The 137,423-nt window shown below is 47.9% G+C and overlaps 9 protein-coding genes and 2 long non-coding RNA genes across 22 annotated transcripts in view; 5 read left to right on the plus strand and 6 right to left on the minus strand.

Moving 5' to 3' along the window:
• Positions 1-13,632: 13,632 nt before the first annotated feature.
• On the plus strand, positions 13,633-16,111 carry HIPK4 (homeodomain interacting protein kinase 4). The gene is made up of 2 exons (XM_059866778.1): positions 13,633-15,081; positions 16,076-16,111. Exons 1-2 carry the CDS (start codon positions 13,633-13,635, stop codon positions 16,109-16,111), a joined length of 1,485 nt encoding a protein of 494 aa, XP_059722761.1.
• A 5,190-nt stretch (positions 16,112-21,301) lies between these two features.
• LOC132337707 (uncharacterized) lies at positions 21,302-24,177 on the minus strand. Of its 2 annotated transcripts, XR_009489239.1 has the most exons (3): positions 24,047-24,177; positions 22,652-23,941; positions 21,302-22,163 (listed from the first exon to the last, which is right to left on the minus strand). It is a non-coding gene; the product is annotated as an uncharacterized LOC132337707 (long non-coding RNA). The 2 variants fall into 2 exon arrangements; XR_009489238.1 differs by having other exon boundaries at positions 21,302-23,941.
• PPIH (peptidylprolyl isomerase H) lies at positions 22,982-32,754 on the plus strand. 3 transcript variants are annotated; one of them, XM_059866500.1, is made up of 10 exons: positions 23,562-23,695; positions 24,066-24,130; positions 24,740-24,763; positions 25,261-25,305; positions 25,713-25,755; positions 27,200-27,292; positions 28,813-28,900; positions 29,754-29,794; positions 30,981-31,069; positions 32,558-32,754. In XM_059866500.1, the coding sequence occupies exons 1-9, from the start codon at positions 23,630-23,632 to the stop codon at positions 31,047-31,049; spliced, it is 534 nt and encodes a 177-aa protein (XP_059722483.1). In that variant the 5' UTR covers positions 23,562-23,629; the 3' UTR covers positions 31,050-31,069; positions 32,558-32,754. The 3 variants fall into 3 exon arrangements, 2 of the variants coding, with proteins under 2 accessions (XP_059722485.1, XP_059722483.1); XR_009489237.1 differs by lacking the exon at positions 29,754-29,794 and having other exon boundaries at positions 22,982-23,695; XM_059866502.1 differs by lacking the exon at positions 24,740-24,763 and having other exon boundaries at positions 22,982-23,695.
• Positions 32,755-36,261: 3,507 nt separating this feature from the next.
• YBX1 (Y-box binding protein 1) lies at positions 36,262-45,665 on the plus strand. 3 transcript variants are annotated; one of them, XM_059866440.1, is made up of 8 exons: positions 36,262-36,536; positions 36,873-36,936; positions 40,351-40,384; positions 42,429-42,518; positions 42,738-43,040; positions 43,394-43,473; positions 43,564-43,841; positions 45,295-45,665. In XM_059866440.1, exons 1-7 carry the CDS (start codon positions 36,380-36,382, stop codon positions 43,808-43,810), a joined length of 975 nt encoding a protein of 324 aa, XP_059722423.1. In that variant the 5' UTR covers positions 36,262-36,379; the 3' UTR covers positions 43,811-43,841; positions 45,295-45,665. The 3 variants fall into 3 exon arrangements, with proteins under 3 accessions (XP_059722423.1, XP_059722422.1, XP_059722424.1); XM_059866439.1 differs by having other exon boundaries at positions 36,265-36,536; positions 45,290-45,665; XM_059866441.1 differs by having other exon boundaries at positions 36,269-36,536; positions 43,576-43,841; positions 45,290-45,665.
• Positions 45,666-47,825: 2,160 nt separating this feature from the next.
• On the minus strand, positions 47,826-50,242 carry LOC132337842 (claudin-16-like). Its single transcript, XM_059866780.1, has 5 exons — positions 50,078-50,242; positions 49,693-49,795; positions 48,842-49,006; positions 48,501-48,692; positions 47,826-47,929 (listed from the first exon to the last, which is right to left on the minus strand). The coding sequence occupies exons 1-5, from the start codon at positions 50,240-50,242 to the stop codon at positions 47,826-47,828; spliced, it is 729 nt and encodes a 242-aa protein (XP_059722763.1).
• Positions 50,243-55,287: 5,045 nt separating this feature from the next.
• CLDN19 (claudin 19) lies at positions 55,288-59,280 on the minus strand. 2 transcript variants are annotated; one of them, XM_059866716.1, is made up of 4 exons: positions 59,049-59,280; positions 57,996-58,139; positions 57,655-57,742; positions 55,288-57,225 (listed from the first exon to the last, which is right to left on the minus strand). In XM_059866716.1, the coding sequence occupies exons 1-4, from the start codon at positions 59,269-59,271 to the stop codon at positions 57,069-57,071; spliced, it is 612 nt and encodes a 203-aa protein (XP_059722699.1). In that variant the 5' UTR covers positions 59,272-59,280; the 3' UTR covers positions 55,288-57,068. The 2 variants fall into 2 exon arrangements, with proteins under 2 accessions (XP_059722699.1, XP_059722698.1); XM_059866715.1 differs by having other exon boundaries at positions 57,975-58,139.
• Positions 59,281-60,598: 1,318 nt separating this feature from the next.
• P3H1 (prolyl 3-hydroxylase 1) lies at positions 60,599-68,502 on the minus strand. 2 transcript variants are annotated; one of them, XM_059866390.1, is made up of 15 exons: positions 67,955-68,502; positions 67,426-67,578; positions 67,069-67,258; positions 66,462-66,593; positions 64,503-64,642; positions 63,715-63,804; positions 63,552-63,604; positions 63,067-63,188; positions 62,763-62,890; positions 62,562-62,657; positions 62,297-62,447; positions 61,719-61,899; positions 61,454-61,529; positions 61,148-61,288; positions 60,599-61,070 (listed from the first exon to the last, which is right to left on the minus strand). In XM_059866390.1, the coding sequence occupies exons 1-15, from the start codon at positions 68,447-68,449 to the stop codon at positions 60,951-60,953; spliced, it is 2,268 nt and encodes a 755-aa protein (XP_059722373.1). In that variant the 5' UTR covers positions 68,450-68,502; the 3' UTR covers positions 60,599-60,950. The 2 variants fall into 2 exon arrangements, with proteins under 2 accessions (XP_059722373.1, XP_059722374.1); XM_059866391.1 differs by having other exon boundaries at positions 61,719-61,836; positions 67,955-68,500.
• A 78-nt stretch (positions 68,503-68,580) lies between these two features.
• On the plus strand, positions 68,581-73,844 carry C23H1orf50 (chromosome 23 C1orf50 homolog). Its single transcript, XM_059866392.1, has 4 exons — positions 68,581-68,802; positions 69,677-69,763; positions 72,455-72,586; positions 73,257-73,844. The coding sequence occupies exons 1-4, from the start codon at positions 68,632-68,634 to the stop codon at positions 73,446-73,448; spliced, it is 582 nt and encodes a 193-aa protein (XP_059722375.1). The 5' UTR covers positions 68,581-68,631; the 3' UTR covers positions 73,449-73,844.
• Positions 73,845-75,714: 1,870 nt separating this feature from the next.
• LOC132337643 (uncharacterized) lies at positions 75,715-77,349 on the minus strand. The gene is made up of 2 exons (XR_009489232.1): positions 77,055-77,349; positions 75,715-75,962 (listed from the first exon to the last, which is right to left on the minus strand). It is a non-coding gene; the product is annotated as an uncharacterized LOC132337643 (long non-coding RNA).
• CDC42 (cell division cycle 42) lies at positions 76,770-104,351 on the plus strand. Of its 2 annotated transcripts, none has more exons than XM_059866394.1 (6): positions 76,770-76,920; positions 89,610-89,751; positions 93,996-94,068; positions 96,921-97,030; positions 97,126-97,323; positions 102,949-104,351. In XM_059866394.1, exons 2-6 carry the CDS (start codon positions 89,647-89,649, stop codon positions 103,036-103,038), a joined length of 576 nt encoding a protein of 191 aa, XP_059722377.1. In that variant the 5' UTR covers positions 76,770-76,920; positions 89,610-89,646; the 3' UTR covers positions 103,039-104,351. The 2 variants fall into 2 exon arrangements, with proteins under 2 accessions (XP_059722377.1, XP_059722378.1); XM_059866395.1 differs by lacking the exon at positions 102,949-104,351 and adding an exon at positions 101,479-102,332.
• Positions 104,352-133,178: 28,827 nt separating this feature from the next.
• Positions 133,179-137,423, minus strand: part of WNT4 (Wnt family member 4) — a 15,022-nt gene continuing 10,777 nt past the window's right edge. For all 4 annotated transcript variants that reach the window (XM_059866592.1, XM_059866593.1, XM_059866594.1 and 1 more), the window contains 4 exons: positions 136,748-136,983; positions 134,566-134,697; positions 134,059-134,201; positions 133,179-133,841 (listed from right to left, as the gene is read on the minus strand). In XM_059866592.1, coding sequence (XP_059722575.1) covers positions 133,374-133,841; positions 134,059-134,201; positions 134,566-134,697; positions 136,748-136,983 — 979 coding nt within the window. In that variant the 3' untranslated portion in view covers positions 133,179-133,373. The remainder of the gene's footprint in view (positions 133,842-134,058; positions 134,202-134,565; positions 134,698-136,747; positions 136,984-137,423) is intronic.

Below are 137,423 nucleotides of genomic sequence, written 5' to 3' on the forward strand. Positions count from 1 at the left end.
CTCGGCCAGGCCGACAGTACCGTGCCAAGCTAGAATGTGGCAGCTTTCCTGGATTTCTCTAAACCTAAAGAGACCAGCAAATAGAAGGCAGGTCCTTCTTAGAGCCTCAAAGGCCAGCTTTAATCGGATACCCAGACCCTGGGGAAGTGAGACTTCTTTTTCCCATGGAAAATGGCCTCCGTTTGTGGTTACTCGGGTTGGCTGAGAGTGTGGTGCCAAGCTAGAAACTGGAAAACTTTGCTGGATTTCTACAAAACTAATGCTGCCACCTACTAATACCCTTCAAGTGCTTGGAGCCCCAAAGGCCAGCTGTAATCAGAAACCCAGACCCCGGGGAACTGACCTCTTTTTCATTTTGAAAATGGTCTCCTTTTGAGGCCACTTGCCTTGGCGACCATGCCGTGCCTAGCTAGAAATTGGCAAAATTTGCTGGATACTTCCAAAAAGAAACCTACCAGCAACTGGGACCCAGAAAGTCGGTAGGGCCCCAACACCACCCTGAATCTGATACCCAGACCCTTTGGAAATAACTTCTTTTTCCCATGGAAAATGGCCTCCGTTAGCGGCACTTACCCCGGCCAACTGTGCAGTGCTAAGTTAGAAACTGGCCCACTTTGTTGGATTTCTTGAAATGTAAAGCAGCCAGCAACTAAGACGCGTCAAGTCCTTAGAGCCCCTAAGGCCAGCTTTATTCTGATACCCAGACCCTGTACTTCTTTTGCCCATGAAAAATGGCCTTTGTTTGCGGCTACTGGGCCTGGTCGTCTGTGTGGTGACATGCAAGCAATTAGCAAACTTTGATGGATTTCTCCAAAACTAAAGTGGCAAGGAACGGGGATCATGGAAATCCTTACAACCCCAAACACCACCTTGACTCTCTCTCTTGACCCAGACCTTGGAGAAATAACTTCTTTTCCCTTGGGAAATGGCCTCTGTTTGAGGCCCCTCCGCCGGGCTGACTGTGCGGCGCCTAGCTAGAAATTTGCAAACTTTGCTATATTTCTCAATAACTAAAGCTGTCAGCAACTAGGAGACAGGATGTTCTAAGAGCATCAGAGGACACTTTAATATAATACCTAGAGCATTTGGAAATGACTTCTTTTTCCCATGGAAAATGGCCTCCGTTTGCGGCATCTTACCGGTGCCGACTGTATTGGGCCAAGCTAGAAATTGGCAAACTTTGCTGGATTTCTCTAAAGCGAAAGTTGCCAGGAACTAGGAGACAGGACGTTCTTAGAGCCCCAAAGGCCACCTTGAATCTGATACGCAGACCCTGGGGAAATGACTCTTTTTCCAGATACATAATTGCTTCCATGTGTGGCCACTCAGCCTGACCAACAGTGGTGTGTCAAGCTAGAAATTGGGAAACTTTACTGGATTTCTCCTAAACGAAAGCTACCAGCAACTGGGATGCAGGAAGTCCTTAGGGTCCCAAACACCACCTTGAATCTGATACTCAGACCCTGGAGAAGTGACTTCATTTTCCAATGGAAAATAGCCTCCATTTGAAATAACTTCCCTTGGCGACCGTGCCGTTCCAAGCTAGAAAATATCAAACTTTGCTGGATTTCTCTAAATCTAAAGTTACCATAAATTATGAGACAGGATGTTTTTAGAGCCAAAAAGGCCACCTTGAATCTGATAAGCAGACCCTGGGTGTAGGCGAGACTGGGGTTAGCACGGTCGGGATGGACGGAGACGAGAGATCTCTGAAGCTAGGTCGTGGAACTTGCGGTTTATTGTAAAGGGCATGGGTACAGGGCCCTGCTGGGAGCTGCCAGCTCAGCAGGCCCGAGAGAAGAGAGAGGATGAGAGGGTAATAACGTTAAAAGGCAAGAGCTAAGAGCATAGAAAAGTAAGTAAGAGCAAGAGAGTAAGAGTAAGAGCGCAAGAGTATGAGTAAGAGTAAGAGCGCAAGAGTAAAAGCAAGAGAACAAGAGAGCGAAGTTCTGGTTACAATACGATAAATCATCTTCTGTGTTGAATATTCTGATTCTCACTAACCAATCTAGTACAGCATACAAATCCTATAGCATTTACATACAGCCAATAAGAATCACTACATTACCATATTGTGCTACATTTTAAACCCTAAAAACTACTCTTCAGACCCCTTCTGCCAAGCTGGCAGGGTCTGCTCTGACCCTTGGACCTACCTGCTTGCATAGGGTATTGTTTCATCAAAAGGGGATTACCTTCAGCCGGCCACACCATTGTTTTCCCGTTGTTCAGTAAATAAGGGATGTCAAAGCTTGCTTTCATTTCAATCTCACTTATAGTTTCTATATTCTCAAAATCTTTTGCCAGGCAATCATATTTGTAAGGCTTTCCTGTTTCATCTTCCCCAACACCTGGGGAAATAGCTTCTTTTTCCCCATGGAAAATGGCCTCCGTTAGCGGCCACTCGGCCAGGCCGACTGTGCCGTGCCAAGTTAAAAATTGGCGAACTTTGCTGGATTTCTCCAAATCTAAGGCTGCCAACTACTAAGACCCTTCACATCCATCGAACCACCTTGAATATGATACCCAGACCCTTTGGAAATTACTTTTTTATTCTATGGAAAATGACCTCCGTTTGCCACCACTTCCCTTGGTGATTGTGCTGTGCCAAACTAGAAATTGGAAAACTTTGCTGGATTTCCCTAAAGCTAAAAGATGCCAGGAACTAGGAGACAGGACGTTCTTAGAGCCCCAAAGGCTACCTTGAATCTGATACCCCGGGCCTTTGGCAATGACTTTTTTTTCCAGTGCATAATGGCCTCTGATTGCGGCCACTCAGCCTGCCCGACTGTATTAGCCCAAGCTAGAAATTGGCAAACTTTGCTGGATTTCTCCAAATCTAAAGCTGCCAGCTACTAAGACCCTTCAAGTCCTTAGAGCCCCAAAGGCCAGCTTTAAGCTGATACCCACATCCTTGGGAAGTGAGCTAAGCAGTAGTCATAAGGTTTGTCAGCAGAAAAATGATAGAAGTAGAAAAGTAAAGACAACTAGAACAATGGTCTGTGTATCAAGGCTTGTCTAGAAGAACTCCCTAAACTACAGGAAAGTATATCTAGTCTGGTGTTAGGAAGTTGTAAGCTTAATAATGGAGCTCTGTGCATCGTATCTTAAGGCTTATAAGCAGGTCTTTTATTCAAAATAAGTTTTAACCGAAGGTACGTGTGCTTATAGTGATTGGATAGAACTACTCTCAATATGCTTTTGCTTTGTGTGATTGGTCAAAAAACTTTTCAAGTAAGTGTCAACATTAAGTTATTTGGCTGCTGCTGGGGACATGAGCTACTGGCATCTTCCCATTGTCATAACTATGTCATGAGACTGATGCTGGAAAATACAACAGCTTGAGATGCCTTCCCCAGAAGTCCCATCCCTTTCATGATTTGTGCATAGACTCCCGGCCAGGCATATTTGCCCATCTCTCTTATTTGTCAAGATCTCTCTGCAGGGTCTCTCTGCCCTCAAGGGAGTTAGTTCACAGCTCCTCCCAATTCAGTGTCTTTGCTTAATATTCCTTCAAGTTCCATGTCCAAGTGGTTCAAAAGATGTTGAGGAGAACTGGCCCAAGGATGATACTGTCTTAGCCACTGAAATTAGCGCTTCATACTTCTTCTTGTTCCTTAGTGCAGAAATCACAAAAAAAATCTTCGTTTCTTTGATACCCATGCAGATATCTCTTATGCTCATGCTTTTTATCCCAACAGCAACTGACATGAAATTTACAAACACAGCAACAGCCCACTTTTCCTGCTGTTACTAGACTTAACAATTTTGCAATCTGTCATTCACTGACTGCTGCAACTAAAGTCAGACCTACAGCATTTCTCATAATAAGAGTAGAATGTCCTCAGAAGAAGAGAAAACTTTGCTGCATACTCTGTAAGCCTGCAGAATATATGAGAATGAGTTAGCATCACAATCATTTAAGCACAGACCCTAGTCTTTAGCAGGGAAAAAGTTAAAAGAAGAGCTATTTGATGCAGCAACATGTCTGAGAAATAAAACAACTACCATCTTCCAAACTGGTCCCTGCAGTAGAAATCTACTTGTAAGAATATTAAAAAGATGTGGTTTGGAAAGGCTATATCCTTGCTAAGCAAAATTGCATCTCATCCTGTAGATGAAAGATCAAGGAGCTCAAAGTGGAGCTAGAGAGACACGTCCAGATAATGAGTTACAGCAAAGCATTTTTCAAGATAATTAAGCATTCTGGTGGACTGGGCAGTTAGGCTAAATCTGCCACACCCATTCACTTTTGGGGACTGAATTGTGGAGTGCTAAACCATATCTGCTGCTGTCTAAAGTAAAAGAGATCCATCCAAATTGTATTGTTAGTGTGAACACTCACTCTCTATTGTAAAACACTTCATAAGCTACAAACCAGTCTTAAGAACAAAATGAAATAAAGCCGGTATACCATCTTGGAATGGGAAAATATGTTCAAAATATTTTTTTCCTTACGTTTTCTTCTTTCTTTAGGGTTGTTTTTTTTTTTTTTTAGTCCCACAATATGTGATTTATCATTTCAACCATTCTGGAATGTTTTCAACAGATGAACCCAGCATAGAATTTTTATTACAGGCTCTTACCCCTTACATTCTTCATTACAATTTTGGAATATACTCCACAGTCATTTTATCTCAGTCAGTTTTTTTATCTCTTTTCCCAGAGACAACTTTTAAAGGACTACTTAACCCCGAAAAATCATCATTTCTCTGCTTTCTCAAAGCTATTTGGAAGAGTTGTTTTGTTTTTGTTTTGGGTTGGTTTTTTTATTGCATCATTCCTAATGTCTTCAGACCTACTACAAGTAGAAGTTAAAAATCAATTGTATCTTAAAGAGATTGTGTCATGGTTTGACCCTGGCGCAATGTTGTGCCTCCATGAAAATACTTTCTCCTTGGTGTCTGCAAGTCCTTAAAGCCCCAAAGGCCACATTTGATCTGATACCCAGACCCTGGGGAAGTGACTTCTTTTTCCCATGGAAAATGCTCTCTGATGGCAACCACTAGCCTTGGCAACCATGCTGTGCCAAACTTGAAATTGGCAATCTTGCTGGATTTCTCCAAAGCAAAAGTTGCCAGAAACTAGGAGACAGGATGTTCTTAGAGCCTCAAACAAGACCTTGAATCAGATACCCAGACCCTGGGGAAATTACTTCTTTTTCCCATGGAAAATGGCCTCCGTTTTCAGCCACTCGAACTGTCCAACTATGCGATGACATCCTCAATATTGGAAAACTTTGCTGGATTTCTCCAAAACTAAAGCTGCCAGCAACTAAGACCCTTCAAGTCTATAGAGCCTCAAAGGCCAGCTTTAATCTCATCTCCAGACCTTGGGGAAGTGACTTTTTTTTCCCATGGAAAATGGCCTCCGATAGCAACCACTAGCCTTGGTAACCATGCCGTGCCAAGCTAGAAATTGGCAAACTTGCTGGATTTCTCCAAAGCAAAAGTTGCCAGAAACAAGGAGACAAGACGTTCTTAGAGCCTCAAACAGGACCTTGAATCAGATACCCAGACCCTGGGAAAATGACTTCTTTGTCCCATGAAAAACAGCCTCCATTAGTGGCCACACGGCCTGGCCGAATGTGCTTTGCCAAGATAGAAATTTGCAAACTTCCCTGGATTTCTCTAAATCTAAAGCTTCCAGCAAATAGAAGGAAGGACACTCCTAAAGCCCCAAACAACACCTTTAATCTGATACCCAGACCCTTGGGAAATGGCTTGTTTTTCCCATGGAAAATGGCTTCCGTTAGCGGCTGCTCGGCCAGGCTGACAGTGCATTGCCTAACTAGAAATTTGCAACTTTTGCTGGATTTCTCTAAACCTAAACCTGCCAGCAAACAGAAGGTAGGAAGTTCTTACAGCTTTAACGGGGATCTTGAATCTGATATCAAGACCCTAGGAAAATGATTTCTTTTTCCCATGGAAAATGGTATCGGATAGCAACCTGACCCTGCCATGCCATGCTAGATATTTGCAACCTTTGCTGGATTTCTCTAAACCTAAACCTGCGAGCAAATAGAAGGCAGGATGTTCTTAGAGCCTCAAAGGCGACCTTGAATCTGATACCCAGACCCTGGGAAAATTACTTCTTTTTCCCATGGAAAACGGCCTCTGTTTGTGGCCACTCGGCCTGGCCGACTCTCTGGGGCAAAGCTAGGAATTTACAAACTTGTCTGAATTTCTCCAAAACTGAAGCTGCCAGCAACTAGGAGGCAGGTCGTTCTCAGAGCCCCAAACACCACCTTTGATCAGATAACCAGACCTTGGGGAAATGACTTCTTTTTCCCATGGGAAATTGCCTCCGTTGGCGGCCGTTCAGCCTGGACGACCATGCCCTGCCAAGCTAGAAATTTACAAAATTGCTGGATTTCTCTAAAGCTAAAAGATATCTGCAACTAGGAGGCAAGATGTTCCTAGAGCCATAAAGGTGACCTTGAATCTGATGCCCAGACCCTGGGCAAATGACTTCCTTATCCCATGGTAAATGGCCTCCATTTGCGGCCACACAGCCTGTCCCACCGTGCAGTGCCAAGATAGAAATTGCCAAACTTTGCGGAATTTCTCTAAACCTAAAACTGCCAGCAAATAGAAGACAGGACGTTCTTAGAGCCCCAAACAACACCTTGAATCTGATACCCAGACCCTGGGGAAATGGCTTGTTCTTCCAATGGAAAATGGCCTCCATTAGCGGCTGCTCAGCCAGGCTGACAGTGCATTGCCAAACTGGAAATTTGCAACCTTTGCTGGATTTCTCTAAACCTAAACCAGCCAGCAAATACAACATAGGACGTTCTTACAGCCTTAAAGGGGATCTTGAATCTGATATCCAGACCCTGGGAAAATTACTTCTTTTTCCCATGAAAAATGGTATCGGATAGCAACAGGTCGCCCTGCTGACCCTGCCGTGCCATGCTAGAAATTTACAACCTTTGCTGGATTTCTCTAAACCTAAAGCTGCCAGGAAATAGATGACAGGACATTCTTAGAGCCTCATAGGCAACCTTGAATCTGATGCCCAGACCCTGGGGAAATGGCCTTATTTTCCCATGATAAATGGCCTCTGTTTGCAGCCACTCGACCTGGCCGACTGTGTGGTGCCAAGCTAGAAATTGACAACCTTTGCTGGATTTCTCTAAAATGAAAACTGACGGCAAATAGAAGGCAGGATATTTTTAGAGCCGGAAAGGCGACCTTTAATCTGATGCCCAGGCCCTGGGGAAATGACTTCTTTTTCCCCATGGAAAATGGCCTGCATTAGTGGCTGCTCGGCCTGGCTGACTGTGCGCTGCCAAGCTGGAAATTTGCAAACTTTTCTGGATTTCTCCAAAACTAAAGTTGCAGCAACTAAGACCCTGCAAGTCCTTAAAGCCCCAATGGCCACCTGTGAGCTGATACCCAGACCATGGGGAAATTACTTCTTTTTCCCATGGAAAATGGCCTCCATTGGCAGTCACTTGGCTGTACTGCCCGTGCTATGCCAAGCTAGGAATTTGCAAACTTTGCTGGATTTCTCCAAAACTAAAGCTAACAGCAGCTAGGATGCTGCAAGTCCTTGCAACCCCAACCACCACCTAGAATCTGATATGAAGACCCCGGGGAAATGACTTCTTTTTCCCATGGAAAATGGCCTCCATTTGCGGCCACTCAGCCTTGCCGACTCTCTGGGGCCAAGCTAGAAATTTACACACTTGTCTGAATTTCTCCAAAACTGAAGATGCCGGCAACTAGGAGGCAGGATGTTCTTAGAGCCACAAGTGTGACCTTGAATCTGACACCCAGACCCGAGAAAAATGACTTATTTTTTCCATGGAAAATGGTCTCCGCTAGCGGCCTTTCAGCCTGGACAACTGTGCGGTGTCAAGCTAGAAATTGTGAACCTTTGCTGGATTTCTCTAAACTTAAAGCTGCCAGCAAATGGAAGAAAGGACCTTCTTAGAACCTCAAAAACCACCTTGAATCTCATACCCAGACCCTGGGGAAATGACTTCTTTTTCCCATGGAAAATGGCCTCCGTTTGCAGCCACTCAGCCTTGCCAACTCTCTGGGGCCAAGCTAGAAATTTACAAACTTGTCTGAATTTCTCCAAAACTGAAGATGCCAGCAACTAGGAGGCAGGACATTCTCAGAGCCCCAAACACCACCTTTAATCTCATACCCAGACAGTGGGGAAATGACTTTTTTTTCCCATGGAACATGGCCTCCGTTAGCAGCCATTAGGCCTGTCCAACTGTGTGGTACCAAGGTAGAAATTTGCAAACATGGCTGGATTTCTCCAAAACTAAAGCTGCCAACAAATAGGTGAAAGGACTTTCTTACAGCCCCAAACACCACCTTTAATCTCATACCCAGACCCTGGGGAAATTACTTCTTTTTCCCAAGGAAAATTACCTCCGTTTGCGGCCACTTGAACTGTCCAACTGTGCGGTAACATCCTCAAAATTGGAAAACTTTGCTGGATTTCTCCAAAACAAAAGCTGCCAGCAACTAAGGCCCTTTAAGTCTTTAGAGCCTCAAAGGCCAGCTTTAATCTGATATCCAGACCCTGGGGAAGTGACTTCTTTTTCCCCATGGAAAATTCTCTCAGTTTGATGCCACTCGGCCTGGCCAATTGTGCGGTGCCAAGCTAGAAATTTGCAACCAGTATTGGATTTCTCTAAACCTAAAACTGTCAGCAAATAGTAGACAGGACATTCTTAAAGCCCCAAACACCACCTTGAATCTGATGCCCAGTCCTTAGGGAAATGACTTCTTCTTCCCATGGAAAATGGCCTTCGTTTGCAGCCACTCATCCTGTTCAACTGTGCGTTGCCAAGTTAGGGTACTTGTCCTAATCTCCACGATCTAAATAAATGACCTCTCCTTGAGGCTGATCAAGCCTCTAGGAATGGCAAAACAACAAAAAGTGCTCAGTTTTGTGCCCTTCTGCCATTGTAGGGGTAGAGGCCGGAGGCAAGAATCCAACACAGCTTTTCTTTAACCTTTCCTTTAAAACAACACTGTCTGGTCCCACACCAAAGGTACAGAGGGTGAAATACTGCCTAGAAGTGAAAGGGTGGTAACAAACAGTAGATGTCCTACTACTCTCTTTCCAAAAGAGCTCTGGGGAGTGCTTTACAAGTATGTATCAGTGTATATCTATGTGTACATGTGTACCAAGGTGTGTGAGTCTGCATGTGCAATACCTGCGTGTGCTGGGTGCAGACACACAAGTACCAAGGTGTACACATGATGTGTGAATGATTATATACATAAGTATGACTAAGTTGGTGTACAGCCCTGTGTTTGTGAATCTGCACAAGCTCTACAAATGTGAGCATAGCCCGGTGTAAGATATGTGTGTTGATAACATTACACATATTAGTGTGCACAGATTTATATGCTCATGTTAATATATATAAGTTCTACATATGAGCAAGTCTCATGTTTGTGAGCATCTGTGCATTAGTAGAGAGTGTACATAAATGTCTCTGTGGCACATGTGTGCTGGCATGTGCAAGTAGAGCGTGCACAGTTCTGTGTGTGTGTGCAAGTGTGTGCTGCTGATAGGTACCACTGTACACCAAGGTTCTATACCAGAAAACAAGTGTGTCTACTAGTTCTGCACATACCCCTACGTGCAGACATGGGCTGAGCACACCCATAAACACAGTCTGGATGCACAGCTCTGTGCCTCTGGCTGCTGTCCCACCTGAGAAAACAAACGCGTGTTTGTGTGTGTCTATGTGTATGTATCACTACTGAGCTCTACTGATCACAGTAGCCCCAACTCCCTGTGTACACAATGTTAGAATATGTAGAGTTCAACTTAGATTATGTTCTTACCTCCTGCCTTAATTTTGCTGTAGGCTTGTTAAAACTTATAAATTATTGATTGCACTGTGCTAGAGATGACTGCTGGGGGTACTTCTCCTCAGAGGCACCTTTAGCTCACAGGCAGTTGCAGGCAGGCACTCGGAATAGACCCATACGAAGTAGGAACTCGGTTTACCTCTAGTGAAAAAAGTTCAGGCGATGGTGAAGAGAAAAGGAGCAGGCTCTGCCGGAAGGTTAAATCCAGAGTTTATTCCAAGGTGACACAGTTCTGAATCTCAGTACAGTTCCGACAGACCCCAACCACATGGCCTCAATGCCTTTTAAGCTCACCGGGAGGTGGGAGGGAGAGGATAGGTAAGCCACCAACCAGGTGGGAGGGGGAGGGTCTCAGGGTACAATGACACCTGGACAGGCCAATGACTCCAGGTCTGAAAAGCATCTTTTGAACTTCTACCAATCACACTATGCCCTAGCTGGAATGTGGAACTGGACAGACAGCCATTAGGAAGAGGGCAGGGGGGAAACAAGGAGAAAGCAGAGCTTCACACCACAACAATAAATGAGTAAACTCATTCTTGTATATTGATAGATTAGCATTATTGCCCTGTTGCTATACTTTGTGAAAAACAAGTGAAAGCCTCACAGGACTATTCTACATGCTTTAAATAACTGTTTAAGTAACATTAATTATGGAGAATTTAAATTGTATTAGTCATTAATATAATTGTCCTATGATAAATCACAAGTATCTGTTAAGGGGAGGAACAATGTTAAGTTTTAAAATGATTCACTTAAAACTAAAGTGTGGTGGGAACTGAGAGCAAGACCAGGTTGGCCCCTGTACTCGCCACTGAGAAGATTATAAGCCAGCTGCAGGCAGCAACCCTGTAGGCATGGGAGGTGGGGGTAAAAGCCATACTGGACCTTTGTTCACAAACTCCACCAATCATTTTGCTTTAAACCATTTTCCACTATCCTCACCCATATCAACAGATACTATTATAACTAATCCAGAATCAAACGTGACTTAAGAAAAAAACATGAGTAGTTCATTAAAAAAAAATTAGTTAATTGCTCAATCCAAATAACTTTTAAAAAAGAAAAGGGGGGTTTGTTTATGGATTATCCATTATCTGTGATGGATAATGAGAAGATTGGCTCTCACAATTAAGGGATGAATATTGTGTGAATATTAAGAAAAGCCTTAGTGATGTATAGTTATGTTATTGTAGTTTAAATGTCTTCTGTAGTTTAAAAGTCAGGTTTCCACAGGTCCTCACACCAAAGGGTGAGGGGAAAAAGGCTTTAAGTGTGTGATAGAAATGCCTCTGGTTTGAGGCAGTTATCACCTACCCTCTACTGTGCAGAGGACCCCAAACTGCAGGGGCCTTTCACCCCAGGAAAAGCTTATCCACAGCACAAGGGGTGCCGTGGTCCATCAAAGGCACCCCCAAGGGATCCCCAGACCCCGCACCAGAACACTGCACATGATGCAACAAATTCACAATATTGCAAGGACAGTGACCTCCTGCAAGGGAGGCACATGGGCATTTCCACCTGTCCAAAACATATATTAATGCACCAGATTCCATACTTTACATCGTGGTGCGGCACAGTGCGGCAATGGAGGACACTCACCACCAAGAAGACCAGATGAAGAGGAACAACAAGACATTGTTGGGACCCCTAGAAAGGTGATATGTTTCTACCTGACCCCTGTCACTCTCTCCCTGTCCCCCCAGCCCTCACGCACACTTTTCTTTTTCTTTCTTTTTCTTTCTTTCTTTCTTTCTTTCTTTCTTTCTTTCTTTCTTTCTTTCTTTCTTTCTTTCTTTCTTTCTTTCTTTCTTTCTTTCTTTCTTTCTTTCTTTTTTTCTTTCTTTCTCTCTCTCTCTCTCTCTCTATCCCTCCCTTCCTTCCTTCCTTCCTTCCTTCCTTCCTTCCTTCCTTCCTTCCTTCCTTCCTTCCTTCCTTCCTTCCTTCCCTCCCTCTTCTACTGTTAAATAAAATATATCAATTTTTTGGCACCAACACCTAACCCCATTTGGTTTTAATTACATTTTTTGGGTATATTTTGAACCTTCAAATTCTTTCCATTTTATACACAGAGACTTAGTTTTCTTTGCTCTTCTGGGTTTAAACCGGATCTTAACAGGACCCCAAAATAATGAGACATGGGGAAAAACCTAGATGCTTAATCATTGCCACAGCAGGAAGGAAGAAATCATAGTCTCCTGACACAATCCAGTTTAAACTAAAAACCAGGGGAACAACGGGAGATGAGTCAGTGCAGCCATTGACCCAGTGGTTCACTGTCTCCACTGGTAGGTTGCACTGAGACAGTCAGGCAGAGGATACCAAAACCAGAGGATCCAGTCAGGCAGAGGATACCAAAACCCACCAGCATGCAGGTGTTGAAGCTGCCAGTATTGAATTTGCACCACTGGGGATGGATGGAACAATGAAGGAGACCACTAGGAAGGATACAACTCTGGGATGCTGGTCTAGAATCAAATTGCAAAAATTGGGTATAGTTTTGGTTGGGAGTGGGTTGGAAGGTGAGGGGAGGATGAGGATGGGCAGTGTGAAGACAGCAGCAGTGGTAAAACTGAAGGAAAAGGAGAAACCAAACAGGTGGAGAACTTCCAGCCCCATGTCAACAGGGCTGCAGAGGGCAAAGTCCAGTGTTGGCAGTGGGTGCCCAGCATGGGTTTCTCCTCTAGGGGGTTCCCCACCAGAGCCCCCCATCACCCAGCACAAGGGAAGAAAAGGCTGTTGCCCAATGTTGAGGTCTTCCCCAGGGGCCCCCAATTCAACCAGCAGCCAGTGATGATGAAAGTCACCCCATGTTTCAGTCTGGGGAGACTCAGGGGTGAGGGAACCCTTGAATTTCAGCTGCATAAGCTGGCACAGTTTGGTGAGCAATGAACCGCCCACCAAGCATGGGAATCTTTGGCCATCCCTTAAAATGGTGATGGACTGCATCAAACCGTCTTTAACTCACTCCCCTAAATCCAGCTTTTTTTGTAGTTGTTCAAAGATTTTGTGTATACTTTCAAGCAGGGGAGGTGTTTAATAGCTCCTTGCACTTGGCTTGGCTGAAATAAATGTTAATGGCCAAAAAAGTAATGAGAATGTCTGTGCAGTCTGGGCATGGGGTTGGGGAGCCAGAGACAGGTTTTCTGGGACTGGCAATAAGGGGGGTAGTTAGGCTGTGTTTTAGGGAAACAGAAATGGATTTCAAGGGGCTAGGGCTGGGTTTGGGAGGCCTAGGGCGGGTTATGTTTGGCTGGAGATTTGGGTATTGGGGATGCATCATGGGGTGCTCAGATGGGTTTGAGAGACTAGGGGAGGTTTTGGGGGCCTTGGATGGGTTTCGGGGAATTGGGGATAGATCTTGGGGGGCTTGAATGGGTTTTGGGGAAAAAGGGACTGTGTTTAGAGGACTAGAAATTAGTTTTGGGTGGCTGTGTATGGGTCATGGAGGACTTGGATGGATTTTGGTGGACCAGGGAAAGGGGTTAGGGGGTTGAAAATTAGTTTTCAGGGGGCTGGGATCCATTCTGGGGGGACCTGGAATGTGTTATTGGGTTTGTGGATGAATTTGGGGACAACGGGACTGGATTTGGGGGGGGCAATGTTGGTTTCAGGGGGTTCCTCCACGAGGGTTGCTTCTGTTGTGACATCATGAGTTGTCATGGTGATGTTGGAACCTACAGTGTTGTGAGGCTGGGTTGGGATAGTTAGGTGTCTGCAGTCCCCACTGGATGCTGAGCTGGAGGATCGTGAGCCCCTGGTGAAGAGCCAGCCCACCATGGTGACACTTGTGGTAGGTGCCGAGTGCTATGACATAATGGCCATGCTGGGGAAGGGGACTTTTGGACAGGTGATCCAGGGGCAGTGCAGGAGCACTGGGGAGATGGTGGCCATCAAGATCCTGAAGAACTGTGATCACGATGGCCAAATAGTGAAGAATGAACTGAGGCTGCTGCAGGCTTTGCGGGAGGGGGACACAAAGGACTTTCACATCATCCATTTCCTCGAGTCCTTCAGTGACACGGTCTGGACCTACCTGGTCTTCGAGCTGCTGCAGCAAAACCTCTTTGACTTCCAAAAGCAAAACAACTTCTCACCACTGCCAGTCCGCCACATCCGAACCATCACAGCACAGGTGCTGGTGGCACTGGTCAAGCTGAAGGAGCTCTCCATCATCCATGCTGACCTTAAGCCAGAGAACATCATGCTGGTGGACCATGCACGCTATCCATTCCGCATCAAGCTTGTTGACTTTGGTTCAGCTATCCTCCTCCCTGAGGTCTGCCATGTCCAGGAGCCCTACATCCAAACCCGCTTCTACCGGGCACCAGAGATCTTGTTGGGTTTGCCCTTCTGCGAGAAGGTAGACATCTGGTCTTTGGGCTGTGTGATGGCTGAGCTTCACTTGGGTTGGCCACTCTACCCCGGCAATGACGAATATGACCAGGTATGCTACATCTGCTCCACCTTGGGGCTACCCCGGGGTGAGCTGCTCTGTGCTGCCCAAAAGACACAGTCCTTCTTCCAACGTGTGCCATGTTCCACTGGTACCTGGCAGCTCAAACCACCAGGGAAGGTGATGGCAAAGCCGATGGAGAGGAGGGAGCATATCTTTTCCTCACTGGATCAGTTGGCGGTGGCGAATGTCTGCCCGATGCCTGATCCTGATCAGGAGGAGCTAGCCAAGCACTGTGATCTGTACAGGATGGTGGAGCTGGTCAAGAGGATGCTCACTTGGGACTCGCATGAGCGAATCACACCCAGTGCTGCCCTTCATCATCCCTTCATCTCCATGCAGGAGGTGAAGGCCAGCTTTGAGGCCACCCAGTACTACCAGCTCAGTCAGGAAGACCTGAGGGCATCCTGTAAGGATTCCAGCATAGTCGAGATCTTCCCAGGCACAGAGAAAGGTGCCTTCATCCCTGCCAGCCAGGGAGGCATCCAGAAGACCACTGCCCAGATGGATGGGCTCAGCCTGGCTGAGCCAGCTGGGGACACTGGTGACAAGTGTCAGCAGGACATCTGTCAAGCCCCCAGTCTCATCCACTGTGGAAGCCAGTACTGTCAACATCATTGGTGTCCCGAGATGGAGCCCACCAATGGTCACTTGGCTGTGCCATGGTCTCCCAGCAAAATGAAACAATACAGCCACTGGTATGGCAGCCCAGTCAGCGGCATCATGGAACAGAACCTGCCTGGAAGATGCTACAGCTCATCCTGTGCCAAGGTACAGGGAGGGGCTCCTGGGCATGGGCACTCTGGAACAAAGGGTGCTTGGGGTCCCTTACATACTTGTGTTTCCTGGTGCCACATGTCCCCAGGTGCCTGAGGCTCCCACAAAAAAGGAGGTAATACTCACCCTGTCCCCATGCTTTTCCCCCTGTTCCCCACCACAGAGAGCTCTGGTGATGTGGCGCAACCCCAAGCCTCCAGGGATTTGGAGAATGGGCTCCAGATGCTGGGCTGGGATGCCCCTGCAGTACTCAGCACGCTCCTCCTACCATAGAGCCAGTGGCACTCCCAGCACCACTGAGATCCCACAGCAACCTTTGCATACACTCCAGCAGTCCAGAGCTTGCAAGAGACCTTCTTCTTCCTCACCCTCAAGCATCCCAACCACCAAAACCCAGCGCCTTGCTGGTGGAGACCACAGTCAGGGCTGCAACAGAACATACTGTGCCAGATGCTACCGGCTATGTTTCTCACATTGACTCCCCAATAAATAGTTTTGCCAAAACCTGAGAATTTCCACTGATTATTTGCCAGGGGAGTTTGGTACTGCCAATACTTGAGGGGTGTCCCAGCTTCTTACCCGGGGCTGGCAGAGCACTTGGCAAAGGCCTGTCACTTTTCACCACTGCAGCATGAGGGACCCCCATGCCCAGGCTCAACAACATGAACTTCAGAAAACTTGGGTTTTCTGTTTTTTTCTCCTGCAGCAGGGCATCTCACACCTCACAAAACTTATCTAACTTGTTAACCGGTCAGATAGCTCAAACAGGGCAAGTTGTCTTGTATTAATTATTTTGGTGTCATGGGGTTAACATTACTCTGGTATCTCCCAACTGCCAATAAACACCTTACTGTTGAAGTGAAATTTAGCAAGATAAGCTGGATTTCTGACTGACAGACACCTCACTTCACAAACTATAAAAGCTACTTTCACAAAGCAAAAATCCGCAAATTTTTCGGTAAATGTGTGTAGTTTCTCTCCATAACAGGGATTCCTGCTTTCCAATTACTTCTCTGGAAGCTGAGTAAAAGAACTCTGTGTACATTATCATCATCTCAGTAGTAAATTACATTTGACTCCTAATCAGTACTATTTCTTTTACTAGCTTTAATATAGGTAGCTTGATATTTTGCACTGTTCTATACAATCTACTAGTAGTTCCTTTAATTTTATACTGAGTAGTAAGTAATTCTGATTAAAATCTTTCATGTTATCTCCTTCTGTTTAATAAATAACTCATTTATAAATAGACCTAATGTGCTATCCTTAGGACTAGTTGGCCAGAGTAATTTCTTAAATTTAAACTGGCAAGGCTTGTCTAAAGCTTCTACTCACCCTGTGACATTCCCCAAACTGGAGTGGGAAGCCAGACTCAGCACAGCCAGACCCAGTGGTTCCTCAGTGGTCTATTCCTTGACCTTGAATGGAGCACGCAGACGCTCTCCCAGCACTTGGCATTGCCTGATTACAAACTGCCTGTGTCTGCTCTTGGTTGGTGCTGGTGGCATGGTGTGGCCAGCAACAGCTCCACTCACTCTGAGCTTCACCACCAGAACTGAGCTTGCTGGCTGCACGAAGTCCCAAGACCAGTGGGATATTCCTGCAAGGAGATTTTTGGGGAAGGACAAAACAATCCAAGAACCGCCCCAAAGCCACTCTCAGCAGTGGCTGGTGGTGGCTCACCCAGAAATGCTGACCCCAACCAAAATCCAGAGTGGAGGCAACACAGGCATTCAGGACACCTTCCACCAACATCCCCACACAGCACCCTCAAATGCAGCAAGGGGCAAACTTCCCCCCACCACCCATGGGACCCCTCCACAACACATGAGGCCCCCTAAAAGAGGCCAAGACCCCCAGAAGCCCTCCAACAAGACAGAGACTCCCCCAGCACTCCTGGGATCTCCAAATGGGGTCTGGAACCTTCCCAAGCTGGGTTCTGAGTTCCCATCCACACTTCTATCCCAGCTCCTCAGCTCCCAATCATGCCATTGTACTTGTGCTGGTGGGGGTTAATTTTGGGGGTTCATGTCCCTGCAAACTGCACTATGATGTCACAGATGTAGGGGTTGTCTGCTCCTCAAGAATGGTATCCGTCATGTTCTTCATCCCCATCCTATGCCTGGGGGAGGTGGGGATTCCCACCTGTTCCTCTCTGTTCCCCTGCAAGGTGTCACTTTGCCCTTGGTCTTGCAGCAGGAATAGTAATCGTCCAGCTCTCCCCTTCATGGTCATGGGAGAAATTGGGTGGAGAAGGCTTCTTGAGGGGGTGGGGGCGAGGGATAGATGGATGGACAAACACCTCCCTCTCTCCACTGGGGGGATGGATGGATGGATATGGATGGATGGATGGATGGATGGATGGATGGATGGATGGATGGATGGATGGATGGATGGAGGGGTATACAGACAGCAGGATTGGCCAGCCATAGGCCATATGGACAGACAGACAGCAGAGATGGCCAGGCCAGGGGGAGAGAAGGCTGAGATTGTCTGGACAGATGGACAGCAGGGATAGCCAGGATGAGGGATGGATGCACAGCTGGATGGACTGGCTGGTGTGATGTCATGTCCCGGTCTGCTTGGATGGTTTAGGGGAAGGTTCTTTGAATTACTTTGGGCAGTGTGTGGGAGAAACAACAAAGTACTCAGGAAGCTCAAGAACAAACTTTTTCTTCGCAAACTTTAGAACATTAGGTAGAATAAGGTTTTTAGCAAGTTTTTAAATGTAGCTGTTTCAGTTATTATCTATAGTAATGGGCAGAAAATCACACAATGAAAATCCAGTGTCCATAAAGAAGACAGAGTGGTCCTGCTACTTTACTTGAATAAAGGGAGAGAGTCCATTGGGGCACACACCCGCTGGGTTTTCTCTCTTGAAGTTTTGGAGGGCGCAGCCTCCTTTTATCCTAAACTCCCAGACACATGTTGCCCTCTTCCTTTCGCCATTGGCTGAGGTACTAGGAATGCACAGCCTTCCCGAATCACCTACCACATATTCCCCCCTTTAACACAAAATTTTGGCCCAAGTTCAGAAACTCAGACTTTTGCAGACCTGTTTGCCATTTCAGGAGTCAGTCTGGGTTCTGCAACAAACCTGTGGCTTAAAGTTAGTAGAGACATTAAGATTAATTTCAAAGACATTAATACCCATACCCACACCCATGGAATTGTTTGTAAAGACATTAGCATTCAACTTTCCTTTCAGTAAAATAAAAGCACAAAAATAATATTAAAGAAAATTTATAAGGAAAAAGAAAGAGAAAGAAATTATAAGAACAGAATGGTTATATAGTTATCGCCCACAAGAAAGTCCAGCAACAAAACCTGCTTGTTGAAATTTTTACGTAAGTTGGTCAAAGTGATGTTCACAGTCTTGCTCTATCAGGGGTGGAGGAAGCCTGCAAAATGCAATGATCAATAGGTTAATATACAGCCAGGCTTGGTGGGAACCCCCAGGTACCTCCCTTGGAGCGGAGTTCTATGCTGTATAATGTGACACTTCATATGGGACAAAACTGTTTTCAGTCTTTAACCATAAACATTCCAGGCTCTCACAGGTGGATGGCTGGACAGATGGAAAGAGCAGGGACAGCCAGGTCAAAGGGAAGGATGGCAAGATGGATGGGGATAGGATATATGGGAGAGTGGACAGCTGGTAAGTTGCCTGGATGGATGGATGGATGGATGGATGGATGGATAGATGGATGGATGGATGGATGGATGGATGGATGGATGGATGGATGGATGGATGGATGGATGGATGGACAGAAGGACAGATGAATGGGTAGACAGATGGCTGAGTACTGATGGACATCTGTGACAATGGGTGTCCCTCAGGGGTCTGTACTGGCACCAGTGCTATTCAATATCCCCATCAATGAAACAGACAGTGGGATCAAGTGCACCCTCAGCACATTGGCAGATGACACCAAGCTGAGCAGTGCGGGTGACGCCCAGAGAACAGGGCCACCCAGAGGGACTTGGACAGGCTCAATCAGTGGGCTGATAGGAACTTTATGAGGTTCAACAAGACCAAGTGCAGGTGCTGCACATGGGTCAGGGTAACACCCAGTATCAATACAGGGTGTTATAAAGAGATTGAGAGCAGCCCTGCCAAAAAGGATGTGGGATGCTGGTGAGAGGCTAGACATGAGCTGGCCGCATGCACTGGCAGCCCAGAAACTGTGTCCTGGGCTGATCCCCACAGCATGGGCAGCAGGTGAGAGGGGGTTCTGCCCCTCTTCTTTGCTCAGATAGAACCCCACCTGCAGTGCTGCCTCCAGCTCTGGGTTCTCCAGCACAAGAAGGATCTGGACCTGCTATCCAGAGGCCATGGAACTGCTCTGAGGGCTGAAGCAGCTCTGCTCTGGGGACAGACCAAGAGCCAAGGATGTTCAGCCCAGAGAAGAGAAGGCTCTAGGGAGACCTGAGAGCCCCTTCCAGTCCCTAAAGGGGCTCCATAAGAGCTGGAGAGGGACTTGGGACAAGCTGGTGTGACAGGAAAAGGGAGAATGGCATCTGGCAGGGTTAGATGGGACACTGAGAAGAAATTTTTCCCTGTGAGGTGGTGAAGCACTGACATGGCTGGCCCATAGAAGCTGTGGAGCTGAGAATATGTCACTTATACTCAAGAGCATCCCTGAACCAACCTCGGGACTTGATGCCAGCTTGCCTCACTGGCAGTCTGCAGAGCTGCCTTCCAATCAGCTCTATCAGCAGGATATTGCCAAGGCATTACTGTAAGTTTCCCTCTTCCACACCCAGAGACAAACCTGTACCAGGAGGTGCTGTGATGGTTCCCACCAGCTGTCCAGGTCAGAGAGACACAGGTAAGGCACCATGGAGGAGACATTGACTGTGACTTCTCTTGCAGGAACTGGGTTTAACAGCAGGAGGGAGACAGGGCACTAGAGCTTATAAGATTAAAAAAAAAATGCATCAAACAGCAGCAAGAGAAGAGGAAAATGCGCAGATCACCAAGCTGGGATAGCGCTTTTTAACATCTGCCAGCACAATTACAGTGAAAAGCATTGGGAGGTCAGGGAGTGACTGAGAAGATTGCCCAGCAGAGAGGAGAGCCCAGGGAGACAGGAGAAGACAGGACATGAAAAAGATGGAAAGTGGAAACTGAGGCCACTCATGGTGTGCAGGCCCCAAAGAGAGACACTGTTGGTTGAACAGATGATGGGGAAGAGTAACCTGGCTTGTATTGAAATTTTTACATGATTTGCAAGGGTGTTTTTTGATGTCTTGTGTGCCTGAGAAGGCAAGAGGACAAGGCCCAAAGAACTGGTTTATGCAGATGCAATATATGTAGTTAAATAATAAAATAATTTATCTTGGTAATTCTATAGTAAAGTATTTTTCCCTTTCTCCAAGGCTGCTGAAGAAGTGACTTTTTCACAGGTCACCAGAACATGACTGGTGCCAAGAAAGATCCCTGCACTTGGATGCTCATCTGGACTCTGCTTCTGCTCACATCCCCTACTCCCAAACACCTTTCTCATTGGACTTGGTTGCTAGAGGGCACAGCGGTCACGAGCACTGGCACTGGAGATCAAAGACAATGCTTTCCTCATTTAGGAGTGAGCTTCACAGCAGGCTTGGGAGCTGGTGCTTAATACTTTCTGTGATAGGAAATGCCTAAATGTTTGTCTTGATTTTGCCTCAGAAACTGATTTCTGGCATAGCTGAGAAATAGGACAGAAGGTATATGAACTGCAGCTTGTGTGAGACATTGCAGAATCATCTTCAAGGTGAAGTGTTGTGTTTTTTAATCAAACCCCACTGCCCAAGTCTGCCAGGAAACCAATTTCTTCACCAAAAGAACGAGTAAAAAGAGTGGAAACCCACCTGCTTAACCAAACAGCCCTGTTGATGGGGACTATCAGTGTCCATGCTTGCAGTTGCTTGGTTTCCCTGTCTCTTGCAGAGACATCTCTCCCTGGGCGTTGCATTTGGGAGAACATGAGCCACACACAGGGGAGCTGAGCCTCTGATCCAGGAGCCCTGGAGACACTGTTCCTCAGAATTCTTTTTCCCTGAGATCTCTGCATGCTCTTTCAATATAAGTGTACAAAGCTCCCACCTTTCTGCATCACAGGGGACTGTTCATAAAGGAAGTCTCAAGTTAAACAAATTTTAAAAAACCCTGTTGTTTCTTGCATGGTCAAACTCTATAGAACAATCAGAAGCACCACTTGGGACTGGGTTTGGTTTGATGGTTTTATTGTTTCAATCATAAATGTCAGGTTTAAAAAGGTCAACATTCTTCTGAGATATCTGCAGCCTTTGATGGTCACTGGCAGGTTACGCTGGGAAGCTTGGTGACCAGTACTGAACAGGTCTGTACAGAAGCCACATGCACCTGAAATCATTGGCAAAGAGTGAGGCAAACTGCTGTAATGTTGCAAATGTTGCTACTTTTTAGTCCTCCTCTCTTGAGGATGAATGAAGAAAGTTCCCATGGCCATGTCCCAGCTGGTGGTGAGGGTGCCCTGCACTTCCTGAGACATGGAATGCCTGGCTGGCTTCTATTGAAGTTCTCCCCCTCCTCAGTGTGTGTGGGCTTTCTCCACCTCCTTGATTTCTTGCAGTCTCCTTGCAGCTTCAGGCCTGTCATTTTCTGGCACACCTGACATGCAGAAGACTGAAGCAGCACAAGGCTTTGGAAAATAGATCACTATTTTCCAGTCATGTCTGTCCCTTTCCGGAAGTGACTCATCTTTATGCTCTCAGATGTCCATTTTGCCCCTTTTCATAGATGGCCCGTCTCAGAGAGCACACATCTGGCAATTTACACAAGCCCAGTTTAGTGCCAAACAGCAAGGGAGAAGAAATGGCCTGTCAAACTGCAGGACAAAGAGAACTCACCTGGACAAACAGTCTTCTCTCCTATGACAAAAAGCAAAACCCATCAGAGAAGAACAGCAACAAGATCAGTAACACAAGAGAGAATATATTCTGAACATCCTTTCACACTTGTTCCTACCTGGCATAGAAAAGCAAATATGTATTTTGGCAGAGAGATGTCTTGAGGCATCATTCATCTTGTACCACTGCCCACCCCTGGCCTGCAAAAAAAGGTGTCTTCAGATGAATTACAGGGGTTTTTAAAGCAAAACCACAGCTGGGACACACTGAAGGATTCACCAATGCAAATCACTGAGCAGATTTTCACCCTCAGGAAACAGTAACAGACTCAAAAATTGTCTTTAGAGTTGTTAGGAAATGCCCTGAGAAAACTGTCACCAATCACAGGCTGAAGGTGTAGAAATAGATCACCTTTATTCACCAAAAGCAGGCACTGCTATTTTGGCATTTCAGTGGCAGAAAAGTGCTCTGCGCCAGCCCAGTTCTGTACAAGCCGAGTCAGGGCTGATCTTCACGCTAGAGCCTTCTCTTGCCACAAGGAAAAGGCAAGGCCCAGCTACAGCACTGATTGTACACAGACAGCTGCACTCAGCCATTGAGTGCATACATAACAATTTCCAAATCAGGATTCTCGTCCAGGAAAGGTCTCTTTCCAAGCAGGAAAGTTGTAGTGCACTTGTTTACATACCTTGCTCATCTTCTGCCACAGAAAGCACGACTTCTGCTCAAGCACAGTCAGAACATTGAAGGAGGCCTGTAAACCTCCCAAAGGCAGTGTTCAGCTGATCAAACCTTGTAAACAAGCACAGACCTAACTGTTGCCATCATGGAATTAGTGGAAAAGACTCTGAGGATTGAAACCAATTGCTCACCCATCACTGCCAAGGCCACCACTAAACTGTGCCCCCAGGTGCCACATCTACACGGCTTTTAAACCCTTTCAGGGATGGGAACTCCACCACTACTCTGGACAATCTGTGCCAGGGCTGGATGAGCCTTTCCACAGAGATTCTTACTGATGTCCAACCTCCTGCAAGGACATGAGGCCAGTCCCTCTTGTCCTGTCCTTTGTTCCCTGGGAGCAGAGCCTGACCCTCACATGACTACATCCTCCTACCAGAGGGTTGTGGAAAGCAAGAAAGTCCCCTCGGGCCTCCTTTTCTCCAGGCTGAGTCCTTCCAGTTCCCTCAGCTGTTTCTTGTGCTCCAGACCCTTCCACAGTTCCATTCTCTTTTCTAGACATACTCCTGCCCCACAATGTCTTTTTCGTAGAGAAGCACCAAGAACTGACTCCAGGACTAGAGGTGCCTCACCACAGCTGGGCGGTCACTGCCCTGGTTCCACTGGCCACGCTGTGGCTGGTACAGCTCACGTGCTATTGGCCTCCTTGCCCATCTGGGCACAACTGAGCTCATGTTCAGCCGGCGTGTGCCCGGGGGGGCAGGGAGATGAACGGGCAAGCCTTCCCAGCCGAGCAGCGGTCTACGCTGGGGAGTCCGAGCTGGATGGAACTACGGACGCCACCCGGATACCACAGACACGGTCTGGACGCACCACACATATCCCAGACATCCCGGACAACCTCACCCCCACCTCCCGCCCGTCTCGCCTTTCGTCGGCGTTTCCACTTCCGTCGCCATTTCCGCTTCCTGCAGTGGTAGTCGCAATGTCGGCGCTGGCAGCGAATCCCAACAACCCCGTGGTTTTCTTCGATGTAACCATCGGCGGGCAGGTGGGGGTGCTCCAGGACCGGGAGCGGCGGCGCCCGGGGAGGGATTGCGGGGATATTGCGGATATCAGAGTGTTGTGGGGATGAGAGAGCACGGGCGGTGCAGGGGGTCAACGTGGGACTTTGCGGGGCCGCGACTGGAAGCGCTGGGAGTGGCGGTGCCAGGAGCCGGATGGCGGGCCTCTCGGGTCACTGGGCCAGTCGGGAGGGGCTCGCAGGGCAGAGGAGAAGGACTACGTCAGGAGGGGCCTGGAGGGATGGGGATGAATGGGGGTGAATGAGGTGACCGGATTTGTGGGAGTGCCCGGTGTCGGGCGGCAGGCGTCTGTGTGTGAGGGGACCTGAAAGACTCACCTGGCCCTTGTCTCCTCAGGAGGTCGGTCGCATGAAGATCGAGCTGTTCGCAGATGTTGTACCCAAAACAGCAGAGAACTTCAGGTAACGAGCAGCTATCGTTCCTGCAGCTCAGCCTGGACTGGAACTGCAAAGGCTTTCTGGTCCAAGGATGGCTTTTGGTGGCAAACTGATTAGCTGACACCCAGCCCAAACTGCTTCACCTGCTTTCTGTCCCTCTGTTCTCAAAGATGGTATGTGGCATCCTGGTCTCTCAAGGGACCCTGTTTGGCTGGAAGGGGTCCTTCTCTGCTTCCTCTGTGAAGCCTCCTGATTTGCTCCATGCATTTAGAGCAGGCAGTGCCTTGTGCCATGGTGGAGGTCTCCTGGCCACCCAGTTCTCCTACCATCAACTGAGGGATGCACCATGTGAAATCCCACTTCCATTGGAGGGATGGACATACCCTGGTCTCTGTCAAACACAGTGTCTGCCCCGCATTCACGGTTTCTTACAGCCTTGGTGTTAACTCTCTGACCTCCTCGCTACGAAGAGTACAGAATATGTTTTGAAATGGCAGGGGGAAGGAGTTACCATTTCCTGTTCCTGTTTCTCTGGGAACATCTCTGACACAATAAGGAAAATCCTGTGCATCTGTTGGTGCAGCCCTCAGAGTTCACATGCACCTAACACTCTGCTCTCTTTTTGTTTGCCAGGCAGTTTTGTACAGGTGAATTCAGGTAAGTGGATTATAATGTCCTTTAAGTGTCCCGCTGGAGAAACAGGGCTGGGTGAGGTAGAAAGGGTTTGTCTTGAACTTTTTCACGTTGTACTAGTACAAAATGGAGGGGAAATCTGCTCTGAGGAAATTTTGAGGGGCTTTGAGATTCACAGAGATGGCAGGTTTCTCTTTCTGATATGACTTTTTTTGTGACTAGGTGGCTCTAAAAAAAGCCCTATCTGCAAAGCCCACCTGCTCATGCTGCACATTGCAGTGGGATCCTGTGAAGGTGACGGTGTGGGTGTTGCAGGGAGCAGAGTAATTTCATGTGCAGAGCCCACTTGAGGCTTTTTTTTTTGCCTTCAACAGCAGCAGCCGAGAGGCTGCGGCACTTGGCTATATTTCAAGGCAGCTGCTAATGTATACAGCAACCCTTTGGGCCTCTGAATTGCTGAGATAATTTTGTCTTGGGATATCCAGTAGGTTGCAGTAATTCTCCTTTTCACTTCCCTGCAGGAAAGATGGTGTCCCTATAGGTTATAAAGGAAGCACTTTCCACAGGTAAATTATCTACTGTTGTTTTAACGCTAAATAGCAGCCTGAGCCATATGGGGTTTTGTGACCTGCCTTGAGCTATTAGTGGTGTTGGAGACATTTGCGGATCATGGCTAATGTAATTCTATGGCTTTGGGGGACCTGGGGATGCTGTCCTCCCCACTGGGAGGAATCCCCTGGTTCTGGTGTGCCACGTCAGATACGGCATCTGTGACGTAATCACTATCCCTGTTCAAAAGCCATGAGTCCTAAATGACCTTGTATCAACCATTAATTAATATTTGTTGTAGATTTTAGGCTGCAGCATTCACAGGCTGTTAACTTCTGTTGCAAGGCAGAACCCCTTTTCATCTTACCCTGAGCTTCTTGAGGCTTTTGGCCGCTGAGAACTAAGTGTTGTTTTACTTCTTTAGGGTAATAAAGGATTTCATGATCCAAGGAGGTGACTTCGTAAATGTATGTACTCCTGTACTCTTTTTGTCCTTTTCCTCTATGGTATAACATGCTACTGTTTCCAAGGGTCTGTGCTGATTTGTGGGCTCTCTTTCTGAGGTATCCAGTAGTAACTGGAGGTATCCTCTTAGCATTGCTGCCGTCCTACTGCAACAGACAATAAACCACTTGAAAACAAATCTGGAGCCTTGGGTGAACATGCATTCTTCCCAAAACGTTTTCTCTCTGCAATAACTTGCCAAAACCCTGGAAGCTTTCAAAACTTGAAAAATTTTGTTTGCCCTGTTTTCCTTCCCCTTTCTGTTGCCCTCCTCCAGACAAAAACCTCTGTGAATTTCAATTCACATTGTAGATAGACCATAAGTACAGAACCCAGTGTGTAATGTAAGATGTCATTTAAATCAAAACTAGCCTTTTGTTACTAAATTTTCTCAAAATAGAAAAGTCTTTGTGCCCACAATGGTGGTCATGCTCTGACATGGGGATAAGCAGAACATATGAGTAAGGCTGAAGGGCCACAGGATCTCTTCACTGTTCTAGGATCCAGTAAAATTATTTTATTTTTGGAAGTGTTTCAAAATAGGAGGGAAGCAATAAAGCTTTTTTAATATAAAACTTGGTTGTATGAAGGTCTCTGAGAGAAATGACCACGCAGCAGGCAGTTCAGCAGCACCAGACTCTGTGGTATATGCTAATCATGACACTGCTCAGATGTCCCAGTGCACTGTATTACTTCCACTGCCTCTCAACAAGCTTTACACATTGCTCCAGTATTTGGAATTTATATCTTTATTACAAAGCCACCTGAAGAGCAAGCACAGTCATGCTGACCCCTGAGACAGGGTGCAAGTTTCTTTCTCAGAGCCAAAATTTTAAGTAATCTACAGAGAGCAGGAGGGAAGCAAACAAGGGCTGGGCAAGTAGACCAAAAGGACTTAGTAGAAAGTACAACATAAGCAAAATTTTTATTTTAGAAACTGTCCTTGTAGAACAGAAAGATTGCTTTCCTATTTCTGATAAAGTCACAGAAAATAAGGTGAAATACCTAAAACCACTGTAAGCCAACTTTTGCAATGCAACCACTTCTGCTTTCTTTGTCACACCATCCCATACTTCTGTGTCTCCTCCCTTTTCCCTTCCAAGTCTTGATGGGTCTGTACCAAGCAATCTGTAGCCTCCACTTCACTCTGGGAGGCTTGGACTTAAACTTACCATCTGCATGGGCTTCTGCCAACATATGAATGATGAACAATGAACTGTGTAGTTATAAACTGGTTGCTGTTCTTGTTCAGAAATGAAATACTGAATGTGTTCACTGCTGCTGTATGTAAATGGCAATACAAAGTCCATTTTGCCCTTTCCTCTTGCTTGAAGATTTTAAATTAATTTTTAAATTTAATTGTTCTGTAGCAGTTGCTGTCACTGACTGGGTACCTCTGTCATGCAGGGAGACGGCACTGGTGTAGCCAGTATATATAGAGGTCCTTTTGCAGATGAAAACTTCAAGCTGAAACATTCTGCTCCTGGCCTGCTTTCTATGGTGAGTATAAAATAATGACATTACAGACTAAAAAGCTTTTGGAACTTTCTCTGTGCCCTTTTTTTAAGTGTATATAGTATTTGCTTGGCAGCAGAATCTCTGCCATTGGTACAAGGTCTGCTTTGTAGCTACTAGTCAAGCAGCTACTTTTAGCTTAATATGTTGAGTAACACAATAGACCTGATCTTGCAGCATCCTTTCTTTGCTGCCTGTTGGAGTGCTGGGACAGGCTTACCTTGATTGCTTTCAGAAGAGCCTAATTCTTGCAGTTTTCATGCAGTGGTGAGTTGGTGATGTTTTCTTCTTTCCTGATACTGTTATCAAACACTGACCTTGGCAAGGATGAAAGAGAGATTTGGGAGTTCAAAAGCCACAGCAGTGTTACCATGGTATCTTTTAAAACAGACCTTCCTATTCAACATAGTAAGAGAAACTGCAACCATTGCACATTGTCTGGTGGGAACAATACCCTGACTTTTGGAATAGAAAGCAAATGGAGCCAGTGCTTCAGTGTTCCTATCCACAACTGCTTCTTCCCCAGCTCTTTCAGTTGCTCTGCCCTTGAAACCACTTGCTTAGGACATTTAGTAATATGGGTTAGTTATTCATCCACATTGAAAACATGGCCCAAAAAGATGTCATGGCACAGCTAAGCAGCTAGTGTACTGTGGTGTGAAAGAAGGGATTCACTCCAGTATTGCCAGCTTTGTGTTAAAGTGGTATGGCTCTGAAGTCATTATACTGGGTCAAACCTTGGATCCCAGGCACCATGGATCCCAGCTGGATCCTTTTGAAGCTGGCTAGCATTAATTAGAAAGCCAAAATGACCCTGTCCTTTGCAATCCTGCTGCTGCAAAACTTGACCTATTCACTCATCAGGACAGAAACTTGCTTTAGTAGCTCCTGGTTGTCAATATCGCAAGTGGCATTCAGTGTTGCAAAGATGTTTTCTTAACAGAGTGCAAATGCTCTGGGGTTTTTTACTTAGGTGTAAATAAAATTTCACATCTGCATCCCCTGGTTCCTGTGACTCCTCTGCCAATACAGTTGTTACTTTTCTCGTCATGATCATTGAAAGTTTTTTATTTGTATTCTGAGGAAATCTCCCTAAAGCCAGAAATCAGCTGGGTTTTTTTCTTGCCCTGGTTTCTGGTGTTCAGTTTTCTTCAGGGTAATGCTGCAGCCAATAAATACTTGTCACCAAAACGTTCGGCCTTTTTTCTGGAGTCTGCTCTAAAGCCTGGACTTCGGCACAGTCTTGTATTGAACACGCCTTTGTAGAAGTATAATAAATAGTTGGTGACGTGGCTCTTGCTCATTCTGGTGTGACCAGAGGTGGTGACATACTACATCCCAGCACAGGGTCTCCTGCAGATATGTATTCTGTTTCCTTTCATTTGTCTAGGAATAAGCTAAAAATAATACATACTTAAACAACACCTCTTCTTTATGTGTCTGCCTTCAGTTTTGGTCAGTCTGAAGTAGTATACTTGTTGTATTTTGCTATTCTCAACCCCCAGGCAAACAGTGGTCCGAGTACCAATGGCTGCCAGTTCTTCATCACGTGCTCCAAGTGTGACTGGTTGGATGGGAAACATGTTGTGTTTGGTGAGTACCTGCAGTAAAAGTCCTGGAGTGGCAGCTCACAGACATCCCTGCATGGAAGCTGTTAAAATAAATACTGAGAATCTTCTGAACTGGGAGGAACCCAGAGGGATCATCAAGACGAACTCCTGACCCTGCACAGGTCACCCCAAAAATCCCACTCTGTGCCTAAGAACACTGTCAAAATTCTCCTGGAGCTCTGGCAGCCTTGGGACTGTGATCATTCTCTGGGGTGCCTGTTCGGTGCCCAAGCACCTCTGGATATGGACTGCTCATTCTTCCCTCCTCGCTTGTGCTGTCTGAGCGATCTGTGCAACCTGATACTGTGATGGATCACTGTTGGATCAGTGTTGAAATGAATCATTTTTTCACTGGTTAGCTTTTATCCAGATCCGTGTTCAGTGTACTGTATTTGTACACAAATCCTTGTGCCAGTGCAGAGGGCACAGATGAGTGGAAGGATTCCTTTCTTCTCCACTATCAGAGAGGGCTGAGCTTTCACCAGAGTTTTGGACATTAGTTCTGTGAAACCATATCTGCTAACTTGCATTTACTGCTGGTTGAACTGTAGGAGTTCCAGACCAGTCTTAAGCTGGTGGTCTCAACCCGCAGATTTCTAGACACACTACCCCTGTGATGGGAAGAGGCACTTAATCTGTGCTGAATGTGGAGAATGTTTGAAGAGGGATTGTTTCCTTTATGAGTTTAGAGATCAGTAACAAATCCTGAAGTGCCCAATAGCTGCACACTGCCCAGAGCTTTTCAGGAAGGACAGAAATGTGTTTACCCGTGATGAGTGGAGGGGAACAAAGGTAAAAACCAGCCATATTGAAGTGGATAAATTTTCTCATTCTAGGTAAAATTGTCGATGGGCTGTTGGTCATGAGAAAAATTGAAGTAAGTTTGAATATGGCTACTTCCTTGTGAATGTCTGCATTGGAAAGTTATGTACATGATTAAGTAGAGTTGTCCTCCTGTCTGTTTACAGGATACCATTGAATACCAGTGTTGATAACTGGCATTATTGGTTGTCATCATTATAATGTAGCAGGAAATCTGTTGAAGCACAGGCTGTCATATGAGTTGGCTTTGGAAATGCTAGGATCTTGTGACTGTGATAGTCTTTGAGTGGGGATTGCGCTCTTGGCTTTATTTGCTTTGCATTTGTTCAGAGGCTGAATTAAAAAGTTGTTCCATCAGCAGCTCAGACAAGAGCATAAAGCATCTCACTTCTTTGCCATTGCCTGGAATTATTCAGTGGATGCAAAATCATCAGTTCTGCCGATCTATGATCAGCATGTTTAATAAGAAAAAATTAAGCTAATCTCCTGATAGGCTTCCGGGAGCTGAAGATAAATACAGTCCAGGTGATGATTGCTGCCAACATCAGGCCTGGGTGTCATGGCAGGATAATGAGTAGATTTAACGAATAGCAGCAAGTTCTCTGAGACAGCCAGCATTGACTCCATGATACATGTGGGATAATGTGCATAAGGGTCTCTAATCTGGAAAACGGGGCAAAACACAGAGCTGTTGGGCTTTGAGAAAAAGTTACACGGATTGAGTAGTACTGCATGGTGTAATCTGCTGGAGCATTGTGGTGAGCCTGCTTTGGGTATCGGTACAGTGAGACCAAAGTAAAGAAAATGAGAGATTCAGAGAACATCTGAGTCTAATGCATCAGGAGGTTCAGAATGAGGGTTTCTTTGCCACTGTCTCTTTCCTTTCTGTGTGAGCACAGGTTTGTTTTGCTTGTGGCAGCTGCTTTTAGTATCAAAGCCAGAGCAGCCTCAAGTAACTCCGCGAGGAGCTCTCCAATTTTTACTCTATTCCTTCCCTCCAATTCAAAGGACCAGCTTCTGGTCTGTGTCCCAAACCTCTGCTTACAGAGGGAATTCACCAGCTTATGGTTGGGCCTGTTGCCAAATGTGTAATGGTGCTTTTCTCCTCCTCGGAGCTGTGTCTGTAATTCCCTGTTCCTCATGTTACAGAGATCTCTCTTAGCCATTTTTCCAGTACCTGTCACTGCCTGAGTTTGCTGTGCTTTTATAAGTTTTAATGTTCTGTATTTGTTTGTCCCCAGAACGTGCCTACGGGTCCCAATAACAAACCCAAGTTGCCAGTTGTGATCTCTCAGTGTGGAGAAATGTGAAGCGATGAAAAAGCAGTGTGGTAAGTCTCAATCTTCACAGGCACAATGCCATGAACTCTGGGCTCTGGGCTGCTCTGCTTCTTACTTTTCTCTTGATTTATTTTCACATTTCTTTGAACCTGCAGAGAGCTGTGTCAGCTCATTGAAACACCAGAAAGTGCTTCTCTAACAGCATTTGTTTTTTGTCAGCTAAGTCCCAGAACTGGTTTCCCTCCAGGATGTACAAACACCAGAGGCAGCACAGCAAGGATAGGATTTTGCGGCTGTAGTCGAGGAGAAGATGGGTTTGTTTGAGCTTTTTCTTGGATTGAGTTAGGCTGCCTTGAAGCCTCAATTGTAGAAAGTTGATGAAAGAGAATTACAGCAGTAATCCCTCTGGCATTACCCAGGCAGTCTAGCTGGTGGGAAGCCTCACTTTACCCTGCAGATTGGAGAACTTTCCAACAGCTACAAAAAGCAGACTATCCATGGGTGGGACAAGTCTTACCTTGACTTGAAAAGAGTACCACTGTCTTTATCTGAAGAGAGATGTTTCCACTACTTACTGTTACTCAGGCTTCATTTTGGTTAAACCAATAGTCTCGGGCTAACATACAGTAAGTATTCTGTTTCCATTTGCCTGCTCAATTTACTGTAAAAACTAGAGGTATTTAAACAAATCTGTCTAGATTTCAGTGTGTTGGACTTCAGCTTGTCAAAAATCTGCTGTATTAGCCTTTTGGTTGATGATTTTTTCCACATTTCAGGAGGCAGTTTGGACAAAAGCACATACTCATAATTTTTGACCTTCCATTAAATGATATCCAAAGGCAACTGGAATTGCCCACAATGTTCCTTCTTTTGTAATAAAGTCTTAGAGACCTGCAGCACTTCAAACTCTTGGGAGCTCTTGCTATTTGATGAAGTGACAACAGGGAATGTAATCATTCTTCCATTCCCCTGGTACTTCTGGTGGCATTTACAGGCTTTTGAAAAAAGCCTGCTAGCAAGGCTGTTTCTTTTCTTGCAGAGCTGTGCTGAAGGGTCGGGTCCCCTTTAGGGTTGTACTCAGTCCCAGACTTTCTTATCATTTTGGTTTGGAGTACTGGATCTCTGGCCAATGCCCAGCTTGAGCCTGGAAGCTTTTCATTCATAGGTGCCAGGCTGGTGCCACCTTACTTATTTCCAGCCTTGCTGCACTCTCATGTCTCTCATCTGACTGGAGATGAGAACAGCTTTTGCATTGCTTGATGTTGCACAGCCACATCAGCTACTTGTCAAGATACTTGAGAATCAGCTGGGAGAAACAGGCACTGTTGCTTTTAACTTCAGAAGTAGAAGGGTTGCCTGGCAGGCAGACTCAGGAGGACTCCCGAGTTCTCTAGATGATGAAAGCTGGTGTGTGTAGCAGCTGGCATGGACTTAAAATCACTGTGTGGCCCCCAGTGTCACTGCACAGCTTGGCTGTTGTAGAACTGTTGGGAACAGCTGTCCAGCATTTAGACTTACCTGTCTCTTCTTCCTTTCAGTGTTCCTTTCCTGGTGATTAGACCTGTGCTGGCTCTGTGCAATTCCAATTCCAGCCAGCCCACCTACTGCCCCAGACTTCTCCACAGGTCAGATCCATCCTCTTGAGGTTCTTCTGAAATTATTTAATAATGGGCATCTTTTTTTTTTTTTTTCCCACTTTGAAATGTAAATAAAGAATTTTTTTAAAACGTGTAAACGTGTGCAGTATACATCAATTACCATTAGTGGGAATGGATTCCTCTCTAGGTGAGAAGGGCTGTAACATCTTCAGCAAAATGTATTATCCCTGGCTGGTTCAGTCAGGAACATTTACTGCATGGAATTGAGAGAAAGAAGGGGTGAAAGGAGCTTGGCAGAGCTGTGCTGCACCAGCTCTTTCACTCAGCAGGTAACTACAACTGCCTGGCTGGCAGAAAGGTTCTTGGGAATCTCCAGAACCTTTGTGTGTACAGCCTTTCTGAGGCATGAGGAATTGGTATAGCACAGATTCCATCACTGTGAGTGCTATGCTCTGAGGAGAGTTCTGATGTTAACAGGTGTCTTTCAGCCTTCCCCTAGCACATGGTAGCACCAGGCCATTGAGCTGTTGTGTGCCGCATGTGTTGGAGGAGGGGTTCACCTGGGTACTTACAAGGGTGTTGGTGCAGACTTGTCATATGGGAAAACCAGAATGGTGATGCTATAGGAATGAAATTGGGGCTGCTTGTCCTGTGTATTGAGAGTGCAGCTGAGGCTGCCTTTTTTCTCCCAGAACAGGGCTGAGAGCTCACCCTCCTGGCAGGGGACAAGCCAGCATCCTACAGATGGCTGGGTTCAAGCAGGAGCTTTTCATCCAGCTGTTTAAAGGTAAAGCACCTGATGAAAGTTAGGGCAGAGTCTGTTCTGCCACATGCAGGTGATTCATCCCATGTGGAGAGATCCCATCCGTGCCTGGGCAGCAGGTGTAGGGTGCACCACTGCCTAAGTGTGGCCTTGCTCAGCACTGACATGCTGGAGGAAGCTCCCCCAGGCTTGGCTGTACTCTTTTCTCTCGTGGCTCTTTGAAATCCTGGCAGCAGGCTCTGGCTGTCAGGATTCCTGTGTCCTCATTCCTAGGATTGCACAGTAGCTGAGAACACTCATTCTCTCCAGCCTGAGGCATATCACTTTGTACCTACAGAACATGAGGTGATAAAAGAAGCACGGACACCCCAGTCCTTTCTTCCCCAGTCCCACACATGCTTTGCAGAGGGCTCTCCTGTAAGAGGAGGGCTGAAGATTCTCAACAGGCTGGCTCAGGTGCCTCAGGGAGCTATGCCTGGCAGTGCTGTGCTGAGGTTTGCACTTCTAGCTGCTGGTACCCAAATTCACCATTTTTTCACCAGGGAAACCAGTTTATTTCTGGTTCAGGCTTAGCAGCACTTTTTCAGCCTGATGTATTTATACCATTGCCATCAGCTGGCCTCACTTCCTGCATACAGGGGTCACAGAGCTTCCCAGATTAATTAAGAGTGGCAAATCCATTACTACCTCTTTGTTATTACAATGGCTAATTACATCCCATTATATTTCCCTTCAACATGGAGTGTGCAGGATTCCAGTTTCTGTGCCATGTTCCTTACCTGCTGAAAGTCTTCTCAAAAACCACATTTTTTGTTTGAATTCTCCCATTATGATGTCACCCTTGTGTTGTATGTAGCAAATCCTGGAATGTCCTGTAGAGGAGATGATGGACCTCCTCTCAGCTCCAGCATCTTGCTCCAGCTGTGGATGCTGCAGCTGGAAATGGTGTTTCTGGTGGCCTGTGCATTTCCCTGAGGGTTTGAGTTGCCTCTGGATCCCACAGTGTTACCTCCCAAAGACATTGTTGGGGCCCACAGTTTCGGCTGTAGGTGCATGGCCCTGACACATCCCCACAGATTTCCTCCCTGGAGTTTTCTCCGTCATGGGTCACTCACTGCCTGGTGTATTCCCTAAATCTGATTCTATAGTAAGATTATTTTTCAGGTGATTCACTATAGTGGTTTTGGTTTGTTAATTTAGGATTTCTTTAATGTTGAGATTTTTTTAATTAACATGTTGATGAGTGTGGTGGGTTTTAGTGTTGGCTAATTACTTATTTATTGTTGTGAGATAGGAAGATAGGATTAGGAGAAATGTAAAGTAAGCTTAAAATTTTAAAAGGGTATGAAGAAAATTTTATTAACAGTAGTTAAAAGAAAAAAGTAGTAAGAATTAAAACTCTTAATATTTTTCTTTTATGATTTTTTTACTGATAATGTAAAGAAATAAAATGTAAAATTTTTAGTTAGTTTATTACTTTTAAAATAGGGGGATTTTTTGGGTTTTTTTCCCATACAAAACTATGACAGTCACTAAGCAGCATCCAATTTTGACATCATTCTAGCTTCTTTATCCAGGTCATCATCCTGGTGCAGATCCTTGTGGGATTGTGTTATTGTTTTCAAGCCCTTCCCTTCATTAACTGATTTGAAGATCAGGTGGAAGAGTTCCCAAGAGAGCAGGATGAGACCAGTGTTCCTAATGGGTTGATGTGGTGGGTTGAGCTTGGCCTCATTGGAGTCCCTCACCTGGCCAGGGTGGAATATGGGGAACTGGGATGGCGAACTGGACAGTGATTTGTATGCTGTGCTGAGAGGGCTGATCCCAAGGGGATACATGTTGGTTGCAAAAATGGTGGAGTGGTGGGTCATCTCCCAGAGACCTTCTGGGTGGTTGCTGATGACGTTTCCCTCCTCCCATGTTAGACAAATGACATAGCCAAAGCAGGGCTAGGAATCTGTGGCCACCAACCACATTCTTCAACTGCCTAAGGAAAATTTAATTGTTGGAAAAGGACACGGTTTTCCTCTCGACCTTTCCTCTGGGGAGTCCAGCAAGAGATGTCGGGTGTCTCCAGGCTGCTGTAAGGTGAAGACAAAGGGGGAAGGAGGCAAAGAGGAGCTGAGAGGGGGAGGTTGGACAAAGGGTCCAGCAGGGTAAAGGACCCAGCAGTAATGCTTTCACGACATCCTGGGTGGGTAGAATGGCTCAGGGTGAGGAGCTGCCCCCGCCCCTCCGGGAAGAGAAGGATGGGATGCTTAGGGAAAAGCTGATTCCCCGCGGGTCAGCTCAGTGCTGTAACTGCACGTCCGTACGTGGACTGGGGAGCTCCGACACGGCTCCAAATCCGTCATTTTCCACTGGAATTTAACGCTCCTAGGCCCTTTCTGGCAATCACTAACGGGAGTGGGCGCCCCCGGAGTGCTAGGACCGGAGCCGCCCGCAGGATCGCTCTGCCCTGGGTCTTTACAGCGAACGGAAGCGGGGTCGGGAGCGGCACAGGACAGGAGCCACCGCCACATGGTCGCGCGCACTTCCCCGTTCGTGCCCGTTGAGGGCGGGAGCGGCGGCCGGAACGGCCAATCAGAGGCGGGAGCGGGGACCCGGGGTTGGCCGGTGAGAAAAGCTAGCTTGGCAGCCACAGGCGAAGCAACCAATGGGCGCGCGCTCTTGAGGAAAGGCAGGTGTCGCCGCCAATAGGTTTTCGGCGGGGGGCGGTGGCGGGTTGGGGAAAGGCCAATGGAGTCGCTCTCCGTTTAACGGGCGGGCCGGGTGGCGAATTGCGGCGCGTGCGGGCGGGGCGCGCGGGGTGGCTAGCCGGTGCGCGCCGCCATTGTGGCCAGTTCGATCGGTATCGGGAGCGGAGAGCGGAGCTCAGCGAGCCCGGAGCAGGGAGCAGCCCCCCCCCCCCCCCAACGGCCGGCCTCAGTCACCATCACACCGCGGGAGGCGGCGCAAAGAGCAGTCACCACCACCGTCCGCACCGAACAGCCGCCGCCATGAGCAGCGAGGCCGAGACCCAGCCGCCCGCCGCCCCCGTCCCCGCGGCGGCCCCCGCCGCCACCGCCGACTCCAAGCCAAACGGTGGGACCGGGAACGGGGGCAGCGGCCTGGCCTCGGCGGCGCCTCCCGCTGGCGGGGACAAGAAGGTCATCGGTGAGGGCAGCCTGGGGTCCCGGAATGGGGTGGGAAGCCCCGATCCCCTGCCCCTCCCCCGCCATGGCTGAGGGTGGCGCGCGCTCCCTTCCCCCCCGAGGGGCGGTGCGCGCCCCCTCCCCGCCCCCGGCTCGTGTCCTCGCTCGCGCGCGCTGCGGCCGTTAGTCACCCCCCTCTCCCTCGCCTCCCCGCGCGCCGCCGGCCCCGCGTGCCGCGTGGGGGCGGGGCGGCGCAAGATGTCCGCCACGCGGGGCCTTTGTGCGCGCGCCCCGCCACGTGCCCCTGACGCGCCGCTCCCTCCCCTCTTTCCCCTCTTCACTCTGCCCCTTCCCGCAGCAACGAAGGTTTTGGGAACAGTGAAATGGTTCAACGTGAGGAACGGTTACGGCTTCATCAACAGGTGAGCGCCCAGACGCGCCGGCCTTGTCACGGGGAGCCCCGGGGAGGGGGGCGCGGCGCGGCTCGGCTCGGCGCTTGTGTCGCGCGGGTGACAGGCGGGGCGGGGGCCGGCGGTGCCTTTGCCGCCTCTCGCCCTGCTTGGTAGAAGGAGCTGGTGAGATACGCCCTTTCTCCACCCCGGGGTTTCTGACCCGCACGGGGCTTGCCTGGTTGGCTTTTGAGTCCTTTAACCTAGGCAAGATCTGCGCTCTTGAAGCGAGTCTGTTTCCACGGCGCTGTGTCTTACATTATGGTCCATCCTTTTATGGTGTTTGGGGTTTTTTTTTCCCCTTAAGGATATAAAAGTACACTGGCTGTCAGCACACACAGTATTTGCACAGTATTTGTTTAAACTGCTGCGTGAAGTTCAATCAATGCAAGCAAAAATTGGTTTTAGCACTTGGTAGTTAAAACACGTTCTAATGAGGACACCCTCAACATGTGGGAAAATGAGCAAAAGGAGCACAGTTCGCACAGTCTGCTGCCTCACTCAAGTGTGTGGACTGGTCTCATGAGACAAGTGCCTAGAAGATTCTTTTTATGACAGTAGTTGATGTGAAAGAATAATTTGAGCGTTTTGAGACTTATTTAAGTACCTGAAGTAGGCCTGTCAAGGAGAGGAAGTGCTCTGCAAAAAAGTTTCTTTAAAATGGGCAGTTCTTAGCGCCATTGGTTGAGGGGACCCTCCCCAGAGTGTTGCCAGAGCTTTTTCCCTTAATTCGTGGTACTTAAACTTCCTAGTCTCAGAATGAGGCTGCATACTGGAAAATTCCCCTTTAGGCAAGCAAGTATAGTGTTATTACTGGAACTTTTATTATGTTTGGTTTAAACACTGCCTTTTTGAACTGCCTGTTACTTTATGAACTAGTCTAAATTTTCTGTCAAGCTCCTGAATTGATTTTGTGTCTGCAGCTTTACAAACTTGCCTCCCAGTCTGCCCAGTTTGCATTGTTCATCATGCCATGCATCAGCTCCCAGTGTTGAGGAGTCACCAGTACTGAGAGCTGTCCTGTCTCTGGCTTGGAAACGCCTCCCAAGTCCCAGCCACAAACCCCACCTCGAGGGAAGGCTTTTCCTGTTTCCTCAGCAGTGAAAATGTTCTGTGATGTCAGTCAAGCAAGGAAGCAGCAGCAGCTAGTTGAGATACCCGAGTAGTTTCCCCAGTCATTACTTTGGCAGCTGTTTAATCCCTGAGGTTGCCATTTGTAATGAGAAACCCAGCATGATCTTGTATTATCAAGAGATTAGAGCCTGGTAACTGAAGGGGAGAACATTTCCTCAGCTCTGGAATCTTTGCTTGGCTGCAGGGAAGCTGTGCAGGAGCTCCTGCCCTTGCATGGCTCTGCTTTAGCCAGGTCTAAAATAATTTTCAGATAAAATTAGGCTATACAACTAAAATGAGCTTTAATGTAGGTGCATGATCAGTTCCGGTATTTTCTGTGTGTTCTTAATGTTAAGAGGTGTTATTCTGTTCCAAAATAGGAAGGAGTTTGAATTCTGGGTCTTTGATGGTTGTTTCTTGCGTTTGCCAAAATAACAAGTGGATGTGCAAAAAGCCACTGGCTTGGTCTGTGTCATAACTGGAGCTGCACTGTCTGGCATTGCTATTTGGTGCCCTGCTGGACTTAGCATCTTCTTAATCTGTCTGCTTGTCTGTTTCCCTTTTTCTAATATATTTTAGTGGATAAAAGATGTGAATGGAAGAGTGGCATATTGCAAAGATCAGTTAAATTATTTGTTTGGCCTTCAGAATGGGTGTTTCTCTTGCCCCCTTCCAGATTTTCTTTGAAAAAGTGATGGTCCTGTTGTTCCATCATCCACATGACAGCATGCTTGCTGCTTCCTGATGTCTTTGCTGGAAAACAGCATTGGGAGTGATGTGGCCAGTGGCATGAGGCTGTAAAGATGACCTGGCCTGTTTTTCACTTGATTCAGTGAGATCTGCGTGACCTTGTTAGTTGTCGAGCTAAAATTCTGATGTCCTCTTGAATGGAAACTGCTTTGCAAATGGATTTTAAAAACAAGTATCTGGTCTGGTTGTCAAATTCAACCTGGACAAAAGTACAAGGCATCCCACGTTTGTGGATGAGCACTTCCTACCACTGTTTTTCAGCTGAGGATGAAAGAAGGTGCTTAGCATTTTTACTAGAAGCATGTTACTATTCTCTTGTGAAGGTTTTCAGCATTTTGGACATTATGTTTTGAAGAAGACTCTTTTAGCTTTGCTTTGCAAGGGCTTCTGAGTGCTGCATTCTTGGGGCTTTGGAGATGAGATTAGAATGGCTCTGCTCCACTGCCTTTTGGCTGCCTTTTCCCAGTAACCTTTGAGGTCTGTAGGCATCAATTTCAAGAGGAAACAAGGGGACTTATTTTTACTGGTGAGGTCTGATGGAATAGCTGTAGCTTGGATGGAGTTTCTAGAGGAAGTTTAATTGTCAAATCTCACATTTTAAAGCCAGGGGGAAGGAGCACCTGGCTTTATCTTACTAAAAACCAACCCAAGTATTCTGTTACCACTAGCCATGAGCACTCCAGTTCAGAGCATGTTTTTACACAAGCTTACTTACGTCTTTAACTAGGAAATAAAAGCCACTTTGCTGTTGATTCAGACTGTTCCATGCTGTAATGAAACTTCACACTGTGGTGAGGGTAGGTTGGTGTGGTGTGAGCTGGGATGTCCATGCTTCAGAAGTGGCGGAGGTGGCTTGTGCAGCCCTAATCAGCACAAGGTTGTCTCTGTTGTACCTATTCAGAGCAGAAAAGAAACTTCTTACTGAAGCTGGTACTGAGCTGTGGTTGTTTAGATTCATGGCAGTTGAGAAAGCTCTGCCAGGGTCATGCTGAAGGATGGGTGCTCTTGGGTCCTTAAAGATATAGACCTGAGCTCTTTTCTGTTTATTGAGAGGGGAGACCAAGGCTTGACCAACTGTGCTGCCTTCAGGGCAGCTGATGTTGCTGTTCCTCAGGTAAATGAAACATTGAGGCTGAGGGAATGTAAGTGAGGCTACAGTGGCAAGGGCAGAGCTGCTTCCAAAAGCTGCAGTAGCCAGTCTCCCACAGAGCACTGCTGGGAAGGAGTGAGTGGTCACTGTCAGGTGTTCAAACATCTCTGGTGATGGGATGTGAAGGATGGAAGGGTATGCAGCAGTAAGGAGGAATGTACCTTACTGAATGTTCAGCATTGCGCTTTGCACTTTGTGAAAGCTGATCTCTTTCCTACACAAAGTAAGCTAATAGGTACTAGTTGATAGCAGGTTGAGGACTAATGCTGAAAGCCTGTTACGATAGGTCTGCATTTTGCCTTTGTACCAAACAACTGAATTTTTAATTTACTGTGCATTTTATTAATGAAGTTCAATTTCCTTTTGTCTTGCAGGAATGACACCAAGGAAGATGTGTTTGTCCATCAGGTAAGATTTCCTTGAAACTTAAAAATATTCTCTCTCAGAAACTGCCTGTTCCTGACCCATTTAAGTAGGATTGAAGTTGTGGAAGAGCCTTGCCTTTTCACTGTTACTTGAACACAAACAACTGATTCTTGGTTGCATTGCAAGAAGAGCCTCATTGCACTTTGGGATTTTGCACATCAGCCAAGTAGGCTGATGTTGTACAGTGATGAGAAATGCACTCAATGCTAGTATGGGCTTGGGGATAACTGCTTGGAGTCCAATCACCTTGTGGATTCATACAGTGGTTAAGTAAGCATCTGGAAATAAAGTTAAATGAATAGCTTGCAGCAGGGAAAGAAATTAATTGAACTTAGGGATGAAGTGCCAATGAAACTTTTTTTTCCTAGGCAGAATTACAGATTTTATTGCTCTAGGCTTTCAGTGAAAGTCTACCAACATTTTAGAAAGGGCTTTTTAATTTAACTGATATGTATCCTTAGATATAATGTATAGCAAATAGGTAAGCCTCTAGAAAATAGACCAAGACCGCACACCACACCTGTGTCTTACTTTATGGAGCAGGTTTGCCTTGGTTTAGTTCTTTGTCTAATTGCTGTGATCAGCAATTTGCTTTTTGCTCTTTCTGGCTCAGGATCTCTTTAGTAAGCAGCCCACAAAGAATTCTTAGTGGAATCTGCTCTACTTTGGCATTTAGGAGTCCGTGGGTCATTCTTTTGTCTCAAATTAGGGATATGCTGCTGATGTTAACACCAAGGAAGGGAAAAACAATGCCTGGAAAGTGTTTTGTTTTCATCATCTCTCAGCTTCATGCTTGTTCTTTGTGTGAATTACCAGCTTTTAGAGGCACTGGTTTGTGAGAGGTTATACATACCCTGAGGAGAGGCTTTCAGACGTGATGGGCAAGTAGGGCCACCTGTAAGTGACTTTGACTTACTGGTTGTGTTACAGGAGTTGTCTTGTAGCTGGTATCTGTGTTTCTGAAATAACAGTTTTCTAATGATTTGTTTCTGTGTAATATTTTTACCATAAAACCATTATAGGGCTCTAATCAGAAAGAAATCAGGTTGTTTGAGAAGTCTAGCTGCGTGTGCTTTTCTCCATCCCTGTTATATAGCTCATGTGTCACAAAAAGCTGTTGGACTGGCTGCTTGTTGTAATAAGGCTTTCCTTAAAGCTACTGAGACTTGTGGGCATGTTTTTCCATTGATTTTGTACAATTTAGGCAGAAGAAATCTAATTAAATTGTGTGGCAGGTATTTATATAAAAGTTGTTGCACTTTTATTGCCCTTCAGTTAAAGTGTTTGATAAGCAAGACATGCCTGAGCACGGTGTGTATTGAGTATTAACTGTCATCCAGTACTGCAGAGCACTGAAAACTGAGTCTGTTCTAGTAATGTTTGACAGGTGGCCACTGATACAGAGTATTGTCTGGTGCTGACACCTGAAAAAGACAAAACCTTGTTGTGTAATACACAGCTGGAGTAGATTTAGGATTAATTGGTTAGACCTGTAGTAGAAACTCTGGTGTTGGAAGCCTTGGAGGGAGGAGATCTCTTGATACCTGGCCATTTTTATGTTTACAGAGGATGGAACACAAAAGCTGCTATGTCCTGTGGTGTGTGGGAAATAATGGAGGGCTGGAAATCCAAGAGGGTGATTGGAAAGGCTGTGATATATTGGTGTATAGGCATCAGAGGAATGTCTAACTATCATAGTGATGTTGAATTTTAAACTGATTATAGAAGTGCATTAGCCAGTGTGTGGTGTGAGAGTTTTCCTCTTTGTTTTCAACTGCCTTTTTAGCCAGCAGACAGCATGTTGACAGGTGCTTCCAGTTAATGGTAAAGCTGTTGCACATTTCAGATGCTCCAGAGCATAATACAGGTACATTTTATGACTTCCTGGATTTTCCAGTTATTAACTTGCTTTTTCAGAAGTACAGGTCTTTCTCCTCAGATAAAGAAACTTGAGTATTTAGTAATCTTAAAAAAAAAATGTCTTCCTTTGTATTCTTATGCTGTGCCTGCACTGTTGTGTTGTTAGACTGCCATAAAGAAGAATAACCCCAGGAAGTACCTCCGCAGCGTAGGAGATGGAGAGACCGTGGAGTTTGATGTGGTTGAGGGAGAAAAGGTAAACACATCTCTCGGGTGTCAGAGAGCACATGGAAAACCCAGGTTGCAGGCTTTGGTGTGGTGCCTGTGGTTTGAGTTGATGCCTGATGACATCCAAGTAGGTGAATGGTTTTTCATTTCTTCACAATGTGGATGTAAATCTTTGCTCAGTACTAGACTGTTATGCTGTAGCTGGTGGAATGGTGACTGTTTCCCTAATGCTATTTCCACTCTTTAGGGTGCGGAGGCAGCTAATGTCACAGGACCTGGTGGAGTTCCAGTGCAGGGCAGTAAATATGCAGCAGATCGTAACCATTACAGACGATATCCACGTCGTAGGGGTCCTCCACGCAACTATCAGCAGAACTACCAGAGCAGTGAGAGTGGGGAGAAGAACGAAGGAGGAGAGAACATCCCAGAAGGCCAAGCCCAGCAACGCCGTCCCTATCGCAGGCGGCGGTACCCACCTTACTATATGCGTAGGCCCTACGGGCGTCGTCCACAATACACCAACCCTCCCGTACAGGGAGAGATAGTGGAGGTAACATTTGCCTGACATATGATGCTAAACGGGCTTGGTTGCTTTGGAGCAGGGTGATGGGATGCACCTTTTGACACTTCTTGTAGGTACATGAGATTATTTTGATAAGGTTTGGCAGTAGCGTGAAATGAAGTAGCTGAAGGTCTTCATGTTACAGCTTCTAAAAACCAGAGTGTTCCAGTTTGAATGATTAAGTGGAGGATTCTCCATCATGTGTGCACCTCTTCCCTAGAACTGCTGTCCACCTTGACTGAACTGGCAACCTTCCAGCTCCTTTCTTACAGTGTGACAAGCTGTGGAGTTAGCACATTTCTAGTTGGGGCTGAGGAGGTCTGTGGCCTGATGTCTTGCAGGGTGCTGACAACCAGGGTGCAGGAGACGGCCGACCAGTCAGGCAAAACATGTACCGGGGTTACAGACCAAGATTTCGCAGGTATGCTGCAGATCAGCTGCTGGTTTTAGCCTTGTTCAGCAACAGAGCCGGGACATGGTGATGCTCAGGTGCTGCATAGTTAAAGCCTAGCTTGACTTTCAGGGGTCCTCCTCGTCAAAGACAGCCTAGAGAGGATGGAAATGAAGAAGATAAAGAGAACCAAGGGGATGAAACCCAAAGTCAGCAGCCACCTCAACGTCGGTACCGCCGTAATTTCAACTACCGACGCAGACGCCCAGAGAACCCTAAACCACAAGATGGCAAAGAGACGAAGACAGCCGAACCACCAGCTGAGAACACGTCCGCTCCCGAGGCTGAGCAGGGCGGGGCTGAGTAAATACCGGCTTAACATCTCTACCATCATCCGGGTGGGTGACCAGGGGCCTGGGGATGCTATTTGCTGACTTTTGTTGCTTTTTATTTGTGCCTTACAGTGTTTAGGCTCTTCTTGGTCACATGTGCTGTAACTGATCTGTGAGTGTGTCTGGAGAACTGAATTGTGAGGCTTTGTTGCATCAATGCTGACTAATTGGGAGGACTTAGTTACAAGCTTTAATTGTCATTGATGGAATACTGTTACACTTAAAATCTTGGCTGTGTGCGGTAGTTCAGGTGTACAGCAGTCTCTGCTCACCCAGAAATTCAAGCAGTGCCAATGTAATGACTTGAAAGTAGTCAGGAGAAGGTGGGATTTACATGCTGGGATTTACCTAGCTCCATCAGTGCCTGAGCTGAGTCCCTACCGGGAGGTGGATGGCATTGAGACCTTGGCATCCATTTCTACAAAGGTGATGTGGAATTAGCAGGAGTGTCTCAGGAGCAGCTTTTTATCTAATCAAAGTGCTGGAAAAACTGGTAGAAATGGTGGCTTTGTCAGAGCATGGGGGAGCTGTTGCTGCAATGCTGAGATGTGGACTCAGAAGGGTTGTATGCAGAGCAGGGGCCAGAGGCTGGATTAGTTGCAAGGGAACCTGTTTGTGATTGAGGCTTGTTTGGTGCTGACTCCTGAGAGACAGTTCTGCTAATTTCAGAATATTTTCATTGCCAGGACTTTGTTCTGCATTTCTTGTCACCCATGTGTGTCTCCCGTTTGTTTTGTTCCTTGCTTATTACTTGGAGGGCAGGAAAGTGAAAGAAGCATTTAGGCTGTAGTGGGAGCAGGCTGAGTGGTCACATTGATGGGATGGACAGGAGCTGGAGGAGTTGGGCTGGGAGACAGCTCAATGTTGGCAGCAGCTGCAGCCTCTCCCACCTGGGAGCTTGGGGATGTGATCTGCATGGGTTCTACTTCTTCATGTTCTGCTTGCAGATGAATCATTCACTCACTGTCCAGACTGTGCTGCAGTGATCTCTGTTCACTTTTGGCAAACATTTGTTGTATCCTAGTATTCATCTTAGTGGTCAACACCTCCTGGATGAATTCTTAGAACATAGGCTTCAGAAGAATATGATAATGTCACCTTGGTTGCTCTTGCTGTCTGGTAGCATTGGAGAATATTTGGTTTAGTTTCTGTGCTTTGAGCAGTGGTTGAATGTTGGCAGAACTTGGTGGAAGCAGCCTTCCCCATGACAGGAGGGATCCCTGTGGATTTAAGTTGACTGACTCTTTGGGAGTCTTGGCGTTGTTCCTTTGCAAAGCTGGTTGTGGGGGGTGGGGGGTGGGGCTGACAAGAAGTAGCTGGTGAGGGTTGGGCTGTGGGCTTGTGACTGGTAGCTTAGGGTGAATTTTTGAATTGCAGGTGAGCCTTGGTACACAAAGCACCCCTCTAACCCTTTGACACCTGTCTGATCAGCCTTTTTTTTCCCTCTTTTTCAGTTTAGTCATCAAAGAAAAGACTTCAAGAAATGAAGAAGAAAATGAAATTCCAGCAATAAGAAATGAACAAAAGAATTGGAACTGAAGACCTTAAGTGCTTGCTTTTTGCTGTTGACCAGATTACTAGAACTATCTGCATTATCTATGCAGCATGGGGTTTTTATTATTTTTACCTAAAGAATTCTCTTTTTGGAAATGATAAACGCGTTTTTTAAAAGCCTGGTTTTTCTCAATATACCTTTAAAAGTTTGTAAATTGTTTCATATCTGGTCACGTTGAGATTTTTAAGAACCTCATTTTTAATTTGTATGAAATATACGCCTGATTTTTTCAAGTCAAACTGCAAGCATCTGTTAATAAAGGTCTTAAAGAGTTACTATGTGTGCTTAGGTCTTTTAAAGGTTTTCAGTATTCATAGAAGGTTTGGGGGAAAAATGACTGCTTTACTCTTTAGGTATACAGGCTGGTGGAGTAAAGCAGAGAAGTTTAAGTAAAAAAACCAATGAAGGTGCAATTGAGTCACATTGGAGAATGATGGACAGGCACAGAGGGGTAGGAGTTTCTAGTGCTAGCCCAGTGTGTATCCAGGAGCTGCTTGCTGGTACAGCTTGGCTATGTCCTTGCTGGAATATAGCACATGCAGACCTGACTTGGTGTGATGGTGCTTAAAAAAAAAGGGGGGGAAACCCTTCCCCAAAAATGGTAAAATCACACATTGGTTTGGGTTGGAAGAATGAGGAACCTTAAAGCTCACCTCATCCCATGCCCTGTCAGTGGGGCAGGGACACCTTCTGCTTGCAGACTGGGTTGCTCCAATCCCTGTTCAGGCTGGCCTTGAGCACTTCGAGGGATGGGGCAGCCATGGTTTCTTAGGGCAGCCTGTGCCAGGTTCTAGATACCAAAAAAGTCCCAAACTTGTTATTGGGGCTGTACTATAGCACAATTGCTCCATAAGTGCACTGCAGAGCCAGCTGGGTGCAGAAGTATGGAGATGGAGCTGTGCCTTATGACAAAACTGGCTTAGGCTGCACCCCACTGCCATGGTGAGAACCTGCTGAGTGGGGGCTGCTCCCTCAGCATGGAGCTCACAGTTGTGCCATGGTCTGACAACACGTGTTAGAACCACTGCAGAGCACCTGCAGGAGGGCGTCACTGTCCAATGGCAGCTTTTGGGACCCCTCTGCATACTAGTGAGCTCTGTGCTCTTAATATGTTTCCTGTGGGCTCCAGTGTCCCAATCGTCCCAGGTGTCCCAACAATCCTAGTGCTCTAGGATTTGCTCTCTCCACCTGCTAATGCTCACACGTGCTCATCCCCTGGGTGTGCCATCTGTGAGCATCCTGCCCTCCAGACACTACTGTTTGACAGCACAATCTCATCTCTGCTCCTTCCTGTCACTCAGTGTTTGGATTTTCTCCTTTCTCAGGTCCCTGGGGTCCTAGGAAACAGGGACAGACTTGCCCCGGTCATTCCATCTTGTAGAAGTGTGAGAAGTGGCGCTAAAAAACATCTTTGCTGCCTTTTGACTTCATGTGAGGGGGCAGATGGCTCAAGAAGACCCTTACAGCTCCTCTAGGTTTTGGATGCAGGTGCTTTGCAGCCTGGCTGGGCTGCAGGAGTGGGACTGCGAGTCTTCACACCTGTCTGTTTTGGGGACTGACTGTGCCCCTGCAGCACCATCTGCTTGGGCCTAGAGCTTGACTTTCCTCCTCTCAGGGTGACAGTGCCGAGGAGATTCTGCTTGGTTTCCCTGTGCTGCAATGGTGCCTGTGTGCTTAGCTTCGGGGGAGAAGTAAGGGAATGAGGCCACAACCAGCATTCAGTAATTGAGGGTGGTGGGGATTGAGTTGGTGGTTTCAGGTTCTGGTTTGTTTTCATTATAGTTTACAAATGCTGAAAGATGATAATTCATTCGGAAAACAGAATTCCCATTTTGTGTGAACTTAAGAACCACAATCTGTTGGTAGAGCATCTCCATCAGGCTTCAGACTGACTCACCTCCTTATGTGTATGGCTTCAGTGTTCCTTTATGATCCCCCATGAAAACATGGATAACTAAGTATTCCAGACTCCTGGTTTTACCCAGTTTTTGAGCACAAGCCTCATAGCTCCCTGAGTCCAAGCCCAGGGAAGGTTTCCAGTAGGGCTGGTGTGGGAGGGCTACCAGCCACATGGAGTCAGTGCTGCTCCGTGTGGAAAAGACTTCCCACTGAATTCTCTCAAAGCGTGGGCTGAGCAATGTCAGAGGAGCTACTCTGCCCTCAGTGTCCTGACAGCTTTCCCGGGGAACAGGGGCATTTTTCCTTAAAGCAATACTTTTCTGGAATTTATTTTCATGAAACCTGATTGGAAGTGGGGAAAAAACCTTTCCCTGGCTGACTGCTGCAGTACCTTTGCTTTTAGCAGTCAGCTTGCTGCATCATAGCCTGGAAGCAGCTGCAGAAATGTCTCAGTACAGGTGCTAGTGCTTTAATGGGGTCGGACTGGCAGGGAGAGTGTCCCATATCAGGGCGGGGTGCAGGAGGTGCTGTGGCCATCACACACGGGAATCCATGGCGTACATCTTGCTGGTGGCTGTCCGGATGGCTGTTTGGCCCCGGGGCTGGGGATGCCTCTGGGATTGACAGCGGCTTCTGGGGGCTACCAGAAAAGAGTTGGGGTTGTGTCATGGCTGGCAGTTGCAGGGTGCCATGCATGACTGCCACAGCATGGGGACATGGCAGGAGAAATTAATTTGGGCAGCCAGCAGGGTTAATTTCCACTCTGTTGGACCAGGCATAAAGATTGGAGATGACGTCTGGGGAGGCATCATCTGCCCAATGTCCCTGGTGGGAGGGCTGTATTTCAACCAGCACATCCCTGCAGCCACTGTCTCAGGGTTTGGCTGATGACAGAGATTCAGCTCCAGCACAGCTGCTGCTTAGAGTAAACATCAGCACACCTTCACCAGGACCTGGAGGTTCACAGATGTGCATGGATCCCTGCACCCTCTTCATGCCCCTATAGGGTTTATGGGGCCCCTCACTCAGCCCTGTTCTGCCTTGTGTAGCCTTCCCAGCCAAGGGGCACATGTTGGGCACAGAGGGGTCCCCCTTGGTTAGGCTGGGCCCTGCAAGAAGCCTCTGTGCCCTCTGAGCTGGTCCTTTACCCCTTACACCTGCAGGGCAAAAAGCTACTTGAGACAGGATTGGGTGGAATGAGACAGACTGACCTGTGCAGGCATAGAGGCAGCAGGTCAGCAGGACAGCTGCCACAAAGCAGCCCATGGAGCCGGCCATCCCCAGCCAGCATGACCATCCAAAGTCATAGTGGACTCCCAGGAATATATTGCGTGACACCAGCATGGCCCTCTCCATGTAGACGTCCACTGCATACCACACGGAACCTATGAGACCCAGAATGCCTAGGAGGAATGAGGCTTGTTAAAAAGAACCGTACAACACCCCATGCTCCCCAAGCCCCACTGAGGGGGTGCCACTAGCTCCCAGCATGCTCCCCAGCTCCCGGTGGGACATGAAGTCTGTCTGCTCCAAAGCTCTCCCAGTCACGCACTCCCAGTGCAGAGCATTATTCCAGCTCCATAGCACATCTTCAGTTTGACACACGGATCTTCCTTGAGGAAGGTGATGCAGTCAAGCCCAAGGACCAGTGTAGCCAAAGCCAGGCCAGCCAGGAGATCTGCCGTGATCATCAGGGTCCGTGTCACCACAATCTTCACTGGGCAGGGAAGTTAAAAACAACCAGAAACAGGAATGAGGAATTATCAGAGGAACAGGGGTCTCCACTTCAGATTTCTGCCCATGTCCTTTTTGAGTCACCCAGCTCACCAGTGGCCATCACACTGGAATCCACCAACTCCATCCCTGCCGTGGGCCAAGAGAAGGTACTCAAAAAGTTAATCAGAAACTTAATAAGGACTTAAACCCATGATTAGACCAGCTCAAGAAACCAAACAACTCAAAGTATACCCATTAGCACCTGGTATGTAGTTGCTTGCTCAAGCCATTCTTGAGCAGAAGACACTGCTGCTCACACTGTTTTTTCCTCCAAGTTGTGTAGCAGGTATTTTTAACAGCAAATGTCAATAAACCAGTGAAAAACTAGAACTGGCATGGATCATATCACTAGCTGTGATGGGACTGTGCCCTGCAAAGCTCGCTTCTCCACAGAGCAAGGTGGCAGTCCCCCTTAGTCCACACCGACTACTTTCCTTCTCCACTGCCTGAATCTGTGTTGTTCCATGTCATGACCCAACATAAAGATTATCTCTGCAGGGCTTGGTATGCTGGTGTGGCTGAGTGACAAAGGGCAGCTTGGTGCAATGAAAATCACTTTCCCTCTTGCCTTTCAAGAAGACTCTGAGCTGTGAATTTAATAAATGCCTCCAGGCCAGGTCAGCTCACCTGGGTGGTCAGCCAGAATTGAGTCATATTGGTCGCAGGTCCTGACCCCATCCTGCATGTTGGTGACACACTCCCTCCAAAGGCCCCGGCATTTATGACTTACCTGGAAGGAGGAGAAAGGCACTCATTCAAAAAGCACCAGGGTCTCCCCAGCTTCCCATGGAACTCCCAGCCCAGCAGAGCAGATTTCAGGCTCTCATCACTACACCAGGAGACTCCCTGCCCATACCTGCTCTCTGTTTTCTCCTGCTCCACCTCTATAATAGTCTAATCCTTCAACTTAAATAGCAGTGGCTTTGCCCCACCATGTCCCTTTTCCAAGCCTGTGGAGCCATTGTGCAACCTCATGGATGGCAAGGCACCCACCTTGCTCTCAGCTGCTCACCTTGATGATGATAGTTGCTTTGCTCACCTTAAAGGTGGCTACTCTGCTCACCTCCAAGCTGTCATCGGCATTGACCATCCAGCAGTCCGTGCACGTGGCCAGGAGTAGGAAGAGTGTTGAGAGAAGGGCAAGCCCAAATGCTGTCACCTGCAGGGCTGTACTCATGGGGAGACCTGCAAGAGCACAGAGATGTTCACCAGCTCTGCCCTGGCTACTTCCAGACACCCAGTCTTACAAGGACAAAGTGCTACTGAGGCCAGGCATCCTCTGGATACCTAGGAGTTATCTGGGTCCTGTCTCACAGTGCTCGCTTGCTGTCAAAATGCTCTAATATCCTCAGCCAAGGTTGGGCCACCAGGTTTAATGTAGAGAAAGCTTTTAGACACACAGTAATTTTGTAGTGGATGCATTCCCACATAGGCTCCCTCTCTTCCAAATAGAAGATGCCAACCATCAGTACTTGCCCTTTGGAAATCAAGAGCTGCTGGAAACCACTGTCAAATAACTGCTGCTAGGAAAACCTGTGACCTAAGCATGTCTCCAGAGAACCTCTAGAGATCTCCATCCCTGCCACATGACTTGGTGGGTACATCCTCCACCCTCTCTTGCTTTTGCTTTTCACTCCAAGAAAAGCTATGAAGTGTTGGACGTCCAGGTTGGAGTACAGGCAAGTGTCCCATGGAGGTGTCCTAATCTTAAACACAAGCCCAAAGACATATCTCCCATTCCAAGGGGGACAAAGGCTGCTAGGGCATGATGTGGGTGCCCTGAGGAGCTGCCAAGGCTTTCCACAGAGGAAAAGGGAGGGCACCATTTGTTTTTCATACTGGATGGATGTTTTTCATTCCTAGATGACGGGACTCTGCAGAGAGGGGAGCTGTGCCCAAGGTATGAGCAGGGGACATTGTGTCTGCAAACCCTGTGCAAGAATCCTACTTTGTCATGTTTTGCAACCCAAAAAGCCAAATATTTTACTGCCTGAAGTTGCAACCACTGCAACAACCCTTTGGACAGGGATTCATACAAATGTGTTAATTAGCAACACCAGACAACTTTCTGAGCTACATGAGTTAATTACCATGAAATGATAAATCATCCTCACCAGGTTTAGTACCTCCAGCCAGAGGCTGCCCACCCTGGAATGGCACAGGCTCCCTGTGGGGCAAAGGTGGGAAGGAGGGTTGTCCCCACACCCAATGTGCCCCATCTCCCCCCACATCCCCTCTTAGGATGTCACTGGTAGTAAAGGCATCACTCTCCCATCATCTCTGAGAATTTCCATCAGCTTCACTCCAAGTGGGCAGTCTCTTCGACCCCAATTTACAATGTTTTTTTAATTCCCCAGGCTCCCTTCTGAGCTAATTCCCCAGAGCATTATTTCTTTCTGCTAGAGCCCAGCTGTTTTGGAGCCTTTGAAGAAAATCTGTTCAACCATTTCAGTTATATAATCAAGTAAAAGGAAGAGAAAGAAATTCTTAATGCTGGGGAAAATCAGCTCTAAACCTCAATAATAAAAGGTGTTCATGGAGAGCATTACCTTCACTGCAGGCTCATCCTTGTTGCAGAGGGGTGATGACAGAATCTCTTTGTTGCTGCTGATTTGGGATAAGGTATGTAAGCCTGGAAGGCTTTTAAGCGCTGATGGGATTGGATCCTGACTCATCTAATGGAGTCAGGGATACGCAGCACCAGCTGGAGCTTGTGCTGGGCTATTTAAGGTTTGTCCAAGGTACGTCAGCTGGGTTTTGTGCTCTGAGACATAATGGGCATCCCTGCAGTTAGAGCAGTCATAGGCTGGGAATGGAGCCTCCCCAAATATGTCACATGAGGAAACCAGTGGAAACCTGCTGGGAACTCTCCCCAGGTGGGGGACAAATAATCGGTTTTTTATTAGACCTTTCAATTACTGCCTAAGAATGAGTGGCCTAAGACACTGGAATAGCGTAAGATCCAGGAGAGATACCTGATTTCAGAGGGTTGGAAAGGGGTCAAAGAAAGGAGCTGGAATGCCAGGGTGATAATGAACGTCTTTGAATGGTAATTGAGACCTTTCTTTTTTTCCCATTAAGCAGAAAACAAGTGAAAACTCCTGCAGTGGTGATGGCTCAGGTTCCTGTCTGGTCAGCCCCCAAGGAGGTGCCTCTGAACCTGAGTAGCAGCACCCCAGCTGTCTGGCACTTGGAGCTACCCTAAAAGCTTCAGGTTTGTTTTCTAATCCCCTGCTGTTTGGGCATTACACAACATCTGTGTTACAGCACCCTTTGAGCACCCCTGGGCACAGGAGCTCCTCATGGCTCTGCCACCGCTCACCCTCATTTCTCATTTTCATTCAAGGGTCATAGCTGAGGTGCACTTGGGTTTTTAGGGTGGGTTTGGTTTTTGTTGTATTTGGGTTTTGTTTTTTTTTTTTTTTTTCCTCTAGATAATCCTCTGCAGCATTTTACTGTGGACATTTTGGCAAGACACCAATCTTGGCAAATCCTTCAGCCTTGCAGAGACACCCAGGTGCCTGATGTGTGAGATTCCTGGGGCTTTGAGTTATTCTATTTTACCAGAATTCTGGCACATGTCAAGTCTAATGCTTAGGAATGCAGCAGTGAATTAAGGCCAAAAATGTTCAGAAGGGTTTGGGAACCTTCATTTTCCAACCTTTACAGATCAAGAATTTATGGTTCTTGGACAAGAAATACTGTGTGACCTCAAGTGATACAAAACTGTACCTCCATGGTCTCGGCAACACCTATAAAATAGGTGTATTTATATTTTCTGCTCTGTCTAAACACTCAGTTTATGATATATCAAACTAATCCACCTTGTTAATCCCCAACTGAAACCTTTTTGGGGATGAAAAGAGGCAGGTAGAGGAGCAGAACTAGGAGCAAACTGTCACAGCACAGTTAGTCTGTAGCTGAACAAGGTAAATCTGGCCATAACAAATCAAATTCATCTGACCTGGCTCATTCTAGAAAAGAGGTAACAAAGACCTCAGCCAACTCTGTTCAGGCTTAGATGCAGATACACCACTGGCCAGAGAGCTGGGGGAGAGAGGTCCCATCCAGTCAGCTATCTAAGCTGGGAGATTCAAACGCCCTATAAAAAGGGCAGCCATATTCAGCTCAGTGCTCTTTGCTGGTGACTCTGTGTTGTGTTGGGTGTCTGTCTCCCACCCACGACTTCACATAACAGTGGTCAAATGATTAAGCTTCTTTCCCAGGTTAATGACAGTGAAAATCAGATCTTGGGTTTGTAAAAAATTTTGGTTTGTCAAAACTATGAGGTTTGTCACAACCATGTGTTTAAAAAGTGCTGACAAGACCCAAACCTTGAACTTCAGCAAATATTTTACTAAAAAAACCTGCTGTGGCTGGAAAGGGAAATAAACGAAAGATGTTTTCTGAGATGGGATCATCTCAGAGAACTAGAGAGAACTCAGCAGATGCGGTAGGGGCAGGACAGTGAATAAGAATTTTTAAAATCACCACCAAATTCAAACAGCCATGTCTCAGATGTGTGAGAAAAGCCCTTCTGCATGCCTGTGTGTGGGGGTAATTTTCCCTTTTCCCTCATTTCTGCCTATTAAAAAAATGACTGTTATTTCACAGGAGTTTGGCTGAAAGCAAGAGGTATGAGCCAAAACCTCAATACTGCTCATTAATCTGATGTGTTTGAAAGACAGGTGTCTACCAGGGAAGGCAGGAACCTCCTTTGGAATGGAGAACGTAAACCCCCTCCCACCGGATTATGATAATTTTTAAACCAAGGGGCTCTCGGGCAAAGATATGAGGATAGGAATAACAATTCTTTACTAGTATGTATATCAAGGCAAACAAAACAATAACTATGACATTAACAACAAACAGAATCAGGGACACAGTAAAAGCCTTCTGGGTTGCTGACACTTTCCCCTTTGGTGCAGTTATCTCACAGCTGGCAAAAATGAGCAAAAAAATCCCGGGGTGGTGGACTAGATATATTAGAAGTTCCACAGTGGTAGCTGGAACTCAGGGACGGTTCCGGCCACAGCGTGGAGAAACCCAGAGCCGGATCGAAAAAACAGCGGGGCCGGGGCCGCGGGGACCCGGCTCCGAGCAGGGCAGCGACAAGCGAGGTTCAGGACTCCCAGGGCACACGAGCAGATGGTGATCGGCTGAACCCTGAGGTGGCGGTGAATTCTCCCTTGCAGTCAGCGACAGCCTGGCCGTCCTCCTCCAATGCCAAGGAGCGAGAGCACCCAGCCGCCTCCAACCCCGTCTTTTTTACCTGCCCCCATTATCGCGGAATCTCCGTTCCCCGGAGAGAAACTCCCCGAGGGAAAAAAGGTATAGCCAGATGCTCCATTCCTCTCCCGACTTCAGACACGGTCTTTTGTCTTTCTTAAGTACCCATAAGTATCCATAACTACCAGTAGTTACTTTCCTAGCAATTTATGGGGAAAAAAGAATATCTGTAAGTAAAAGGGAAAAAACCCAACCCCCAACTGGTTTAATGACCAAAAGATGTGCGGGGGGGGGGAAACTGTTTCAGCCTGCCTGTGGTGCTGTGAACAAAGGCAGATCCACCTCTTTGATGTGCTTCAAACCTGAGTGTCCATCCCCAGAGAGCCTTCAGGTGACTATTGGAGATGTCACAGCAGCCACTAGGGACAGCAAATCCCTGGGTTTGAGGTGGGACGGGATGTATTTCTGGACTAGGTGCAGTAGGCAAGACGAGGATGCTAAGACGACACAGCAGCCATGCAAAAACCTGGATGGAAAACACGACCTCTGAAGAAAAACATGCACAGCAGGGGGTCACATCCCTGCATAGTGGAGTAAAAATCAGCTTAAATTAGTAAATACCCAATTAGGCACAAGTCAGAGCTGAATTCATGGGAAATGGGAGAAAACAGGGAGACTTCAGCTATGAGGGTTCATAAGAGGGCCCATAAGTGGAAGATGCTGTTGGCATTTCAGCCTTGGGAAGAGACTTGTGGAGGGGCCAAGCTGGATTCCCAAGGATTTAATCTGAAGTTAAGAAATTTGTAAGACCACATCCCCACCTTTGAGACCAACATGTGGCAAAAGATGCAATATATTTAGCCAGGATGGCAAGAACCGTTGAGGATGGGGGAGAGGCTCCTGCCACACTGCAGAAGTGGCTCTGAACCAGCACTGGACTGGACTGGTCCAGATGGGGAGTGAGGGGAGATCAAAGAGACAGTTCCAGAAAGATGCCCATGATTTAATATATTTTAATACCACCTAGTCACAATTTTAAGTACAAAAAATTCCAAGGCCATGCATCCCAAGGAAAAGTTAATGAAATTTACATTAATAGAATAAAAAACATTCTTTATACTGAAATAAAAAGGCCTTTTTAGTGTGTAGGGGTTTTTTGTGGGTTTTTTTTTTGTTTTGGGGGGGGGTTGTTTTTGTTTGTTTGTTTTAAAGCACAAGGTTCCTTTTCAATCCTTACTGCAGTGGCTTTGGTTGGTGTTTTTCGAACCTCAAAATCTGGGTTCAGCACCTGATGGGTGATGCCAGCCTACAAGCACTGCTCTCCCCTGTGGTGTGCAGCACAGTTTTACAGGGGGACTGCAACTTAAAAGAGATAAAGGCAGTTTATACCAGGGAGAAAGAGAGAAATCATGCCCCACCTCAGGTAAAAAAATAGCATTGTTTCTCCTCCAGCACAGCCATGGACCCAGACCCGGGGATGGGCATAACATCAAATAGAGGGAAAGAAAATAAAACAGAAGGAAATAAAATAAAAATGAGAAAACTAGAGTAAAATAAAATAGAGCAAAATAAAATAAAATAAAGCAAAGTAAAATAGAGCAACCCAAAATTTTAAAAAATCAGCTTTCTCTTCATATTTGGGTTTAAAAATAAAATTTAAAAAATAGATAATGAAGCTGTTTGGATAATTTCCAGTCCTTCCCTGTGCATTGGTTGGCGCAACACCTGCAGCAGGGCTGGAGGGATGGAGTACAGAGTTTAGAGGATTTACAGATGAAATTGGAGCTTTGGCATTTGCAAAGCAATTAGTAGCAGTAGAATAGAGGTACAAAGTGGTGGAGGCAATTAGCAGGTTGTATTTGGAACCTTCACTGTCTGCTCTAGGGGATCTTTGCGGGGGGCAGGGGGGTGATGTCAGAGGGATTTGGACCCAGCAGGGAGGCACCAAAATTCAGGGCTCTGTCCATCTGCTATTCAAAATAGTTGTGGTTGTGTTGGACACCAAAACTAAAACCAAATAATTTATGTTCAGACCCCCTTTTTGCTGCTTTAATTTGCCCAAACCCATTTATTGTTTAACAAGGCATAGCCTGGTCCTGGACAGGAATGAGTTCAAGGCAGGTTTGGGCTGGCAGAGCTCAGCTGGAGCAACTGGCCTCCAGGCAGGAATCAATAATAATTATTAATAATTTTAAAGGGTTGCTTTTCAGTAGCAATGAGGCAGGGTAATGCTGCACCCTAAAAGCATCCCTCTGCCAATGAACGGGGTGTGGGGATGCTTGAACCCCGAGTTGGGCTGGTGCTGTTAGAAGTAAAAACCTCATCCAAGGAAAACCAAACACTGGCTTTCCTCCTAACTTGCTCCTGAAAACGATGTGAGAGAGGGGTGGCCATGGTACAAAGCACTTCTGTGCAGCACACCCCCACGGGATTAGCCATTGGCTCTGTGCCCCTGTGCCACTGGCATCAGCCTCCCTGCATCACCCCCACAGAATCACTGTGACAGACAGACAAACATGGCGTGGCCACAATGTGGGGCTGGGAGTACCACCCTGCTCAGCTGAGGAGAACACAGCAATGATGGATATGAGAGGTGTGACACTTAAAACCTTTACTTTAGAGGCTGGCACTGAAAATGGTGCTGAAACCTGGAAGATAAGAAGGAGAAAGGTCTCACGGGGCATTCAGGGTCCAGGCAGGGTGGGAACACCAGGATCTTGCCTCTTTTTGAGAGAGAAGGGAGGCACTGGGCAGCAGGAGCGCAGGGTTAGGGCTCAGACATACTCCCGGGCTGTGGAGGGCTGTGACTGCTGATGGTACTGCTGTCCTCGGCGCACCTTGGCAGGGCAGGAGCAGCACAGGAGAGACCCCCCCAACATGGAGAGGCTGGCGGCCCCCCAGCCCACGAAGAGAGCAGAGCCGAATTCGTACCTGTGATGAAAGGGGTAAGGGAGCATCAGGGACGGGCAGAGAGGCACAGGTGCAAACTGAGATGGGCAACAGGATGCTTGAAGCCCTGATGAGGTGATCAAGGTGATGACAAGGCAGATTTTAGTTCTTCCCTCTCCATCCTCATCTTTCCTGTTGGCTATATCCAGCTACCACATGTCCCCATCTTTTAATCCTCCCCTGGGCTGAAATTCCACATATGCACCACTACCCAGTCCCAGCTGGTAACAGCTAAAGCTTTAGCATCAGGGACATCTTCTGCAAGGTGGCAGTGAGGGCTGGCAGAGGTCCTACCCGTGGGGCACATTGGCCCACAATGTTGTGCCTCACCAAAACCAGCAAGGAAAGGTCCAATGGGAAGTGCAGGACAAGACAGGATTCAGAAGGGCACCCCCTGAGCCAGGCTCTTACCTAGCGTTGATGGGGATGGTGCTCTCGCTGAAGAACTCATAGGTCACCTGTGTTGCATACAACGACACAGCAGCCAGTGTGCACAGACCTGGGCACAGAATCATGGAATCACAGAATGTTTTGGGATGGAAGGGACCTTTAAAGTTCACCAAGTCCAAAGCCCCTGCACTGAGAGGGCTGCCTAGCTGTTCCACTAGACATCAAACGTTGACTGTCAGTGACATCCATCTCTCACCAAACTGCTCCCCTTCCTCTATCAGTGTTGAAAGGTGTTTGAGGATTCCTGCACCAGTGATGTATTAAGGCTAGAGCTGCCTTACCAGAGAGAACGAAGAGAATACCTCCAGCAACAGCTATGCGGCTTTTGGTGACAGGATCCTCCTCCCCAACTTTGGTGCATTTCATGCCCACCACGCTCACGATGATGCCAAAGAAGCCCAGGAGGAGAGAAATGACCATGAGAGCCCGGCATGTCTGGATGTGAACTGCAAGGGGGGAAGAAAAACTGCTCCCAGCAGGTGCCTTTGACCACAGCCGCACTGGAAGCAAGGTCACTGCGTTCCATGCTGGTGATGGATCTGTCCTTAACCCTGTCCTTGCTGTGTAGCTCCCGTGTAGTATTTTCCCCACTTGGCAGATATGGGGACCTCAGCTCAGCACAGTGCTCCCAATGCTTTCCCTGACCTTACTCCCTATCACCCTCATCCTGGTCATGACTGTGCTGGGCTAGGAAACACCTTGCCAGGAGTGGCACCACAGTCACCAAATGCCAAAAGGGTGATGCACAGTCATGGAGCAGGGGCGGGGGAGTGTTTGATGTCCCCATGGGGCACTGTTGGTATCTAAATGTGATGCCCACATTGGAGCTCAAACATGCTGGGCCTAGGAGCATCCCAGCCACACAAATGGGCTCAAACCCACGGGCCAAGAGAGGCTCAGTCCTGGGATGGGGGCCCAAGATTCCCAGATGGAGAGGGAAGCTTGGACCCACATCAAGGCTCAGCTCAGTGGATGAGTGGACTCAGACCCTTCTGAGAGGGGGTCAGATCTACAATAGGGGTGGGGGCAAGAAGGACTTGGACCTGAAGGTGACTCAGGCTCCAGGAAGAGCCAGGGGAACTCAGATGCATAGGGGAAGGGGGCATCCAGACGTGAAGAGGGTACAAACCTGTTGGGGATGTGTGTTCAAACTCATACAGGTGGGTTCAAACATAGAGAAAGGCTGGGACCCATATGGGGGAGGGTCAAACCCACAGCGGGACTCAGACTTCCAAAGGGCAAGGGCATCTCAGGATCCCAGGGGAGCTCAGACTAAGGCAGAGATAGGGAGGGAGGACTGCATCCAGGAAAGGAAGCGGGGCTCATTCTTTGGGGCCCCGGGCCCCCGTACCCACCTTCGAGGGAGAGCAGCGAGTCGTGCAGGCGGCACTGCTGCTGCCCGGTGCTCTGGGCGGCGCAACTCATCCACAGCCCCTCGTGGAGCCCCACGGCCGTGATGATGGCGTCCCCAGCGTACGAGCTCTGCCGCCACTGCGGCAGCACGGCGGCCGCCAGCCCCGCCACCCAGCCGGCCAGCGCCGCCAGATACCCGGCCAGCTCCCGTGCCCCGCCGCCCATCGCTGCCGCCGCGCCCGGGCCCGCCCCGACGGACGGCGAGCGGCCGTGGGAGGAGGGAAAAGGCCGGAGGGGGGGCTCTGAGGGGGAAGACGGGTGGGGGCGGGGGGAGGAGGGCAATGTCGGGGGAAGATTTAAGGTGAAGGGAGAGACATGGGTCTTGCGCGGGGAGATTTAGGTCCCGGGGGGGATTTTTTGAGTCTCGAGTGGGAGAGCTGGGGCCAAGGGGGTGGGTTACCTGGAGTTTAGGTGGAATTGGGTACCGGGAGGCGGGAATTAGAGGCTTGGAGGGGGGGCACTGGGGCTCAGGGAAGAGCATTAGGTCTGAGGGGGAGAGATTTGAATCTGAGGAGAGTGATTTGGGGTTGGAGGCAAGGGATTTGAATCCTAGATGAAGAATGTGGTCTTAGGGAAAAGATTTGGGGCATGGAGGGTATTTGGGTCCTACAAGAGAGATTTGGGTCTTGAGAGAGATGGAAACCCCTCAATGACAGTGGAGGGATATGTGAAAATGGGGCTCCCCGACAGGAGGAGGGAGGGGATTACTGGGAAGTTACCATCCTTGACCCCCTGCCGTGGGCTGGGAGCCCCCAGAGGTCACTCCAGGAATTCAGCAGGGAGCAGGGAAACGGTTCATTCAGGGAGGGAATTCAGGCACACCATACCACCATGGCAGCAACAAGAGAAGCCATTGTCAGTGGTGTATGCCTGTGGGGGTGTGGGGAACATGTGTCACCACCCTGGTGACACCAAGCCCATTGCAGCCCCAGGACCTGGCAATCGTTAACTGCCATGGCCTCATCAGCAGTCTGCTCACGCGCTCAGGCAGCTGGGGGTGGATGCTGGGATGGTGGGCAGCCTCCACTGGGACTGTATGTTCATCCTGGAGAAAACATCCTCCAGATCCCCTGTTGCCCACCCCAATGCTGAATGGCACTCCAAGTGAAATAGGGGTGCTGGGTGGCTGCACTTGGGCCAGGATTTATTTGCCCGCATTCCTGGGATGGTTACGGTAATGGCCAGACTATCTGCAGAAAAAATCCAATGCCCTGTCCGGGGATGCTAGGGTGCTCAATGTCCTTCTTGTTCAAGGACAGTTCCCTCCTTGCTGGAATGGTGAGTTCCTTCCCACGTTATGGGAGTGGGGTCCAGGGGATGCTCAGCCAGAGATTGCATTGCTGCTACTGCCCCTGGGGCACCTTGTCTCCCATAAACACCTTTGTGAGGCTTACAGGGCTACAATACTCCTGGGTAGATGCTTGCCAGGAGGGAAGGTTGCACCCCAACACTGATGACACCAGCCTTCAGTCCCCACTTGGAAAGTATCAGCTTAGAAAAAAAAATACCTTTATTCACCCATTTTCTGCAGAAGGCACTTAAATAGCTCCAAGTTCAGGAAAGGCACACATCTGCACCCATTGGCACCAGAGCCCCACCCCTAACAGAGCATCCCTCCCTTGTCCCCATGTCACCCACCCCTGAGCCTCTATCACACACCCCAGGTCAGCTCTGCAGGGGGATACTGGATCCTGCAGGGGTAGTACACAGCATTCCCCAAAACCCCATTCCAACTGGATTGGGGGCAGAGGGGATCCCACATGTTACCCTTATGACTATGCAGCCCAAAGCCACAATGCTGACATGACTAGTCCCAGCAGAGATGTCCTGGTCCGTGTAGGATGTCACAGCTCATCCTTCCTGACCACAATGGCAGCTGGTGATTCCTTCTCTGTCTCTGGCTCCAAATCCCCCTCTTCCATACCAAAAAGCATCTTCACTAGGTCATCTGCCTGCACACGCTCCTGTGGGCAGACCCATAGTAGTAAGCATAGCCACCGTCCCAACCAAAACCCCTAGGTGCTGCTGGGAGGGAGCTTACCCGCTCACTGTGCCGAGGGTCCAGGGTGAACCAGAGGGCAATAGCACAGCGCTGACCCTTGGTGACAGCTTTCACCCCATGGGGGTTCTCTGAGCCAGAGGAGAAGCCCACAGCACGGCCACACTGCGGCTGGACTTCTGCCTGTCAAGGGTGGGAGACCAGGAGACCCCAGTCAGGGGTGAGTTGGCTCCCCTCAAACCAAGTTCATCTTTTGCAGTGCCTCAGGGGATGGTCCCAGGGCACAGGGCCAACAAGCAGGAGCTAGATTTGGTGCTGCACATGGATCCTTTGAGCTGAGCTACTCACGGTCTCAGTCTTGGCATCCAGCTCAGTGAAGTAGAAAGCTCCTCCTTCAAAGTCCCCATTGAGGTAGAGGATTGCACTAAAGGGAGCAGGGGACAAGTGGAGGTGATAAGTAACCATCACCAGAGCTCTCCAACATCATGGCAAGAGCCAGAGGCAAGAAAGCCCAGGTATGGTATACCTCCTACCTTGCTCCTCCCAACTCAGGTGCCACCAAATCATGGTAACCTTAGCTGGGGAAGCTGCAGCTCACAGCCACCACCGGTACCTGTAATCCCGGAAAGTGTAGGCTGGGGGTTCCTTCACGCACAACAGTGCTTCTGCATTGAGAATGCAGTTGTCCACATGCACCTCATGGCTGTTGTCACTCCGGCCATCTTGCTTCTCTAGGGTAGAATAGGGCATGTCAGGACCCCTCTGTCCAAGAACAGGGTCCATCCCCAAGTATCCTGTACTTGCAGATGACAAGAAAGTCATGTGTTAGCCTAAAGCACTTCCACTTGCTGGAGTGTGGATTGTGCAAGGCGCTTTGGGTGGCATAAAACACTGTTGACTTGTCCCATGGCATTTCTATGGCCCTCCAGGTACAACCTCTCTCAGCACCCATCCCATCAGTGATGAAATCCTGTATGGAATGAAGCCATCTGCCCGGTTAGAGGCAACCAGCAGAGCTGCTGCTCATCTTCCCAAACTGGGCTTAGGGACAAGCTTCCTACACCCTCCTGGGAAGAGGAGTGGGTTAGGGAGCAGCAAGGAGGTCTCCAAAGAAAGGTTCAAGACAGCACCACTCCAGCTGTTAAAGGATATCCAGACAGGAAAAGACTTGCTCCTCTGGGCCACACTCACCATCAATGGCTGTGCGGCACACTAGGTGGGAGTAGGAGAAGTGGAGTGGGACCTCCAGGCGGAAGTAGGACTCAATCATGTGCCGCACCTTCTCTGTCACGTTGTAGTACAAGTAGGCACTGTGCAGGGGCACCTTCCCCTCCTGCCCCAGCTGTGGAGGACAGACAGGACAGGGACTCAGCGCCAGATGGGCATGGGCAACCATCTCCCCCAGAACTACCCTCCCTTGTCCCCGCAGCCTGTTTCTCCACACAGCCACCCCAACCTTGAGGGCCTTGAGGACAGTCACGCCATAGAAGGTCTCGCTGGGAGTGTGAGGAGAGGTCTTCCCCCGATAGCCATCTCCAGCCGAGGCAGCCGCCTGCAAAACCCGATTTGTGTTACTGGTCTGATGTGTGAGCTGCAGGATGAGACCCCTTGGCATCCTCTATCCATCCCTGCCTGCTCCACCCATCTTTGCACTCACATTAGTGAGCCTCTGCAGTTCTCGGCACTCCTCAGCAGAAAGGACTCCATCCACCACGACACGCTGGGAGCCATTCAGGGCCTTGGAGTTCATGGTGACACTGGCTCCTTCATACACCAAAGGGCCACCTGTGGCACAAATGGGATTGGTGGATGTGGGGAGAGACACCACCAACTCTGGTGTGGCTGGGGGAAGCTATGGTCCCTCCACCTGCTCCTGCTGCCACCCATGTGTAGAGGGACTGTGAACTGGCAGCAGGGGTCACAAAGGTCTCCATCCCACCTCCCCTCTTGGCCTTCTCCACCTTCTCGGATGAACTTGCTCATGTCGGCAGACTCTTTGGCCTTCTCCTCCACCAGTGTCTCAATCTCCTTCATGAGGTTGCCGATTTCCTCAGAGATGCGTGCTGCTGTCTCCCGCTCCACCCTGGGCATGCGGCAGCCATCAGCACCACCACCCCACTGTCCCCACATCAGAAATGAGGGCCACTAAGACAAGGGCAGGACAAGCTGTCTCAGGTGCTGGTAACAAAGCTCACACCTAGACTGGAGAGAGTCACCTCAATGCATCCCTCACTCTGAGGTGTTTGGGGTGACCTACACATGCCCATCATCCCATGGGCTGATGGGAAATAAAGTTCTGCCCTCCAGCAGCCTCTTCCAGTCCCAACATCAAAACATGCCCTGGCAGAAGCTCTATGCCATGTCCTTTGGCCCAAAGCCCACACTGGAAGAAGGGTTTGTCCTGTCAGACCCCCACTGGGTGAGCTTGGCTGGGGACAACACTCACTTCTGTTTCTCTCGCAGTCTTTTTGGTATCACCTCTTCAGGTGTCCATGTGTCCTGCCACCAGAAGAACAACATCAGGAGCTGCACAAAGATCTGACCAGGACACAGACCCCTCATATGCATTCCATCTGGCCACTGCATCACGCTGGTCTCACATCACCCACCGGGTCCACAAAAGGGATGCCAAAGACGTCATAGCTGAAGAAGAGTAGCTCCTTCTCCATCAGGCTCTGCTGGTAATATACCTGGATCTCCTGTGGCAAGGGGCAGAGGGATGGGGTGAGGTACAGCAGGAGGATTCTGAAAAACCCTGAGTGTGGGCAGGAAGATGCAGGTTTACACCATTCCTGTGGTCCTTGCTCCAGAGCTGCAGCCTTGTTTCCTGCTCCATCTGGCAGCTGGGAAGCAAGTGGCATTCTCCATCCTGTCTGAACTTCCCTGTGGACAAGCCCTGGGGGGATGACAGTTGAGCAGAGGCACATGTGTGTCCCTTCTGCAGGAAGTTCTTTAGGAGCAGTTTCCCTTCCCCTACACCAACTGGTGTGGGGCAGAGTCCCATCCATGCCTATCATATCCCAGGCAGGACCTGGCCATCCAGATTTGGCTATTTTGAAGCCAAATCCTCTCCTTTTTAAGCAATTTCACTTCAGCTGTGGAAAAGTGCAACAGAGATGGCCTCAAATCCTACTAAAAAGATTGTCCACCTGCCTCTCTCAGCCCCTTCTATCAAGAAAGGGTCCATGTGTGGCCATCATCCAGCTTCACTTGGCCTAAGACATTTTTCAGTGATGTTTTTCAGCTTTTCATCTACTTTCCAGTTTGTCTGACCTTAAATCCACCCATTCCTGCCCACCTTCGGTAGCTGGCACGGAGGACACCCTACAGCTTTTGCAAAGGTCCCCAGTGAGAAGAGAAGATGTCCCTGTAATCATTCATCCTTCTGGCTGCTCACCTCTCGTGGTTGGATGGGTCTGGCCAGGTTTTCCCCCAGGATGGCGGTGTAATAGGCCAAATTTTGGTTCATCACCTCATCATGTGGGAAGAAGAGCAAATAGGTTTTGGCGCATTCAATAGCTTTTTCATAATTCCCATCTGCAATGAGAAATGGGCTGTTAATGGCATGTCCAAGGACACTGGAGGCAGAACAAAGACAGATATGGAGGAGAGATGAAAGACATAGTCCTTGTGTTCCATACTGTGTCACGAGTAGGGCAGATCCCCTGGGGCAAGGATAACTGTTGCCACAAAGGCAAAATTCAGACTCAGTGGTGCTCTCCTATCTCCAGAAACCATCACAACAGAAACCAGGGGTACTTGTACAGCTTGAGTACTTTTCTCACTTGAAAAACATTACATAGCCTATTTAGAGGTAGCCAGACCCAACATTTACTGGCAAACGTGCAGTTCCCCGCCACTGAAACATCCTACCCCACTTTCATGTGGTATTTCACAGAATCACACAATCACAGAATGAGTCAGATTGGAAGGGACCACAGTGGGTCATCTGGCCCAACCTCTCAGCTCAAGCAGGGTCCTCTGAGAGAATACAACACAGGACTGTGTCCAGATTGCCTGGAATATCCCCAGTGAGAGAGATGTGACACCCTCTCTGGACAACCTCTTCAGTGCTCAGTTGCTGCAAACATCCTCATATCCAGATGAAACTTCCTAGCCATAAGTTTCTGCCTCTTGTCCTATTGCTCAGCATCACAGAGTAGAGCCTGATCACATCCTCCAGCACTACCCTGAAGATACTGACATTGATGAGGTCCCTTCACAGCTGTCTCTTCTTGACGATTTCCATCCTCTTGGACTTTTTTCCCCCTCCTTTTGAAGAAATTCACACAGAAACATTTTATACTTTTCTAAAGAAGTAAATAAAAAATGAAATCAAATCAGGTGTATTTTCCTGGATTGTAACTCTTCTGCAGTGGGAGTGTGCTGCTGTGATTTGAGGCAAGAGGTAGACAGCTGGCAAGCAGGAAAAAAAATGCTTCTCTTGGCTGTTGTTTCACTTGAAAAGTGGAGCTGCCCAGTAATAAAGCAACGTGGACAGTGACTGCAGCCAAGCAGAGAGAGATCTAATCTCCTGGAGAATGTTTCAGGCAGGAGGAACATGCCTGTATGAACCTCATGAACTACAAGGCCTAGTGGAAGGCTCTCCAGCAGTATCAGTGAAGATAGGGGATGGATGGGATTGGAGCACCCAGTGGAGAAGGATATGGAGATAATAGTGGATGAAAAATTGCACAGGACCCATCCATGTGCACTAGCAGCTCAGAAACCCCCCCTCCCCAGGCTGATCCCTGGCAGCATGGGCAACAGGTAAGGGAGGGATTCTGCCCCTCTGCTCCACTCTGGTGACATGCCACTAGCAGTGCTGCGTCCAGCTCTGGGTTCCCCAGCATAAGGATATGGACTCATTAGTGCGGGTCCAGAGGACGCCACAAAAATGGTCAGAGGACTGGAGCCTCCCTGTGAAGAAAGGCAGAGAGAATTTGGCTTGTTGAACCTGGACATGAGAAGGCTCCTGAGAGATCTTGATGGCCTTCCCATACCAAGAGTGGCCACAAGAGAGATGCAGACAACTTCTTGTAGTTTATAAGGTTTATAGTGACTGGACAAGGGGAATTGTCTTAAACTAAAGAAGGGCAGCATTAGGTTGATCATAAGGAAGGAATTTTCTCTGATGAGAGTGGTGAGGCCCTGGCACAGACTGCCCAGAGTGTTAGAGACCAGGTTGGATGGGGCTCTGGGAGATCTGAGTGACCAGTGCTAGATGTCCCTTCATCTTTGGTTATACTGATGAGATTATCTTTGAAGGCCCTTTCCCCACTCAAACCACTCTAAGGATCTATGATTTCAGGCAGAGTGCTGACAACCACAGAGGATGAGGTGAGGAGCTGCTTACTGTTGTAGTAGGCAAACTGCAGATAGTTGAAGTGCGAGGGCAGGAAATCCTCCAGAGGCTTCTCCTGGCCAGGCTGGGAGGCCAGCTCTGTGACGCAGCCCTGCTTGCAGCTTAGCACTTGCATGGAGTGATCTGGCAGAGAAAAACACCATGTCACTGCTCACATTCACCCATGGGCTGATGGGCAGGACCCTGAGGGGTATCCAATCTCCTGCTCATACTGGAGTTGTTGCAAGCTTTTTAGTAGTGGAAAACCCTCGGGGATGGGGGTCGTCCACTTCAGAGTTGACCAGTGTGGGGTTGTGGGGCTCTCTCAGGACAGACTAGCCATCATCAGCCTCCCATCACATCCTGGTGACCCTCTACTGGTCTCTCTTCTGTCCTTCCATGTTCCTTTGGAATTTGGAGAATTCCTGGGCATCAGCCCTGGTGCTAAGTTGCAGGTAAATACCTCCTGCCATTTGTTGGCCACACCTTCCCTAGTGAAAGCTAGGATGGGGTTTCCACTCTTCAGGGACCCCCTACCCCCACCCCAGGTCTTTGTGGACCAACCCCCTGAGAATCATACTCAACTCTTGTGACAGGACACAGAAGGCATGGCTCCCACCTGTAATGGCCTGGAAAAGGTCTGCATTGTACTCAAGGTAGTTGTAGCCCTCGTAGTCATAGGGTCCCTCGCAGAGAGAGCGGCACTCAGTGTCTGCTACAAAATACTCCTTCAGTGCCTTCTCCAGGTGCAGGATGGCAGCAGCTGGCTGCTCCTCTGTGTAAAACCGGATGCCCAGCTGAAATTCACTCTGCGGAAGGATGAGAAACGATGAGGGGATCTCAATGCTTCACTCCCCATGATGGATCACCTCATACCCACCACAATGGCATCTCACGAGCTCTCTGAGCGAGCAGCTGTGGTGTGATTGCCCTGGGTTGCACAGCGGACAGGGACTTTGGGAGGGGAGGTTCTCACCAGGTGGGGTTTGGCCTCCAGGTCAATGAAATCATCCTCGTGGACTCCCACCATCGCCTGGTAGTACTCCAGGTTTTGCCTCATCTCCTGGTGCCCCGGGTTGGCGACGAAGAAAGTGTGAGCAGCCGCTGCCGCCTGCGCTGGCCGGTTCATCTGGGTGGGATGGGGGTAAGACAGATCCCATGCAGAGTGGAGGGGACACCCGTCCCCGGGGCATCCCGGCAGCCGAGGCGGAGGGCGGTAACAGGGGCGGCTCCGGCGAGCTCCGACGTGGCACTGGTGTGGGGGGGCGCGAAGGCGGGGGGGGAAGGCCGAGACTGCCGGCCGGCAACTCCACTCCGCCGGGGCAGACACCGAACCCTCCCGGCGTCCCGGGACTGGGATCGCCACCGGCCGGTTCACCCCGTCCCACCCATCCATCCTCCCGCCTGATTCCGCGATCCTCCGGGCATCCCGTCCGTCCCAAAACCCGTCGTAGCGGGACACCCCTTCCCCCTTTCCCTTTCCTTCCCGGCCGCCGGTGCCGCACCTTGAAATAGGCGACCTGGAGGTAGTTGTAGGGGCTGCGCCGGCTGAACTCCCGGTCCAGCTCCTCGCCCAGGCGGTACCGGGAGGGCGCAGCGGGCCCGCAGCCCCGCAGGCAGGCGGCGCGGCGAAGCAGCGCCCGAAAGAACCACAAGTCTCGGAGCACCGGGTCGGGTTGGGACTCGGTCCCCTCCGCCAGCCCCACTGTGGCGTTGGCGCAGCGCAGGCGGCACCGCATCAGACGAGAGCGCACGGCGGCCCGCGCCCGCAGCGCCCGCTCCATCTGCAGCACTACGGTGGGCCAGTCCCCCCGCGCGTACGCCTCGGCACCGGCGGCGAACAGCGCGTCCGGGGACTGGGGGGGCAACGGCGGGTCGCCCGGTGCTAGGGTCGGGACCGAGACCGGGACCGGTTCCGGTGGCGTGGCCGCCCGCGCCAGCAGCACCATCAGCAACGCCAGCAGCAGCAACAGCAGAAGAAGTGGCGGCGACAGCGCCATGTCCGAACGCCGGCCAAACCGCAGCACCAGCCACCCCGGGCACCAGAGAGATATTAACTCCGCCCCGCCTGCCGACCAATCAGCGACTGCAGAACCCCGCCATGGCCGCACCCCTCACGGTGCGTGCTGACGCCTCAGCGGAAGCCTCTGCACTGGGCGGAAGCGGTGGGTAGTGGCTGTGCATGGCGGAGGGTGGCTCGGAGCCTGGGGATGACGGCCCCGGCCCCGGCCCCGGCCCCGGCCCCGGCCCCGGCCCCGGCCCCGGGCTGGCCCTGGTCGAAGGCAGTACCGGCCGCGCCGGCCGCGTCGGGGACCCCGGTGACCTAGTGGCTCTGGCCCAGAAGGTGCAGCAGGTGAGGGCCGGGTCCTAGCGGCGGGGCTGTGGGGGCATGGCTGGACTCGCTGTCAGCTGTCTCCGGGGCCGTCTCAGTCGGCGGCGGCCTTGGTGCCTCCTAGCACGTCCCGCTGCTCTCCGGTGGCCCCGGCGGCCTCCTGGTGTGTCCTGTGCTGTTTTCTCCAATCTCCCACTGTCCCCTCCCAGTATGTCGCAGTGCCCCGCCAGTATCTTCCCGAGTTCCCACGTTGTTGCTGTCTTCAGAACCTCTCATTGCACTTCAGTGCTTCCCTCTGTGCCTTGCTGCCTCACAGTGACTCTTAGAGCATCCCACTGAAGTCCCATTCCAGTATGCTCTGCTGCCTCCCAGTATGTCCCACTATATATAGTTCACAGCAGCATGTACAGATGCCTCCCATTACCATACTGCCAGTCCATCCTAGCATATGTTAGGATGATATGTTCTATGACTGCTTCAGTGATTCTCAGTCCTCCCCAGTTTTTCCTGATATGTTCTAATGGTCCTCCCAGTGCGCTCTGGTATGTTATACTATTCCCCCAGTGCCTTGTAGTACATCTTACTGATCTCCGGTGATGTCCCCCAGAGCTTCTCAGTTCACCTAAAAGCTCAGTGTATGTCTTGCTGCCTGCTCCCTGTGTAGTCCACTACCTCCCAGTCCAACCCACTGCCTTGCAGTATGTCCTGCTGCTCCCTCTCACTGCCCCTCAGCCTATCTAGACAGCTCCTGGTCCTTGCTCCTGCCTAGGGGTGCCAGGACAGCTCCTGCACCCCCCAACTCTGTGGATGCCTTGAGCTTGACCACAGCTGGCTCAGCACAGTCCAGACGGCTGCAGTTCTTCCTGTTCTGACCAGCCCTGATTTTCTCTCCCAGGCCAATGACTTTGTCCGAGCAAATGCCTGCAGCAAACTGACAGTCATCGCTGAGCAGATCCGGCACCTGCAGGAGCAGGCGCGGAAGGTGAGTCAGGACGGGCAGAAGGCTCATTGCCTTGGGAGATCAGCATCTGTTGCTGCTGCTGGGCATTTGGGGAGGGCTGTGGCCTACATGTGAATTGGGGCCAGGAGCTGAGCAGAGAAGATTTAGTGGAAAAATAAGGAGGTTTATTGTCCAGTGTCAAGGAGGATGGGGGAGGGTTGATTTTTGTGCTTTCCCTGCATCCTCAGCAAACCAGGAAGGACTTTATGAATAAAGTAGGGGAGCAAGGGCGGGTGGTCCAAAACAGCTTGCAGGTATCCAGAAAGAAATGACTCTGGTTTTGGGACAGGTGACTTGTGTGTGCACTGTGCTCTTGGAAGGATCTGATGAAGTGATGATGTGGCCCTAGCTGAATCTGAGGCCCTGGGATAAAGTGGTGCACTTCAATGGATTCCTCTGTGAGCAACTAGCGCTTTCAGGGCCTGGAGCACGCTCACGATGACAGCTGACAGGTCTTTGTTGTCACCGACATGTTTTATGAAAAATCCTTTCCTTAGGATTTTTCCCTCCTGAGAAGCTGAGAGGCCTCAGGAACAAACTGTAAACAATTCTTATCTGCTGCTGTGGAATGCAACAGGGGGAATCTGTGATTGGTCTCATCTGGGTGTTTCCAATTAAAGGCCAATCACAGATCACCTGGGCAGACTGTCTCGGTCAGAGACAAGCCTTTGTTATTCATTCCTTTTCGATTCTTAGCTTAGCCTTCTGATGAAATCCCTTCTTCTATTCTTTTAGTATAGTTTTAATATATTATCACAAAATAATAAACCTAGCTTTCTGATACACGGAGTCAACTTTCTCGTCTCTTCCCTCATCCTGGGACCCTTGTGAACAGTACTACACTTTCTATGGAAATCCAGGGACAAGGACAAACTTGGACTGAGGGCACAGGGTTTTATATGGTGAAAAAAAAAAAAAAAAAGGGATAGCTCTTAGGGTTAAGGTCCAATGGGAACAAGTGAAAATGGTGCAGAGGAGGGGCAGCCAACCAGGGGAACCAATAGGGTAACAAGGGTGGAACACTGCATGAAACTGAGACCAATGGGGATGTGGAGAGGCAAGATCATTCTAGGGAATATACAAATATGGGGAATAGGGGCTGAACTGGGGTGGAGCAACTGTACGAACCAATGGAACTTAAGATATTAACATGTGCCTGCAAAGGCCTGTGGGAGTGAGACACTTCTCACCCTAACCTAAGAGGGGTGTACCTCCTTGCCTGCTTCTGCCTCCCTACAGTTAAAGGGTGGTAGTCCTAGTGGTTGGCTTTCAGGTGTCTGTACTGAGAAAGATGAGTTCTCTGTCCAATGCTAAGTTTGGTGTTATGTTTGTTTGGATGTGTTTGCTGGAGTGGGCAGTCCCAGGAGTATACAACAGGGGTTGGCTGTGTTCATCAATCTGGAGTGGGCAGTCCCAGGAGTATACAACAGGGGTTGGCTGTGTTCATCAATCTAGTTTTCCATTTCTCGGAGTAAAATCAGGAGCCAGAGTGGGGAAGGGTCTGCCCATCATTGCAACTGGCCCACTGCCATTGATGCCATTACATCATGTAATCATTAACTGGTGGAGCTGGAGCAGTCAGGTGGTGGAACTGGGGAGATGAATTCTCCTTTGTTTGCTGCCCCTTCCCTTTCGGGGCACAGTGGGAAGGCCTGTCTTAGGTTGCAAATGCAAGCTGTGGCTGGGGGTGTGTACCATCTGTTAGAGGTGGGGCAGTTATCTTCTGTTAAATGGGCCACCTGTTAAAACCAGGTGGGGCAGTTTTCCTTATCTCTTCCATGACCCTTCCTCTTTCTGGGGAGATATCTTCTGTCAATGCGCCATTGAGTGTCACCGCATGACCAATAAAGTTACATCATCCCACTGGGAGATGCTCTGCCCAGAGGGAGGAGCCAAGCATTCCTACCTGAATATAATCTGAGATTTGGAACACCACAGTCAGCCTTTTCCCACTGGATTCCCGGAGGAGCAGCTTTCTTTTCCACTGGATTCCCAGAGAAATACCAGGCCCGTTTACACCACCCCTGGACCTTCAGAGGAAAACTCCACCCTTCTACAGGATCACTGCTTTAACAGAACCACAGCTGGCACTGCAGGAGGACTGCAGCCATTATTTAATCAGACTACTACCAACAGCCTGACTGACAGGGTGTGAGGTCATATTTCTGACTCTGTCAGTGTTGTTGTGTATTACTGCATTTTTTTTTTTTCCTAATAAAGAACTGTTAATTCTACTCCCGTATCTTTGCCTGAGAGCCCTGTTAATTTCAAAATTATAACAGTTCAGAGGGAGGATGTTTACATTTTCCATTTCAAGAGAGGCTACTGCCTTCCTTAGCAGACACCTGTCTTTTCAAACCAAGACAAGGCCCCAGTCCAGCAGCTGCGTGTGGAGATGAGGAATAAGCCCAGCATGTGGTGGCATCAAGTATAGAGATGAATCTGGGGTGAAATGCAGAGGTATCTCCACCTCTGTGGAGAGGTTCTCTGAAGCGCTTCTGACAGGGAAGAATTGGAAAAAACTTTATCACTTTGGAAAGCATCTCCTTCCTGTGTGACAGGGAGATCAAGCCCTTGTGACCCATAGGTCAAGTGATGTGTCTTGGGCTATAGCTGAGAGGCAATAGCATGTTGTCATTTTATTTCAAGTGTAAAGATGTTTTGTTATTCCAGGTCTTAGATGAAGCTAACAGGGATGCTGACCTGAACCACGTGGCCTGCAACCTTGTGAAGAAGCCAGGAAATGTTTACTACATGTACAGGCGGGAGAGTGGGCAGCGGTATTTCTCCATCCTGTCTCCTCAGGTGGGTGGTTGGTTACAGGCCATGAAGAAGCAGGGATGGGAAAAAAGTAATGTTTCTGGTGCTTGGGAATATAGAGCTCAGGCAAAAGCACCAGCTTGATGGGGCATTTGTTTGTCCCTACTCAGGTTTGGTGTTTGCCCTTGCTCTTGGTTAGTCTGCTGGGGCCAGAGCCATCTTATGGAGTTCTCTGGCTCTCGATGGAGAATGGCAAGAAGCCCTTTGGGGCATGGATCTGAATTTTGTCTTTTGGTACCTGTGGTCCTTTGTCTGGAAGTAAAGAACTGCCAACGTGCCCTGAGCCTTCGTTGGCTGGTGTGGCTGCCTGGCAGGACAGTCTCTTAGGTACTTCAGCCCAGGAACTGAGTTTGCCTGCAGCTGAGGGGATGGTCTTAGAGATCTCCTCCTTCCAGACTACCTATTTTCTTACATGCAGGGTGAAGGCTTCAGGGCAGGTCAGGGAGATCTTGTGTCCACAAGCCTTCCTCTGTCAGCACTTCTGGAGCTGCCCCTGATCTTGGACTTGGGGTAGCTGAGCCTATTTTTAGGTTAGGAAATGGTATGATCATGTAGCTGGGACTGCTACATGGTCAAAGGTAGTTGGGCTTAGAGACAGCACAGCCCAGCTCCAAGGGAAACTGAACGCTGATGGAATCTGTCTTTTCTCCACCAGGAATGGGGTACCACTCCCCATGAATTTCTTGGTGCCTATAAGCTCCAGCATGACATGTCCTGGACTCCGTTTGAGGACATAGAGAGACGAGATGCTGAAATAACTGTCCTGGAGAAGCTGCTGAACCAGCAGGCAGCACTGCCCCTGTGCATGGAGCCCAACTTCCAGGGCCTGACCAAGTCACACAAGTGACCACACAGGACCCCCTGAGCAGAGTCCCTGAGTGAGGGGACACAGTGCCTGTGTGCTGCCAAAGGCAAGGTGGAAAGAGACCAAGAAACAAAAATGCTGATTGTTTTTGTGCTTTAAGGAGACTAATTCTGCATTCAGTCTTACTGGATTTTCTAGTAATTGAATAATTTACTTCATTGACCTATGCCAATCTGTAGCAAGAGGCAGGTGATACCAAGAGGTGTGAGTTCCAAGAGTGCTTGGAGCAAAAAGCAGAAATGCTTAGGGCAGATGTGCTAATGCTGTAAAATAATATCTCCTATCTGCCTGGCTCTGGTGTACCTCACTGTGAGTGTGTCAGGTAATGATCTCAAGGCTGGATTTTCCCCCTTATTAAAATCCATATGTTTAAAGAGATGTGGCCTGGGAAGAGTAGTCAAAAGCCTGTGCAAAGGGTCTGTTGTGATGAGTCTTCTGGTCTCTGGGCTAGCTAGTCTGAATCCCTGAGCTGGAACATAGGGTGACCTGAAGCTCTTTTCTCTGGAAAGAGCATCCTCAAAAGTGCCATGCAGGCTTCAGATGCTCTTTGGATAATGTGTGTTTCACATCCTCATGCATTCCCCCTTGGATGTGAGTGCATGAACTGCCAGGCAGAGGCAGGATACTGGATGACTTTATGCCACAGCAGTGGGGAGAGTAAAATAAATCAACCGTTATCTCACATGTACCACCAAGACAGGCCCTGTGTTCTTCCTGCTTGGCAAAAATACCTTTAGCTTTGCCAGGAAGACTTAGTGGCATGTGGAGCTGGTAGGACACTTCCAGCATGTTTTTTCCACCTAGGAAAACTAAGGAGAAGTAAAGATCAGAGCTGCTGAGGAGATATCCTCTCTCTGCCCAGCCACACGGGGCTTCTTCAGGAGCTTGCCTGCTTTTCTGTGAAGAGCCAAAGTTGGAATTTATTGACAGAGAGGATATCCAGGTTGGATCCTGGTATGTAACATTAGATCTGGTTGGATTCTCCCATGACTCGCTCACTTTCCTGACATTACAAGATGATCTTATATGCTGCTCCAGGCATTGCATGTACACAACCACCTTGCCATCTCCATGGGCAACATGGAAGGGTTGGGGACCACTTGTAGGAGCTGAATTCTCACCCTGGGGTCTGGGCCCAGGTGGAGCCCAGCTGTGAGGGCATCTGCAAAAATGAGACCCTTGGGGACCAGCACCGTCACTGTGTTTTACCATTGCTGGAGTTTATTCCCCCTTTGCAGGACACAGCCTCACCTCAAGCGTCCCTCTGTCCTCATCCCCACGCACTGGGAGATGCTCAAGGCTGCTGGCAGTGACACTTCCTCATGGAAAGAGCTGTTTCCTGCTGCTGTTACAGAGGATTGGGAGGTTTGGGACAGCTCCCTAGCAGCCCAGGATTTTTTTTTGTCCCGGATTTTCTTCTAGCTCTGTCCAGTGCAGTAGCTGACCTACATCCCAGCATGGCAGAGACTCTGGCAGAAACCTGTTCCTTGGATTCCATATGGGACATTTTTCTCAATATCTTTCCTCAGTTGGAGAACAAGGGCATATTAACAACAACTTATTACTAGTAGTAGTAGTATTAGACCAGGCTATAATTATTTCCTTATCAAGTTACAGGTGCCAAATTTGACAGGGTTTTTCTTTGCTTGTTTCGTTGCCTTGAGTTTGATTTTACTGCATGCTATTATATCTTAATTTGGAAGGGAGAAAGTTAATTACTGCATGGTCTTTGTGTGTTGCTAATTACAGCAACACCAGATCTTCACATGTGTTGATTTATGCTCCTCTGGGAAGTGGGGATTCCTGCCCTGGTCTTATCTGTTTCCATCATTAATATCTGTACCATGGCACGCACAAGAGGACTGGGGGATGGTGGCTGTGGGCCTCTGTAGCCTTTGCTGGGATGTCATATGTGTTCAGCAGACACCCCTGGCCCTCCATATCCCACAGCTCACCGATGTTCTGCAGTTTCTCTAGGCACTGTCAAGTCTTTCTCTTGACCAACCCTTTCTCTTGGATTTGTCCCCAAAAAGCAAAACCACTATGGCTTTGTATGAAAAGTCAAAGGAGGTGTCAAGAGACAGGATGTGGAGGTGATGAGCCCATAGTCATGCTCAGTGTTCTTGGCACTGTGGGAAGAGGGGAATGAGGCTGGTGCAGGGAGGGGCTGATGGAAAGGGGGAACCATTCCCCCAATATTGCTTATGTATTGTTGGGATCTAATTAAAGCCAAAGAACTGAGGCATCATCAGAAATACTGGAAGGTGCTCTAGAGCCAAAGCAACACATAATCTGGAACACAGACAAGGATGAAGCTGGTTGAGGTGGAGCCTCCTGTGATGCTTGCGGCAAGGATGAGTTTCTGGAGGAACGATGAGATGGTGCCCTGTGGGAGACTCCAGGGTTTTTCCGGCTTCTTGATCTCATCCACTTGGCTCAGCCTCTACCACCTGGTGCCTTTGTGCTTGACAGGGCAGGGATTTCATCGAAATTCATCTGGAAGAGACAGTGAGACACTGATACCTATTCATGATTTCATCTTGAAAATTCTTTTGAAAATATTCCTCTTCCTTTGCTCTTTTGTGAGTACTCAGGGCAGCAGTGAGCATATTCGGAAGGCAGTGGCTCTTTCCAAAATCCCCAGGGATGTCCAATATTTGCAAAAGGCACAGATGTGCTTCTGACACCATTACACTGGGCAGAGTGGGTTTTGTTCTGTCTTTGGCCATGCAGATGAACCAGGGCTCATTTAAGAGGTCCAACACAAAGATGCTATTAGGGTTTGACCCATTCCAGGTGCTCCTCAGAGCCAGTGTTTGGTGACTTGAGGCTGCTGGCACTCGTACTTGCAGCTCTCTCCAGCTTTTAAAATTTGAATTAGCCTGGAGTTTTCTGTTTCAGGCCAGATTTTTGGTTTGCTTCTCAAAGCAGCCGTGCCTGGAGATTTTCTTTCTAGCCTCTTGTTCCTGAACGATGTGGGTGGTTAGGGGGATTTGCCCTGCCATAAGTGCCCACTGCTCTGGGGTGTCATCTCTCAGCCATGAGGAGTGTCCCAGCAGGAGGAACTGTGGGTCTTTGGGCCTTCTTATGTCAGCCTCAGGTCCAGGGAGAAAAGACAAAAATAAAAAACAAACCAAAACAAAACGACAGACCAAACCCACAAAAACAGCAACAACAAAACCAAAAACCACAAACAAAAAAAAAAAAACCCCAAAAAAACCTAGAGGGAGTTTGGGCGCTGCCTAGGCGAGCCCCACATGGGGCAGGCCGTGCTGGTGCGCGTCCCCAGCCGGTCCGTGCAGCGCCCTGCGAGCAGCGGCGCGTGGCCAGCAGGGGGCGCTGTAGCCGGCACGCCCCTCGCCAGCACGCTGCGCGGTGACGTCAATCGACTGCCCCTGTGCCTTCGCCGAGGAGACCCCGCAGTGAGCTGCCAACGCCCGGCGGAGCGTCCGAGGTGAGAGTGGGGGGGGGGGGGGGGGAGGGGGGCGGAGACGGGACCGGGACCCCCGGCCGAGCACTGGGACCCCCGGGACCACCGACTGGTCCTGATCTCCGCGCAGCACCCATCAAAGGACCCCTGGCGTTCACCTCGGTCGGAGCGCCTGCTGTGCGGGAGCCGCCCTGCCGGGCCCGCTGTGCGGGACCTCCCTGGCAGCCGTCTGCCGGGGGGAAGGGCGGCCTCCTCCCGGTGGGTCCTGGTGGCTGCTGGCGGGCGTTTAGCTTTGTGGGCCTGGTCTGTTGAGACGGTGGGCATGGCCGCCGCTTCTCCTGCTCGCCCTTCCCCCCTTTCCGGGCGGCGGACGGACTGGACCCTCGGAGCAGCGCAGGAAGCGTTCCCGCGGCCATGGCGGGGCCCGCCCGTACTCCCTTGGCCCTGCCCGTCCCAGCCCCGCCCTGCCCGTCCCGGCTCCAGCCGCGGCCCTCCGCGCTCGGTGCAGCCTGGCTACGCCCGGGGCTGTGGGAGAAGCCTCAAGGGGCTATGGGCTGGGAGAGGTGTGCCGTGCCACAGGAGCCCTGAACCGCAGCGGGGTGCGGGTTTGGTGAGGGATTGAGCTTCAGCTATGTGCCCTGCACAGACAGCGCTTAGTCGAGAAGTCGCTGACCCTTCTGGGCATCTCCCTTACGAGCTCCAGTGCTGTCCCACACCTCTCATTACAGCCTAATGCCCCTGGCTGTAGCTGGGGCAGCAACTAACACTACTTCGAGGGTTGGTGTTGACATTTATTTTTCATTCTCCTTGGAAATCTTATAAAATGTATATACTGCAGCAGCATAATGCTTGTCTGTGTTTTAAAGGTCTGTTTTAGTGATCTAGAGTTTAGTTGTGTATCTGTAAGTAGATAGAACTTGCAGTTGGTGACAGCAGTAGGAGACAGTCACAGGGCCAGGTAGCTGTGAACATAACAGCCAACACTGGAAACCTGTGCTTAACAAAGTACATCCTCATGCTCAGGATTCCTGGTGTCCTTTCTGTGTGGATTCTGACCAGGGCAGCCAGAGATCCCTTCTTGACAGCAGCATGAGGAAGAAAAGCTCTGGCGAAGAGGCCATGTTAGATGGCAACTGGGTGATCAGAAGTGGCTTGCTTCGCCTGGCCATCTGTGATTGTCTTTGTCTTGTATTCATCTGTGCTTCTCTCCCAGGGAAGGAGGTGTGGGTTGTTCAAAGTATCGCATTGCAGTGCCCCAAACACTTTTTTTTTTTTTTTTTGGAAGGGGCATTTAAAACCTGGATCAAGGTCTTTGTATTGCTGATTGGGATAACTCCATAAAGCATTACAGCTTCTCTTTTTCAGTAAGCAAATTATATTCGGCTGGTAGTATGTGAGGAAGCTGTTGTAAACTTCCCTTCTGTTGTAAACTTCTGGTTTGTAAACTCTTGTTGTCAATGTAAGGTTCTGAGGAAGATAGTATAGGCAAGTGTGTATTTGAGTCAGGTCTTAGACGTGCATGTAAGGTTTGAATGAGTAAATTGCTGACTGTAAAAATAGTTTGGGATTTAAACAGTTCTCATTTATGCTTCAGTAACAAAAAAAAAAAAAAAGATTTTTAAGTCTGGCAAGGAATAAAAAATTACTGTGGTGCAAGATAAAGCATGTTTTCACTTCAGTAACATATCCTAGGCAGAAATTTTAATCACTAGATTTGCATACTTTGAGCTTGGTTATTCATGACCTGCAACTGATGCTCTGAATTCATTAAGTGCTCTGCTTTAGAATTGTTTGTTTGCCTAAAACTGATGGTCGGGCAGGGGAGTTCGTTATGTTTTTACTGTTTGACTAGAAAAGCTCTGGAAGCTCTAGAGCGTGAAGTACCTAAAAACAACAGTAAACAGAAATGGAGCCCCTGTGAAACTCCCAGGGATTTCTCTTAAAAGTGTGCTGTGGGCTTTCCTTGCTGTAAACCGTGTGTGAGGCTGATGGAAAGTGCAGCGTGAAGCTGGCCACTAATCTTGATGTAAAGTTTCTTTTTGGTTAAAATGCAGCTGTAGTACTAAAATAATTTTCCATGTCTTATGAGCATAGATAGCTGGACCTTTCAATTAAAACCTTTACAGCCGCTCTCTTGTTACCATGTGGGGTTGGTGTAGCTGGGTTCCAACTCTGCTGTTAGCTCCGGAAGACTTGGACAATAAACAAACATGCATCACTACAGCTGAGGTTTATGTAAGATGTTGCAGGTGAGGTGTGTATAATCTGCTTGATGCCCGTGTGAGTGCTCTCAGCTTTTGAAAGTTGTCTGTGGGCTTGTGTGTTTTATCCTGCTCATTCCTCTGCCTGCTCTTTGTGGTCAGCTGAGCTCTCCTGCTGTCCTTTGATTCCACCATGAATTTATGATATGAGTTTCTGGAGCAATAGACAGTTAGGAGGAATTGTAGGGGGTGTAGTTATCCTTGTCCTTTAGGAAAATATTCTTTGCTGAGGAAAGTATGACATCTTTTTTGTTTCAGAAGATGAAAGTTCTGTCAAATCAAATGGAAGTAAAATTGGTTTCTGATGTTTCAGGTAGCAAGAAACCCTCTTTAACTGCTTAGTCTTCTTCCCTGGCTCCTTTCACTCCCTTACATTAAATGTGGGTGAAAGCACCCTTGTTAATATATGACAAATAAAGCAACTTATTGACCAGATAAGATTTTATGCATAATTTTAAAAGAAATTTAAAGTATCTTTACATTTCTGCAGCCTTTCACCATTTAATTATCTGGCTTCCTCCAGACCCTGCACTTTACACTTTAGTAGGTTGTACACTATACAAGCTAAGTGTATATCCATCAGGAAGGACTGCCATTAGGAGTGGTAGGTAAAGAAATCCCTTTCTCCAGAGTTTCTGCAAGGGCTGAAGCCTGGCACAAAAGTTCTCCCTCCCTGAGGATGTCTGGCCACCCCAACATAGTGGTCAGCTGCCTCTTGCAGCCCATGGTGTTGTATGTCAATACCTGAGGTGAGTGACAGGAATGGCATTAAGGCAGGTAATTCCCAGCTTCTTGTGGGGGGTCCTTTAGGTTGCTTTTGAGTGGATGAACTGGGTTTGGTTACCTAGCCCTGAGTGTGCAGAAAACTGCAAACTGTGAGAGCAAGAAGCAGAGTTTATATAATTAATCTTTGTAATCTCCCCTTGGAGTTTCAGAGAATGACTCTGACCTAAAGAGTTGTAAAACTTCAAAATATTAATTGGCCTGTTTTCAGTAGAGCAGCTGTTCTTTCCTTGAGAGTGTTGATTTTTCTTCCAAACAAGGGATATTTTATAAAGAGAAAACAAAGAATTTGTTTTGAAAAGCTTTTAAAAGCTGTTATTCTGTTTTAAGCTCTTGTGCTGCCAGTTCTCCCCATTACTTTAGAGTGTTATGGCATAATTCCAACCAGGAGAGTTGGCCCATGCCCCATTTTCTTGTCTCATGAAAAAATACAGAAGCTTTTTTAATAAAGTAACATGGGGGTTTCCTTGGGGCCTTTGTCTGGAGAGGTACTACCCGTCTCCTGTAGGTACTTCCAGCTACATTTTTGCCAGGTTGTCCATGTCTGTGATGAGATTGTGTGGGATCCGCATGTGTTTTCCAGCATAGACCAAACTCTGGCAGGTGAAGGTTTTCACCAAGCTGAGGTGTTAGAGCAAGCCTTAGGCTGCTGTGGATTGGGACCGGTAGAGACCCTGGGGAATCTGTAGAGGATTGATGTGGCATGTGTTGCTAGACTCACAGCAGTAGCTGAGACTGCCAGAATTGTCTTGCTGTGGAACAAGCTGGTTTGAATTGCTCAGCTCTTCTCAAGTTGAAGGATGCTGTGCTATGTTTCTGGCCAATGATGAGTGTTCTGTTTGGGGAAATAATGACAAGAATGCTCCCGCAGCTTTGCATGCAAGTCAGGAAGGCCTCTGCCACTCTATGAGCTGGACGACTGTGTGCAACAAAGAGTGGCTGGAGAACAGCTGAATGCTGAGGGGCTTGTGGGGGGCCTGGATCTGATGGCATCGGTGTGTTTGAGCAGTTACCTTGAGTTCAGTGGTACTTTGGGATTTAGTGCACGTGAGGTGTTGCTGAGTCTCCCGTGTCCTGGAATGCTGTTACTTTTTTGTGAGCGTCTTGTGCATTTGGCAAACTGCCAGTTGCCCAGCAGGCCCTTGGTCCTGAGGAGAGGGCTGCTGGGGCTCGTCTTGGGCTGGGTGAAGTGGGGTGGTTCCAGCTGCTCTGGTTCCTTCTGTTGCTTAGGTGAATGAAGGGCAGCTCCCCTGCTGCTGTCATGGCATTGGTGAGCCTTCCAGCTACTTTATTTTAACAGTGATCCAGGATAGCTCAGTATCTGGAAAAAGTTGCTTTTGCAGTGTTTTTTAATCAGGCTTTATCTTTGGAGTCTTCAAACAGCATGTTGGTACACAGCCTGAGCTATTCTCCCTGAACACAGCACGTCTTCCTGGGAACTTTCTGTTTGTGTGGATGGAGGACCTGCAGCTGTACTGTTCCCTGAGCATAACAGGGGTAAGCAGGATGTGCTGCAGTGTGCAAGACAGGGTGCTTCTCATGAAGGAAAACATGCCTCAAAACAGAGGAACTTCTCCTAATATCTTTTCTACCTCTGTTGAATGTAGCTGGCCAGGGGAAAGTGGGGGGAACCATCAGGGCCATGTGGGCCTTGGTTGGATGCTGTGTTCAAATAAGCTGTGTAGGGTGCAGCTTGTATTTTTAAATATTATCAGTATGCAATTAAGTTAGTGAAAATAGGGGTTTTTAAGTGGTAGCAAAATATTGAACGGGATTTTGTTGCATGGTTGAGGAATACAGCCTCCTGTATTCCAGCCTCCTGTATGTAGAGGGTGAAAGTGAAGAGTAATAAGATTAAAATGCCTTTGGCAGAAAAGGACTTAATGTAACCCCACACACTTCCCAGTGCTTCATCTGGGGCAGGTTTTTCCAGTGATGATGCTACTTTTGACAGTGTAACCTTAACCAGAGTGATAATGGGAAAGTTGTCACTTTTTTCTGTGGAGTTTGTGTTCAGTTGAAGGTGGTTGGTTGGAGCCTTGAAGTGGGATAGTGGGCAGTACCTGTGGCTAAGGAGGTGCAGACACAGCTGCTCTGCAGTGTAACTGATATGGCAGCAGAGCCTGCTGAGTCACACTGTCTAGCTGGTCAGCTTTCTTGTTTTGAATTTAGGGCTAAAATGGGATGGCATGTTTTTCCTCTTCTTTGTTTTGAAGTTGCAAAACTTGGAATGTGTGTTACGGTGCTGCTGGTAGTTTGAGCTCAAGATATTCAAATTCCCCTGCCCAGCTGTCTTCACTTCCTGTTTTGTGTGTTTGTACCAGGCGGTTGTGAGGAGTCTTTAGGAAGATGTGCAGAGTAGCTCTCAAATATTACAGAATTAGAGAGAGAAAATTGCATTAAGTATAGAAAATATACAAACAGCAGGGTCCCTTCCAACTCAGCATATTCTGTTCTATTCTGTGATAGCTCTATGATAATTACATTTTGAGATGAGATCTCTTATTGCTTCTTTGGCAGTTCATAGTAATTTGTCCAGAAATGGGACTTCAAACCTGCTGGGGTATACGGGCTCTGTTGAGTCCCTTAATCTGCAGATTAATGGATGCTTGAGGACCTCAGACACGTGCTTTATCTCCCAACAGGGATTCCCGTGATGATAGCAAACTTTGTGTGTTTCAAGAACAACAGGAACCTGTGAGATAAATCAGGGCTGTCATGGTATTGATCCAGCTCTGTTGGTGATGGTGATCCTGTGGCTCTTCCCATGCTTGTTTTTGTGTGCCTGCCCACAAATTTCTCATGCTGAATCCAACACCAGATTGAGACTGTTGATGTGAGCAGGCATGTAGAATGGAGCCCAGCAGTATGCTCTGCTGCTGTTGGTCTCTTCAGCTTCAGATAAAAACCCACCCATTGCAGATCCAGGTCTTTCCCTGAATTCTTGTATTTATCTTGACAAAGCTTCTAGTGCAACTGAAGTTTTGTGCCTCTGTCTTATAATTAGACACGCTTATAAAGTAAACAGCAACACTGCTTTTTGGAGACAGAATTTGTATTCTGCAGGGAGAACTGGTAGTGTTTAAAGGATTGTGTCTGATCTGTTAGTTAAGCCCAAAACAGTGTTTAAAGCAGGATAGCCTTTTCAAGATCCTGAACTGATGGAGTACAAGATTGTGTCTGAAGTCTGTCCCTTGTGCTTTTGCAGGTTTTAGCTTGGACTTCATGATTTGCCTTGTTCTAGAGGAGTGGAACACCAATACCGTGCTGGTTTGTAGTTCAACAGCTGCTTTAAGCCTCACCTAAGAAACTAAAGACCCGGGTGATAAGCTTGATTTGGAACCTCTGGGAACAAGTGTGTTTGTGTATAGAGATTGTCTGCATCAGCCTAAGCTCTGGGCAGGATGGGCAGTTGCACTTGGGCAGTAATTTAGAACCTAATATATTCTTTTATGTGTCATTTGCCACCTTACTAGCATAGAAGTGGCAGATGTGTTTAGTTCTGGGGTGAGATCTTCATGAAGAAGATGATTCCTAGCAAGGTGGAAGGTGGGCTTTGGGCTGGAGGATTTTGTGTTTGTAGATGGTTGCTGTGCTCATGTGCAGAGGAGAATTCTGGCCATGATGATACTACTCTTAAAACCAGTTTTGCTTTCTGTGCCGGTTCGTCCTTCTGTAGTTAACTCTTAATCAGAGAGTGGCTTCTGTTTGTGTTTTACATCGCAGGTTTGTGACTCTACCAAGAGGTCCAAGGTCTTCTCCCTGTGTGGTTGGCATCTGAGCTCATGTGGTCCCTTCCGTAGTGGCTTGGGATCTCTGCAGAGAAACAGCGTGTTGTATGTGGTGACCTTTGTCATGTAGTGTTTGTAATATAGGCATAGAGTGCCTCCTCCATGTAATGCTGGTAGGTATCTCTGGTGAGGCAAATCAGGTTGCTGGGATTGTAGCAGCCAAGTACCTCACCTTCGTGCCCCCGTGACTGGAAGAGATTTGTCACTTTGAAAAGCAAAAGTGTTTGTAGTAAGGCTAGAAGAGGTGGCTGAGGGTATGGACCTTGAAATGGATTAGATTAATTTGGGAAGAAATTATCAAATACAAAGGAGGACTTTATTTAGAACTGTGTGGTTTTATAGGATATGAAACGGAACTACCATGGCAGGGCAAAAGTAGTTACTTGAGATCATGAATAAAATCCTGTGAATATTGTTCCTGTCAGTGTGGACGCCTGAGTGCTTTGAGTTGGATGAATAAACTGTTAACAGTAAAATGACATTGGATGGGGGGAAAAAAATAAATCTTAGTTTTCAGAAATGGCTGCTTGTTTTCTTTGAATGAGGAGCAGGTGCCCAAAAAGGATCTGGAAGCTGTGGTGGACTGGTTTAGGTTCAACTCTTATGCTAACGGTGTATCCCAGAGAGCACCAAAAATTGGTTCTTAGTTGGCAGTTCCTTGCAGTGAGCCAAAGTAGCCAGTCGATGAAATGGCAGCAGTTTCAGTCCTGCCTGATAGAGGAAGTGGTGGTGCTGCTGAGGCAGGAAGCGAGTGCAGGACACGCAGACAGATCTGACAGCACAGTTTCCTTTAGCTGGGAGAATGTGCACATTTTAACGTGAAAACAAACTTCAGTAACTTAAAAGTTAGAGAAATTTTGACAAGATTGAAGGCTTGTGATTTCTTCTTCAGATTACATGTGAAGCAGGAGTGAAGGTGAGATCGTGCAGATTCTTAACTCTGGGTTTAGTAGGGAGCACTGATTATGTACAAAACCCCATAAACTTTCACTTAATTATCCAGTTAATAGTGCACATGGCTACTGGAACGGATTGGAGCTATTCTTAAGTTAGAGAAAGTTTGTGAAAGCCAAGTGTGCCCTAGTACTGCCATGTTTCATATGCTTGCCTTTAGGATAGGAAAGTCAGACTTGCACAGGAGGTGCAAGTGTGTTTGGGATGGTATGGCTAGTGCTTAGTCAGTGGGAACCTGCCATAGGTACTGTGGATTTCTTCAGCCTCTTTTGATCGGTCAGTGTCTTGGTGCTTGAACAGGCCTGTGTCACCAAAGTACATCCTTCCTGAATTTCCTTTGCTCCAGGAAGGATTACCGAGCTCCAGAATGTCCTGCTGGAGACTTCAGTTCCTTGTTTGTTGTATCACTCACATCTCTGTTAACCCTTCTGGAATTAACCCTAAATGCAGATCAGCTGTCTTCCACAAAAATGTAATTGAGCTTTAAAGCAAAATTCTGTGAAATGGGCCTATGAATTTGACAGAGTTTACATGGCTGTGTAATCCAGAGTTTCCGGATGCCAGATCCCAGTTCTCTAGGACAGTGTTGAATTCTCTGAAATCCTGCTGTTGTGGTCACATGCTGAGCAGGTTAAAATCCAACAAATACTGCAAGTATTTAACTGCAGTTAACTACTGCAAGTAGTTAACATGTACTTTACTGAATTGCTGAAAGTTTTGATTACACTACAGAGAGGCTTGAAGGGATCAAATCAGTGCAATGCTCTTGTTTCTTTTTTTTTTTTTTTTTTTGTATTTTTAATATATGTTTTTAAGAAGTCTTCAGAGCTCCTTGAACAGAACAAAGTCATATTGACCTGCATTGCATTCCTAGTCTTTATCAGCTCTCCTGTCTGGGCTTGGCCGGATGGCACACAATTACATGGCTCAAAATCCACTCACTGCCCTCAGGCTGGGATGACTTCAGTGCTTTCTAGTCTCTTTCAATTCCTTTAGATATTTAAAACTGCTAGGAGTGCTCTCTCTGCTGGGTGTTGTAAGTACAGACTCCCTTTTAGTAGGTGGTGACTTCTGGGGGGCAACAAGTACAAAGCCTCTGTAACTTCTTTGTTTCTATTTTCCTTGTCGTTGCACTCTGGGGATGAGTTATTCTGTGGTTAATCTCAAATTGGATTAAATTACTTTTGAACCACAAGTCAATGATTTTTGTATCATTAAAGCTATTCCTATGGAAGGGGAGGTCCTGGGATAGTTAATCTAAGCTCCTTAGAAATGAGCTTGTTTTCAGCTGTGATCTGTGGACTTCTTACAAGTGCAAAACATTAGCTCATCCAGCTAGTTTGCCGCTGCTAAGACTTTGGAGGCCTGTGCTGAACACTATTTGAAACTTACACTATCTTATTTCAGTATTTAAGCATGAAGTTATACATCCATTTAAAAAATGTGGGGGGAATCTCTTTACCTAAGGAATGTGCTCAAATTTTTGTTTCTTTTAATGTGTAATTTTGAAGTGTCTAATTGTGGTGGGGGCAACCAGAACTGAACAACTCGTGTGAGAGCAGTGGTACTTGCTGGTTTCATAGAGAATTTCCAGTGATCCAGTTCAATTGTTTTCTTGGTAAATGCTGTTAGTTTTGTGTTTTAGAAAGGAGGAAAAAAACAAAAAAGAAAACAGCCCTGCCCGGGCTTTTCCAGACCCCTGTTGCGCCATTCAGATTCTGCTTCAGGCTCCAGACAAGGCTTTGGGTTATTTGCTCTCTGTTTTGTTCCCACTGCCAGAAAACTGAAAGAATCAGGTCACCTGGTAGAAGATGGTAGTGCGTGCTGCCTCACCCCGTGCAGTGGTGTGTGTGTTTGAGTTGTGTGTTTGAGTCATTTGTCTGCACCACACCAGTGCTTTGCTTCAGGAGGGAATTGGAGGTGGAGAGAGAATAAATGAACAGTGCTCCTGTAGATGCTCTTGATTTACAGTGCTTATGTTTCTTCAAGAGACACTGTGTGGATAGGGCTGATAGCTCACTGGCAGAGTTGGAGCTGTGGTAGGCATAATATGAGATGTGTGCAGCTGGTGCTGTGTCAGCCCCAGACTCTGACATGAGCCCTTGCCAAAGAACAACATCTTCTCTCCCAGTGTCAGTGTGGGGATTTGCCTGTGTCCAAGGATAGGGAAGAAGCAAAGGCTTGCAGCACACTCTGTGACCTTTATAGTACTGTGGCTTGCTTGATACTCTCTGGAGTAATGAGCTTTAAATGTTTTTTCTTTTTACAAAGGTGTATGTGACTTTTTTTGGTAATACCCAAAATCTCGGTTTATGGAGAGTCATGGATTGGTCTGTTGCAGTGAGCACAGGGAATGCTTCAGAGCCAGGATTTTATCTCTAGTGTACTTTCTGGGCTCTGGACAGGTGGTCTGAAGCAGGTGTGTAACCTGCAAATTACAGGTAGAACAGGAAGGGAGGATTACAGCATGGAGGAGTTCTGGTCTGCCAAGGGGAGAGCTGCGTGGAAAGAGTGCTTCTCTAAAGGTTTGACTGTAAGTGCTGTTGTATGAGAGGGATGTTCATCCACTTGTGCCAGTCCTGGGGTAAGCAAGGACAGCTGGAGCAGGGGTTCTAGGGACTGGCTGGGTAGTGTAACAGATTCGAGTGGAAATAGAAAAACATATGAGGAGTGGCTGGGAAACCCAGTCTGGAGATTTGTTTTGTACTTCATTTACTGACTCTGAGAAGAATACTTGGAGGCTGCAGCTTACCCACATTGAGCAGTGGCAGACCCGAATGCTTTGGGCTTTGCCCAAACTGAAAGGTAGATGGTGGAATTGTATTGCCTATGTGAGCGGGGCATACTGCTGACTGTGTCTGGGATTAGCTGGAATGCACTTGGGTTCATTTGCCTGAGTTTTGGCATGTTTTCCTTTTGAAATCACCGTAATGAGTGGCTCATCCCTTTGCACCTTTTCTCTGAGCATGAAGGCTTTCTTAATATGGGCCTGAGCTGTGCTGCTCCACTGCCTGCTTTCTGTCTGGTTGTTTTTTTTTTTTCCTTCTGAAATGGGACTTTCTCTGGGATCAATCAGTGCTGACAGCATGGCAAGGCAGAACTGTGGGAGCTCTTTGCAACTGAGGCAATATTGAATAATAGTACTTGGATGTAAACAGTTGAACTGGCCTGAATACAGAAGATGTCTTTTGAAATGTAAATAGTTGCTTTTTCCTTCTGAGTAAATATGTGTTTGCTTCAGGGCCAAATTGCAGAGCTTTTTCTTGTATTAATGAAGGGCCTGTTGATATGTCTGCCCAGTGCATCCTTCTGGATGTCTGCTGGGAAACTGAGATCTGCATTAATCAGTAGATTCTATTGATATTGAAATGGGGCACTGGTGGCAACACCTGATGCTTACACACATGATTTATTATCTCTGTGCTTGCTGAAAGAAGAATTATAGATGAAGATGGCAGTGTGAGTGCCTGGTGTACCAGGTGCTCGCTGATGGCCTGCCCTGAGAATCTTTGCTGCCATTTCCTAAAACTGCTTGTGGTTTTGTCCAGGTCTTGTGGGAATGGTTGTAGCTAGTATTCACGTACAAGTACTGTTCTTAAGGACTTATGAGGATGTTTATTATGAAGGTAGCTGTCTTTCTTGAAATCTTAGAGCAGCCCTGTGGTATCTAAAGAAGAGCTGGGGGTGGTATGTTTCTTTTGAGTCCCTAGCAGTTTCCTTTCCTTGCAGGCATGGTGGCGTGATATACAGTATCAAATCATGTTGCTGGTTGTGACTAAAGCCTGAAAAATCTGGATTTGCGCTGTACTTTATTTTCATTACTGAAAGAAGTGAAATCCCCAGGAAGTGACCAAATGCATAGTTCAGGAGGGATTGATTTAGATTTTTTAATACAGTTACCCTGACTTGCAGTCACCCAAACCTGAAAGCCATGCCAGCATCCTTGCTTGCTAAAGCTTTGCTGTTCTGTGATGGCAGATTTGCTGCTTGCAATACCTCCTGCTCCCCCCTCAGGACTTTACAGAGACTTTGCAGCAAGTGTTTGTTGCTGTAAATAAAAGTGTTTTGGATGATATTATGCTGACAGTCAGTGAGAGCTTTGCCACTTATTTCCTGGGTCAGGATTTCACACATCTGTGTGGAGGCATGACCAGAGGCCTGGTACACCTCTAGTTAAAGTAATACACAAAAGAAAGACGGCTGTGCAACACTGGAGGTAGCCAGCAAGTGTTTGGAGGAGATATTGGTGATGCATACTGGTGTAGTTCATGTACTAAAGTTTTTGCTGAGACTGTGTTGGAGTAATTGGGTGTATTTGGATTTTGTGATGTCTGAAGAGATCCCATCTACTTGGGATCTGAATGCCCTGCTGAGCTCAGTGCTGTTAACACTTCACAGTGGGCATAAAGGTATGTGTTAACTAGTAACTTTAAGCAGAAAATTGTAAAATTATGCTTAGGTCTTAAAAAAGGCAGGGAGAGAAGAAAATAATCATGTTTGTTTCTGTCTGTACATGTTAATTTCTATTCCATAAACACTTCTGGTGTGTCTCACGCTGAGCTGCTCTTCAGAGGGAACTCTCTGGAAGGCAGGTGTGTTCCTGAGCAGCTCTCAAGACCAGAGCTTACGCTTCCAGCTTCCAGTGCATCTGAGGCTAGATACTTCCATGTGTAAAAATCGAGTCTGGAGAAGCCAAAAGATGTTTTTGCCCACCTCTCTGTAACTAGGCAAAAATTCTTCCACTTATGAATGTGAGCTGCTTTGTGTGTGTGGTGGAGGAAAAGGATCTACTCATTTAGGAATGTCACATTTTCATATCTCACATGTGCTGTTAGTGGTTTGGGCTCCTGTCAAAGGTGATGTGCATGACTATCTAGTGCATGTGGGAAATATCTAAATATATGTATCTTTTTTTTTCTTCTAGGTTCTCTTTGGAGTTGATATTCTAGTAGATTTCAGCAATGCAGACGATCAAGTGTGTAGTAGTGGGTGATGGTGCTGTTGGTAAAACCTGTCTCTTAATTTCTTATACAACAAATAAATTCCCATCGGAATACGTACCAACGGTAAGTGTGAGAATAGCTCAAATTGTTCTTTGGGCTTGTTGGGGCAGGGTAGCATGAGTTCTCTTTCGAACTAACCTTGATGGCATGCATGCCCTAATACGTGTTCTTATAGCCTCTTGGAGACTGACTAATACAGCATGGAAAAGTGAGAATCAGTCTGATACCATGCTGCTGCCTTCCATATGTTACTTGGTAGTGCTAGTCAGTTCACCTGTATATGGTCAGTTCTTGCTTCTTGACTTCTGTGCAGAATCTGCATTTTCTTTGTGGATGGATTCTGTGAGTGAGATAAGCAGTGTGAACAACTGCAGATCAGTGGAGAGTAAGCAGTAGGAACACTTGCTCTCCTCATTGTGCTCTCACTTCCTGCTACATCTTTGTTTTTAGGGAAGGGAGTGTTTCATATTGCTAGAATAGTCAGTGACTACAGTTAACATTTTCTGAGGCTCATTTTTCTCACCCTCATTATGGAGGGTGATTGGTCAACTTCAGCTAAGTATGAGAAGTGTGTTAGGATGCAGTCACATTCTTTTGTACTTTCAAATGTATGCATAGTCCTTAACTACATTGAAGTAACTGCTTTGAGTTTCACAGGCTCAGTTTTCTGAAATACTGAGTCCCTTGATTTATCCAAAGTTCAAGTTGAGAGGAGTTTGCCTGTGAGGCATGTGCACAGTCTTCCTGTTAGAAAAGTGCTTTTCTACTTAATATTGCATCTGCAGATCATTGTACTGCCACTGAGGTGGGTCAGTTTTTAGTGAGGTTGCTGCAAGAGACTGGCAGCTGGATGCTCTTTTTACTAATTTTCTCTGTTATGGACCAAAAAGGCCATTTTCTATTAATAGACAAGTTGAAGAGTTTATCTATGTATCCCAAACAAATTTGGATGTGGAAATGCATCCCAGAGAACGTCTGCCAGTGAAAGGGTTGGTAATATTCTCTGTGTTACAAAGTAATTCAGAAGACCAGGTAGCTCTGCCTGATAGTGCTTTCAGAATAGGACTTTACGAAAATGTCTTCTCTTTGTGGGAAAGAAGTTGCAGTAAACATAATCACGTCTTTTTCAAATACTGGCTTTATAGGCTATCCAGAATTTTTCAGCTTGCCAGATACGAGATTTGTCCTGGGTAGGACAGACTTCCACAAAATAAAAATGTTTATCTTAAGTTGTAGATCAGGAGCTGAATGTGAAAGGACTCCCAAACCTCATAGTGTTCAGGATAGAGGCAGTGGCCGCTAGTGGGAACTTGTGGATTGTGCTGTAGGCGCGGAGACCCGGGATCAGCCTCTCTCATGGGCTCTGTTATGGATTGGTAGAGAAGTGGCATTTGAAACTGTTTTGCCATTCTTAAGTTTTTCAGTGGCGTCAGATATCTTGATGTGGTGCTTGTAGGGCAGCTATGTTCTGTGCTGAACCTGTGAAAGTCTGCTTGTCCTATTTAAGCTGTTCTTTATAGGCAAGGCAAAATGAAATTGATCAGTGAGTTCAGCAGTGAGTGTTTCTATAGTTATCCCTTAAGGGAAGTGATTAAGCTGAAATGTTATAATCTTAAAATCTATGTTTTGAAAGCCTTCAAGTTGGTCTCCTGTCCTGCACACAGTAGTACTAGCTGTAAATCTCTGGTAGCAAGGAATGTGGAAAATGTGCCAAAAGGTTAGTTGCCAGTGAAGTGTGTTCAAGGTGTGCTAAGGCTTCTCTGTAGTGCCTTTTAAATCTACCTCATGTTTCCAAAATGTTGTTTACCTCTGAACTTCATCGCTTGAGGAACTCACTGTTCTGGAGATATGAGAGGCCCATTCCTAATTCTGTGAACAGCCTAGAGGCATACTTCAGACTCTGGAAACTGGTACGTCACCTCTGATATTCCAGCTAATGCTTCTAGTAATAAATGTACAGAGAAATAGAATGGATACTTCTGTTCTTGTGCAGTGGCCTGGCCACAGTATGGATGGAGAGCACACTATTTCAGTCCAATAGATAGTTCTGTTCAGTTGGCGCTGTGTTTTGCAATCCTTTCTCTTCATGGAGGATATATCCCAGTGGAAGATGGGTTTCATGGTGGTACTGCATGTAGTTTGTAACCTGTATGTTTTTGATGTTGCCATTCTCAAAAATCAAGGCAGTGAGGGGCACATCTTTGGAAAGGCACTGGCAATGTTTGGGTTGTGATGGCTCAAGTGTGAGTCCTTTTCCATGAGAGCTCATGCCAGTTGCTGCAGTGGGCTGTCTGGCATTGGCAGGAACTACTTTGGGCTCTGTTTTTTAGCCATTTTGTCACAACTGAGGATGAAATTGTCTGTGAATTGTACTATGAGTCTATAGTTGCCTGGTTCCTATGAAGGCCAGCCTTGCAACCCTGGCCTTCTTAGGGCTCTACCCCAAACATTTCAATAGAAGCTGTACCTTACTACAGAAATTGAAATTAAAACAATCCCATTTTGCAGGTAGGGAGCTTTAAAAACAAAAAAAAAGATGAGAAAGGAGGCCTGCTAATTGACCTGAAAGGGCAGCTACAGGTTGTAGCTGAACAAAAACGGGGGGGATATTGCTCGGGGATTGAGCTGCTGACCATCTTCTGACATGTGGAAGAGGAAATGCTCTCACCTTCATCACTCTGGTTCCTTGTTCTGTTCCGAGGAACAGAGGAGTCCTCATTCTGATAAGTCTTTTGGGGTCTTGAAGCAGTACAGTCATGGGATGTTGAATGTGCCCTGTGAAAATACTTTTAATCATCCCTCAGCCTCAAGGTGTGATTTGGAGCTAGACCCTTTCTTGTGTGTTCGGTAAGGCAAATCCAGTGCAGTGTGTGGTGGATTGGGTTGCAGGTAGTGGGGATGAGTGGTGATGTCTCTTGCAGTGCTTTAAAATCTTGAATGTGCTAATTCAAAATAGTGTGAGAAGTTAATTTCTGCTTCTGGATGATGTTTTGGGGATATGCAATGTGCAATGGCTGTAGTTGCTTTCTCAGTCATTGTAAATTGTGAGAAGCTGAAAAAATTAGGATAGTCTTTAATCAGGGCAGTCAGGTAGGAAGGAGACATCTGAACTCTGGGGAGTGCATCTTCGAAGTGCAGTCTCACTGCTCTTACTTAAATGTTTGTTGTTTTTTCTTTTTCCAAGGACCTAAGCTCTTACTATATTAACAACAGATGCATGTGACTACTTGTTTTCCACATCCCTCCCTGCTCACTTCTATGAAAAGCCTTTGAGGTGGCTGCTGACAGCTTTCCTTTTGGGATTTACTTCAGCTGTGAGACCTACTCAGGCTGCAGTTCTGTGAGGAAGCAGAATTTCCTCATCATTCTTTGAGATCCTGACTGGCCCCAAGTGACCATGCTGCAACTTGCAGGGGCAGGTGGTGGGTTTTTTTTTTTTTTTTTTTGCAGTGGGGAGGATCTTTTGCCATAGGTAGTTTCTGCAGTACTGTCTGTTGTGGTTCCAAAGATAACATCATTATTGAAATGAAGGATGCTGACCTCAGACAGTGCTCTCCTGAGTGGGTGGGTGTAGGAGTTGAGCTTTTGGATAGGCCCTTGTACAGTTTTACTGTAAACCACTTAGTGGGTGAAACACTTGGTAGTGCTGGTTTTAATCTGTGCAATGTCCTGGAGGGCAGTGCTATTGTACCAGGTGCTGTTGCAGAGGCAGTAGAACTTGGTATCTGGAGTCAGTCTCCTTTTAGATTGGATTTGACACAGCCTGATTTTTTTGATCAAAGATGGAGGATAAATCACTCTTGAAAGGATGGAACTCTATTATAGAGTTCCCTGGATACTCAGAAATATGTACTTCAGAGGATTTAGGTACTGTGAGATGCAGCCCCATCACTGTGTGCCTTTGAATGGCAGGGCTGACTTTACCTGTTCTGTCCTTGTGAGGATGTGTTTACTGTGTCTAAGACTAACATTGAAGTTTAGAATTTCTGTGGCAGCATGGGAAACCTCCTTTGCAGTAACAGGCAAACACTGTTGTAGGTGTTTTACTCAGTGGTTTTTACCATGTGCTATTCAGTGGTGTACCTTATATGCCTTTGCTTGACTATGTCATGGAAACAGCTGGAGTATCACTATTACATGCAGAATTGTTCTGTTAATGGTATTAGTGGTGATAGCACTGTAAGCCTCATTGTTCTGTTTTCCTGTAGAGGTGTCTCTTATTCAAATCAGGTGTGCTCTGGCAAAGTGGGTAGGATGATGGTTTGAGAGTCATGTCTCCTTGAAACATGTGTCTCTTTTCTTGCCAGGTTTTCGATAACTATGCTGTAACAGTGATGATTGGAGGAGAGCCTTACACTCTTGGCCTCTTTGATACTGCAGGTGAGAAACCAAGTGTTTGTGTCATTGTACTTTACCAGGATTTACCTGAGGTCATGTTGAACATGAAGACATACAGTTGGGGTTTTTTTGTTGAGTTTTTCTTTTAATAGAAGGGGAAAATCTCTTGATTCTGTCAAGACAGAATGAGTAATATTAGAACCTCTTAAATGCGTTGTATGTCTCTGCATCCTTAATGTGGATGCAGTCAGGTTGTGTATTTCATAAGCCCTCTCACTGCTTGCTTTTAAAAATTAAAAATCTGCTGGCCTTTTGTTTAAGCTGCATCTCAGTTTTAGCCTGGAGAAATGTGCAGTGATGAAACAGCTAAACATTGCTTTGCATGTGTGAAAAGAAATGGTACAAGCTGGTTCAGCTGCTGGATACTCAGTCCCTACCACCTAATAATACTGAAGTGATGTGGCAGCAACTGGTATTGTAAACTCTTCTTCAAAAGAGCCTTTCGGGAGCGCTTAGTTCATAAGCTTTAATCTAAAATTGTCTGATATAATCTGCTTCCAGCTGTGTTCTTACGTGCGTCATTAGTGTCTAATTTGATTAATGAAACAATCTTAAGTTTCCAGTTAAACCCTATAGCTGTTAAAGAAACTTTCCTTTTTGGCCATCCGGTCACATTTCACCACTTGAGCTGGGACTGAAGCCTGTTCATAGTGGCAACTCCAGTGACCCAGTGGGGCCTCACTTGATTCTCAGTGTGCACCACACTCCACAGTCAGATGAGGTCCCCTTACTGCCTCAGCCCCAGGTTTCCCATAGATGTCTCAGGCATCCAGAGCCTTTAAATTTAATTGTGGTGCAAAAACAAAATAACAGCTTGAGCTAGTGCTTCTGGGAAGAGACCCTGAACAAAGCAAACCATGGGATTTTGTATCCCTCACAGTGTGTGTTTGAAAGTCTGGGAGCTTCCAGCTGAGTCCTTGGCTCCTGCTGTATCTCTGAATGTGCATCAGCTGGCTGTGCTACAGGTCCCTGAGCCCATCGTTGTGCAGAGGGTCAGTGCCAGCTCCTCTGGAGCTCCTGGACACCCAGAGCTCAACCTGCAGCTGGCACTGTGTCTGTATCTTGAGCTGTCTGTACTGAACATATTCCTCAGCATGGCTTCACTTAGCTCTCCGTGTTCTCCTCCCGAATGTGGATTTGTGTTTCCATTATTGTAAGCTCCCTAGTTCATGGATGAGAAGTTAGGTGGAAAAGAGACTACTTCCTGACACATGTTGTGTGGTCTGCTGTAGGGATCTTGGTGGTCCTACAGCAGTTCTAGCATTGCATGGTCCCTGGGTGGGGAGTCCTTCTCTGCCTGTTTTCTGGCTGAGGGCTCAGACCTCTGAGAAGTGTTGTGTGTGTAGTTACACACATTTTCTATTATCAACATGAGCAGTGATGCAACTAGTAGTTTTGAAAATGACTAATGCATGTTGACTCTGTGCACTTGTGAATGTAAAGGCTTTCTTTCCACAGCTGGACTGTTGGGGGGAAAGTATGTATTCTTAATGGTTGCCTGCTTTTTCTAAATTGCAGCCAGCATAGGTGACAAAATTTAGCGATGAAGCACCTATTGCTAGTTCTCAGATTAAAACCCAGGTCTTTGTTTTGAGCTTGTACTTCAAAGATAGACTTTTGGAGAAGTCTGTTAATTGCAACATGATATTTTAGATTTAGATTAGATGCTAGGAAGAAATTCTTCCCTGTGAGGATGGTGAGGCCATGGCACAGGTTGCCCAGAGAAGCTGTGGCTGCCCCTGGATCCCTGGAAGTGTCCAAGGCCAGGTTGACCGGGGCTTGGAGCAACCTGATCCTAGTGGAAGGTGTCCCTGCCCATAGCAGGTGGTTGGAATGAGATGAGCTTCAAAATTCTTTCCACCGCAAACCATACTGAGACTATGATTCTGTTCAGTGCTCACTCCTCTCTGTTCAGCCAAGCACAGTAGACAGGATGGAATGTCTAGATTTCCATCTTCAAACTGTAGGTCTTCTCCATTGAGGTATCCTAGCTGTTGTGTCAGCTTCTTCAAGATTTTGTAGGTCTTTGTCCTGTATAATGAGTGAGACAGCATTAGTTGGAATCTGAGACATCTTAAACAAGTGTTTTGGATTTTGTTGCCGGTAAGTGCAGCAGCTTCAGTGCCAAATTTGGTTTCTAAAAGCAGTGCTGCTGAATTGGGCAGGAGGAGGTTTAAGAATGAAATTGAACAGTCAGGCTGGTGGATCAGTGCTAATGGTGCCTTGCAGAGACTGTGTGCCCATAGGGACTCAAAGGGAGGAGGCTGGCTTCTTCCAAAGCACATTCCATGCTCGGACTTTGGTGAAGTTTTAGGGGTATACTGCTGGGTGGCCTGGTCGCAGTTATGTGTACCAGCAACATTCTTCTCCTCATGCCTGGAGACACTTCACTGAGTGCTCACAGGGTAAGTCAGAACAAAACTATTTTTTTCTCCCTTCCTAAGAGAAGGGGATTTTTTGCAGGGTAATGAAATTTTATGGCATAATACTTGTAATGAATGATCATCTATAACCGGATCGATGTTCTGCAACTTTCCTTCATAACTGAAGAGAGTGTTATGCAATCCGAGGGTGTTTGATCTCAAAATGTATTGGAGGCTTCCCAGCTTTCCTGTGACTTTCAGCAGCTCACTGTTACGTAGCAACTGATTGAATTCTGGATTTGAAACATAGATTTTTTCAAATGTTTGAGTTCACTATGTGCTTGGCTCTTTGCTTAAGAGTTAGAATTAGTCGCGGCAATGTTATTGTGATGAAATGTGCATTCTGGCTCCCTGTAAAGGGCAGGATTTTGTTGTCTGGGTCTAATACAGTGTTAATTTCCTCCTCTCTAGGTCAGGAAGACTATGATAGATTACGACCCCTCAGCTATCCACAGACAGATGTATTTCTGGTCTGCTTCTCAGTGGTCTCTCCTTCTTCATTTGAAAATGTGAAGGAAAAGGTTGGTTGAACTCTGCATGAAAACGGAGCTGCTGAAGTATGTCAGGAGTTATCTTAGGTGGTTAGTAACAAGTGCTGTGTCTCTTCTGTCTTTAGTGGGTACCTGAAATTACTCACCATTGTCCAAAGACTCCTTTTCTGCTTGTTGGGACCCAGATTGATTTAAGAGATGATCCCTCAACAATTGAGAAACTTGCCAAGAACAAGCAGAAGCCCATAACTCCAGAGACTGCTGAAAAGCTGGCCCGGGACCTGAAGGCTGTAAAATACGTGGAATGCTCTGCACTTACGCAGGTAAGGGTTGGTCTTTGACCATTTTTGCTTGCTTTTATTCCATACTTTTTTTCAGTTCCAGGGAAAAACATCTCAGTGTGGATGTGAAAGGATGTAAGCTCTGTTTCTGCTGTTTACAGTGTAGCTTTCTCTTTGTCGTTTTGTTCTAAGGCACAGAGAGTTGGCAGTGGTACAAAGAAAATCAGCCTGTGTGGTTTAAGCCTAGTGTGGGTGATGGAGGAGGGTGTACTTACTGTGTTTGCTTCTGTGCTGGAGAAAAATAACTGTTGATAACTTAGAAGGTACATGATGGACAATAATTGGGTTGGGACACAGAGTGACACTGCTGAAACAAACAGACAAAGAAAAAAATGCCTCTCATTAAAGTTAATGCTGGTACTTTGAAGACTGGAAACCTTCATAGTTGAGAGCTGCCTTCTCTTCCTGTGCAGTTGGTGGTGAGCTGTTTCCTGCATCCTTCCTCCAGATAGAAGTTTTGTTAAAACAGAAAGTAACAGTTAAATAGTTCTTAAGATAGTTCTTACATCATGTTTATAACTTGTGAATGTGAGTTAAAAGCCAACTAAAGTAGCTGATTTGAGGGCAAGAAACTCAATTATCTTTTCCCTTTCAGTTAGGAATACTAGCGTGGGTGCCATTTTTTGGCTAGCTGACCTGTTGCCTTGACTTTGGTTGCTCTGGGAACGTAATCCTAGGTTCTTACTCTTGCAGAATTGACTGTAACACTCTGAACAGCTTCCTTAATGCTGGTCTGTAAAGAACTTGTTCATCTCTGATGTGCATGGAACCAGGGGTGCACAGTATCAAGCCCCTCACTCTTTCCAGTTATGTTGTTCATTCATCTCCTTGAGCACAAAGCTATTACCAAACTTCACAAATCCTGAAGTTCTATTTACTTGCCCCTTTTTCCCAGATTGCATGTTTACTCTTCCATTTAAAATTCTCAGGCTTTTTTTGTAACAAAGATTTGCCTGGGTGTCTCCTGTGAAGGAAGTGGCTTTGCTGGAGTTGTGCAGGACGCTGGCACTGGAGGTGGTGTGGTGAGGCATGTTGCTGTTCATCCTGGGAATCCCTGATCAAAAGGTGGTCTTGGCCATGCTTCCTAACTGCCCACAGGCAAGCTGAGGGCTGTTTATGCTTGAGCTGTAGTTTTTCTTGGATCTGTTCAGCCCCAAAATACTGTTTTAGATGGTGTCTGGCACAGCCTGAATGCTGCTGCTAACTAGGTTGTAGAACCAGCTAGTTGGGTAAATACCTGCCAGGACCTTTGTCCTGTATTGCTCTCTTAGACCCTTTCTTCTGTAGCTTTGGACTTGCTTTGATCTTGAGCTTGTGTCTGCTCAAATTGCATGGAATAATTTAGAATTACCAGAGCAAGAGCTGATACAACAAAAAATGTTGGTGTTTGTCCATTCTATCTATTTCCCGATAGACTAATCTGTATCTGTTGCAGTGAACAACTTTATGCACTTGGAAGCTCAGCCTGAATTTTCTTCCAGAGCGTTAGTTCTTGTGTACCAAGTGATCATTTTAGCAGTCAGGAGTGACCTGGGAGGAGGATTCAGAAGCCTTCTCACCTGGACAACTAGTCAGTTTGCATCTGCTCCATTTTTCTCCCTTCATTTGTTATTGACTCACCAAACATTTTTCCTGGGTCTGTAGCTGGTGAACAGCAGTGTAACTGATCTGCAAAGGGTTGTGTGGAGCTCCTGCAGTGATCTCACTGGCAGCTTGCTGAACACAGAAGGCAGCTGCTTCCCTGGCCTGGAGGGTTATTTTCTTACCTGCAAGGCGATGCTATAGTAGCTGATTTTAGCTGAAGTGAGACTCAACTGGGTATTCAGTCTCTCTTTGCCTTGGATAATGTCTGTGCAGTTCACTTCAGCAGTGCAGGGTGGTTTTTTTCTTCCCAACTAATTTACAAATTACTTTGACACCACAGTAGCTAATACTCATAGAATCATGGAGCTGACATTATTTGTTTCTGTACTTTGTGAGTCATGAGAGGTTGAGTTTTTGAGTTTTTTCTGTAAAGACAGAGTATCTTCTCCCCAGGTTTTGATAACTGCTCTATTGGAGACCCAGTTCTAACCCCCTTTCCTCAAAAATGCCTTTTTGTGATGAAGGCATTTTCAGTGTCTGTCTCCAGCCTTGCTTTACAAAATTGCCCAGTGCTACTGTTCCAAGTAGGTGAGGCGTTGCTGTTAGGAAGGGGTGACTGACAGATTGCAACTACAGTGATTGTTGCTTCTGTTACTCTTGGGTACAAGTGTCTGCACTTTCTGAAGCCCAATCCTAGTACTTCCCACCAGAGAGAATGCTGAATTTGGTTTCTTTTTCCTCCTGCTGGTGGGTTGCCAGTTTTGACACAAATACATAAAGTGCTTTAAGCTGTCCATAAACAGAGGAAGCCTGATCTCAGCCTGTTTCCAGTGTAACACAAAAGTCATTATTTTAACAGGCCTGTGTGCCTGTGGTATTGAACACAATTTCTTCCCTTCATGTTGTTACTCTTGGTCATCCAGGCTTTTAACCCTGGTTCATTTTCATCACAATTTTGTCCCAGTCCTTTTTTGTATCACAAAACCCAAATTCTGCACTGCTGAACAAATTTCTCGCCGGCGATATAAAAATAAGAGGAATCCCTGAATAGGAGAATTTAAGTAAAATTGTTTTCTTGACTCTTGCCCTGCCTGGCTTCTTAATCTGTTTAACAGTACATAATTGATTTTATGCTGCAGCCTTATTCTTACTGAGAAATTAAATCTAATTACTATTTAAATTTCAGAGGCATTATTTATTGGAAGTCTTTAGCTCTTTTGTGAGCCTGAGTTGCAACTCACTTAAAGAAAAAGAAAAATTGCTGGGGAGAATGTACAGAATGTACATTGTAGTTTCCTTAAACTATTGTTCTTTCAAGTATAATCTTGCATGTTATGTGATGGCCTTAAATGCTTCCTTAAATGCCTTAGAGGTCTCCTATGTATGTGCTTCAGTAAAATAAGATTAAAGACCTTCTAAAAGGGATATATCCAGTATAACCTGTATGGGAAAAAGCAGTTATATTTGAATCATTTGAAAAGAAATTATTTTTGCACAGATTGAAGTTGTTTACAGGATGTAATTGAAGCTTTTCTGTTTGCTTTCAGCTGTTTTAAAGCAGTTCTCCTGAATTTTTGAAGGGTGCACTCATGACAGTAGATTTAGGCGAGTCCAGTTAGCCTAAACTGAGTCAGGTTTTACTTCTGTTGTGGTGTGTAACTTGGCAGACTTGGGTGGGAGTGGTAACGCCCTGCACTCTTCCTGTTGTGCTTCCAGCAATTGCAGCGCATACTCCGTGCTCCAGTGTAACCCCTGCAGAGTCCTGCAGCTCTGTGACTGCTTTTCTGGTGTTGGATCCCAACTGTTGCACTCATAAAGCTGTTTCTGTCTTTCTGTGGTTACACTTGCTTTGGCAACTAAACTGAATAACTGAAATGCACCATTTTCATGCTGGCTCCCAGTGTCAGAGTAGCACTGGTAAGGTATTGCATCACTTCTAAAGACTGGGAGTTAGTGACTGCCAGTGATGATGGCTTACCAGGGTGGTCCTGCTTCCATCCCAGAATGTGTGTTCCCAGCCATTTGGAGACCTTCAGTTATTCAGGGGCTGAATTCACAAAGCAGAGGAGTTGTTTGGAGCCTTTGCTCTGGACCTGGGGAGTTGTGAGCAATACTCTGGGCATCCGAGGTGTTCGCTTATCCACAGTGGGTGATGACAAAAGGTTTAACTGACCTTTTGGGTCCCCCTGCTGGGACAAGCTGCTGTGCACTTGATTTATCCCCCTGTAAACTCCCTCAGTGTAGTACAGAAGTGGAGCGGAAACCGTCATTATTTGTGTGGCCCCCTCCCCCATGTTCTTGCTGTGTTTGTGCCTCTGCCCTTTTGAGTGTTGATTTTGTCTGACTTGGCCTGTCACATGTTCTGTCTCTGTCATTGACTTCTGGGTTATCTAAATGAGATTTTCTCCTGGGATCTACTTTGTTTTTTTGCAAAGTAAATCTGTTTACTGCCTCTGTGAATTCAGCCTGCTCCTGAATGCTCTTTGTATCTGCTTGTTTTTCTCTAATCCTCTAACCTGGCTGCTGTTTTTTCTCCTCCCCTCTGTCTTGTAGAGAGGTCTGAAGAATGTGTTTGATGAGGCTATCCTAGCTGCCCTCGAGCCTCCGGAAACTCAGCCCAAAAGGAAGTGCTGTATATTCTAAACTTTCTTCTTCCCCTCTTGCTGCTGCTTCCTCTGTCCCACTACTGTAGAAACCTGGTTAAAAATGAATCAAACCACCTTGATTGAAAGCTGTTGTGCCTGCTTGCCATCTTAGAGCAACCTCTGTATTAACTCTTGGACTGAAAACAGTGCTTGAGACCTTTAGTAAAACATTGTGACTGTGGAACATGAACTGGACTCGCTTAACTCCCTGCTGCTTGGGTTGCGAGGTGTGGCTAGCTTTATAATTCAGGCTGTTGGGGGAAAGGATTTGGTTACATTGTTATTTAAAGAATGACCAAAAAAATGGTCATGAGCGATGATGTTTGATCTTCCTGAATCCAACTGGAAGAAACAGTGGATGTGTTTTCCATTTCTACTTGTGACTTTTAACTGTATTTGCATGACAAAAGTATCTGAACTGGTAATCTGCAAATGATGATGTAAAGTGAAGGGTTTTCTGGTTCTCCTGTGTGCAGTGAGATGTTTGCTGTTGCTTTGGCTGTCTGTGCTTTAGTGGAGTATCTGTCAGTCCTTGGGGGGAAGGAAATATTGATGTACTTGCTACTGCTTTATGAACTGTTAAAATTTTTGCTTTCACTAACATGGTAGAGCTCTTCATTTCAATAATAGATCCTTAAAGCCTGTTACTGTAAGATGTAAAGCTGCTGCTTACTATCATGCTTCTGATTTTTATTGTTTTAAGGAAAAAAAATCAATTGTAGCTTGTCCTTAAATTTTGAAATTAAAAATTGCAGTTGTTTGTATAAATGACTGATGAAACTTTATTGAAGTTGCATTTCCTGGCTCCAGTTTAATCCTTAACAGAGTGTATGGTACCCCTCTGTACTCCTCCCAGTTTGACTTCTCTGTTACCATGGCAGCTTTCTGGGCTCTGCCTGGCTGCTTCTAACCCTGGGGTGTTTAGGGCTGAATGCCCAGCCAGAGCATGTACTGGACAAGGTTATAATTAAATACTTACCTTGCCTCTCCTCCACTGACACACGGGGGTGTGTTGTCACAGGTGTGCTCCAGGTTAAGTTCTTCCATCTTTCTACTTTGCTATTAGCACGTGAAATATGAGTAGCCAGTTACTCATAAAAGTTGCCTTAAGGAAATTACTTCGGTGCATGTGTTCTGCTACTTGTGAAGCACACTGGTCTGCTCTCTGAGGATTAGTTTTCTTGTTCTGAAAATGAGATGCTCTGCTCAGAAGCTGCTGAGAGCAGTGGTACAGAGCTTCGCTGGGCAGGCAGGCTTTAGGGATGGCAAATCTCCATGTGTCCTTAGAGGGGTGTGGCTGCCACTTGGCTTTCTGGGGTTTTGTTTGTGTGAAAAATCAAAAATGAAACTGCCCCTTTCTCTCTTTGCCCCTTTTCAGAAAGGCCTAAAGAATGTATTTGACGAAGCGATATTGGCTGCCCTGGAGCCCCCGGAGCCGAAGAAGACTCGCAGGTGTGTGCTGCTATGAACGTCCCTCCACAGCCCCTTCTGCAAAGCTGGTGTTTGATGTCATACTAAAAGCAATGTTAAAATCAAACTAAAGATACAAATTTTAAAATTTGTTTTTGCAATAATGACAAATGCCCTGCACTCCCATCTCCCCAACACGATCCCTGTGTGAGATGAGAATGTTAGTGTTTATTCCCCAGTGCCCCCTCAATCCACTTAAACTAGTTAATTTTGAGTAATTATGTATTATCAGAAGACACTGATCATTACTAGTTTTTTTTTTATTTTGTTTTTCTAATTTTTTTTTTTTGTTTAACATCAAGGCATGCTCAATGACTTTTTCTTTAACAGACTAATTTTAGGCTGTTTAACTGAAGTCTTGCCCCTTACGCTGGTGTGGCAAGACTTGGTTCTGGTTTCTAGACCTTGTAGGGCTGTTCTGCAGCCAGCCAGCAGCCCAGGTATGAGCAGACTTTAGTCAGGAAAGCAAAATGTCCCAAGCTGGTGCTCCTCTAAGAAGGATTGTAGAAAATACATCTTCTCTGAAGTTGCCTTGTATCTTTGCCCTGGCTTTTTAACTGTGCAGGTAATAAATTTATACCCCATCCTCTAAGTTACGAAGCCTTAGGAACAGGAGAATTATTTTCTCTGGATGCACCATCAGACTTGAGACTAACTTGCCGGTCTCTTCCTTAATCTTTGCCATCATATTCTTTTGGCTCGTGCTGAAGAAATAACTGCGCCTTTGGAAGCATGCCTAACTGGGTCAGTTGGCTTTTAATGAATCTACCTTTTGCCAATCCTTAATTATTAGAGAAATGCTTACAATGACCAGCACATAGATGGCTGCTTGGACACCCTGAAGGGACCTGGGATGTGCTACAATGGGTTTTGGAGCTGGCTCTGATGGTGCATCTCTTGCTGGATGGCTTGGCATCCTTCGGGGAGAGGTGGAAAGATAGATCTGTGTCAGTTGAAAAGAAGTGCAGGGAGGGGCTTCTGGTGTTTGGTGTGACACCATATTGGGACCAGTTGAGGGAACCCCTTTTTCTGCATTTTGCTCATGAGTAACCTTGAACCTGTAAGAGGGGCTCCAACCCCTGAGGATCATGTGCAGTGTCTCTACATAGACCATCTGCAGTATCATAAGGATTTTACCAAAAATATATTTTGGTTTGCAAATTCAAATAATTTTAAGACTTAGGGAATCTTCTCCATCTTCTACAATTTCAATTCTTGTAGACTCATTAGTGTTGAACCAATGCTTTTTCATGTCTAAGTTCTTTGTATATGCATTCTTTTCAGATGTATTAAAGTATCTTCACAAGCCTGCCTGAGGGTAGTTATTTCCTTTGCCTTTCTCCTGAGTGTGAAGGACTTGTAAATATGGCTTTTATCCCTTGTGAGCCCCTCTCTCCTCCTTATGAGCTAGCTTGGGTCTTTCCTTAATGTTTAATCCTTGTCAGTCTGCTTCTGGATTCAGTCCTGTCAAAATTGCTGTAATCTTTAATGCAGCATCTTTCCTGTCAGACCCCTGTGAAGAAGAGGATTTGGTAGTTCTTAAACAAAGAAGTACTCAGTGTGCATGCTCCCAAATAATAAAAGCTGGCTTTTGGGGCTTGTAGGGTTCCTGAATCTCTTCTGTCAAGAAATTTCCTGTTGTTCCCTGCTCATGGGCGGATAGCAGAAAGCCTAAAGGGGCAAATGATGTCATACCTATCCCAAAACTAAACACACTTCATCACACCTTTTTGTTCATGCTTGAGAAGAATAGTGAAGTCTTACACTGTGAATAATAACTTGTGTTTATTATTAAAACACATTAGAAAGAACCTCACTTTTCTTTTAAGAAGCTGATTTTTGGGTACTCTGATCCCGAATCTTAGTGTAAAATGTGTGGTTTTTCACTTTTCATAGTGATTAGTGCTACTGTTCAACTTTGTAGTTCAATTTTAATTGCTGCCTTCTATGGGGAGATTTGGCTGGAACTCTGGGCTTCCTGGAGAAGATTATGCTGGTATGTGTTGGTGGCTGTTCTTACAGCTTCTTTGCCTTGTAACACCTAATCCTAATTCCTATGTCTAAAGCCAGCAGCAAGACCAAGGGATTGCCTGCAGGAAACTGCCTTTGAAGTAGAGGGAGAACCCTTATGACTTCTTCATGGTTACCCTGTCAAGCCTTTTCTGTCTTGGATATGTCCTTAAGTGGTCCTTCTGCATACGTCTTCATGGCAGTGATCTGTGCCAGTCCTTTCAAGCAATAAAGTCTGTTCTGTTGAATCAAGGCCACAAGGTTAAACTTGGCTCTGGAGGGAATCCAGGAGGTGCTAGATGGAAAAACATACTTTTGAAGGAGCGGTGCTGTTTCCTTCTTCCTAGTGTTCATTAGCTTTGCAGAAGTCTGATAGCTCCTTGTATCTGCTAGGATATAGCTGTCCCAGGCCCGTGACTGGTTAAACAAGCTCAAACAGCTGTCATGCTGTTTTGCACTATGCCTGTTTTTTTGTGGAGTGTGGTGGAGAGGTTTGTCTGAAGCTAGGCGTGTGAGATGTGCTCTCTCTTGCCAGGCTCTCGAATGAGCTCTGTGGTGACTGTCTTCCTTCCCATATGAAAGCATGAAAAACTGTCAAAAGCAGGCAAATCCACCACTTGCTTCCCCTTCTGGAGCTGCCACTTTCAGCTAGTGGGTTTGAGAGCACAGGGCTTGGAGACAGGTGGGAATATGTGACACTTTTTTCGTCCTAGAATGGCAAACCAGTCTGTAGTGTGAGCTGGGATTTCCTCATGTTACTGACAGAGGATTTGCTTCTGCAGATGTACTTGTGGCTAATGGCTCTTGTCCTCTCACATGTGAGGGCTACTGAGGTACCTGCAGCAGCTCATGTGCAAAAATAGGACACGAGGTTTGGACTGGCTGCTTAACCAGCTGCTCCATAAAATCCCAGAATCCTAAACTGGTTTCGGTTGGAAGGGACCTGGAAGCCCATCTCGTTCCACCCCCTCCCATAGGCAGGGGCACCGTCCACTAGACTTGGTAGCTCCAAGTCCTATACAGCTTGGCCTTACATGTGCTAATGGGGTCCTTTGTTAAGGGCCAAACATCTCTGATGGAAAGATGCCTGAGAATTATATCAAGCTTGGGCTGAGGGCTACATGGAGGCTGAAGAGCACCTTTGTGTTTTATTGGTTGGGACACTCCAATTTCTTATTAAAATTTTTGAGTTTTTCATATAAGTCTTTTACTAAACAGTCACTTCTTCCTGCACAAGGATTAAGTTTGTGATTTGAGGATTTTGGTTGGCTCTCATTGTGAACCACTAGTTCCTAATATTAATCAGGTTCTTGCTTCTGTTGGCTACTCAAAGCAAGTGGCACTTGGTCAGCTGGTTGTTGTCTCTGAAGCAGGAATTATCTCTTTTCTCTGTCTGGGCTGTGTGTTCCCACATGTCCCTCACATCAGTTCCATCAGCTCCTGTACATGGAGACAGTTACATTCATTGCATGGAAATTTGACATATTACACAATAATTTCTAGATGAACTAGTGGACCCTGTTTTTCAGGGTCAAGCTGATACCAAAAAGAGTGCAAGGTAGGAGAGCAAATCTGCTGTAGAGGGTTGGGGAGTAGGTGGGAGCATGCCCACAGTGTGACCACTACAGCTGTGTCAGGTAAACTCCTGTGTGCTGTGGTGACAAACAGCATGAATTAGTTTGTTTTCCCACTGTGCTGTTGACGTATGGAAATCGAGGACTAAATACAGAAGTAGTTAATGTGGAGAAAAACCCTGCCTCTTGTAGGGGACATAACTTGCACCTGAAATCCAAACCAAGACACTAGACTCCAAGGTTGGTTACTGTTGGGAAGAGTGCTCCTGGGCAGCAGTTGCTTTCCTGAGCAGAAGATAATTTTAAGCATACCCTAAGCTTAGTCCCTAGCTTGCTGATTTAGATGGTATGTGGAAATTTTCCACTATATATAAGATGATTCAGCTAATCCTGCTGTTTCTGTACCTTCTGGTGCAGACATAGACTCTGCATGGCTGCTGTAATGCTGACTGGTTGTATTGTATTAAACTAGTGGCCATTTTTTCTCTCCAAGCCTTCCTGTGCTCTACTGTCATGTTGGAGTCATGAGCCTTTTCTTGCTCTCTCTTGCCTGTTTCCCTATGGGGCAATGGGAAACTGTTATGCTGTGGAAGAAATGTTACTGTTGAACATCAGATGCAGTGAGGGTCATCTTTACTGAAGTGTTTGGGAGATCAGTGAGACAGGCTGAGCTCTGCAACTTTCCCAGAAGGCAGCTGTGTTCTTCACTCCTCTCCTCTCTCGCCTTCCCAGTAATGTGCTGGGCATTTATACATAGTGTGGTCCTAATTAAAGTATGGGGAGGGTATCAAGTAAGGAGAGATGGACATATTTGATAGGACCTCTGTGAGAAGAGCTTTCAGGAGCAATGGCATCTTCCCCAACACAATATAGTCACCCAGGCTTCTGAGCAGTTGGTTTCATGGCATTACACAAACCTGTCATACACCCCCAGTTAGCTGTTGACTGTGGCCTTGAAGGGCTTTCTGAGGATTGTGTTAGTTCATCTGACCCGGGATGGTTCCCTTTGTGCTTCACTGTCTCTGCCTTGATTATGTGTCTGCCATTCCTGTCCTAAGGGGTTCTCAAAAAGGAGATTTGACCTTAGAGTGCAGCTGTGGAGCTGCTTTAGTGTTACATTGGATTGATGTACAAATCTCCTGAGTTTTCTGTCCTTTATGTGCTCTATTTCACATCCTAGAGTGGTTTTGGAGTGTGCTATTGAGATTTGCACTAGGTGAAATGTAAGTGGATATTGCCCTTCAGTAGAGAATGGAATTTGGGTCATTGGGGCCTGACTGGAGGGAGTTTGAAGGGCTCCCAAAATCTCAGTGTTGCTGTTGGGTTGGTTTTGCTTGGTGGATCTGTTCCTGTTGCCTCTGCTGCTTGCTGTTGCACACAGCTAAAAAACAGACCAATGATTTTCTCATGTTCCCAAGAGACAGCAGTGTCCTCTGGTACTTGGCCACCATCTAGGTCTCAATTTGCAGATGGCAGCGGCTGCCTCCTTTTAAAACCAGACTCTTGAGTGGTACTTGAAAGAGCTTTGTCAGCACTGACCTGACCCAGCCTTCCTGCTGCCTTATCTTGTGTTAACCAGCCTCCTCACTCTTCCTGTCCGACTCTTTTCCATGGGGTGCTTCTGGGGTGCTGTGCTTGGAAGGTGTCTTACTTTGCTTCCCCTGGCTGCCCACACTCTGCATCCTCTGAAGAATATTCCTCAGTATTGTTGCTCTTTAAAAAGATCAAGCATGACAGAGGAAATTACTGCTTCAAAAACTGCAAAGAATAATCCTGAATTGATTAAACTATAAATAAACAATTTCTAGCTACTGAAATGTACTCGTGAATTTCTGCTTGTTTTGTCACCTTGGTCCCAGTGGTGATCTGTCCCTTTCATGGGCTGAATAAATTCCTGAAATTGAGCCTGGGAATAAAGCAACCATGATCTGGGAGTTGGCTGTAGCTCTCTGTGAACTTTTGCCCTAAATGACTTGTCCAGGATTGCACAAGAACCTGGCAGCATTGTTTCAGGCTGTTCAGCACAACAACAAGGTTATCTTAGATAGAGATCCTGCTGCCCTGCCACAAACACACTGGCACGTCCAGGGCTCCTCCCTCTTTTTCCCTTGGAAGCTGGTGCTGACTGACCAATTCCTCACTACAGTGAGGTGAGATAAAAATACAGCTTATCATGGGCTTAGGTAAAAAGCCTGAATGCAAAATAAATTGACTGTAGAAGAGATAGAGGAGCTTGGATGAGGGACAGGGGAAATCCTGATCTGCATCTGGACTTCTGTCTATTTTTTTAGACCCATCGTGATGCTGCTACGCTCTGCTTACTGCTCAGCTTTTGAAGAAGGTCAGAGTAAGCAAGGGGGTATATTTATCTTACCACCTCCTAATGCAGTGGTCCCTTTAAGTTAGTAAATTTTCCGACTTATGCTAGGGAGGTTTTTGGCCGAAATTGTCAGTGTGAGCCCTATGAGCTAAGGACCAGCTGAACATGGGCCCTGTGCAATGTGTTCTGTCAGGTCCCTGGCACTTGGCAGAGTGCTTCCTTGAGGCATGGATGGGTGGGCTGTTCCTGGCCCCTGGAGGGCAGTGTGTGTGCTGGGCTATTTTCAGTTCCTGAGGTGCAGTAGCTGGGCAAGGGGAATGTTCAGCAGTGGAACATTTCACTTTGTGTGCTTGTCTGTGGTGCGTTTCCAGCTGCCCTCTGGTGGTTTGCCACAGAAGGGCTGAGATTGGAATTTGGCTCATGTTCCTGGTGTCACATGCTCATGAGAGCCTCCGCGGCCAGTGGTACCTTCTGGAGCTGAGCGACCCTTGGAGCAGGAGCCTGCAGGGTGGGACATGGTAGGCTCGACTGAAGCAGCCATCTGGGCCTCCTGGGTGACCTGCAGTGATGCCTTGGTCACAGCTGCTAATAAAGCCTGATGAGGTGCTAAACGAATCGACTGTAAGGGTCATACAGGTTGGTTCCTGCACGAGAGTTGGCCTCATGTTCCAAGGTGAGGGGGTGGAGTTCTGGAGCCGGAAAATGAAGACTAAAATCTCTGCGGGAGGCGTCTCCATGGCTTCTGGTGAGAAACGGGCGTGAGCTCTGATGCATGGATTTGCTGTCACCTTTAATCTCTTGCCATCAGTAGAAGTGCTGGAATAAACTACATAAAATTAAACTAGATATATACTGATTTCCTGACCTTTAGTCTTGATGTATGTGTGAAAATACTTCTGTTAGTTTTGAATTTCCAGCTCTTCCTTGGTTTTGAAGAAATCAGGACCCTGCCAAGGGTTGTGTAGGGCAGCCTGGGATGGCTGCCTGCACATATTGGAAGTGTATGTGCATCTGCTCATCCACCCATATGGTGGATATTTTTGCCCCTGACGAAGAAAGAATGATGAGGAGGACTCCATCTTATCAGAAGGCTAATTAATTACTTTATTATACTATATTATTCTATACAATATTACACTATATTATATTACATCTAAACTGAATCTGCCAAGCACTCCACTGCACTCCAACTGCACAGCATCTTGTGACTGTCAGCCAACAGTCCTGACACACACACAGGCTTGGCCCTGATAAGCCAAGAAACAAAACACTATCACTTTGGGAAACAGTCTCCATATTGCATTCTACTTTTGCACAAACACGGGCACAGCAGATGAGATAAGAATTGTTTTTCCTTTCTCTGAGGTTCAGAGAATGTGTTACCCAGAAATATTCTTGGGAAGAATTGTGCCTTGCTTTTCTCTGTCAAGAGAAACGTGGCGACACCCATGTGCATCTTTGTGCTGCAACTCTCGGCCTGAAGTGGCTATGTAAATGGTGTTTTCAGTGTGTGAGGGAGAAGCCTAAACCCCATAATACAAGGGACATACTGGTCCTGTCTGTACAGTCCCTGGAAATCTATCCAGAGTTGGACATGTACTGTGTAGGGTTAGCGTCGCTTATTTTGGGGTGATGGTATTCACCAAAGTCTACCTGTAATTGCATGGGGAGGAGAGAGGATTTCTTTCCACAGAGGGGAAAGGTTGGTTACTTAATCCAACACCCAGCTCTGGAAGGATGGGGGTGTCGGAAGCAGAGTGCTGCATGTGTCTTCCTTGAATTTAGTATAGACCTAGGTCTAGGCTGCTGTCCCATGCATAGCTGTGACAGCCTCCCTGTGCTCCCAGCAACAGTTACAGCTGGAGGGAGCTTACCCCAGGAGAAACACACCTCTTGGCCCTTCCAGAATGTTTTGGGAGGATAAGATTGGAGCAGAGGTTCCCTTGCCAGATGCTGTGGCAGTGGTGAAGCCCATGGGTATCTTGCCCCTGCTGGTTTGGTGATGTTCTTCTTACCATCAGGTGGGAACCATCAAAAAGCCCCGTGCTCCTGATCTGTAGCTAGTCCTGGCTTGGATCACGTGTTTCCCAAATCTCCTCCCTCTTGCCTTTCACTATTGGCTATCCAAGGGGAACTGAAGATGCTAGCACTATGCTGCACACTTCCCAGAGCTTGTAGCGGGATGGGCTCCTCCTTTATGGTTTCTGAGTTGTTGGCTGTCACCTGCTTGTGCCATTCTGGGCTGTGGACCTTTCTTATATCCCAGGGTCAGTGTATGGTGAGAAGCAGTTCCTTTTAAATGCAGCTGAGGTTAGTGGGTGCAAAACTCAAATGCTTGGAAGCTTGCAAGAGTTGAGACCTGATGTCTTCCAGGCAAGGTAAGTGACTGCTTTGGACCTCAAGGAGTGTGTCATGGCCTGGCAATGCAACCAACTTCTTCCTTCCAGCCTGTGTGTGCTGCGAGCGTGCAGGACTGTGCTGAGTCCATGGAAGATGCCTGGATATATGTGGGAACTTAGAGCATGAAAAAGGCTTGTCCTGGAAACCTGCTCTAGCTTCTTCCCTTCTCTTGTGGAGAGTCTGAACTGAGGCATCACTTTCAGAAACTGTTGAGGCATCATCCTACCAGCCATGAGGCTTGGTTCCTGTGAACCTGGTGAGCTCTGAGAACTGGCCATGTCTGAGTGGTTCTGCAGAGAAGAAGCCACTTCATTTTCTGGAAGGCAGAGCAGGCAGAGGCAGGAGAGCAGGGTGACGGGCTGGTGGGGGGGAGGCTGTGATAGGGCTGTGTGGTTTTCTCTGTTTTTATCCAGCATATGGCTTTAAGAGACGTTGGCAGCCCAGTCTGGAGCACAGCATCCCTGGCTCATTGCTGGTGGTGACAGTGCTTTGATATGTAGGTGCCTGGTGAAGCCACTATTCATGGCAGGGGATACTCAGGAGCTGGGGGGGTTGTTATGGCAGGTCATAGAACCCTAAAATTGCTTGGGTTTGAAGAAACCTTAAAGATAATTTAGTTCCAATTCTCTGCCAGGGACAGGAATACCTTCCACGAGACTAGGTTTCTCCTGTCCAACCTGGCCTTCAACGCTTCCAGGAATGGGGCAGCCACAGCTTCTCCAGATCCCTGGAGGCATTTAGCCCTACTTCAGAGCTGGAGTCTCTTGAGGCAGCAAAAGGTGAGGTAATGAATATTGATTCAGCCATGACTAGGGTTGGATCCTGGTGGAAAATAAGGTTGGCTCAGTTTTCCAGGATTGCTATGGGACAGGAACTGGAGCTCAGTGGCTCCTCTAGAGCAAATCAGAGATTTGTGAGCACAACTAGTATGACATGGGACCTTTTACTTGCTGTCAGGGTTTACTGTGGGTGGGACAGTCTTGTCCTGTGTTGTCTCTGTTCAGCTCAGCTCACAGAAGTGTGCGCCAGTAATTTGCAGTTTTCTAGGGATCTGCCTCTGAAGCACAAGGAAAAAGCCTTTTCCATGAAGCTGCATTTCCCAGCTCATCTTCTGCACCAGGAGCAGAGCTCCAGCAGTAAACCAGGTAGGTATTGGTACAGGCATGGTATTTGTAGGGCTGGGTGTTTTTTTGGATGTCAGGACAAAGAAATGAGCCCACCAAGCCCTAGTGAGGCTGGCTGGCTGTATGTTTTGCCTCAGGCAGATAAATCTGGGCTTCTTGCACAGATTCTGGTGGTGGTACCCAAGCTCCGGGAATGCTGTGAGGCTGCAGGCCTTTTTTTACTTCCTTTGAAATAATGACAAGAAAAAGAGAAAACTAAAGAAAAATAAGTCTCCTGTGGCAAACAAAGGCAAACAAAAAGGTGCTGGCTGATAGCTAAAGCCTGTTTAAAATAAACCTGAAAATGTTTTACACTGCATCTTCTTTCCTTGTTTGATTTACTGATCACTGATTTGGGATGTGTTTGGATAACACGGGAATTTGTCACTTTAGTGCAGCGGGTGAACAGGTGGAGATGGAGTTGGCTGCAGGAAATAATCTGGAATTTCTCACTGCTGCTCAGCATGTGCATTGCTGGTGCCTGTGCATACGACCTCATCATGGGGTCCCCTCCTCTGGTCATGGGGCTTTACCTGGGATCAAATCCAGCATTTGGGTTGGTAGTTTTCCATTTCCTGTCACATGCAGGATGACTGCGCCATCCCTGAGCACTTTTTCTACAGGCTGAGACCCCCCCAGCTCCCTCAGCTGCTCCTGGCGTCCCAGACCCTTTCCCAGCTCCATTCCCTTCTTTGGACACACTCCAGCCCCTCAGGGTCTTTCCTGTCATGAGGAGTCCAGAACTGACCCCAGGATTTGAGGCAGGTGCTCACCAGTGGCCAGCACAGAGAAACAATCACTGCCCTGGTCCTGCTTTGCCATTGGCCTCTTGCCCACCTGGGCACACACTGGCTCATGTTCAGCATCGCCAGGTCCCTTTCTGCATGCCTGGAGCACTGCCTTGGTTTGGTGTGACCCGAGTTCAGGACCTGGCACTTGGCCTCGTGCAGTTGGCCTTGGCCCATCAATCCAGCCTGTCCTGATACTTCTGCAGAACCTTCCTGCCCTTCAGCAGATCCCACTCTCTCCCAGCTTGTGGTGTTGGCTTGACACCACCACCCTGGCTGCCTGGGGTGGATTTTTGGCTCTCACCACATTAGCACAGCCTCCTTCCCTGATGGATGTTGTCCTCAGCCTTGTTCTCCCAGAGCTGGGCTCTCATCGGCAGGATGCTTTGCAAGGTGCTGGTCCACCTCACTGTCTTGCCTGCACCACAGAGCATCAGGGGGCTGAACTGGGCCACCGCCGTTCCTCAGGCAGAGGTGAGTTCCGGCTGTCTCAGGACAGCCCGTGTCAGATTGTTCCCAGCCCACTAGATGGCAAACATGTAAAGGCTTTGCTCGTTCCTGGCCAGCCCCGTCCTTGGCTCCAGTGCCAGGAGGAGTTGAATTTCTTTTTGCTGGTGCCGTCTGCACCAGCAGCCACCGGCTGTGAGTCCAGTGCAGTCATTTACATTTCCAGCTTCTTTGTGTAACATCAATACTGGGGTGTGCACTAACTGCTGAGCTGTTTACAGCTGTGCCAGAGCTGCAGCGTCGGCTGAGGAAGCCACATTCAGCTGTGCTCCCATTGCTGCTGGTGTTGGTTTTGGCTTCCTCTGGATGAACCCAGCCCTGGTTAACAGAGGACCAGGAGGAAGAGGACAAAGGCTTGGGGGTTTAGTGGGATAGGTTGTTCCACTGACTATCCTGAGCAGTTTGGGTTTCCCTGAGTGTCCCTGGCTGCTAAGCAAGCATATCCTCGGGGACTGCCCTGACACTGTCCCCGTTGAGTGCTTTATGGGCACCATCCCCCTTGGGTACCCTGATCTGAGATCTTACTGCAGTCCACATCTTCCTCACAAGGGGCAGTGGAGGGGCAAGGGCTGATTTCTGCTCTCTGGTGACCAGTGACAGGTCCTGAGGGAATGGCATGAAGCTCTGTCAGGGGAGGTTAAGGATGGATGTTAGAAAAAGATTCTTCCCCCAGAGGGTGGTGAGGCACTGAACAGGCTTGCCAGGGAATGGTCATGGCCCCAAGGCTGCCAGAGGTCCAGAAGTGTTTGAACAATGCCTTCAGGCATGGGGTAGGGTTGTTGGGGATGCCCTGTGCAGACTCAGGGGCTGAACTCAATGATCCTTGTGGATGCCTTCCTTCTTAGGGTGTTCCATGGTCCAGGGTGGGTAGAACGCTTCCCAGACACCCTATCTCTTAGACATCCCTTCAGTGCTGTCCCCTGTTGTCATTAGCACTGGTGAACCTGGGGTGTTTTGGCTTCTTTGGTCAAAGAAACTGCTATAAGTTAGATAGGACAAACCTGTCTGAGGGAGTACACTGCCAGCAGACCAGTTACTCTCCCCAGCTTTGGCTCCTGGGCCTTTTGCCTTTCTTGCATGAAGAGAAGGTGCCACTTGAGTTTCCTGGCTGGGGCTTTTCCTTTGTGGTTCAGCAAAAGAGTGGGAGCATCTTCTGTCTGCTGAGAGTGATGAAGCTGGAGTCTGCCAAGGCTTTATGGAAGAGCTGCTGCCAGTTACATATACTGGCCAGGGAACGTGGAGACATGGCTGTTGCTCTGCAGCAGAGCAGGAGACTTTTGAGATGCCTGAATAATTCAGGAGCTTGATGGATACATGTACTGAGGTGCTGCTGAAAATCCCTCCAGACTTTAATCTGTATGATGAGGAACTGAAATACCTTAGAAAACCTGGCTGTGATGGCTGGCTGGAGCTCAGCTGCCATGATTAGAGAGCAGTATTACTTTGAAGATGGGATTATGTTGCATGACAGGCCTTTAGAAGTGTGAGCTTTGACCTCATGCCCTGATCAAGCCTGACCTGTTTCTCAGTCCTGTATGGAGACAGAATAGGGCATAATTTGCCTGGGAGGACCTGGTCTGACTGAGGTGTATGTTCAGATACATTTGTAATCCTGGTAGGAAAGAGGAAGGGTCTGGGCAATGTGGTGTGTCCATAGTGCTAGTGGGACCTGTGGAGTGCATATAGTACTCGTGCCACCCTTCAGTGATGAACTTGACAATGGATGCAGAAAAGCCTTCACATAGTTCTATGGGCATCTGCTTTTTTACAGTAATCCAGACTAATTTGGACTGGAAGGAGCCTTAAACCTCATCTTGTTTCATTGCCCTGCCGTAGGCAGGGCCTCCTTCCACTAGACCAGGTTGCTCCAATCCCCGTCCAACCTGGCCTTGAGCATTGGGACAGCCACAGCTTCTCTGGGCAACCTGTGCCAGGGCCTCACCATCCTCATGGGGAAGAATTTCTTGCTAATGCCTTATCTAAACCTACTGTCTTTCCATTTAAAGCCATTTTGACCTGGTCCTTCCTGGAGTTCCTGCCCATTGCATAGTGCAGGCTCTGCCTCTGCAGTTTGATTCCTGGATCGACCTCCCCTCCTTCAACTGTCTTCCCCTTACTTTGCTTCCCTCTAGTTTCATCCTGCCTTGGCTTCAGCCTGGCTCCAACATGGGTTAATCTGTCAGACTGTTTCTAACAAGTCCACCCAGACAATGGATGATCATGGATCTCTGCTTCCTCTCCCCTCCTGTGACCTACAGCAGTTTAGGTTAGAAAACAGTAGTCCTGGTCTAACAGACCTGATTTCATTCTTGGGAAGATTGCAGCTTTGGTTGTAAAGATAACCAAGTTTGCATAGGGAGCTCCAGATCTGCAGAAGGTGCAATTTATTGTTGTGATATTTAAAATTTCTCACAACACACTGTGAGCTGAGGGTGCTGCTTGCTCAGCCTGCTGCTCCTGTCCTCTGGGGGGCCATCCTGATGAAGAGAGCAGGAAATGGCAGACACCCCTGCTGTGTTACTGAGGGTTAGCTGAGGCTGTGGCCTCCCTTCCTGAGGCACAGAGACTCAGGACACTCCTCTAAGGCAGTGTTTTAGGGTCAAAAGGGGATGGAGCACTGACCATCTCTGTTGAGGGGAGTTCCAGGGTAATGGCAGCTGCTGAAAACATTTTGAGCCAACTACGATGCCATTACAGCCAAGCATGATGTCCAATTCCCTTTCCCATCTTTAAATCTGTGGAAGGACTTGTTTGTGTACTTAGAGGTTCATTGCTGATGCAGTGATGCCAAGTGGTGGTTGTGTCGGAGGTGGAGAAAAGTCTGACTCCCACCTTTGCCTTGCCTGGTAGAATCACAGCTCAGCCCCAGTGCCCTGGTTTTATTTCCAGGTGTGCTCTCCATAGCTGTCATGAGTGAAGCCAGATTTCCAGTCTATTTCTTGCCTGTCCCGTGCTTCTGAGGAGGGACATCTATTTGCATACTGATAATGGAGCCTCTGAGCTACAGCTCTGTTATTGCTTTTCTTTGTGCGCTGGTTTTGGCTGGGATGGAGTTAACTTCCATCATAGTGGCTGATGTGGGGCTATGTCCTGAATTTGTGCTGAACACAGGGTTGATAATATAGAGGTGCTTTTCTTATTGCTGAGTAGGGCTTACACAGGGCCAGGACCTTTTCTGCTTTTCCTAAGGCCATGCTGAGGAAGAAGTTGGGGGTGCATGGGAGCTTGGGAGGAGGCACAGCCAGGACAGGTGACTCAAACAGACCAAAGGGGTATTTCAGACCACATGACATCATGCTCAATATATAAAGCTGGAGGGAAGAAGGAGGAAACACTTGGAGTTGCGGTGCTTGTCTTCCCAAGTTGCTGTTCCATGGGATGGGGCCCTACTCCCCTAGAGGAAGCAGGGAATTAATTCTGTTTTTCTTTGCTTGTGTGTGTGGCTTTTGGTTTCCCTGTTGAACTGACTTTATCTCAACCTACAAGTTCTCCAGCTTTGACCCTTCAAATTCTCTCTCCAGTACCACTGATGGGGGAGTGAGCGAGTGGCTGCAAGGGGTTTGGCTGCTGGCTGGGGTTAAACCAGGACAATGTGCCAGATGCCTTTTATTACTGTCTTGGGTGGAGTTAGGAACTGCTGGAAAAGCAGTCCAGGAAGTGCTGGAAAGCATAGTGCACCCTGCAGGTCTTGCCACAGCTGGAGCTGTAGGGGAGACTCCATGTGCTGTATGTCCATTGCCACACCCCTTTGTCTCTCAGCAACAACCCCCAAGGCACACCAAGAAAGCTGGGGGGAACCTAGGCTCCTTCCTGGGTGCCTGAGCAATTCTGCAGCTTTGCATCAGTGATGCATGTATCCAAAGACCAACACTGGGTCCTGGAGTCTTGGAAAATGAGGATGAATAAGGGGGGAACATGAAAGCAAGTGACACTGGAGGAGCTACTGCTGACTCCAGTGACCCATGGGCATGTCATGGGACCAGGGTGCTGATTTGGGAAGGTCTGTGTTGTATTTTCATTCCTGGGAACAGCTCAGGGAACCGGAGCTCCAGTATGCAGCTGGGTCTGTCAGTCTTTTGACACTGGTCCATCCAAAAAGCCCCTGAATCTACTTGCTGAGCTTGCCAGCTCTGGCCCCTTGCATGCTTCCCTCCTGAAGGCTGGTTGGAAGGCATGAGTATGGGCAGAAGGAATCTATCCTGATGTCACTGCAGTGACAACAAGGATCATTTTGGTCACTACAAGTGCTGTCAAAGCTTGAAGGACCAAACACTCCCAACACAAAGAGCACCAGAGGTTGACACCCAGCTGACTGGTTGGCTGTATATTGGCATCTCTGGCTGGGAGGTTCTCTTCTGTTTTGGGGAGGAGCTGGCATCTGGGGAACAAAGACAAAACAGAAACATTGTTTTTTCTAAGCTCTCACGAGCCTTAGCAGTGGTTGCAGTAGGGCCCTAATTCCAAGGGAATCATTCTGTCTGCAACTGTGGCAATGCTGGGGTAGTCTGCTCTGTGGCACCACTGCTGTCATGGTGTGCTGGGTAGGTCCCAGCTGGCCTGGAGTTTTGGGCAGACTCTGTTCAGTCGTGGGTTTTGGAGGTTTGCTTCCTTGGCTCTTTCGTTGTCTTTGAAGACCTTGTATGGGAAGGGTGAGAATCTGAAGGGTAGATGTCCTAGGAGTTCAGCGGCCTACACAACATTCCCAAAATTATCTGCCACTGCTGTGGCATTTGTATACACTATCTCTGGTCATGTTTTGTACTTATGGCTTCCTTCATTCTCCTGTCCACCCTGCTGAGGATAAGACCCTGGGGATATGGCAGCAGCCGTTGGGCACACTGGAATACACTGAGAAGACACTGAACCACAGAATCAGTTAGAAAGACCTCTGAGATCACTGAGTGATCACTATCACTATGAACACCATCACGTCAACTGGACGATGGCACTGAGTGCCTTAAACATCTCCAGGGACAGTGACTCCACCACCTTCCTGGGCTGGTTGCCTGGGAGCAGAGCTTGACCCCCCATCTGGCTACACCTGCCTGTCAGGGAGTTGCAGATAGCAAGAAGGTCCCCTCTGAGCCTCCTTTTCTCCAGGTCGAGACCCACCAGATCCCTCAGCTGCTCTTCATAGGACATGTGCTCCAGACCCTTCACCAGCTTTGCTACTCTTCTCTGGACCTGCTCCAGCCCCTCAATGTCCTTTCTGAATTGAGGTACCCAGAACTGGACACAACACTTGAGGTTTGGCTTCCTAGTGCCCAGTACAGGGGGACAATCACTTCCCTGGTCCTCTGACTGACACTCTCATGTCTTATTCCACTGGGCCACTTTCCAGCCACTCTGCCTCAGCCTGTAGTGCTGCATGTTGTTATTGTGGCCAAGGTACAGGACTCAGCACTTGGCCTCATGCCAGTGATCTCAGCCCATTTATCCAGCACATCCAGGTCCCTCTGCAGGGCCCTCCTACCTTCCAGTAGATAAACACTCTGACCCAACTCGGTTTTGTCCATGAATTTACTGAGGATACACTTGATCACCTCATCCAGATCATCAGTAAATATATTAAACAGGGCTGTGCCCAGCACTGATCCCTGGGGGTTACCATTAGTGGCTGGCCACCAACTGGATGCAGCACCATTCACCACCACTCTCTGGGCCTGGCTGTCAGCCAGTTCACCTTACCCCAGTGAAGATGTACCTGTCCAAGCTGTGAGCTGCCAGCTTTTCCAGGAGTATGCCATGGGAGACCATGCCAGAGATTTTGTTGAAGTCCAGGTAGACATCTACAGCCTTCCCCTCATTCCCTAGGTGAGTCATCTGGTCATAAAAAGAAGAAAGGTTGGTTAAGCAGAACCTGCCCTTCCTAAACCCCTGCTGGCTGGGTCTGATCCCTTGATTCTCCTGTATGTGCTGTGTGATTTGCTCCATGGCCAGGCTGGCAGGCCTGTCTTTTGCCAGATCCTCTTTCCGGCTCTTCTTCCCAGCCCATCTGCCTCCGGTAAGTACTCAGGAAGAGTTTGGTTCTGCCAGGTATAGTGGTCTGGCTCTCCCACTGTCAAACCTTCAACCTCTATCCATCTGCCAGCTTATGCCCTGGTTGCCTCACATTTTCCTCTTCTGTGTCTTTGCAGATACGTTGTGGGGCTGGAAGCTTCTGGGTACTCACGGGCACAATTGGAGGGAGCCCAAGGGCTAGGCAGGGGTGGTAAAGGGGCTGCTTTGTGCTTGCTGGCAGCGTTTGGGCCCTCCTGGTGCTAGAACCCCCAGTCCTTGGGATACTTGCACTGAGGCACAGTTTGCTGAATGCCACCAGGTGCTCCAGCATGGGGATTCCTTGCCAAGATGACACGACAGCTTAAGGCTCCACACAAATGGGAGCTTAACGGCTTGAGACCTCTCCATTAACCCCCTTGGGGCAGCAGCTCTGATTTTACAGTGTGGGTGGAAATGTCTCCTGAGCCAGGCTTGACCCTGGAGTGAATTCCTGGCCATGTACTACAAGAGAGGCTGGACAGACACGGGCTTGTGGCAGAGAACTGAGTGTCTGTGGCCAAGGGCTTTTGTGTGCACTGTGACCGTGCAACACAGTAGCAGAGTGTCCACATGGGCTGTCTGAATCCAGCTCTTCAGGGCGTCATGGTTCCTACATCCTATTCCATTGTTTGGTCATGGAGCTGGTTAGGGAGTATGGGGAGGATGGGCAGCAAGCCCCTGCCTGTCCGAGTGTTCTTGAAGGGACCCCACAGAAGGAGAGCCTTGTCCCTGGCCATATATGGGAAATGTGAATTGGAGGACACTCCTTAATGACATAGCTCTCATCTCTCCTCCAGCAGATGACTGCAGCATGATCCTGGCTGTGTCCTGCCATAGATGCTGGGTGGGCTAAGTATAGCTCCAATATAGTGAAAGGTGAGGAGTATGGCAGACTGGGACTACAGCTTCTCTGATGCTATCTGGGATCCCTAGTACCTGCTGATCACAGGCAAGACACAGTTCTCAGCATTACGATAAGCCCACCGACTTCTTTCCCACACTGCTCCCAACACATCTCCTGGTGTGCCAGCTCTGGTGTGTGCTGGCCGCTACTGTGTGGCTGCCTCAGCACACTTGATCAGACAGGCAGCTCTGACCTGCTGGGGATGCATGAATGGCATCTTGGCCTGGCAGCAGCTGGACAGTGCCTGGTGCCAAACGACTCCAAGCAGAGCTGGCCTGATGCAGGCTGGCATGCCAAGGGGCAGGGTTTGCTGCCATTGTGCCTCCTGTCCTCATCTGTCAGTCTCCTGGAGAGCAGCCTGGGTCCCTTTGTTGTCACATGATGTCCCTGGAGAGGAGAGGCCTGGTTTTAACCTATTTCATCCAAAATCGTGATGTGCCTCAGAAAAGCCTGTCCACCCTGCTTGTGCTGCTGCATCAAGTCATTCTAACATGAGCAGGAGGTCTTGGCTGAGTCCCAAAACCCTGCCAGGGACTGTCACCAAACCCAGGAACATCCCTGGCTCCAGAGGGGATGGGTTGATCTTTGTGGTGACCCTCTGGCCTGCATCCCAGCAGTGCCTAGCCAGGCAGGGCTGGGGCAAGGGGGCCCAGCAGTGTTTTTCCCCTTTCCCCAAGTTGTTATTTCAGCTGCTGGAGCCTTGGCAGGGCTGATAAACACCCTGCAGGTGCCGTTTGCAAGTACCTTCTCTATGAAATACCCCCATGCCCTGGCTCGGGGTTCCCTTGTTGCCTGCCCCCCGCCCTCACGCTTCTTCCCCAGGCCCCTGGGACAGGCACTGCATACATGGACCCTTGTACTTGCCTCCCTCCTGACCCACCAGTTAACAGAGGCTGCTTTTCTGTGGGCATAGAAGCCGGCAGCAGAGTTCAGCCTCAGCCATCGTGCTCCAGTCCTCCAGGGCCGCTTCTTAACCTGGGGAAGCAGTGGGTTATTTGTGTTGCTCTTGGCAGGCACACCCAGGCCCTCCAAAATGCATGAAGGTGTGGGGCATGGGCCAGCCTGTGCTGTTTGTGTTGGATCCGGCATGCTAGGATTAATTCAATTCAGCTGCTAATTGCTTCAGAAGTGTGGGGCTGTGTCAAGCACATGCATGATAGGGACAGTAAGCATGGCTGGGGAGGAAGGCTGGCCCCATGCTGTTTTGCTCAGCACTCTCAGGACTTTTGTATCTCACATCTCCTGGCTGCACCAGCCCTAGTGAATCTGCAGGTAGTGGAGGTGTTTTGGCTGTGACCCTGTTTCTCAGGAGCCTCAGTATGAAGATATGATGCTCTGTTTCTGGTGGAGAGAGAGCAACCCCCTTCCCTACTGCACATCATCTCTTCTAGGATGGAGAGGTGAACTGGTGGGCAAGAGGCTTTCCCAGCCCCAAATCCCCATGCTAAGCCCTGCTGGTTCTTCCTGCATTGGCTCACCCAGGTTTGCTCACATACTTGTTTGTGAGTTCCACAGTGCTCACACTGGTGGGAGTGGAGGATTTTGCCCTACAGAAGGGCTTCTCCCTTGCTCAAGCATGAGCTGATCCTCTCCATTCCTGTCCTTCCAATGTACCTGGTCCCTGCCATAGCTTCAGTGCTGGGGTGGTGGTAGAGTTCACTCACCTTGATATGAGCACAGCTGATAGGGCAAGGAGGAGTGGAGAGGCCTTGAAAGCACCTCTCTGTGTGTTGTACAGAACATTTCTGGGACCGCCAGACATGCTAGCATCCAAACCCTGGATGCTGGTTGTGGGCTGCTCAGCGTTTACCTTTGCAGGCTGGACACACCACCATTCCCCTTCGAGCAGGTCAGCTTTACCACTGTTTCCTGCAGCATCAGCTGTCCATCCAGGTGGGAGGGGATGTCCTTTCCCAGAGCTGGGTAGGATCTAGGGCAGGAGAAGGTGCTACCAGGTGCTATCCTGGCCTTGGGAAGAGGCCACCAACCCTACCACCATCTTTCATGCAGCCATGACCATGCTGCTGACTCAAGGCATGTTGACCCCAGGGCAGTGTGCAGGGAGAGGGCTCTGTGCCAGGTCAAGGACTGAAAACCCCAGACAGACTCAGGTCTCTGGGGTGGGCATGGTCCCTTGGTCCTCATGCCTCTGAAATTTAGCATTGACTGTTGCTTTTGAGCCTCTGTGGGCTAAACCAGGATGCCTGTCCCATGGCTTCATGCCTCCTGGATGTTTAGCCCTGTCTGGCTTGCTGCCCCACTGGCCTGCATCCTGTAATCCTGCCTGTGCCCTCTCCCACCCTTCTCTCCCTGCCCCTGCTTTCCTTCAGTAATTGTCCTTTAAAAGTCCAAACACCTATTGTCCAAATGGGGATTAAGCACCATCTGTACAAACTTTGAGGCCATTTTCAGTGACTGGAAGGAAACAGATGACTCAGAGAGGCATTGTGGCACAGATCATCAGTGACCCTGGCTGAGCCAGAGGATCTCAGTGGAGCAGCCCTGTTAACCCAGGCACCTCCCGGCAGCCTTTTAAGGCTCATGGCAAAGCAGCCAGCAGCAGTTTTCAGAGTGCTGTGGGATCCCCCCTGATTTGTGAGCTGTTTCCAAACAGTCATCCCTCATGGCACAGCTGTAGTCCGTCTGGTCCTACTGTTAGACCCTGAGATCTTGTTTGGAGTAGTGCTGGTGAGGAAGTAATGCAATATGTGGGCTTCATGGCAGAGTGCTCAGGCCGGAAGGTCCATGGTTAGTGTGGGACCTCCCAAGACCTTCATGTTGTGATCCTTTTCCTCAAGATGGTGACCAAAGATCAGTGAAGGCAGCCCTGGAAGAAGGTGACAGCATCCCCTGATAGATGTTGGGAGATGTGTCTCATGGGAGCAGAAAAGTTGTGCTCAAGTCCCTTCTCTCCACACCACCTCACCTGCCTTGTATATGACATGTTTCTGTAGCCCTTTGGGACTGCAATGGCATCCAAACTGAGGACATGGTAATAGTGCATGGGAGGCAGAGGACGAGGCTGCTGGCTGTGGTGGCCCAGCAGTGAGGAGCACTTGGTCAAAGTAGGATATGCAGCAGGATGTTTTGCAGGCAAAAGAAAAATGCTGCTTTAGCAAAGTCCAGCAAAAACCCCCTTTGATCCTGTGTCCTGAAGGAAGTTAGGGGAAACAAAAGAGATTAAGGTTGGGAAGACTGAGTGGATTAGATGTTTTGAAGGATTTGAGATGATTTAGCTGATCCCATGGTTACAGGAGGTGGATCTAGGTCCTGAGGAGTGCAGGCACAACTAAGCCCAAGGAACTGAACAGGGATCCCTGAGTGATGGATGTGAGGATGAGGAGTGAAGTGCTCATGTTTTTTGTTTGTAGGGAAACTGTAGCTTGCAACTTTTTCCCTTTGCTTGCTGTGTTTGTTATTCTCCAGCTCCACCATGGCTTGTCTGGGGCTTGCCCAAACTCTGCTGATTTGCAAGATGTGATGCTGGAGCATCTTTGAGCTCAGATCCAACAGCAAGGATGAGGCAGGCCTAGACTTTGGGTGTTGACAATGGTGTGGGAGGAGCATCAGGAAAATGTGCTCCTCATTTGGGAGTGTTTTGCTCAGCTGCTGCTCATGGTGGTGTCCATGCTCACTGCATTGGCATGGCAAACTGGTGTGAGATATACTGGGGATGTGCATGTATCTGAATCTCATATCCTGTGCACAGCTCAGTGCCTTCACATCCTGAGAGGTGATGGCTGGGACAAGAAACAAGTAGATCTCAACAAGGAGCTGTGATTAAGACAGCTTTACCACAAGTGAGACCTAGACAGATACAGTAGGGCCAGAAGTTGGTAAAACTATTAGGCAGAGTTTAAGTAAAATTATCTGAAGACAGTGCTAAGACAAGTAAGATTTTGCTTGGCTTAACACACAAAACAGAGAAGAAAAGGAGAAGAAAGAATTTCCCCTGTGAAAGTCTCAGTTGGTTCAATTTCTAGTGACAGTCAAAGAGTTAAAGTGATATCTTGGGAGTTATGAGTGTTTATCTAAAAGAAAAGTGGCAGGTGAAAGGGATAAAATAACACAGTTTGTACAGCAATGCAATATGTTTGATTTATCCAAGGATCAGAATAGGAATTTGGAAGGTAATATTGGATAGAAGGAAATGAGAGATGGAGACAGAAATAGGATGTGGCAAAACCAGCTTGAGGTGGCTTTCCCATTGGTTACTGCAAAGGGAAAAAAAAGGGGTTGGTGTCATTAGGACCATTGTGAATTTGTCTGTTAGAGGGGCTTTTTATTATACTTTTAGAGTTAAGCTCAGAGTTTCTGCTGTATCAGGATGCAGAACAGACCCTCCTGAGCTGGGTTTGGCTTGAAAAACATGTGCAAAGTCTATCACTGTGCTCAGAACATCCCTGAACAGCCCTTGTTCTCAGATGACCTGTGAAACACCCAGTGCCTTTCCTGACTGAGTGCTGCATTTTTTGCTTCCTTCTCAGTGTGCTGTGAGTGCTCAGCCCCATGGCAGAATTGGGTTCCCCCCAGATTTCTGGTGGGCTGAGCATTTCTTCAGCAGTGCTCTGCTTTCCATCTGCCCAACCAGGTGCTTCTGCTCTTGCCTCCATAGCACAAGGAGGTTTTCTTCATGGGGAAGCATGTGGGTGAAAGAGTGTTGGCACCACGGGAAGATGCAGGGGATGCAGCTGGGAAAGTGCTCTGCTAGGAGAGCTTGGGCACTTCCAAAGGGCTGCTCTTAAACTGTGGCAGAGCCATGCAGGAGGATTTAAAATAGATGTGTCTCACTGCTCTCACTCTTAATTGCCTTCTACAACCTTGCCTTCACCTGCCCTTCAGGCACCATCCCCACTAGCCTAGAGATCAACTTTTCCTGGGCTGCTTGCTTGGTTCTGGGATGTTTCCAGCTCATGCTGGCTGAGAAACTCAGAGAGTGCTTGGGGAAGTTGCAACACCTGCACCATTGCCTCTGCCTGGAGCCTTCTGCCTGGACAGCTCTGAAATCTCTCCCTCCACAGCCACATCTTCATCCTCACCTCTGCTCCCCTAAATGGTATGTTGTTGCCTCCAGCATCTTCATCTGACAAAGCCCTTGGATGGCAGCTCACAGCTGTGATGTTGGAAGATGCTTTCCCATTCCGTAAGTGCCTTTTCTTATCATGGCACTTATGATTTTGCACTTTGGCACTCACCAAGACCAGGACTGTGTTCCAGGCTTTGTGAGGTTTACAGGTACAGTGACAGACACCAGCCTTCTCTAACCAAGAGAAGGTAAAAGAAAACAATTTAAGGCCAATGAGTAATTGATGCCTTGACTTCCTGAACCTGCAGGCTCCCCAGAGCAGGGGCTCCAAGGTCACCATAACCCCAGTGACATTTCTTATCAGCCTGACATTTCCTAGCTATGTCACATGGAAAATTGAGATGATGAAGTGACTTTACTGAGAAAAAAAGTCACAAAGGACTGATTTAATGTGCATCTAACTCAGCTCTGAGGCCCTCCCAGATATGCTAGGTTCCTTGATGGAAATTAAATGGTGGCATATTTTTCAGCTGGTCAGGTAGCAGAGTAGTCACCCCAGGCCAGGTCTCAGATGAGCTATCTGCAGGACTTCCACTGCTGCTTTTTTACTCTGGTTGTTCTGCCTTTTTCCATGGTCATCTCAAAGTTCACTTTTCTTCATAGCATCCTGGAGGTCTGGTCAGTCCCACTCTTCCCTTGTGGTCCCAGACCCCTTGAGAGTGTAATCGTTCCGCGAGGTTGTCCAGAGAAGCTGTGGCTGCCCCATCCCTGGAAATGTTCAAGGCTAGGTTGGATGGGGCTTGGAGCAACTTGGTCTAGTGGAAGGTGTCCCTGCCATGGCAGAGGGTGGAACTGGATGAGCTTTAAGGTCTCTTCCTGCCCTAAACACATTGTAATTCTGTGATCTTCATGGTGTCCTTGAAAGTGGCTGCAGGCAGACCATCACTTTGTATTGGCCTCATAGAAGTTGTCTGTGCAAGATCTGTTACCTCTGGTAATTCTGAGATGCCACATGAATACTAATGTTCCTTTTTATTTTTCCTCCAGAATTCCATGTTTTTTCACACTTCAAATTAAGCTACATAGTAACAACAGTGCCTAGACCCTCTGCTCTGTTCTGAACATATTCTATATTTCTGTGGTCATTCTTGTACATCTTGTTATACAGCCAAGGCCTCTATAACCCTGCTACGTTAAATTTTCTGCAACAACTTCCTTCCTGGACAGTAGCTTAACAAGAAATTCTGAAGTACAACAGGATGCCTGGACTGTCTTTTTTCAGAAGCAGCCTGAAAACTCCCTTTTGAAAGTTCTAATTCTTGGGTTCACAAGCTATTTGCTGATAAACTTCTATACACCATCTTCCTGTCCTTCAGAAAAGTGGAGACTTTGAGGCTATAAATTTGATGATGTCAGGTGCTGCTCTCCTGGGTGTCTTTGGTGGAAGTTGTAGATATGAGGGAAGATGCAGCAGCACTTCGGGTTCCTACATCCTTTCCTGGCCACAACAATTTTTCTGACAGTTCCTTGGCATGTTGTGGGGTCGTGCATCTCTTGTATCTTAACCAATGATGTATCCAAAACAAAGATGTACATGAAGGTAGTTGAAATGATCTTGCAGACCAAAGGATGGGAGCTGGAGAAGCTGATGGCTTCTCAGATTATGCTGTAGTGAAGAAGTCACAGTCCATTGTGCTCTGATTTGGTGAGCAAACAGCAGGTACATCCTTGTGGCAGAGGTTTATGTAGCTCTATGGGCACCTAGGGATGATAAGATAGGTGAGAGGTGACCAGCCATCATAGTTTCAGTTCCTATACTATAGTATAGTTACCAATGAAGACAGATTACCTACCTGCTGGTTGGCTGCTCTGCCACCCTGCTTGATAGTCTTCCTTTGGAAAGGGCTTGAGGTGGTGGTGAGACTTTCTCATGGGCTGTGTTTGGTTACCCCCAGCTCAAGAACCTGAGACACCTGAAGAGACAGGCTATTGCATTTTCCCACTTCTTCTTATTAAGCCTTGCTGTAATAGCCTCACAACCCTCTGGGTAAAGAATTTCTTCCTAACACCCAATCTAATCTCACCTCTTTTAGCTTAAAATAGTTTCCCATGGTCCCATCACTATCTGCCCATGTAAATTATGGGAGCAAAGCTGTGATAATGCAACAACTGTCCTAGACCAGAGCCAAGAGGGACAAGTAGGCTCAACAGCCACTGAGGGGTTTGGGGTGGGTTATTTTTTTGCACTGCTGAGCAAATGACTCTAATGAGGCTTGAAATTTGTGATTTCATTTGTGGTGATGAAGAGCTGGAAGGAGAGGATCCTGGTGGATCATTTAGCTCCTTTGGACCAAACATCTAGCACTGAGGCGCTGCCAGAGCAGTCTGGGGATCCTCAATGGTATGAAGCTCACCTAGGCATGCACTCCTTGCATGTGCACTTGAGAAAATACTGATGGTCAGATCTGGGATGGGAGAAGGAATGTGTTGCCAGGTCTGGAAGCCAGCCTAGGAGAGATCATAGCTCCTGAGGACTGAACACAGGCACAAGGATGGGACTTGCATGTGGCTGCATCTCTGGATCCCTGGTAAGGAGCTTGGTGGCTTGGTGGCTGCAGAAATGTCCTGGGCATGCCTGTGAGGGATGAGAAGGGCAGAGCCCGGTGCAGGTTGCTGCTCGAGCTCCAGGTGTTAGTGTGGTCCAGCCTAAACGCTGTGATGCAGGGCCTAATCCTCAGCGCAGCTCCTGCCCCTTTCTCCCCTCCACCCGCATTGAGTGTTACAACTCAGTCCAAGGTAGGTTGCACGATTTATTTTCCTGTGCTTAAAGCAGGATTTTGGCAGTCAGGGTTGGGAGGCCTCTCTGAGGAGCGCTGGCTGGGCGCCCTCCTGTTGTCACGGTGTCGTGCTGCTGTCAAAGGCTCTGCTTCTGCTGGGTGTCTGTCCTTCAGCATGGCCTTGTGCTGCAGCCTGGTGCTGCTGAAGGACACACTGCATGGCCAAGGCACCACTGACATCTTCAGCAAGTGCAGGTGGAAGTGATGGTCACCCCAGTGTGGGTTCTCCTGTGCCAGACTGACGTGAGGCCCACCATGCCCAATTACAAGTGGCACGATGTGTGTGGTGTGGCAACTCTAAGGAGGACTGATCCTCTTCTTTACCTGCCCATGCAGTAAGACACCATTCTGTCCTTGAAGTATCTCTTTGGTAGTCCTAGACACTTCTTTCCTACTGTCTCCATCACCTTGCTTCCCTACAGCCAGCTGGTAAAGTCATGTGGATAAAGGGAGAGAAGGAGATGCAGGAGAATTACTGTGCTCATTGCTGAAGGAATATGCAAAGAGATTTGCTGTAATGTTCAATAAAGGTGTGAAGGAGGGAAAGGATGTGAGTGCTAACTTATGCTCCATCAGCATCATTAATGTCACCCACAGTGATTTAATTAGTTTGCAAGGAGCAGAGGGTGAGGCTGAACATGCCCAGGGAGGGAGAATGAGATAGTTGGGAGTGATGGAAGTGTCTTTGCCTAGTAAAGGGCATAGGCGTGATGTGGTCAAAACAGCTGGAGAAAAATACCAGCTCTGCACATGTGCTTGGCTGTGCCGGGCTTGGACTGGATCCGGGATGGAGAGTTGGAAATGTGAAGCCCAGAGATTGAAATAGCTGAGGCTGAAGGTACCTGCCACCTAGATAGATTTTCCAGTAGAAAAGGCAAAGAAAACCAAATAAGCAGATCATGGTGGTAAAGTTGTGAGTTTTAGGAATGGGAAAAAAATAATGAATTTACCCTTTGGGACAGGGTGGAGAGGACTTGGAGGTGATGTCCTATTTTTGCTATGATGATCTCGAGTTGGCACTGGGACATCCAGAAAGGTTTATGAGGGGGAGTGTCTGGGTGGAGATGTCAGCCTCAGTGAGTTCTCAGAGGAGGGATGAGCTTACTAAGGAGAAGGTGTTGGGGGACTGAGGATGAGGACCTAGTGCTGGGCCTGTTGGGCTGGAATGGGGCTGAGCATGTGGCAGGATGCAGTGGTGGGGAGAGTCATAGTGTGATGTGGTCTGATGCATGTGGGATGCAGGGGACAGGTGGAGTAGGTAGAGGGCTTTGGAAGAGAACACAGATATCTTGCTCTGTCTATGGTCACAGAGAAGCTAGTGTCTCCATACACCTTGTTTCAGGAGAAGAGTGACGCATTTTTTTTTTCACTGGAGACAATTCCTTACCTGAGGCTGAAGCTGGAGTGGGGAAAAGAAGTGCTGGAGGAGTGGGATCCACCAGGGGAAGAGAGAAGCTGTTGGAAGTAAGGGTTTTTCAGAGGGTCAGGCATCATTTTCTCCCATCCTACCATGGTCTCTCTGCAACAAGTTGAACTTAACAAAATATCCCTCAAGCTCTGCCACCACAGAGGCCAAAGGGAGAGAAGACATTGCTTTTACCACGAGCCTATGAAAAGGTGAGCTTTGAGAGCACACAAATAGAGAGCTACAGCTAAAGAAAGGAGATGAGGCAGGGTGTACAGCTGGACCCAGCAGCAGCACCTGCTGAAGCAAGAAGCTCTAGACTGTAGGGAACAGTGTGAAAAAGATGCAGCCAATGCTTCTGGCTTGGAGGAAGGACAAGGGACAAGCAAAATGCACCTTTTGGGCAGCTTGGAGCATACCTGGGTATCAGGCACTGCATCCACTCCAAATCCAGCAAACTGCATCACAGCGATGGAGGCAAAAGGCAGCAGGTCCCTGACCTGGCATCTATGGTCAGTTCTTGCCCCCTCCCAGCTCAAATGCACCTCGAGCCCACTAGCAGGATGCTTCCAGCAGCGCACAAGGTAGCTGTGGCTCCTTGGCTGTGGGCAGGACAGGGGAGCACTGTTCTAAGCAGATGGATATTGATGCCCTTTCCACAGGAGGAAGTCACAGACTTACTGAGATCTAAAATAAGTTGCTTCTTAAGCCAGTGGTGTGTCAAGTGGTTAAGGCAGAAGCAAGCTGTACTTCCACTGATGGGAAAGCAGGGATGCCGTCTGTGGTCCAAATACCAGCATCTCGTGAGGAGAGACTGGAGGAGGGACAAAGAGAGCTTTAATGTTATCTTTGCATTGTCAGGAGGCACCATGTGGGCACCTCTCTTCCCAGCTAAGGACTCTTGGGAGGAGACCAGCAACTATGAGGTGTCTGCAGCACATTATGGTTTTACACAGCCCAGTGGAGCTGATTTCAGGACAGGAAAACCCCATGGCTTGTTCAGCACAAACTTATTATTTAATAGACAAAGTAAATATGAAAACACATTTCTAAACCCCCCTGTGGTGTTGGAACTTAGTTATGAGAAGAACCAGAGCGCTGCAGAGCCAAACTAACCCTGGGTGGCATTTGCAGGGCTTAGCTTTCATTGCAGCCTGAAAAAATCCCATGTGCAGAGATTATCTCCATGCTGATTTGAATTGTCTTGTTCAGCTTTGGCCCTCATCCTAGATGGACAAGGAGCAGAAGATTTGGCCAATGGCCTGAGGTCTGTGACCTCCTCTGCATGAACTGGAAAGGGAAGAACTTGTCTCTAAGGTATTTGAGGATTTGCAGCCTTGAGGGGCTGATGAGATGGAACCATGGGAGGCAAATCTTAGATTTCCCCCTTCCCCCCAGGGATTTAATGCTGCACCTTTGGCCAACTGAGCCAAATGAGAGAGGCAAACCTTTCTCTGTTAGGCGATCTCTGGTTTGTACTGAAATGGATCAACCCACAGTGCTCCACCTCAGGACCCACCTAGGGTGTCCCTCCCCATCATCTGTCACATTTTGCTGGAGGTTTATTTGAACTGGTGCTGAGCAGGCAGGAGAGAGGCAGCTGGGGTATTCTGGGGTTTTGCCCTAATGCAAACCTCCCTCACCCTGCACTGCTTCAAGTCAGTTGTCAGCAGATGGTGTCTGGAAACCTTCCAGTGACCACAGGCTCTGCCCCAGCCCATTGCTGTCATGGCACAGATGGGGTTTCACATATGCCTGTGCATTCCCCCAACCTCTTCCCTCTCAAAGAAGAGCAAGAAGACTGCAGGTTTTGCAGAGACCCCCTCCTTCAGCTGGGAGGGTAATGGCCACAGCTCTGAGCTTTCCTGGACCATCCAGGGAGCTCCCTCCTATATAGGAGGGCTTGGCAATACTGAGCCTCACCTGTTGGCTTGAGGTGTCATTTTGAGGTTTTCCTCTGCTTCCCTTTTACTTCTTGACTCATATACCAGTGGGTGAGGGAGAGAGGAACTGGTTCACTTTCCATCTTCCCTCATAGCATCCCTCTGCTTATTAGTTCTCCAGATATTTCATACTACAGCCCAACAGCAAGGACTCTGCACTAACCTAGTCCTAGGCAGAGGGAAGCCAGAGCAGGCAGGACAGCGCTTTATCTTCATGGCAGTGTCCCAGGGAGAAGGACTGCCATGGGGCCCTGTTGCACTAAATCTCTGTGATTTCAGGGCACGCATGGCAGCATTCCTCTGGCTGAGTCCTTCTCTCGTGGCTTCCTAAGGGTGACACAGCAATAGTGGCAGAGCACCAGCATTCCTCCACCCCCAGTCGCTCCACTTTATACTTTTGCTTTTCTCAGCATTCATCAGGATAGGGACTGTCCCCCAGTGTCTTCCTGAGTGAGGAGAACAGGCGCATGGAGGAGAAAGAGGAGACCTATTGTGGGATGCCTGCGAGATGGGGGCAATTACGGGACAGAGGAGAAGAAATCTACTTGGTTTTTCTTCCATCAGCTCTCAGCTCCATTAAATGTCAGTGGATTGCAGGTATCACTGCCCTTCACTGTCTCCAGTGGAACCAGGTACTGGAGAAGAGATAGGGGAAAGGGAGCATGGTGGGACCATCGTGTCCTCCAATAGCCCTAGGCAGCCACTGAGGAGCTTCTGTAAATCAGAGCAGTCCCTGGAGCTGCTCCAAAATCCATCCATTCCCAGGACGCCTTCGAGCTCCCACAACAAGGGGGTGCAGGAGTGTCTCACATTGCCCTCATGAACTGATCACCCTGGCTGGACTCCACGTGGAACTTAACTCTTGGAGGACAGTGCCAGCCTGTCACCACCTGCCTGTCCCTTGCCATGCACCTGGCTGCACAGGCTGGCTGTGGTCCTTCCCTTCCTGAGGCTTAGCCAGGCCAGTGCCACTCCAGGATGCTCAGCATGTGCCTTTAAACAAACAAAAATAACTACAATAGAAGATTTCAAATGCTGTACTACCCTTGCCTTAAACACTTCTTGTCTGCAGCACTCCAAAAGCAGCAGGAGCCCATCCAACAGGAGCTGGCATCACATAGGTCCCCAGACCAGCCAGAGAGCAAACATGTCTGCCGGCACAGGACACCAAGGGGCTCTGGCTTCAGCAATACATACAGCAAAGCAGACAAAACAAAATAAAGAAAGCCAACAATGATCTGGTTTTTTAAACTTTAAATATTTTTTTCTTTAAAATCTGTTTTTCTCTGTGGTTCTGTCTCTGTAAAGAGCTGTGCTCTCCCTGCAGCATCTGGGTCACTTCCTCAGTCCTGGCTGTGGGGCAAGGGAGAAGCAGGGTCACTTAAAGAGGATACAGGTGGGTGCCCTCCCCTGTTCATCACCGGCATGTGTGGATCTCCACCACCCGATGGCAGGGTTTGCACTTGACGGAGCAGCACCAGTGGAATTTGCAGCTGCACCTTTCCACAACCTCCACTTCGTCCGTGTGAAAGCCACGGCCGCAACACATCAGCTCACAGCCATCGATAGCCTTGGAGGTCTTGTTGCACTGCCGCCCACTGGTGCCCAGGACCCCATTCTTGAGGTCATGGTCACAGAAGTCGGGACTGGAGTCTAGGTAGACAAGGTCCTCATCTGTATGTGGCTTGAACTGGGAGTTTTTGGGCACCAGCACTTTGGTGGATCCAATCTCGCTCTGTTCGACCTCTGTGGCACCGTCGAATTTCTCCTTCAGGACACTGCCCACTTTGCGGAAGGGGGGCATGGCTTTCCAGCATGTCTTGAACTCGCATGAGCCTGACACACCATGACACTTACATTCCACCCGCATGTTGTTCAGGATCGCCTGGAGGAACAGACACAAGGAACAAGATGGGATAATCAGTGCGGGCTGCACATAGCAGGGAGGGCACAGTGGATAGGGCCTGGGAGGGCTGTGCAGAAAACACTGCTTGGTGAGTATGGGATTAAAAGAAGCCCAAATGGCTCAAGCCATGGCTGCAGAGCCTGGCTGGGATGCTGCAGAGTGGTGCCAGCTGCCTAGGTTCTCTCCATGCCATTACCTTCCTCCCTGCCTCGTTGTTGTGGAGGTTCATTAATGCTCTGTTGGAAGAGGCCCCTTTGCTCCTCTCACGGATGTCGACGAAGGACTGCGAGAAGGCCACACCATAGGCGATGTTATCGGAGCAGCCCGACCACTGGAAGCCTGAGGCAGAGAGCACAGATGAGACAGGTACTGCCACCCTGTAGTGCTTGAATTCTCCAGCCCCGCTCTTCCTAAAATCCAGCTGGCCTGCCCTCTCTGTCTTGCTGCCTACTAGTCTGTGCCACATGGGAACAGGGGAAGCTAGGGGGTGTGGCCCTGAGGAACACATGGACAAGATGTTTTCAGTCCAGTGGGTGATGCACCCAGGTGTCTTTCTGTGGCAGTCACAGTGTTTTGTTTTTTTAAAACTTCTCCTTCTTTTCTGGATGGCTACAGAGAGTGGGTCTGAATAGCAAATCGAGTGGGTATTTTGGCTACTTTGTGTCCCCATGCAGCTGCAGCTGCTCGGTGTTCAGACACTCACCCTGTGGGCTGCCCCCCTGCACTGTGCGGTCACATCCACACTTGTCCAGCTCGCCACTGCTGCAGGCGCGGGTCACGGCAAAGGCCACCCCTGCCGAAGAGATGGCATAGACGAACGCTGCCTCTCGTGTCCCTGCAATGGCACAAACCATGGTGGGAAAGGTGGCAGAAAGTCTGAGGCAATGTGAGCAGCAATTCTGGAGGCAATGCAGCCCGGTGGCCAAAGGCTCTTGGTAGACTGCCATATGTGTCCCTTCTCCTCTCCCCTCCCCTCTTAACTCTGGTGTGGCACATAAACTCCCCTGAAAAGCTGGTCTAAAAGATGGCTCTTGGCAAAACATGCTATACAGAGCTATCAGGCTAAACCCTTTGTTCTGTCACTTCCTCCTAAGATAGAGGCAGCACACAGGACCCTCATTGTCCCCACCCCCAGGGATGCTGTTTGCTTAGTGCCAAGCCGGGACCTGACTCATCAGAGACCCCTGGGTGCTGGGAGATGTTCTGCAGAAGTGACAGCCCATTCTTGCAATAGTGAAGAAGCTGGGAACTGCCCCACAACATTAAAAACACAAATGATGGATGAATGATAAAACCTGGCAATAGAAGAGACAGAGGCTGCACTGCCAATGTGGGCAGAGCTCTCCAGAGCTTATAACAGAAGACTGTCTTGCCTTGTGCTTGCAGGGCAGCTCTGCAAGCACAAGGCAAGCACATGAAATCTTTCCTGCATCCAGAATAGCTGTCTGCTTTCCACATCCAGGAACATTCCCTGCAGCTGCAGATGCTTGCCATCCATCACAGGGTTGTGCAGCTCGCAATGCCTCCCAAACTACCCTGCAAAACCCTGTTCTGCTCCCACAGCACTCACAGAACTTCACTAGTGTCCAGGGTGCAGTGCAGTCCCAGGTTTTGTGTCTACCTATGTGGTGCCACATGGTTGAGAAAAACTTGTTTGGGAAGTTGGGCGCATCCCTGGGCATGAACACAGAGAGAAGCAGGGGTAGGGATAAGCTTTAGCAACACACAATGCCCACTATCCTCTGAGGCTGGTTGAGGGCACAAACCCTCCATTTCTGAGCAAGGAGGGCTGGTATTTGGGGTGGTCCCATGTTTGGTATTGAGGGGCAATGGCTTGTGAGCAGGCATCACTCAGCTTGCCAGTCAGAGAGAGGGCAGCTACTTTGGTGGTCGCATCCCAGACTTTGGTGGCCCAGCTGGCAGTGGCTGGGGAGGACCCAGCCAGTGTGGGACTGAACTGCCTCCAAGTTAATCGAGGTTAATAGTAGGATCATGTTGGTCGGTTTGTGCTGTGGCTGCCTAAAAAGAGACGACTTTTAGTTTCTGGTATTTCTGGTATTTCCAGTCCCTGAACCTTCACAAGAAGAGATCTTCACCCCTGCATTGAGGGAAGGAAAGTCAAAAAAGGAGCCGGGGGATGCTTTGGTCTAGGGGTCCTGAGATGGGAGGTGAGATAGTGCCTGAGGGGAGGCAGAGATAGCACCTGAGGGGAGGCAAGGGATGCTTCAGTGATCTTAAGGGGTTGCAGAGGGGTTTTCCCCTCTGTATCCTCACTACAGTACTCACAGGATTACAGTCATGTGCTTCTGGGAAGTCAGGGTGCAGCTGGGGGCTGGGGGCTGCCCTGGCCATATCCAGCCCTGAAGGCTGGTGGTGGGGGATGATGCTGCCACATGTTCTTCCCATGCCAGGCGGCACTGAGCCATCCTCCTGACGGTGCCCCCATTGATGCTCTGCTCAAGAGTGGCCATGTGCCAGCCGGGCAGCAGCCACTGCTTCAGCACTGCCCAGAAAGAGACTGAGTAAATGCACCCATGGCTTTATGGAGTGGAGCTCCTAGGTTTGGTGGGGAAGAGACGAGAGCAGGGTGACTTTAGGACCTTTGCTCAAACTTGGCATGTCCTTGTCAATAGGTGTAGAAAAGGTTCAGGAGAGCTGAGGAGCAGCAGGAGTCTGAATATGCTGTACCCAACATACTGAATAGAGCCTCACTGAAGTGCACAGGGACACATCCACCCCAAGATCCAACACTGGATGGGCCATTCCTGACCCTCCCCAGGCACCGGCTCAGGGGCAAGCAGGCAAAATCTCACCTGCAGCCCACCAGACTGCTTTTATAGCCATTCCCCCAGCAGCATCACCCCAGACACGTCCTTCCAGCTCACCTTGTGTCACCACCTTGCCGAAGACAGGCAAGGTATCCAGTGTGGAGCAGTTCCAGCGGCGGTTGCGGAATTGGTATTGGCATTCCTCAATGGCCAGCTGGGCTCCACGTCGCACCGAGTCCATCACCTCCAGATTCCTCTTGCACATCTGCACCTGGCGCTGGATCAAACCCTTCAGCTTCTCGCAGGTCTCCTCCTCAGAGATGCTCCCCACTGAAGACAGCTTTGCCAGGTACCTGCCAAGACACCAGCACAACAGGTTAGGAGGCAAGGGCTGGGGGAGCCCATATTCGTCTGGGACCCATGTTCAGCCTTCCAGAAAGCAAGGAGACTGAACCTCTTACCCCCTCCATAGCTGAGACCTGCTGCCCATCTGGGGTCACCTTTAAATGTACCACAGCAGAGACTCTACAGGATGCATTTCTGGCTGACAGAGAACAAGCCCAAGCAGAACAACCATCCCTCTGCAGCCTAGTTCCTGTCTCTTGGGGAGTCCAGCTGTTGGCTCCCCTTTGCCTCTGTTGCCTGCAAGGAAGATATTTTCAGCGCTGTCTGAATGTGCCTGGTCAGGTCTCCTGAGTATCGGCATATCCAAGTGCTACTAGGAAAAGCCAGAGTTCTCCAAAGTCAGCCAAAACAAGCAGGACAGGCACTTGGCTGCCAGCTCCATCTGCCA

This window comes from Haemorhous mexicanus, chromosome 23 (assembly GCF_027477595.1).
Source record: "Haemorhous mexicanus isolate bHaeMex1 chromosome 23, bHaeMex1.pri, whole genome shotgun sequence".
NCBI classification, from domain to species: Eukaryota; Metazoa; Chordata; class Aves; order Passeriformes; family Fringillidae; genus Haemorhous; species Haemorhous mexicanus.

Coding starts and splice junctions, on each gene's coding strand:
- HIPK4 (XM_059866778.1), top strand. CDS start 13,633: ATGGTGACACTTGTGGTAGGTGCCGAGTGCTATGACATAATGGCCATG. Junction 15,082..16,075: donor ACAGCTCATCCTGTGCCAAG/GTACAGGGAGGG, acceptor TCTCCATAACAG/GGATTCCTGCTTTCCAATTA.
- PPIH (XM_059866502.1), top strand. CDS start 22,982: ATGTCCAACCTCCTGCAAGGACATGAGGCCAGTCCCTCTTGTCCTGTC. Junction 23,696..24,065: donor ATGTAACCATCGGCGGGCAG/GTGGGGGTGCTC, acceptor TTGTCTCCTCAG/GAGGTCGGTCGCATGAAGAT. Junction 25,756..27,199: donor AAGGAGGTGACTTCGTAAAT/GTATGTACTCCT, acceptor TCTGTCATGCAG/GGAGACGGCACTGGTGTAGC.
- YBX1 (XM_059866440.1), top strand. CDS start 36,380: ATGAGCAGCGAGGCCGAGACCCAGCCGCCCGCCGCCCCCGTCCCCGCG. Junction 36,937..40,350: donor GGTTACGGCTTCATCAACAG/GTGAGCGCCCAG, acceptor TTTGTCTTGCAG/GAATGACACCAAGGAAGATG. Junction 43,474..43,563: donor TACAGACCAAGATTTCGCAG/GTATGCTGCAGA, acceptor GTTAAAGCCTAG/CTTGACTTTCAGGGGTCCTC.
- LOC132337842 (XM_059866780.1), bottom strand. CDS start 50,242: ATGAGTACAGCCCTGCAGGTGACAGCATTTGGGCTTGCCCTTCTCTCA. Junction 49,796..50,077: donor AAGCAACTATCATCATCAAG/GTGAGCAGCTGA, acceptor TCCTCCTTCCAG/GTAAGTCATAAATGCCGGGG. Junction 48,693..48,841: donor AATAATGCTCTGCACTGGGA/GTGCGTGACTGG, acceptor CATTCCTCCTAG/GCATTCTGGGTCTCATAGGT.
- CLDN19 (XM_059866715.1), bottom strand. CDS start 59,271: ATGGGCGGCGGGGCACGGGAGCTGGCCGGGTATCTGGCGGCGCTGGCC. Junction 58,140..59,048: donor CTCGCTGCTCTCCCTCGAAG/GTGGGTACGGGG, acceptor CCCCCCTTGCAG/TTCACATCCAGACATGCCGG. Junction 57,226..57,654: donor ACCATCCCCATCAACGCTAG/GTAAGAGCCTGG, acceptor CTTTCATCACAG/GTACGAATTCGGCTCTGCTC.
- P3H1 (XM_059866390.1), bottom strand. CDS start 68,449: ATGGCGCTGTCGCCGCCACTTCTTCTGCTGTTGCTGCTGCTGGCGTTG. Junction 67,579..67,954: donor TCCAGGTCGCCTATTTCAAG/GTGCGGCACCGG, acceptor CATCCCACCCAG/ATGAACCGGCCAGCGCAGGC. Junction 61,530..61,718: donor TACACTTTCCGGGATTACAG/GTACCGGTGGTG, acceptor TGCTCCCTTTAG/TGCAATCCTCTACCTCAATG.
- C23H1orf50 (XM_059866392.1), top strand. CDS start 68,632: ATGGCGGAGGGTGGCTCGGAGCCTGGGGATGACGGCCCCGGCCCCGGC. Junction 69,764..72,454: donor TGCAGGAGCAGGCGCGGAAG/GTGAGTCAGGAC, acceptor TTGTTATTCCAG/GTCTTAGATGAAGCTAACAG. Junction 72,587..73,256: donor TCTCCATCCTGTCTCCTCAG/GTGGGTGGTTGG, acceptor TTTCTCCACCAG/GAATGGGGTACCACTCCCCA.
- CDC42 (XM_059866394.1), top strand. CDS start 89,647: ATGCAGACGATCAAGTGTGTAGTAGTGGGTGATGGTGCTGTTGGTAAA. Junction 97,031..97,125: donor TTGAAAATGTGAAGGAAAAG/GTTGGTTGAACT, acceptor TTCTGTCTTTAG/TGGGTACCTGAAATTACTCA. Junction 97,324..102,948: donor AATGCTCTGCACTTACGCAG/GTAAGGGTTGGT, acceptor GCCCCTTTTCAG/AAAGGCCTAAAGAATGTATT.